The 144,179-nt window shown below is 48.8% G+C and overlaps 1 protein-coding gene and 1 long non-coding RNA gene across 2 annotated transcripts; both read left to right on the forward strand.

The window, feature by feature from the left end:
- Positions 1-24,667: 24,667 nt before the first annotated feature.
- LOC140720046 (uncharacterized) lies at positions 24,668-70,006 on the forward strand. The gene is made up of 9 exons (XM_073034945.1): positions 24,668-24,768; positions 27,567-27,684; positions 44,297-44,394; positions 45,522-45,590; positions 48,712-48,831; positions 58,851-58,970; positions 66,177-66,293; positions 67,612-67,803; positions 69,738-70,006. Exons 5-9 carry the CDS (start codon positions 48,810-48,812, stop codon positions 70,004-70,006), a joined length of 720 nt encoding a protein of 239 aa, XP_072891046.1. The 5' UTR covers positions 24,668-24,768; positions 27,567-27,684; positions 44,297-44,394; positions 45,522-45,590; positions 48,712-48,809.
- Positions 70,007-70,599: 593 nt separating this feature from the next.
- LOC140720070 (uncharacterized) lies at positions 70,600-75,243 on the forward strand. Its single transcript, XR_012097090.1, has 3 exons — positions 70,600-70,738; positions 74,378-74,442; positions 75,022-75,243. It is a non-coding gene; the product is annotated as an uncharacterized lncRNA (long non-coding RNA).
- The last annotated feature ends 68,936 nt before the right edge of the window (positions 75,244-144,179 follow it).

The raw sequence follows: 144,179 nt of genomic DNA on the forward strand, positions 1-144,179 counted from the left end.
TGAGCTTCCAGTAGCAGTTTTAGAGGCATGTTTGGTGTTGTCATTTAAAGCAAAATCGGATAGGTAGATGGACAGGAAAGGAATGGAGGGTTATGGGCTGACTGCGGGTCGGTGGGATTAGGTGAGAGTCAGCGTTCCGCAGGAACTAGAATGGCCGAGTTATACACTTGTAATATGGTTATATGGTTATGTGGCTATTCTGCAAGTCTGGGGGAAATAACTGTACACGTCGACCGCTCGTGGTTTTATACGTCTCTGTAAGGTCACCACTATGCTCCAAGAATTATAGTCCCAACTTGGCCGACCTCTCTCCTTAGATCAGTCCCCCGAGTCCGGCATCATCCTCGTTCTCCTCCTGCTCTCTCATCCACCTTTACATTACCTACCCCACACTCTCTGACCCACTCCTACCCCATTCTCCTCCTTTGCTCGCGTCCGGTTTCTCCCCCAGCACTCTCCTACAAACTCCTACAAATCTATGGCCTTCTTTCTCCACATCTGTTCCACTCTTCTCCGTCCGCCCACACTCCCCCACTCCCACCCCACTCTCTCCTCTCCCTATTTCTCTCCCACCCTTTCACTCGCCCCCCTTTCTCCTTCGTTCTGTCTAAAACAGCCTCCGCGTTTCCTCAACTCTCTCCCTCGTCACCATCGACTCTCACTTCAATCCTCTACCCCCTGGTTCCCGATACCCCGGATCTCAGGAACGTCTGTGATCATTCACCCTACCTGCGCCCCTCGTGGTTTTATACAACTCTGTAAGGTCGCCCCTGCGCTCCAAGGAATAAAGTCTCTAATTGCCCGATCTTTCTCCATGCCTCACTCCCCCGAGTCCAACATCCTCGTAAACCTTCCAGCACGGTGGCCTTTCCTATATCAGGTCGATCGACACTGAACAAGAGCGGCGTCACTGTACATCTGCAACGTGACCTCCCGACTCCTGTACCATCATCTTCCAGAGCAGTGTACCATCTGAGACCTTGTTAAATTGTAGGTAGATTACATCTACTCCCCGTGCCTGATCTGTCCTTCCCGAGCAAATTAGCACGATACCTCTCCCTGGGTCTCAGGCCATCCGTATCTCTCTACCTCGTCCAACTTCCACCCTCCCTCTCTCACCGCTCCTTTCTTTCTTCGTCCCTCCCTTCCTCTCTTCCATCTTCCAGAGTGATCTACCATCTGGGATCTTGTGACAACATTTGTCAGTATACATGTTACCAACCAAACAGGCCAAACAGTTCCTCAGCAATCAAATCGATCAGTCTAATCTCCCCTGGCCCCACCCCCTTATACAGTGGAGACCAACAATAGCTCATCAGACCCTATCAATCACGTCTGGTACACTGCCCAAATCAGCCGCTCTGTTGTCTTACTCCAAAGATGGAAATCTTACATGTCTACATCCATGGACACTGTCTACATTTCCTGCTGTCTCCGTGAAGCAACCAGCATAACCAGAGAACCCCACCCAACCCAGCCCGACTCACTCCCATCGGGGAGAAAGTTACGAAAGCACGTCCCACCGGTCTCAAGGACGGCTTCTGCCCCGTTTTTATCGGATTATCGAACGGCCCCCTAGGACAGTGTGGTGGGAGCATCACTCTGTGTCTGACCCCAGGAGTTTGTGATGGAACCATGCGGAGGGGGATTCACTGTGTGTCTGACCCTCAATCTTCTGTGTCCAGCTGAACCTGATGTGCTGTATGCGGAAGTTAATCTCAAGACCCTCTCGCAACCCGAGTCCGGACAGATCGAGGTCAGTTTCATCTTTGTTAATTTGTCCCTGTTTAGGTGACGTGTCCAATCCTGTCGAGAGATCTCAGGGCAAACGTCCAGTTGACCCTAAAGATTCCCTGTTTGAGAAAAACACGGAGGGAACGCGTGAGAGATGAAAAGGTGGGGGTGGGGTGGATTCTCTGTTTGACGATCGGTGCGGAATGTTGCGCCCTGCTGAAGGGCGGATTAGAGGTAGCGCCGTGGGATGGAGTGTGGAGGGAGTGCTGTGGGAAGATGGCATGGTATGCAGAGGAAGGCGCAACGAGGAGCAAGCGATGTGGGGAATGGGTGGTGGAGATCAGTTAGATTCGTGTTGTTGTAGTGAGGAAGCAGGACTGTGGGTGAGACGCAGAGAAGGAGTGCCGTATTAAACCTTAACCCCTCTCCCTTTTCTAACACCACTCTTTCCCCTCCTATCACACCGTCTCCTCTCTCCCTCCATCCCCTGTCCCTCCCTCACACTATTTCCCCTACTGTCTCCAACTGTCCCATACACTTCGTCCTCTCTCATTGCCCCACTCCCTCCGGTCTCTCTTCTATCACAGTCACCGTCTCTACCAATCTCGATCTCCCTCTCTATCGCTCTCTCTCTGCTCACTCTTATATCCCCGTCAACCCCGCCTGCTCTTCCATCTCTCTCTCTGTCTCGGTTTGCCGCTCATCTCCCCTCCACTCATTGTCTTTCTCTCCATCCATCTCTCCCGCTCCCCGACGCTCTCCCCGCTTGTTCTTTCCCCTCTCCTTCTCTCCCCGTTCTTTCTCTCGCATTTTCCTCTCCAATGCCCACATCGCGCTTTCCCCTCTCTGTCCATCGTTTTCTCCTTCTCTCTGTCTCCACGTCTCTGTCCTCTCTCTCTCCCCGCTCTCCCTCACACTCTCTCTCGCTACCTCATACCCTCTCTCCCTTCTCTCTGTCTTCACCTCTCTGTACCCTCTCTCTCCCCGACTCGCTCCCCCATTCCCTACCGCTCTCACTTTCTTCCTAACCGCCCTGTCTCTCTCTCTTCCTCCCAGACGGTCTGAACTCCACCTACTCTGAGCTGAACTTTCGGAAAAAGAAACCCCGCATCGATGAGGACGAAGATCCTCCAATTTCCTCGGGACCCAGCGGGCTGTCAACCACAGCACTAACAGGTCAGAGTTCACAGTGATGACGTCATTTTGGAGTGGTCAGTCTCATTCTCCCAAGTGCTTGTACTCCATCTGCTTGGACCACATTCTCTGACAGCTCGTTCCATAGACTGACAACACTCTGGGTAATGAAAGGATGTCACACGGGCCACAATTAAATCCCATTCCTCCTTCAACTTAGACTTGTGCGCTCTGGTCCTCGATTCTCCAAGTCTGAGGAAAATAACTGTACGCACTCACCACTCGTGGTTTCATACACCTTTGTATGGTTACCCCAAAACTCCAAGAATTAAAGTCCCAACCTGACCGACCTCTATCCATAAATTTCTCCCTCCAATCCGGCAACATTCTCGTTCTCGTCATTCTCTCTGCTCTACTCTCACTCCCCATCTTCCCACCCTACGCACCCCTCTCTCTCTGCCCCTCTTCTACCCCAGTCGCCTCCACTACTCGGTTCTCGATTCTCCCCAACTAATCTACTACAAACGTTTCCCCATCTATTCCCGTTTCTCCCCATATCCCACTCTTCCCTCCGCCCCATTCTCCATCCTTCTCCCCACCCCTATGCTCTCACTCTCACTTCCTATTTACCCCTCTCGTCCCTGTCTACCTCCTTCTTGTCTAACACCACTCCCTCACATAGCTCTCTCCTTCCACGCCATCGACTCTCACCTCAATCCTCTGCCCTCTGGTTCCTCATACCCCGGACCTGAGGAACGTCTGTGCTTGTTCACCCTGCCTGTGCACCTCGAGGTTTTATACAACTCTGTAAGGTCACCCCTGCGATACAAGGAATAAAATCCCGACCTGCCTGACCTCTCTCCATGCCTCACTCCCCCGAGTCCAACATACTCATAAATATTCCTGCATCGTGGCCTTTCCTATAAAAGTCGAGCAACACTGAACAAGAGCGGCGTCACTGTACGTCTGTAACGTGACCTCCCGACTCCCGTACTATCATCTTCCTGAGCAGTGTACCATCTGAGACCTTGTTAAAGTCTAGGTAGATTACATCTACTCCCCGTACCGGATCTGTCCTTCCGATCATATTAACCTGACAACACTGTCTGGTCTCAGGCCATCCAGTATCTCTCTCGTTCCTCCATCTTCCACCTTCAGAATCTCCCCCCTCCCTCCCTCTCTCACCGCTCCTTTCTTTCTTCGTTCCTCCCTTCCTTTCTTCCATTTCTCAGAGTGCTCTACCATTTGGGACCTTGTAACAATAATTGTTAAAGTCAGTGTGCATTTTATGAATTAATCAGGACAAACAGGTCCTCTGCAATCAAATCGGTCAGTCTAATCTCCCCTGGCACCACCCCCTTATACAGAGCAGTCCAACAATAGCTCATTGAAGTCCCTATCCTTCACGTCTACTGCACGGCCCTGATCAGCCGTTCTGCTGTCTTACTCCAAAGATGGAAATCTGACCTGTTCTCTCCGTGCACACTGTCTACATGTCCTACTGTCTCCGTGAAGCAGCCAATATAACCACAGACCCCGACCCAACCCAGCCGCACTCCCTCCCATCGGGAGGAAGTTACGAAAGCACGTCACACCAGGATTATTCCCCGTTTCCCCAATCAAGGACGGATTATTCCCCGTTTCTATCCGATTATAGAACGGCCACCTAGGACGATCAGACGGATTCCTGACCTCACGATTTACCTCTTCCTGGCCTCTTGTACCTTATCGTCTGCCGGCACTGCTCTCGCTCTGTATACTGTGACTCTTTATTCTGCAGGACCTCCCCTGTTTGTGATGTATATAGAAACACTAAAACATAGAAAACATACAGGACATTACAGGCTCTTCGGCCAAAAAGTTGAAACGAACACGTCCCTCCCTTCGACCTACCAAGGCTTTACCCAGAACCCTCTATTTTTCTAAGCTCGATGTAGCCATGCATGAGTTCAATGAAAGTCCCTATCGGTTTCGCCTCCACCACCGCTTCCTGCAGCCTCACCACTCTCTGAGTAAAAAAAAGGACACCTCTCAGTACCTACTTCCAAGCACCTTAAAAGCATATCCTTTTCTGCGAGCGATTTCAGTCCTGGGAAGAATCCTCTGACTAATCACCCGATCCATGCCTCTCCTCATCTTGTACACCTCTATCAGGTCACCTCTCTTCCTCCGTTGCTCCAAGGAGAAAAGGCTGATTTCACTCAACCTATTCTCATAAGGCATGCTCTCAAATCCAGTAAACATTCTTGTCAATCTCCTCTACACCCTTTCTATGGATTCTACGACTTTCCTATAGTGAGGCGACCAGAACTGAGCACAGTACTCCAAGTAGGGTCTGACGAGGGTCCTATAGAGCTGCAACATTACCTCTCGGCTCCTAAATTCCATTCCACGATTGACGAAGGCCTAAACACCGTACGTCTTCTTAAACACAGAGTCAAACTTCGCAGCTGCTTTGTGCTAGGAACCAAGATCCCTCTGATCCTCAACACTGCCAAGAGACTTACCATCAATACTATAATCTGCCATCGTGTTTGACCTACCAAAATGAACCACTTTACACTTATCTATGTTGAACTCCATATGCCATTTCTTAGCCCGGTTTTGCATCCTATCAATGTCCCGTTGTAACTTCTGACAGCCCTCCACCTATCCACAACACCTCCACACATTGTGTCATCAGCAAACTTACGAACCCATCCCTCCACACCTTCATCTAGTTCATTTATAAAAGTCATGAAGAATAAGGGTCCCAGAACAGATCCCTGAGGCACTCCACTGGTGACTGATTTCCATGCAGAATATGACACGTCTACAAACAGTCCAAACAGGCAAGCCAGTTGTGAATCCACAGCCATATCCCCTTGATTCCATTCCTCCTTACTTTCTCAGTAAGCCTTGCATGGGGTACCTTATAAAATGCTTTGCTGAAATCCATATAAACTACATCAACTGCTCTTCCTTATCAATGTGTTAGGTCACATCCCCACACAAATGCGATCAGTCTCGGACGGCACGATCTGCCCTTTACAAAGCCATGGTGACAACTGATTCACATATTAGAACTCTCCAAATGTTCATAAATCCTGCCTCTCAGGATCTTCTCCATCAACTTACCAACAGCTGAGGTAATACTCAATGGTCTATAATTTCCTGGGATATCTCTTCTAACTTTCTGGAATAAAGGAACAACATCCGCAACCTTCCAATCCTCCGGACCCTCCCACGTCTCCATTGATGATGCAGAGATCATCGCCAGAGCCTCAGCCATCTCTCCCCTCGCCTCCGACAGGAGCCTGGGGTATATTTCGTTCGGTACCGGCGACTTATCCAATTTGATGCTTTCCCAAAGCTCCATTACATCCTCTTTCTTAACATCTACATGCTCAGGCCTTGCAGTCTGCTGCAAGTCATCACTAAAATCCGTAAGATACTGAAGTAAAGTATTCATTAAGTAGCTCCTATGCTCTTATTAAATATTTATTGTGATCTTATGGTCGTATGGTATCTCCGCAGCTGCACAAGAACAGGAGTCGAAAATGAAGATCGGAAATAGACCGTACCGTCTGATCTGCTTACTCTGCCTAGTTACAGCCGCGCTCATCGTGACAATGGCCGGTCTGTCGATTCATGGTGAGTGGAACGGTCTCCGGATGGAGACAGACCTTAAATAAATAGAGTGGAATATAATGAGATTGCAAAACGCAACAGTGAAACCAAAACCCCCCTTACCGTAACACCGATGGAAGAAGGCAGCATACATGAGGTTTAGGAAGCAAGGATCAGATCGGTCTATTGAGGAACATAGGGTAGCAAGGAAATAAGTGAAGAAGGGAAAGTGTACAGAAAGAAGGGAGAAAGAGAAGGCCTTGGCGAGAAAGGTAAAGGAAATCCCCAAGGCATTCTTCAATTATGTGAAGAACAAAGGGATGACAGGAGTGAAGGCAGGAGCGGTTTGAGATAAAGGTCGGAAGATGTGCCTGGAGACTGTGGAAGTGAGCGAGGTCCTCATTGAATACTTCTCTTCGGTATTCACCAATGAGAGGGAACTTGATGACGGTGAGAACAATATGAGGGAGTTTGATGTACAGGAACATGTTGATCTTAGTGGAGAGGAGCTGTTGTAGTTGATAAAATATATTCGGACGGATAAGTCCCCGGGGCCTGACGGAATATTCCCCAGACTGCTTTGCGAGGGGAGAGAAGATATTGCTGAGCCTCTGGCAAGTGTCGCTATGTTCTCGTTGTCCACGGGAATGGCACGGGAGGATTGAAGGGAGGCGAATATTGTCCTCTTCTTCAAATAATTTCGTAGGCATTGCCCGAGTGATTGAAGACCAGTGGGCATTACATCTGTGGTGGGGAAGCTGTTGGAAAAGATTCTTACAGATAGAATCTATGGGCACTTCGAGAATCATGATCTGAACAGGGACAGTCAGCATGTCTTTGTGAAGGGCCGATCGTGTCTAACAAGCCTGACAGAATTATTTGGGGAGGTGGACCAGGCATATAGATGAGGATAGTGCAGTGGATGTGATATACATGGAATTTAGTAAGGCATTTGACAAGCTTCCACGAGGCTGAGCTTATTTAGAAAGTCAGAAGGCATGGGATCCAGGGACGCTTGACCAGGTCGATTCAGAATTGGCTTGCCTGGAGAAAGCAGAGTGTCGTGGTGGAGGGAGTACATTCGGATTGGAGGTCCGTGACTAGTGGGGTTCAACAAGGATCGGTTCTGGTACCTCTGCTTTTCGTGATTTTATTAACGACATGGATGTAGGGGTAGAAGGGTGGGTTGGCAAGTTTGGAGACGACACAGTGGTTGGTGGTGTTGTGGATAGTGTTAAGGATTGTCGAAGATTGCGGAGAAACATTGATAGGATGCAGAAGTGGGCTGAGAAGTAACAGATGGAGTTCAATCCCGAGAAGTGTGAGGTGGTACACTTTGGAAGGACAAACTCCAAGGCAGAGTACAGTCTAAATGGCAGGATACTTAGTAGTGTGTTGGAGCAGAGAGAACAGGGGTTACGTGTCCACAGATCCCTGAAAGTTGCCTCACAGGTAGATAGGGTAGTTAAGAACGCTTCATATGTCAAGGGGTAGAGTTTAAGATTCACGAGGTAATGATGCAGCTCTATAAATCTCTGGTTACGCCACACTTGGAGTACTGGTGTCCAGTTCTGATCTCCTCGCTGTAGGGAGGATGTGGAAGGATCGGGAAGGGTACAGACGAGATTTACCAGGATGCTGCCTGGTTTAGAGAGTATGCATTATGATCAAAGATTAAGGGAGCTAGGGCTTCGCCCACTGGAGAGAAGGAGGATGAGAGGAGACATCATAGAGGTATACAACATATTAAGAGGAATAGACAGAGTAGACAGCCAGCGCTTCTTCCCCAGGGGACCACTGCTCAGTACAAGAGGACATGGCTTTAAGGTAAGGGGAGGGAAGTTCATGGGGGATATTAGAGGAAGGTTTTTTACTCAGGGAATGGTTGGTGCGTGGAATGCACTGCCTGAGTCAGTGGTGGACGCAGACACACCAGTGATATTTAAGAGCCTACTAGACAGAGATATGGAGGAGTTTCAGATGGGGGTTATGTGGGAGGCAGCGTTTAAGATCCGAAGGGCCTGAACTGTGCTGTACTGTTCTATGTTCTGTGTTCTATAACACGGACGCACCCCAAACCGTAATAAAACACGGCCTTTCCCGTAACACAATCAGGACTCATGCTGACACCGACACAACATTCACCATAACATCAACAATGCTGTTACCGTAGCTCGGTCACAACCTTCAACGAGACTCAGATACACTCCTAACCGCGACGCTGACACGACCATCGCTGTCACACACGTGGCTGTCACACTGACGGTAAAGTACCCCTCAGTGTAATATCGACATGGCCCTGACCGTGTCACTGATAAACTCCTCAAGGGACACCGACACACACCTCACAGTGACACCGACACGCTCTTCACCGTGACACTGAGGTACCGTACACCGTGAAACCTTCACGCTCCTCAGCGTGATCCGCTCTGCACCGCATCGTGCCAAAGACTCACACGCGACTGTAATACCCCTTACCAAGGCAGTATCACTCGTCAACATAACACCGATGCACCGCTCGCTGAGGCAATTATCCTCACCTCACCCTGACAGAGGCAAACCCCTTAACAGATACCGACAGCTTAATTCACAATGACGCAATGACATCGACATAGAACTCTCCGTTGCACCGACACACACCTCAGCGTGTCACTCTCACACACACCGTGGCCATGACATGTCTCTCACCGTGACACTGACATACCCTTCACTTTGCAACCAGCTCACCCCACACCATGACACCGTGACACGTCATTGTCACCTCCCGCCGGGGCACGGAAACTCCTATCACAGTGACACCGGCACGTTCCTCACAGCAACTCGGACATGCCCCGCACGATACTGACGCAGACCCCCATGGTAACAACAAAACCTTCAACGGGACGTTGATATACCCCCTAGCGTGATATAGACACGCCCCTCAAGGTGGCGCCGACGCCTCTCACTGTTACACCAGCACATCCTTCACTGTGACACCCTTCACCGTGACACTGACACAACAATCTCTGTGACCCGTTCGGTAGCGTGACGCTGACTCATGTGTCACTGTAAACGCTAAACATCCTTCACCATCTCTCTCAGTGTCACAGATTCGTCAGTCTAAGATCACCTCCGATCGAAACTACCATGAGTTAAACTCAAACCTTCAATCCAAGCTTTCTGCGCTCAACTCTAATCTGTCCGTTCTCCGTCATCAGTTCACTGAGATGGAAGCGAAGTACAGATCTGTTCACGAAACCAAGGCTCAAATCTGTGAATTGTTGACCAGCAGAAGAGGTGAGGCATCATCCCCCTCTTTCACCCGCTCCTCATCACAGGGCAGGCATGGAGAGAGGAAGCGTCACTCTGTGATTGACATCCGGAGTATGTGATGAGATGGTGTGTAGGGTAATTCACTCTGTGTTTGACCCGGTGAGTGTGTGATGGGGCTGCGTGGATCATGTTTCACGCTATCACTGAATCCAGGAGAGTGTGATGGGGCGTTGTGGAGTTGGATTCACTCTGGGTCTGACCACGGGATTGTGAGACGTAACATAACAGCTTCGCTCTGTATCTGACTCGGGGATTCTTTTGTCGATCGGTATGACTCCACCTACACTCTGTGTCTGATTGTCTGATGGGAAATGCCCAGAGAGATTCAACCCATGTCTGAACTCTGAAGTGTGTTATGGGACCGTGCACAGAGAGTTTCACTGTTTGTGACGTTACGGTACAGAGAGGGCTTCACTCCGTGTCTGACTCCGGGAGTGAGTGTTGGGACGGCGCAGAGGGATGTTCCCTCTGTGTCTGACCCCAGGAGTGTGTGATGGGACTGTGTGGAGGGAGATTCACTCTGTGTCTGACACCGGGAGTATGTGATGGGACGATGTGGAGGGAGATTCACTCTGTGTCTGACCCCAGGAGTGTGTGATGGGACGGTGTGGAGGGAGATTTACTCTGTGTCTGACCCCGGGAGTGTGTGATGGGACGGTGTGGAGGGAGATACACTCTGTGTCTGACCCCGGGAGTGTGTGATGGGATCGTAGGGAGAGAGAGCGTCTGTGTCTGACTCAAAGAGTTTGTGATGGGACAGCGCAGAGGAATCTTCATTCTATGTAACACCGGATTCTGTGATTGGATGTTGTGGAGGGAGTGTGACCCCGTGAGTGAACTTCACTTTGTGTGTGAACACAGGGTGGTGTTGTGAGACGGTACAGAGAGAGGTTCATTCTGCGGCACGCTAGAGAGTGCGATGGGACGAAAGGAGGGGGACTCGTGTTAGACTCGGAAGTGTGTGATGAGACCGTGTGGAGACAGCTTCCCTCTGTGTCTGACACTCTGCTCTGTGATGTGTTTGGAATCTGTAGAGAGAGAATCACTCTCCCTCTGACATATGCCGTCTGTGCTGAGGCAGTTTATTTCCGCCGAGTCTTACCGCTGAAGTGTGTGATGTGGCCATGGAAAGAAAAATTCACATTGTATCTGACGAAGGCTGTGTGTGAGGGATCTAAATTTTGTCGGCTGACCCAGGGAGTGTGTGAGGGGCAGTGTGGAGGGAGCTTCACTCTGTGTCTGACCCCGGGAGTGTGTGAGGGGCAGTGTGGAGGGAGCTTCATACCGTGTCTGAGCCCAGGAGTGAGTGATGTGACGGTGTGGAGGGAGCTTCACTCTGTGTCTGACCCCGGGAGTGTGTGATGAGACGGTGTGGAGGGAGCTTCACTCTGTGTCTGACCAAGGCTGCGTGATAGGGATCTAAATTTTGTCGGCTGACCCAGGGAGTGTGCGAGGGGCAGTGTGTAGGGAGCTTCACTCTGTGCCTGACCTCAGGTGTGCGTGATGGGACCGCATGGAAGGAAATTTACTCTGTGTGTCAGCCGGGTGTGTCACCGTTCCTTGTTCCTGATTTTCAGAGCAAACGTTTTCCGAGGACTGGGTTTCAAATAAAGATCGGTGTTATTACGCATCCAAGTTTGAAACTTCTTTCCGCAAAGCGATTCAAGAATGTTCAAACCGTGATTCAAGGCTGCTGGAAATCAATTCAAGGGATGAAGAGGTATGTGTCACAGAGCGAGAAGGTCCCACAGTAACACAGGAATCACCACACACCAGCGGGGTCAGACACAGAATGAATCTCCCTCCGCACCGTCCCATCACACTCTCCCGGGGTCAGACACAGAGTGAATCTCCCTCCACACCGTCCCAACACACACTCCCGGGGTCAGACACAGAGAGAATCTCCCTCCACACCGTCCCATCACACACTCCCGGAATCAAACACATAAGGAATACCCACCATACACTGCGAGCCCACACTCACGGGGTCAGACACAGAGCGAATCTCCCTCCACACCGTCCCATCACACATTCCCGGGGTCAGACACAGAGTGAACCAACCATCACAGATTCCTGTTGTAATCAACAGAGAGAAGCTACGTAGATAATGTTCAATTCTTGGCATTAATGAAATAAATTTATTTCCCCAGAGTTTTGTATCTAACCTATGCATACTGGATTGGAAAATGCGAAGTCGGGTGAGATTTGGACTGATCTCTGGGGTGGGGGATGGGTTTGTTTACTTAATGAAGTGGTTTTGTGGGAACAGGGAGGCGCTTTGGGATTTGTTTGTAGACTGACGTAGGTATAGGGTTGTGTGATTCACTGGGATATGATGGTACAATGGGAGCATTTTGGGACCGACACGTGTCTGTCGGGGAAGGACAGGGCAGTAGGAATATTTCGGAAACTGGCAGGTGCAGCGGCGAAAGATCAGTACACAGGAATTATTCTGGTACTGACGCATGTCGCTGAAGAGGGCGCGGTGCATGGGGTTATTTTGGAGATATTCGCCGGGCTGTGAGGAGAGGGAGCAACACTCGGATTAGTTTAGTGAGTGTCTTAGATATGAGGGGCCGGAGAAGGAAAACTGGATTAGTTTGGAGACTGATACAGGGCGGTGGCACACAGTGGGTTAAAGGGATTAGTTTGTGAATTGACGCAAGGATGTGGGAGAGAGGGTGCCAGTGGAATAAGTCTGGAGGCGGACCAGAGGCTATGGGGAGAGCGCGGTGTAGTGGGTTATGTTCGGAGACTGACAGGAAGCTCTGGGTAGAGGAAGGGGCAACGGGATTAACCTGGGTCCGGCACAGAGCTGAGGGAAGAGTGTGGAACATTGGGATTCATTTCGTGACAGACATTGGTCTGTGGTGAGACGGTGCGACAGTGGGGCTTGTTCGGGGACTGAGACAGATCAGAGTGGAGCGGGTGGGCCTGTTCGATTCGTATGGGGACTGACAGTGGACTGTGGTGAGGAAGAAGTTCGGTGGGATTAGATTGGGGGACACAGGGCTGTGGGGAGACATTGGGACTGGGTTTTTGTCTGGGTACTGACACGGGGCTGTGGGGAGAGACTGGTTGAGTGAGATGAGTTTGGGGACTGACAGGCTGTTAGGAGAGAGCTATTTCATGGGATTAGCTTGTGGACGGTCTCGGCTCGGGTTCTCTGCTGGAGCTGTTTTGTCTCTGTTGAAATTGTTTAACCCTCTTGGATAGGAATGTGAGCTTGGCCCTCCTGTACAATGAGTCCCCGGGGCCGTCCGTCTGCATATACTGCGAGTCGTACGTAAGAGGTAGCCCTTGTGATCGTGATCGGCGTTTCATCTGCGAGAAATCGGCACCCTTGTTCCCGGATGTTCCTGAAGAGATCCAGGGTCTCTGCCAACAGCCAGTGGAGTCGACATGAATCAAGTGACTACACCCATTTTCTCCTCCTTCTCTCTCACTCCTAAACCCTTTCAAATTCCCTCCCACCTTCTCTGCCCCTCCCTCCTACTTCATCTGCTCCTCTTGTCGCCATCATATTCTCCCCACCAGACATCGACAAACCCCTCGTACCGTCTATCCCCTTCTTTCTCGCCATTCACCCGGTTCCGCACTTCCCCGCTCCATCTACCTTTCTCTCTACCCCGCACCTCTCTTTATTTCCAGGAACTTTCTCCGCCCGCACTTTCTCTGCTCCTTCTGCCCACCTCTTACACTTCTCTCCACTTCTCTCCCCCAGGCACTCTCTCTCTCCCCTCTCCATTCTCTCTAAACCCTCCGTCTCCCTGATCTCTCTCTCTCTTTCTGCTTTCCACACACTCTCGCCTCAATCCGGTGCCGTCTGGTTCTCGATAACCCAACCCTGGGTGAAAATCTGTCCGCATCCCCTCTGTCTGTGCCCCACTCGGGTTTATGGTATTCTGTAAGGTTATAACTACGCTCCAGGGAATAAAGTCCCAACCTTCCCTCCAACCATAGCTCAGTCCTCCGAGTTTCGACAATATTTCCCGTAGAACTCCCTGTACAATATATCCAGTTCACTGACATTTTTCCTAAATCAGGGCGGTCTCACCGACGTCTTGTCCCACGGCAACGTGACCTCCCGACTCCTGTACTCGGTGTGACTGGTGAAGACCAGCGGGCCACGTGTCCAGTCCACCCCATCGGATGTTTTCCACCGGAATCGCTATTTCAATTATTATCTGAAGCTTATAACCCCTGGAATTTGTTCTTTTGAAGCATTAGTACGGAGCAAAGATGCACAATTAATGCAAGTTGCAAATATTAATAAACACCCGAGTTCTTGCTGCTCCGTTGAAAGATGTGATGGTGCAGGGGAAGAAGCTGTTCCTGAATCGCTGTGTGTGGATGTTCTGTCTCCCGGAGCTGTCAAATACTCCTCCAATAATACCACGTCGAATCCCGTTATCATTCCCGTGAACCCTCTCCAACGTCTCACATCCCCTGTGAGATAAGCGATCGAGACCTGCTCACAAAACTCCAAATGTGACCTCACCAGTGACGTATTGAGTCTGAGAATGACGTCCTTGCTTTTACGTCGTCCCAGTCCTCTCGAAATGAATGCTGTCATCGCATTTGCCTTCATCACCACCGGCTCAAGCTGCAGGTTAAACTTCTGGGAAAGCTGCACGAAGTCTCCCAAATCCCTCTGCACCGCAGATTGTTTTTAACCCTTACACACTGTGCCGGTCATGTTTGACCCGTTCTGACATTTGACAACAGTAAAAACGCCCTGAAGGTTTATACTTTTGTACAGGTGCTACAAATGTTTGTACACTGAGGCTGCTCCGGGTCGAATTTGACCCTAATCTATTGAAATTGATTTTGAATCTCTGAAAAATTAGTTAAATATTCATCACTCATTTATTAACGTTAGATATGCTATTTATACATACTAAACAGATCTGCTGTTCAAACTTTTGTCTCGACACTTGTTATGAGGGGATTCGTGGGCCGGCTCAAAATTGACCCAGACCATTCTGTGAAGGTATAGAATATGAACAGGTTGCTTGGGTTAAAAAAAAGATCCCTCCCTTCAGAAAACATTCTACGATTGTATGTTGTTTTTTTTTTAAATTGCATGACCATACGATTCCCGGCACTCTATTCTATTGCCGCGTCCATTTTCATTCTCCTATCCTATTCTGTCTGAGCGTTTCTGCAGCCCCTCCCCCCTCCTCAGCACAACCTGTCGCTCGGTAACGTTGCTACAGACTGTGGTTTCCGGATGAGGGAGTCTATCATCCAGTTGCAGAGGGACGGACCCCAGCCCGGGATTTGGAGTCGGTGATTAAAACTGGGAGCACGTGCGTGCTGAATAATCCACATCCTGTCACACGCACTCACAGTATCCGGGACAGACTTCCTGGCGACTGGGGTGACGGAGCGCTGGGGCTTGCCGAGAGGGGAGAGTGGAGGACGGAGGAGGTTGGGCACTTATTTGGGGTTGGGTAGTGTGTGATGCGATTGTGCGGGTTTTGGGCAAGGTAGATGCAGTTAAACTAAATTTCTGAAATGTGAATGTGTGAAGGGATGGGGAACAGGGAATTCACTCTGTGTCTGTACCAGAAAGAATGTGATGGGACAGTGTCGAGGGAGCATCACGTGTTTGATGCCGGGGATCTGCTCTGGGGCGGCGTGGAGGGAGCTGCACTCTATGTCTCCTCCGGAAAGTGTGTGACGGGACGGTGTGGAGGAATCTTCACACTGTGTCTGATCCGGGGAGTGTGTTTTAGCACGGCGTGGAGGGAGACGCACTCTGTGTCTGACCCCGGCAGTGTGTGATGGGAGAGTGTGGTGGGAGATTCACTCTCTCTCTGATTCCGGAAATGCGTTATGTCTGCCATGGGACAGTGTGGAGGGAGCCTATCTCTGTGTCTGACCAAAGGAGAGTGAGCTGGGGCGGTGTGGAGTGAACCTCACTCTGTGTCTGACGCCGGGAGTGTGTGATGGGACGGTGGGGAGGGAGCTTCATTCAATGCTGACACCGAAAGTGCGTTATACGACTGTGAGTGGGAGCTTCACTCCTTTTCCGAAACGTTGGGACAGCGTGGAGGGAGCTTCAATCTTTTTCGGACTCCGAACTTGTGTGATGTAATGTTGGTGAGGGAGCTTCACTCAGTGTCTGACTCCGGGAGTCTGTGAATGGACGGCATGGAGTGTGACTCGCTCAGCGTCTGACTGACGGTATCAGAGACTCATATATATTTTCCCCATGGGACAGCCTCCAAACAGAGTTCGGAACTGGGAAATGTGTGCATTATAAACCAGTGCCTCGCGTTTGTTTGAACAACAACCAATCCGCAAGGTGGGTTCATCAGCAAGAGAAAATAAAGATAGAAACATAGGAACATAGAAAACCTACAGCACAATGGAGGCCCTTCGGCCTACAATGTTGTTCCGAACTCGTCCCTACCTTACAAAAAACTACTAGGCTTACCTATAGCCCTCTATTTTTCTAAGCTCTATGTACCTATCCAAAAGTCTCTTAAAAGCCCCTATCGTATCCGCCTCCACCACCGTTGCTGGCAGCCCATTCCGCGTGCTCACCACTCTCTGAGTAAAAAACTTATCCCTGACATTTCCTCTGTAACTACTCCTCAGCACTTTAAACCTGTGTCCTCTAGTGGCAACCATTTCAGCCCCGGGAAAAAGCCTCTGACTATCCACAAGATCAATGCCTCTTATCATCTTGTCGTTATACGATGACTCTCTGTCAGGTCATATTGGGAGGAAAATAGACGGAATGTTCAGTTCGCAGGAAACTGGGTGACATCCCGGAGATTCAAAGGGGTTAATCATCCAGGCCCAGTACAGCGACCCCCTGTGGCCAGGCGGCTCAATAACAGGTACACCAGTTTGTATGCCTCTGGTCGGGAGAGACAGGTTAAAATGGCCAAATGGAGATATATCTCACAGGTCAGGACGACACATGAACATCCATGAATACAGCCAAAGGAGACAGCGTTACCCCAGAAACAAGGTGCAAAACACATTGTCAGCATTCAAACAGGGCAGAAGGCACAAAAAATATGTATAAAATAGAAAAAACTACCAACGCAGTTGGAGGCATTGTGTCAACTGAATACCACTGATATCTGCAGTCGACCACAACAGAGCCTGTCTTCTGCCGAGCGAACACTGGGGGGCAGCACAGACTCCTGCCTGGAGGCCACGCCACACCGCCCTACCGTGCGCAACTCCTTCACTTCCTCTGCCAGCGAGCAACTCTCTCAGTTTACACAACAACTTGAGTTGAAATAATATCCCACCGGGATTTCCTGGCATAAAGGAGGGCATAAAACTAGAGTTACAGGGCGGTGAAAACCGTAATGCCATCACAGATAGAAGAGAAGTTGTTGAGACAGATGTAGTTAAGACCTCAGACAAAGTCAGTAAGAAGAAAGTTGAGCCAGCTGGGACCCATGTTCTGAGCTGTGTACGTTTCAATGCAGGAAGTATTATACGAAAGGCAGGTCAGCTCAGGGTCGGGGCCAACGTCTGGAAGTATGAGATTGTAGCCAGTAGTGAGACTTGGTTGCAGGAGAGACAGGACTTTTAGCTTAATGTTCCGGTTTTCGGCTGTTTTAGTCGCGCTAATGAGCAAATAAATCAATGGTGAGGGGCGGCTTTACAGTCAGGGAAAATGTCACGGCGGTGCTCAGCCAGGACAGACTGGGGAACTCGTCAAAGAGGGTTTTTGGGAGGAACTGAGGAATAAGAAAGGTATGAACTTGATCATGGGGCCATATTATCAATCACGTAATAGTCCCGGGGATTCAGAGGAACAAATCTGTAAAGAAACATTAGGTTGTGATATTCGGTGATTTTCCTTCTCGGTATTGACTGTGAGTCCCATACTGTGGAAGGACCAGTGGGATGGATTGTCAAATAGTTCCCTAATCAGTAGGTAAAAATTCCCAACGGGAGGGTGCGATAGAATGGGAGGAGTCAGGGGACAGAAGTGTGTGCAGGCTACCACATTATCATCTATTGATGATAATGCCATTAGATACAAGGTAATTATGGAAAAGGATATTTTTGACCGGGTTTAGTTTCTAAATTGAATGAAGGCCGTATTTATTGGGGTCCAGAATTATCTGGCAAGTGTGGACTCGGCCAGGTTGTTTTCTGGCAAATATGTGCCTGCTAAGTTGGAGCTGTTTAACCTCAGTGTTGAAGGGAAGGGCCCGTAGTTTAATAATGGGAGGTGTTGAAGGAGAGAGGGACTTTAATGTAGAGGATTGGGGTTCACACATTATGATTGGGGAAGAGAGCCGGGAAACACAGGGGCGGAACAGATAGGAGTTGGGACTGGGTTTGACATGTCGGAGCTCCCTGATTAATTTCTAACGTTCCGATAAAGGAAATGTGTGGGGGTCTTTGGAGAGGATCAAGAAGGGATTCATCAGGATGCTGCCCGGAATGCAGAGCACTATCTGTGGGCAGTAGCCGGAATTTTTGGTTTCTTTTGTCTGTAGCGGCGAAGGCTGAGGGGACAACTGGTAGATGATTATATCGCGACAAGCGACACAGATGGAACAGACAGCGGGTGTTTTTACCCCAGGATGAAGATGTCTCATACCACAGAGCATGCATTAAGGTGAGAGGGGTAAGTTCAAAGGAGATGAGGTTGGCAAGTTTTTTTATTCACACAGAGACTGGTGGGTGATTGTACTGTGCTACCAGGGACGGTGGGGAGGGCAGATCGAGGGAGACATTTCACTGGCTCTACAGGAGGGGCAAGAAGTGTTTTGAACTCATGGGATGGGAAATTCAGGGGGCAGGGTAGATGAAGGAATATGACGCTGCATTGAGAAACTTAGGGAACGACGTCTCGACATAGGCAGTGAACGAGCCACACAACCCTCACTGCTACACAGACACCCCCCTCACCGTGACACCGACACAGCCCTCACTACTACACAGACACCCCCGTCATCGTGACACCGACACAGCCCTCACAACTACACAGACACCCCCCTCACCGTGACACCGACACAGCCCTCACTACTACACAGACACCCCCGTCATCGTGACACCGACACAGCCCTCACAACTACACAGACACCCCCCTCACCGTGACACCGACACAGCCCTCACTACTACACAGACACCCCCGTCATCGTGACACCGACACAGCCCTCACAACTACACAGACACCCCCCTCACCGTGACACCGACACAGCCCTCACTACTACACAGACACCCCCCTCACCGTGACACCGACACAGCCCTCACTACTACACAGACACCCCCGTCATCGTGACACCGACACAGCCCTCACAACTACACAGACACCCCCCTCACCGTGACACGGACACAGCTCTCACTACTACACAGACACACCCCTCACCGTGACACCGACACAGCCCTCACCACTACACAGACACTCCCCTCACCGTGACACCGACACAGCCCTCACTACTACACAGACACAACCCGCAGCGTGACACCGGCACAGCTCACAACGGGAGATGACCACGCCACTCATCGTGACACCGACACACCGACACGCCTTGCAGCATAACACGAACCCACCGCCCAACGATACCGACACACTGTCACGACCTTCACCACAGCAGGGACACAATCTCCCCGCATGCAAAATCCCCTCCCTCTCCAAGACTCCTCTCCATCTCCGTCTACACTCATTCTCCTGCACTGCTCCCTGTCTCCGTCACACACTCCTTCCTTTACACCACTCCCGTCCCCGTCACCGTCCCTCCCTTACAAGCTGACCCGTCTTCGTGACACACTCCCTCTCTGTACACATCACCGACTCCGTTATCTCCTGTCGGCCCACCGCAACAACCCGTCCCGGTGCCCCGCAGTGAGTTTAGTCTGGAGACTGACACGGGCCGTGGAGAGAGTGGAGTAGTGGGAATATTTCTAGAAAACTGTCTGGGTTGCCTACTGGATCTATTTTGCTTCTGTTGAGATTGTCTAACTCTTTTTGATAGGAAAGTGGCCTCTCATGTCGTGTACAAGATGAACGCTGGCAAGTTCTAATGCACCGGATGCAAATCGTCCAGGAAGAGTACCTCTTGCAATCGTGATAAACACCGTTTCATCTGCGAGACGGCCGCATCTTTGTACGCGAATAGTCCTGAAGAGATCCAGGATCTCTGTCAACAGCCAGTGGGGGCGAGTTGAATCAACTGATAATTCCTCTTTCACCCCGGTCTCTCACTCCCCCATCTTATCTGCCCTTTGCCTCTCCTTCCCTTCCCTCCACCTCTATCGCACCTGTTCTCCCAATCGCGCCCTCTATTTCCCCGCCCCTCTAACGTCCCTCTCCCATCTTATCTAACCCATCTCTCTCTTCCTCCTCTATCTTCCCCACTCTCATCTGAATCCTGTGCCCTCTGATTCTCGATTCCCCGAGCATAGGGAGAAAAGACTAGGCGTATTTACCCTCTCCCCCTTCATTCCAAAGAATAAAGTCCTGACCTACCCCACCTCTCTCCATAACTCAGTCCCTCGAGTCCTGGCAACATCCTCGTAAATATCCACCTGCACTCTTGCCAGCTCAATGGCATCTTCGCTGCAGCAGAGCACGCAGAACCGAACACCCTACTCCAATGCGGGTTCACGGGCGTCTTGTACAACTGCAACGTCAGCTCCGGGCGCCTGTACTCAGTGTCCTGACTGATGAAGGCCAGCGTTATTATTTGTGACTTAAACCACCTGCGATTTGTTCATTTCAGCATCAGTCCGGCGCAGAAATGTAAAATTAATGTAAATTACAAAAAGATTATAAATACCACAAAATGCCGAAGGTGTACTCCTGAAATGGTGGAGGGGAAGAGTGGGAGCGGTGGTGTCCGTGACGGAGTTGTCTGAGTCTGCTTCCCTCTGCAGTCTCTGGCCACCCTGGGCGTTGCCGACTCCACACTAGGCGGTGATGCGATTGGACAGAGCGCCCTCCAGCGGACATCCGTAGACATTTGCTCGTGTTCAACGAGACACCAAATCGTCACAAACTCCTGACGTCACAATACCTTCTGTAGCCAGGGAGTTATGGATGGTGTCAACCCAAGTGCAGAGTAAGGTCTGGAATTGAATCAGACTCAGACTCAAAATAAACAAGACGGCAGTAACTACATCCAAAGTGACAATCACAACCCACAGTGCTAGAAATGGATCTCCTACGGTTGAGCACTGAGTGCTCAGCACAATCCATTTAATTACAGACATTCCAGGAAGGAATGTGTCAGGCAGAAATTGTCAGTCCGAGTCTTAAAGTGAAAGTGACAGCGTAGCAAACTCCAAATGAGGCCACATCAATTCCTTAAAATTAAATCCTTGCCTGGGAAATTTTATTTGCCTTCCTCACCACCGAGTCCTTGAACAATCCAGCCTGTTGGTAACAAAGGTTTTCAGTGCCCTACTAGAAACACATTCGGAACCCGATACCTGGCGAGATTTCACCCACCTGAAGGATGATTCTTACATCATCCGTCGAGACAGAGGTCATGGAAGTGAAGGGGGTGAGCAGAGCCGAACAATATGCCCCTCTCCAATGTCCTGTTAAACTGCAACGTGACTTCCCAACTCGTGTACTTACTCACCTGCACCCCTGCAAGTCTCCGTCATGTATTCCCTCCCTTAGACACAAACTGTTTTACGTCAGCCCATCCCTCCACTAAAATCCGCTCCCTCTCCGTGATTCCCTCCCACTTCTACACCACTACCCGGTCTAGTCAATCTATCCCTTCACTTCACCCTTGGTCGGCTGCATGACCCCCTCGCTCTTCTACACACCGCCAGTCTCTGTCACCACCAGCAGTCACTGTGCACTTCCCTGTCTCCATCAGCCCTTCCTCCCCTACAACACCCTTCGTTGTCATTTTCGTCAATCCTCCTTCGTCGCCGAACAACCTCGTCACCGTCAGACACGACAGCCCTACACCATACACCTCCTTTCAGTCACCAGCTTCCTCTTCTACACAACGCGTCTACATCACCGCTCCGTCCCCTACACCCCTCGTCGTTTACGTTATCTCCTCCTTTCACAACTCCTGATTCCGTCTCCCTGACCCGCTCCATTCCCTACAGCCATCCATGGTTCCATCAACACTCTCCCTCCTGTATATCCCTCCCTCTTTGTTCATATTGAATTCTGGGGAGGAAGGGGGAGAGGTGACGCCTGGTGTAACAACACCTCGCCCCACTCCACCGGATATCGATTACTCTGTTCTGAGCTTTCACTATACTGTGTGGACAGGCCGGTCGTGTGGGTCGACACCATTTCCTTCCATTGACTGACATCAATTGACGGCGATCGGTGGAAATCGGTGGAAATCGATGTGGAATTCAAGGACGGAGAACCGTGCGCCCCAACTTGCACAATAAACTTTCACTGAAATTTGCCCTTTTTCTCTTTGTTTCCAATTATGAAGCACATCTCTTTAATCGCATTTGGTGTACCGTCTGCTCTTTCGTGATTCTGAGTTGTACAAGGGGAAAACGTCAGGCAGTATCCACTCAAACAAGACTTCATCGTTCTGGCGTGGGGTGGGAGGGTGCGGTGACTGTCTTCCTCTAGTCTAATGTAGCCGGCCGAACCTGGGGTTTACACATGCACCCCCACTGAATCCTACAATTGGCCAGAACAGATTTTGTTTTCTGCTGAGCGAACACTAGGGGGCACCACACACTCCTGCCTGGAGACTGGGCCACACCGCCCTCACGATGCTCAGCTCTTTCATTTCCTCTCCCATCAGCAACTCTCAGTTTACACCTGAATTTGAGGGGAACTTGTATCCCAGCGGGAAGTTTTGCCATCAGAAAGGGGGAGTGGTGGGGTTTAAACGAGAGTTGCATGGGGATGAAGACCAGAACGCCTGAACAGATAGTGGAGTGGTTGTTGGAACAGATGTTGTTCCGACCTCAGATAATGTTGAGTAGCAGAATGTTGAGTCTGCTGGGACTCATGTCTGAGTAGCGTCCGTTTCAATGCAGGAAGTATTGTACAGAAGTTTGACCAGCTCAGGCCAGGGGCCAACGCCTGGAAGCATGATATTTCAGCCAGGCGTGAGTGTTGGTTGCAGGATGGGCAGGACCGTTCGCTCAGTATTCCCGGGTATCGGCTGTTTTAGTCAGACTAATGCGGGAATAATTGAAGATCGACGGACAGCTTTACTGGACATGGAAACTATCACGGCGATGCTGAGTCAGGTGAGACTGGAGAACTGGTCCAGGTGAGGCTTCACGGGTGGATCTGAGGAATGAGGTAAGAACTCGCTCATTAGACACATTATCGACCACCTAACAGTCCTGGGGATTCAGAGGAACAAATCTGTAGAGAGATCGCAGACTGTTATGAGAAACATAAGGTTGTGATCATGGGTGATGTTAACGTTCCTGGTATTGACTGTGAGTCCCATGCAGTGAAAGAACAGTGGGGTAGTTTGTCAAATATCTTAAAGAAAGTTTATTTTATCAGTACCTATAAAGTTCTAAGGAGAGAGTGCAATACATGATCTCCTCCTACGGAATGGACAAGGCAGGGGACAAAAGCTTGAAACGGGCAACAATTTTCACCGAGTGATGATAATGCCATTAGATACAAGGTGTTTATGGAAAAGGATAGGTCTGACCTCCGTTTTAGATTCTAAATTGGATAAAGGCCAACTTTATTGGAGTCGGGAATGATCTGGCAAGTGCGGATTCGAACGGGTTGTTTTCCGGCAAAGTTCTACTTGGCAAGTTGGAGCCCAAGCGTTGTTTATCCTCAGTGTAGAAGGGAAGGGACCGAACCGTGAATAGTGGGAAGAACTGAAGGAGAGCGCGATTTCAGTGAACAGGATCAGGGTGCCGAGGAACCGACGGACAAAGTAGATAGGGATTGGGTCTGTATATGATGTTTCCGAGTTCACTCATTCATTTCGGGTCGCCCCGTTACAGGATGAGTGTGAGGATCTTTGGAGAGGATAAAGAGGAGGGTTCACTGGGACGATGACAGGAATAGAGAGCAAAATGTAAAAGCAGATGTCAGAAATTTTCGTTTTTTTTCTCTGGAGCGGGGGAGTCTGAGTGTACACCTGACAGCTGTTTACGTCATTACGTGAGACACAGACTGACCAGACAGCGGGTATTTTTACCCTCAGGGTGGGAATGTCTCATACCGGAGGGCCAGCTTTAGGGTGAGAGGGTGTAAGTTGAAGGGAGATGTGTTTGGTACGTTTCTGTTGACAAAGGGTTTGGTGAGTGATTGTAACGTGCTGCCAGCGCTGGTGGTGGAGGGAGATTCACAAAGGCGTTTAAGGCTGTTTAACAGGCTCGTTGGTGTGCAGGGAATGGGGGGAGACTGACATGGTGTCTGCAGAAGAGATTTGGTGTATTTGGTATATCACAAAATTTTGGGCCGAAGGGTCTGTTCCGCTCTGTTACTGATGTTCTCTGCTCTGTAGAAAATCGCAGAGTGCTGTTTAAACTCATCGGGTGGGAAGAGATCAAAGGATCTGGGGAATCTCCGTCAAACAGTCCCTCTCCTACACCACACCCGTCTCCGTCACCCCCCCCTCCCTTGCAAGCTCCCCCGTCACCGTGAACCGCTCCCTCACTTCGCCGTGTCCCTCATCCTCTACCTTCCCTGTGGCTCACCCACTCTCCGTGACACGCTCTATCCTCTAAAACCCTCACAATCACCGTCGCCCCCCTCCCGTCTCTGTGCTCACAGACAACTGTGGTGACTATGAGTGAGAGAGGACGTCTGGTGCTGCACCTCCCCCCATCCACCGGATATCTGCCACCAGTTTCTGAGCCTCTCCACAGCTCTACATGCACAGACCGGTCACGTGGTCCCACCATCAGTGGCTGCAGCCCCACCACCCTTTCACTGGCCTCCTCTCTCCTCCCCTTCCTTCCTCTTCTGGCAGCACGCCATCCGGTCACACAGACACACACACCATCTCCGAGAGACACACACAGCTCGAGTCTGCTGGAACGCCGAAGTGCTCGGTATTGGTGAGTGGGGAGACCGGGGGAGAGAAGGAGCTGCACACATTTTCAGACTATTGTACACTGCGCTGCAATGGTGCGGGGGGTTGTTCACATGTCTGACACCAGCAGTGTGATGGGTCGGTGTAGGGTGAGCTACTGTCTGTATCTGATCCCGGGACTGTGTGATGGGAAGGTGCGGAAGGGGTTTTTGTCTGTGTCTGAACCCGGGGGTGCATAATGGGAGCTGTGTGGAGGGAGGTTCACTCTGTGTCTGACCCCGGTAGTGTGGAATGGATCGTTACGGAGGGAGCTTTACTCCGTGTATGTTTCTAGGAGTGTGCGATGGGATTGTATGGAGGGATTCTCGCTCTGCCTCTGACTCCTAGTAATGGGTCGGAGATCGGCGTTTAAGTTGACTCTAATCAGAGATAGGGAGCAAGAAAATGGTAGCTCACACGTTCTGCTCTAACGGCTGCAACCTGAACACCCTTTCTGTGGCCCCACTCTCCGCCCCTTCCTTCCTCTTTTCTCAGCACACCATTTATTCTCTTTGATTCTTAAGAGGCTGAGTGAGCAGCATAAATGTACAAATAAAATCGGTATGTATGTGAAGGTGGTTTTGCAAAATGGGGTCAGGGATTTAGCTATTAAATTAAAGGACAGGACCACTACCCGTCCCAGTTGTGCCCAGACAGAGGAAGACCAGACAGTTTAGCACGTAGCTCAAGTGCTGGTGTCGATGGGAGGGCTCCACAAAATTGGAATCACTGTATTGTTTTCAAGGAAGGTGGGACGTGTACAGAAGAGATGGAAGACGGTTTACACATAAACTGGAGTGCAGCTGATATCCTAGAGGTCAGGTTTGTCAGTACTGTGTATGAGAGTTTTTGGGAGAGTTGTTGAACTCGATTTGCAGTGGGTTGGGATTCAGAGTTCGAGAGCAGATGGCGGAGTCGATATGGAGACAGATGTGGTTGAGACCTCAGAAAAAGTCAGGAATCAAGAGGTTGTGCATCAAGCGACTGGTGCTCTGAGCTCCGTATATTTCAATGCAGTAAGATTTAAAGACTGGCAGGGGAGCTCAGGGCAGGAATCAACACAGTGAATTCTGATATTGTAGCCGTTATTCAGAATTGGGTGTAGGAGGAGCAAGCCGGACAACACGATATTTCGGGGTTCAATATTTTTAGACGTGAGAAAGCGGAAGAATTAAAGGAGGAGGGGTGACATTACAGGGCTGAGAAAATGTCACCGCAGAGCGCAGTCAGAACAGACAAGAGAATTCGTCGTGAGGCTTTATGGGTGGAAACACAGAAAACATACAGCACAACACAGGCCCTTACGTCTACAAAGTTGTTGCGAGCATGCCCCTGCCTTACAAATTGCTAGGTTTACCCATAGCCCTCTATTTTTTCTAAGCTCCGTGTACCTATCAAAACGTCAATAGACAATTGACAATAGGTGCAGGAGTAGGCCATTTGGCCCTTCGAGACAGCACGGCCATTCAAATGATCATGGCTGATCATCCACAATCAGTACCCCGTTCCTGCCTTCTCCTCAAATCCCTTGACTCCGCTATATTTAAGAGTTCTATCTAAATAATCTTGAAAGGATCCTGAGAATTGGCCGCCACTGCCTTCTGAGGCAGAGAATTCCATAGATTCACAACTCTCTGGATGAAAAAAGTTTTTGCTCAACTCTGTTCTAAATAACTACCCCTTATTCTTAAACTGTGGCCTCTGGTTCTGGACTCCCCGAACATCGGGAATATTTTTCCTGCCTCTAGCCTGTCTAGATCCCTTAACAATCTTATATGTTTCGATCAGTTCCCCTCTCATCCTTCTATATTTCAGTCTATACAAGCCTAGTCACTCCAATCTGTCAACATATGACAGTCCCGCCATTCTGGGAAATAACCTCGTGAACCTACGCTGCACTCCCTCAATAGCAAGAATGTCTTTCCTCAAATTTGGAGATCAAAACTGCACACAATACTCCAGGTGTGGTCTCACCAGGGCCCTGTACAACCGCAGAAGGACCGTTTTCCTCTCATAGTCAACTCCGCTTGTGTTGAAGGCCAACATGCAATTAGTTTTCTTCACTGCCTGCTGTACCTGCATGCTTACTTTCGATGACTGATTAACAAGGACACACAGATCTCGTTGTACTTCCCCTTTTCCTAACTTGACACCATTCAGATAGTAATCTGCCATCCTGTTCTTGTCACCAAAGTGGATAACCTCACATTTATCCACATTAAACTGCATTTGCCATGCATCTGCCATGAATCTGTCCACTTACTCTGTCTGTCCAAGTAACCCTGCATTTTCCTGACACCCTCCTTATTTTCCACACTCTACCCCAGCTTTGTCTCATCTGCAAATTTGCTAATGTTCCTTTTAATCCCTTCATCTAAATCATTAATGTATATTGTAAATAGCTGCGGTCCCAGCACCGAGCCTTGCGGTACCCCACTCGTCACTGCGTGCCATTCTGAAAATGACCCATTAATGCCTACTCTTTGTTTCCTGTCAGCGAACCAATTTTCTATACATGTGAGTACCCTACCCTCCATACCGTGTGCTTTAATTTTGCCTACTAATATCCTGTGTGGGACCTTATCAAAGGCTTTCTGAAAGTCTCTTAAACGGAACCTCTTCAAACTTATCTGAGTTGAACTGCATCTGCCACTTCTCAGCCCGGTTTTGCATTCTATCATTGTTCCGCTGTAACCTCTGACAGCCCTCCACACTATCTACAACACCTCCAACCTTTGGGTCATCAGCAAACTTACTAACCCAGCCCTCCACTTCCTCACACAGGTCATTTATAAAAGTCAAGCACAGTCAGGGTCGGAGAACAGATTCCTGAGGCACACCACTGGTGAACGAAATCCACGCAGATTATGACCCGTCTACAACTACTCTTTGCCTTCTGTGGGTAAGCTAGTTCTGGATACACAAAGTATTGTCCCCTTTGAACCCATGCCTCCTTACTTTTTCAATAAGCCTCGCATGGGGAACCTTATCAAATGCCTTGCTGAAATCCATGTACATAACATCTACTGTTCTTCATTCATCAACGGAAATGAAGAAATGAGGACAAGAAATTAATGGCCACATTTTAGAACAGCCAACGATCCGCTGGATTAGGAGGAACAAATCTGTAGAGAGATAGACAATAGACAATAGACAATAGACAATAGGTGCAGAACTAGACCATTCGGCCCTTCGAGCCTGCAACGCCATTTTGAGATCATGGCTGATCAATTCCTTATCAATACCCGGTTCCTGCCTTGTACCCATATCCCTTGATTCCCCTATCCATAGGATACCTATCCAGCTCCTTCTTGAAAGCATTCAGAGAATTGGCCTCCACTACCTTCCGAGGCAGTGCATTCCAGACCCCCACAACTCTCTGGGAGAAGATGCTTTTCCTTAACTCTGTCCTAAATGACCTACCCCTTATTCTCAAACCATGCCCTCTGGTACTGGACTCTCCCAGCATCTGGAACATATTTCCTGCCTCTATCTTGTCCAATCCCTTAATAATCGTATTTGATTCAATCGGATCCCGTCTCAATCTCCTTAATTCTAGCGTGTACAAGCCCAGTCTCTCTACCCTCTCTGCGTAAGACAGTCCAGACATCCCAGGCATTAACCTCGTGAATCTACGCTGCACTCCCTCTACAGCCAGGATGTCCTTCCTTAACCCTGGAGACCAAAAACTGTACACAATACTCCAGGTGTGGTCTCACCAGGGCTCTGTACAAATGCAAGAGGATTTCCTTGCTCTTGTACACCATTCCCTTTGTAATAAAGCCCAACATTCCATTAGCCTTCTTCTTTGGCTGCTGCACATGCTCATTCACCTTCAGTGACTGATGAACAAGGACTCCGAGATCTCTTTGTATTACTTCCTTACCCAACTCTATACCGTTCAGCTAATAATCTGCCTTCCTGTTCTTACTCCCAAAGTGGATAACCTCACACTTATTCACATTAAACGCCATCGGCCAAGTATCTGACCACTCACCCAGCCTATCCAGGTCACCCTGAATTCTCCGTACATCTTAGACAGTTGCAGGAAATATAAGATTGTGATAGCAGATCATTTCAGCTTTCCACCTATTGACTGAGTCGCACTCTGCAAAAGGACCAGTGCGATAGAGTTTGTCGAAAATGTTCAGTTCAGGTAAGATTCCTTAATCAGTACGAAGACGAGAGAGAGAGAGAAGAGAGAGAGAAAGAGAGACAGTGAGAGAGAGAGAGAGAGAGAGAGAGAGAGAGAGAGAGAGAGCAATACTTGATCTGCTACTGCGGCATGAGATAAGACGGGTATCAGAGTTTTCTTCAGGGGCATACTTTGTATCTAGTGATCAGGAAGTCATTAGCTTCAAGTAAATGTCGGAAACGATAGGACGTTCCTCAGGTTTAGATTCTAAATTGGAGCAAGGCCAAGTTTGTCTTGGATGAGAAAGGATCTGCAATGTGTGGATGTGGACAAGATGTTTGCTGGCAAAGGTGCTCTTGGTAACTTGGAACTTAAGCGCTTTTTAATTTGTTGCAGCAGGGAACGACCTGGATTGTGAACATTGGGAAGTGTTGAAAGAGAGAGGGATTTTGGTGTACAAGGCTGGGGAATACATAATGTTAATAGAGGGACCCCTCCCGTCACCTTCACTTTTCCCTCTCTTACAAACCTCCACGTCTCCGTACCGAATTCCTTCCCCCATACACTTAGTCGGATGCAGCACCCTGCCCTGCCCTACACCCTAAATCTATTTCCGTCTTCCCATACCTCCCCTACTCCCCTCTGTATATCTGTACCTCACTCCGCTACACCACCCCCCTTCTCTGTGATCAGAGGGATGTGTGAGGAGGAAGGTGAATGTTAATGCCTGTTGTCACATCTCCCCCTTTCCACAGGATATTGACCTCTCGGTTCGGAATCTTTCGACAGCTCTGCGTGGACAACACTCACTCTAGTGTCCACTATATCCACCAGCAATATATTCCATTTCAGCTTCTACCCCCACACCCCCCCCCCCTTACACACATACACAACCACACATTTCGGATGCAGTTTTGTGAGAGAGAGAGAGAGAGAGAGAGAGAGGGAGAGAGAGAGAGAGAGAGAGAGAGAGAGAGAGAGAGAGAGAGAGAGAGAGAGAGAGAGAGGAGAGAGAGAGAAGAGAGGAGAGAGAGAGAGAGAGAGAGAGAGAGAGTGTGGTGTGTGTGTGTGGTGGTAGTTGCTGACAGCAGTTTGGTGGCTCTGTTTAACGTTCTGTGGCTCAGAAGGGAATGTGAGGGAGAGCAGAGGCGAGCTGTCCTGACAGGGGATTCGTTAATATGGGTAACAAACGGAGACTCTGTGGAAAGAACGAGAGTCCTGGATGGTATTTTGCTCGGACCCATGTTCTGAGTTGCGCAGTTTTCATAGAAACATAGAAAAACCTACAGCACTATACAGGCTCTTCGGCCCACAGAGTTGTGCCGAACATGTCCCTCTTTTAGAGATTACTTGGCTTACCTATAGCCCTTCACTAAGCTCCATGTACGTATCTAAAAGCTTCTAAAATACCCTATCTTATCCGCCTCCACCACCGTTGCCGGCAGCCATTTCCACGCACTATCCACTCTCTGAGTAAGAAAAAAAACATACCCCTGACATCTCATCTCTACCAACTCTCCAGCTCTTTAAACCCGTGTTGGTTTTCCTGGGGGAGAAAAAGCCTATGACTAACCGCACGATTAATGCCTCTTATCATCGTTTCCACCTCTGTTAGGTCACCTCTCATCCTCCGTCGCTCAAGTTCACTCAACCAATATCATAAGGCATGCTCTCGAATCGAGGAAACATCATTGTAAATATTCGCTGCACACTTTCTATGGCTTCCACATCCTTCCCGTAGGCGACCAGAATTGGGCACAGTACTCCAAGTGGGGTCTGGTCAGGAGCATATATAGCTGCAACATTACCTCTCAGCTCTAATTTGAAATCCAGGATTGATGAAGGCCAATACCCCGTACGCCTTCATAACCACAGAGTCAACCTGCGCAGCTGCTTTGATCTTCCTCTGGACTCCGACCCAAAGATCTCTCCGATCCTCCACAGGGCCAAGATTCTTACCATTATTACTATATCCTGCCATATTATTGACCGATCAAACTGATCCACTTCACAGGTATCTGGTTTGAACTCCATCTGCTACGTCTCCGGCCAGTTTTGCATCCAATCAATGTCCTGCTGTAAACGCTAACTGCACTCTACATTTCTCCACAACACTTCCAACCTTTGTGTCATCATCAAACTTACTAACCCATCCATCCACTTCCTCATCCGGGTCATTTATAAAAATAACGAGCAGTAAGGGTCCGAGAACAGACCGCTGAGGCACCCCACTGGTCACCGACCTCCTTGCAGAATATGACCCGTCCACACCCACTATCTGCCTTCTGTGGCCAAGCCAGTTCTGGATTCACAAGGGAATGTTCCCTTGAATCCCATTCCTCTTTACATCCTCAATAAGCCATGCATGTACTTTATCAAATGCCTTGCCGAAATCCATATACTCCACATCTACTGCACTTCCTCCATCAACGTGTTTAGCCGCATCCTCAAAAAATTCAGTCAGGCTCGTACGGCTCAAGCTGCCCTTGACAAAGCCAATCTGACTGTTCCTACTCATATCATACCTCTCAAACTGTTCAGAAATCTTGCCTCTCAGGATCTTCTCCATCGACCTACCCACAAGAGAGGTAAGACTGACTGGATTATAATTTCTCGGTCAATCTCTACTACCTTTCTTGAATAAAGGAATAACATCAGCAGCCCTCTAATCCGCCGGAACCTCTCTTAATATTTACATGCTGAAAGTTTTCAGTCTGCTGCAAGTTATCAGGACTATCACCAAGAACCTTTTCCGTAGTAAATACTGAAGCAAAGTATTCATTAAATACCTTTGCTATTTCATCCGGTTCCATACACACTTTCCTACTGTCACACTTGTTGGGTCCAATTCGTTCACGTCTTGTCCTCTTGCTTTACACATATTTCTAGAATGTCTTGGGTTTTTCTGAATCCTGCCCGCCAAGGCCTTCACATGGCCCCTTCTCGCTCTCCTAATTTCACTGGTTAGCTCCTTCCCGTTAGCCTGCTAGTCTTCCAGAACGCTAACATTATCTAACTCTCTGAACCTTTCATAATCTTTTCTTTTCTTCTTCACAGAGATTGGTCACTCTCCGATCACTTCCGATCGAGACTAGCAGACTCTTTGAGAACAATATCAGGAGATGAACGGGAACCGGTGCCAATATCGACTAAACGTCAATGAGTTGCATTCGAACGTTGAATCCAGGGCAACCATGACTTCCCTTCTGGAACTCCACCAGACCACCAGAATGCTTACACACTCAAGAAGAACCTCTCTATCCCTGAAAGCAAATTCTTCTGGCAACTGAGGTAAAATCCTCCATCACCCGCTCCTAATGTTGACAGAGAGAGAGAGAGAGAGAGAGAGAGAGAGAGAGAGAGAGAGAGAGAGAGAGAGAGAGAGAGAGAGAGAGAGAGAGAGAGAGAGAGAGAGAGAGAGAGAGAGAGAGAGAGAGAGAGAGAGAGAGGAGAGGAGAGAGAGAGAGAGAGAGAAATAACCTTAACAATAACAATAACCGGTGACTGACCCCGGGAGTGTATGTATGATGGGTCGGTGTGGAGAGAGATTCACTCTGTGTCTGACCCCGGGAGTGTGTGATAGGACAGTGAGGAGGGAGATTCACTCTGTGTCGTACTCCAGCATTGTGTGATGGAATGGTGTGGAGGGAGTTTAGCACTGTATCTGACCCCGGTAGTGTTACTTTCTACCATCCAGGGGTTATTGTTCTCTCTCTCGCTCTCTGTCTGTTTTTCTTTTGCCGTACCCCCCCCCCCCGACACTCTCTGTCTACCCCGAACTCTCTGTGTCTCTCGCACTCTCTCCATCTCTTCCTTTCTACGCGGACTCTCTTCTCTTTTGCTCTACCACCTCTATTCCACACACTCTCTCCACTCCCTCTCACATCCTGTACGTTCCCTACGCCCATCTTCGGCTCCAAGATACACTCCATCAGCTAAACGTTTCACATTTACGTCCTAAACGTTCCACATCTTCCTCGGGACGGTGTGGAGGGAGCTCCATTCTCTGTCTGACTCCGGGAGTGTGTGATGGGACGGGGTGGAGTTAGCTACACTCTGTGTCCTACCCCGCCATTGTCTGATGGGAAGGTGTGGAGGGAGATTCCCTCTGTGTCTGACCCTGGGAGTGTGTGATGGGGCGGTGTACAGGGAGTTCCTTCCTCCCTCTCTGTGTCACAGGTAATTGTGGGGAGTATGAGGGTGAGATTACGTCTAGTATTACACCTCGTCCTTTCCACTGGATATCTATCAACAGGATCAGCGCCCCTCCACATGCACAGTCCGGCCATGTGGTTCCACACCACTTGCTTCAGTATCTGCAATCTTAACACCCGTTACATGACTTTTTCTCTCCCGCCCCCCCACTTTCTTCTCGCAACATAGCATCCGGTCACACACACACACACACACACACACACACACACACACACACACACACACACACACACACACACACACACACACACACACACACACACACACAATCTCTTAGAGCCATACTCAAATCGAGAATTGTGAGTGGGGAGAACGGAGGAGGAGAGAGTTGCGCAGTGTTTCTGACTCCATTACAGCGATGGTGCGCGAGCTACTTTACATGGTTGACCCCGTGACTGCGTTGGGATAATACTTAGGACGCTTCGATTGTTTTCTGAGCCTGGAGCTGTGTGGTGGGATGGATTTGAGGAAGCTTCACTCATTGGTTGATACCGGGATTGTGTGATGGGACGATGTGGAGGGAGCTGCCATCTGCATCGGAACCTGAGATTCTGTGATGGGAAGGTGTGGTGGGAGAATTACTCTGTGTCTAACCCTGTGAATGTCTGATGACTCGGAGTGTGTTATAAGACTGTGTGGAGGGAGTTTCACACTGTGTCTCACTCCAGGAGTGTGTAATGGGACGGTGTGGAGATTCACTCTGTGTTCGACCCCGGGAGTGTGTGATGGGACTGTGTGGAGGGAGATTCACTCTGTGTCTGACCCCAGCCGTGTTTGTTCTGATGATCCGGGGGTTCTCTCTCTCTCTCTCTCTCTCTCTCCTCTCTCTCTCTCTCTCTCTCTCTCTCTCTCTCTCTCTCTCTCTCTCTCTCTCTCTCTCTCTCTCTCTCTCTCTCTCTCTCGCTCTCGCTCTATGGCCCCCCACACACTCTCCCGACTACCTCCAACTCTCAATGTCTCACTCCCTTTCTACGCAGTCTTTCTTCTGTTTTACTCTGTTCCCACTATTTCTCACACTCTCTCTTCCCTCACATCCTGTACTTTCCCTACACCCATCAATGGTTATCTGACCCTGGAAGTGTGTGGTGGGAAGGTTTGGAGGAAGCTTCACTCTTTGGCTGACAAAGGGATTGTGTGATAGGACTGTGTGGAGGGAAATTCACTCCGTGTCTGACACCGGGAATGAGTGATGGGACAGTGTGAAGGGAGACTCACTCTGTGTCTGTCCCCGGGAGAGTGCGATGGGACGGTGTGGAGGGAGATTCACTCTGTGTCTGACCTCGGGAGTGTGTGATGGGACGGTGCGGAGGGAGATTCACTCTGGGTCTAACCCCGGGTGAGTGTGATGGGACGGTGTGGAGGGAAATTCACTCTGTGTCTGACCCCGGGATTGTGCGATGGGACGGTGTGGAGGGAGATTCACTCTGTGTCTGACCCCGGGAGTGTGTGATGGGACGGAGTGGAGGGGTTTCACTCTGTGTCGGACTCCGGCGTTGTGTGATGGAATGTTGTGGAAGGAGGTTCAATCTGTGTCTGACCCCGGGAGTGTGTGATGGGACAGAGTGGAGGGGTTTCACTCTGTGTCGTACTCCGGAATTGTGTGAAGGAATGTTGTGGAGGGAGGTTCAATCTGTGTCTGACCACGGGAGTGTGTGACGGGACGGTGAGGAGGGAGATTCACTCTGTGTCTGACCCCGGGAGTGTGTGATCCGACGGTGTGGAGGGAGATTCAGTCTGTGCCCGACCCGGGATTGTGTTTTAGGACGGCGTGGAGGGAAATTCACTCTGTGTCTGACCCCTGCACTGTGTGATGGGTCAGTGTGGAGGGCGTTTCACACCGTGTCTGACCCTGGACGTTTTTGTTCAGACTATCCAGGGGTTATTGTTCTGTCTGTCTCTCTCTCTCGTTGACTCCTCGCCCAAACACATACACTCTGTCTACCACAACACTCTGTTTCTCTCGCACCCTTTCCCTCTCTCTCTTTCTACGCGAACACTCCACTCTTTTGCGCTTCCGCCTCTATTTCACACACTCTCTCTACCCCTTCGCACATACTGTACGTTCCCTGCGCCCATATCTTTCTGCGAGATGCACTCCATCTGCTAAACGTTCAGCATTTACGTCGCCCCCCGCACCCTCCTTCCTCCTTCTCTGTGTCACAGGCAATTGTGGAAAGTTTCAGTGCGTGATAACGTCTGGTATTACACCCCGCCCCTTCCGCTGGATATCTATTCCCCGGATCTGAGCCTCTGCACAGCTCTTTATGCACAGGCCGGTCGTGTGGTTCCACACCACTTGCTTCAGTATCTGCAATCTTAACACCCTTTCTCTCGCCTCCTCTCTCCTCCCTTTCCTTGCTCTTCTCGCACACAGCATCCGGTCACACAGACACAGGACCATCTCTGAGAGGCACATTCACTTCGAGACTACGGAAACACACAAGGCTGAGTATGGTGAGTGGGGAGAACGGAGCGGGGAGAGGGTTACGCAGCGTTTCTGACTCCAGTAGAGTGTGCTGCGATGGTGCGCGAGCTTCGTTACATCAGTGACCCCGTGAGGGCGTTGGGATAATATTTAATGAGCTTCGCTGGTTATCTGACTCTGGAACTGTGTGGTGGGGACGGTTTGGAGAAAGCTTCACTCTTTGGCTGACACGAGGATTGTGTGACGGGACGGGCTGGAGGGTGAATCGCAGTGTGCCGGACCCTGGGAGTGAGTAATGGGACAGTGTAGAGGGAGCTTCTACCTGTCTCTGACAACGGGACTGTGTGATGGGACGGTGGCGAGGGAGCTTCGCTCTGTGTCTGATCCTTGGAGTGTGTGATAAGGCTGTGTGGGGGGAGCATCGCTCTGTGTCTGAGCCCAGGAGTGTGTTATGGAGCGATTGGAGGGAGCTGCCATCAGCTTCGGACCCTGAGAGCGTGTGATGGCACGGTGTGGAGGGAGATTCAATCTGTGTCTGACCGCGGGAGTCTGTGATGGGACGGGTGTGCAGGGAGATTCACTCTGTGTCTGACCCCGGGAGTGTGAGATGGGACAGTGTGGAGGGAGATTCACTCTGTGTCTGACACCGGGAGTGTGAGATGGGACAGTGTGGAGGGAGATTCAGTCTGTGCCCGACCCGGGATTGTGTGTTGGGACGGCGTGGAGGGAAATTCACTCTGTGTCTGACCCCTGCATTGTGTGATGGGACAGTATGGAGGGCGTTTCACACCGTGTCTGACCCGGGTCGTGTTTATTCAGACTCTCAGGGGTTATTGTTCTGTCTGTCTCTCTCTCGTTGACTCCTCGCCCATACACATGCACTCTGTCTACCCCAACTCTCTGTTTCTCTCGCACCCTTCCCCTCTCTCTCATTCTACGCGAACACCCCATTCTTTTGCGCTTCCGCCTCTATTTCACACACTCTCTCTACCCCTTCGCACAAACTGTACGTTCCCTGCGCCATATCCTTCTGCGAGATGCACTCCATCTGCTGAACGTTCCACATTTACGTCGCCCCCCCGCACCCTCCTTCCTCCTTCTCTGTGTCACAGGCAATTGTGGAAAGTTTCAGTGAGTGATAACCTCTAGTATCACACCTCGCCCCTTCCGCTGGATATCTATCACCAGGATCTGAGCCTCTGCACAGCTCTGTATGCACAGGCCTGTCGTGTGGTTCCACACCACTTGCTTCAGTCTCTAATTCTTAACACCCTTTCTCTGGCCTCTTCTCTCCTCCCCTTCCTCGCTCTTCTCGCACACAGCATCCGGTCACACACACACAGACCATCTCTGAGAGGCACATTCACTTCGAGAATACGGAAACACAGCAAGGCTGGGTATTGGTGAGTGGGGGAACGGAGGGGGTAGAGGGTTGCGCAGTGTTTCTGACTCCAGTAGAGTGTGCTGCGATGGTGCGCGAGCTACTTTACATGTCTGACCCCGTGAGTGCGATGGGATAATATTTAATGAGCTTCGCTGGTTATCTGACTATGTAACTGTGTGATGGGACGGTTTGGAGAAAGCTTCACTCTTTGGCTGACACGAGGATTGTGTGACAGGATGGTCTGGAGGGAGAATCACTGTGTGCCGGACCCTGGGAGTGTGTAATGGGACAGTGTGGAGGGTGCTTCAGTCTAACTCCGGAAGTGTGGGATGGGAGGAAGTGGAGGGTGATTAACTCTGCGTCTGACCCCGGAAGTGTGTAATGGGACGGTGAGGAGGGAGATTGACTCTGTGTCTGACACCAGGAGTGTGTGATGGGACGGTCTAGAGGGAGATTTACTTCGTCTCTGACCCTGAGAGTGTGTGATGGGACGGTGGAGGGAGTTTCACACTGTTTCTGACACGCATCGTGCTTATTTGGACGATCCAGGGGTTACTGTTCTGTCTCTGTCTTTCTTTCTCGCTCACTCTACGCCCACACTCACTCTCTGTCTACCCTTAACTCACTATGTCTCTCGCTCACTCTCACACTCTCCCTCTCTCCCTTTCTACGCAGACTTTCTTCGCTGTTTCTCTGCTGCCTCTATTTCACACACTCTCTCTAACCCCTCTCACCTACCCTAAGTTTCCTCCCCTCCCCCTCTCCCTCTCCGTGATAGACTCCATCCGCTAAGCGCATCCCATCAACGTCGGCCCTCCTGCTCCCTATGAGGGAGAGATGACGTCCAGCATTACTCCTCGCTCGTTTCCACTGGATATCTATCACCATGATCTGAGTCTGTTCAAAACTCTGTATGCACAGTCCGGTCGTGTGGGTCCGCACAACTTGCATCAGTATCTGCAATCCTAACGCTATTTCTCTCGCCTCTACACTCCTCCCCTTCCTCGCTCTTCCCGCAGCACACCATCCGGTCACACACGCACACAGGACATCTCTGAAAGGCACATTCACTTCGAGACTTACAAACAAGCTGGATGAAGTCAGCAGGTCAAGCATCATCCGTTGAAACGAGTAGTCAACGTTTCGGGCCGAGACACTTCGTCACTCGCAAATATACAATCCCAAGTATCCTGCCATTTAATTTGTACTCTGCCTTGGAGTTTGGCCTTACAAAGTGTACCACCGCACACTTCTCCGGGTTGAACTCCATCTGCCACTTCTCAGCCCACTTCTGCATCCTATCAATGTCTCCCTGCAATCTTCGACAATCCTCTACACAATCTACAACATCACCAACCTTTGTGTCGTCTGCAAACTTGCCAACCCACCCATCTACCCCCACATCTGGGGACGTTCATGAAAATAACAAAAGGCAGATGTCACAGAACTGGTACTTGAGAGACATCACTAGTCACAATCCTCCAATCTGAATGCAATCCCTCCACCACGAGCCTCTGCTTTCTGCAGGCAAGCCAATTCTGAATCCACCTGGTCTCACTTCCCTGGATCCCATTCCTTCTGAATTTTGAATATGCCTACCGTGCGGAACCTTGTCAAATACCTTACTAAATTCATGTAGGTCACATCCGCTGAACTACCCTCATCTATATGCCTGTTCACTTCCTCAAAAAACAACTCTATCACGCTTGCTGACTGTTCCTGATCAGAACATGATTCTCTAAATGCCCACAGATTTTATCTCTAAGAATCTTTTCCAACAGCTTTTCCACCACAGACATAAGGCTCACTGGTCTATAATTACCTGGACTATCCTTACTAGCTTTCTTGAACAAAGGGACAACATTCGTCTCCCTCCAATTCTCCGGTTGCATTCCCGTGGACAACGAGGGCATAAAGATCCTAGCCAGAGGGTCAGAAATCTCCTTCCTCGCCTCGTGGAGCAGCCTGGGGAATATTCCATCAGGCCCCGGGGACTTAGCAGTTCTAAAGTATTTTGACAATTCCAACACATCTTCTCCCTTAATATAAACAGGCTCCAGAACATCAAACACACTCATATTGTCCTCACCGTCATCAAGTCCACTCTCTTTGGTGAATACCGTAGAGAAGTATTAATTAAGTAGCTCGCTCACTTCCACAGCCTCCAGACACATTATCCCACGTTTATCTCTAATCGGCCCTACTTTAACTCCTGTCATCCTTTTGTTCTTCACATCATTGAAGAATGCCTTGGGATTTTCTTTACCCTCCTCGCCAAGGCCTTCTCATTCCTCCTTCTTTCTCTCCTCAACCCCTTCTAAGCTTCTTTCTTGCTACCCTATATTCCTCAATGGACACATCTGATCCTGGCTTCATAAACCTCACGTATGCTGTCTTCTTCCATACGATAAGATGCTCCACCTCACTTGTCACCCATGGTTACTTCACCCGATGATTCTTTATCTTCCTCACCGGGAGAAATTTAACCCTAACTTCCCGCAAGAGATCGCTAAACATCGACCACATGCCCATAGTACATTTCTCTGTAAAAAAAAATCATCCCCAATTCACACCCGCAATTTCTAGCCTTTTAGCTTCATGATTTGCCCTTCCCCAATTAAAATTGTTCCTGTCCTCTCTGATTCTATGCTTTTCCATAATAATGTTAAAGGCCACGAGCGGTGGTCACTGTCCCCCAGACGCTCACCCACTGAGAGATCTGTGCCCTGACCCGGTTCGTTACCGAATACTAGATCTAGTATGGCATCCCCCAGTCGGCCTGCCAACATACTGTGACAGGAATCCGACCTGGACACACTTAACAACTCTGCCCGTCTAAACCATTGGAACGAATCAGGTGCCAATTTAAAGTTGGGAAGTCAAAGTCACCCATGATAACAACCGACACAAAATGCTGGTGGAACACAGCAGGCCAGGCAGCATCTATAAGGAGAAGCACTATTGACATTTCGGGCCGAGACCCTTCGTCAGGACTAAATGAAAGGAAAGATACTAAAAGTAGTGGGAGGAAGGGGAAATGCGAAAATGATAGACTGTAATAGCGGGTCTGGGTCAAAATATATCACCTCACACCTCTCATGGCTGAACTCCAACTGCCACTTCTCAGCCCACTTCTGCATCCTATCAATATCTCTCCGCAATCTTCGTCAATCCTCTACACTATCCACAACATCACCAACCTTTGTGTTGTCAGAAGACTTGCCAACCCACCCTTCTTCCCCCACATCCAGGCCGTTAATAAAAATCACTAGTAATAGAGGTCCCAGAACCGAACGTTGTGGGACACCACCGGTCACAACCAACTAATCCGAATGTACTCCCGCCACCACACCCTCTGCTCCATACATGTCCTTCCAATTCTAATTTCAACTGACCCAACTTCCCCGGTCCAATGCCATCTGACTTTCTGAATACGCCTACCGTGTGGAACGTTGTCAAATGCCTCACTAAAACCCAAGTGGTTCACATCCACGGCACTGCCCTCATCTCTATGCCTGGTCATCTCCTCAAATAATTCTGTCAGGCTTGCTTGACAGGATCTGCCCCTCACAAAGCCATGCTGACTGTTCGTGGTCAGACCATGATTCTCTAAATGCCCATAGATCCAATCTCTAGGAATCTTTTCCAACAGCTTTCCCACCACAGATTTGATGTTCACTGGTTTATAAATAGCCGTACTATCCCTACTAACTTTTTTGAACCAGTGGACAGCATTCAACTCCTTCCCATCCTCCGGTACCATTCCGATGGACAGCGGGGACTTAATGATCCTACCAGAGGATCAGCAATCTCTTTCCTCGCCTCGTGGTGCAACAGGAATATTCCGTCAGGCTCTGGGGACCTATCGGTCCTAATGCATTTTAACAACTCCAACACCTCCTCACCGTTGTTATCAACATGATCCAGAACATCAACCTCACTGATATTGTCCTTACCGCCATCAAGTGCACGCTCATTGTTGAATACCGAAGAACAGTATTAATTGACGACCTTGCTCACTTCCACAGCGTCCAGGTACACCTTCCCTCCTTTATCTCTAATCGGTCCTACGTTCATTCCTGCCATCCTTTTGTTCTTCACATAATTGAAGAATGCCTTGAGGTTTTTCTTTGCCCTACTCGCCAAGACCTTCTCTTGCCCCCCTTCTTGCTCTCCTCAGCCCCTTCTTAAGCTCCTTTCTTGCTACCCTATATTCCTCAATAGACCCATCTGTTCCGTGATTCCTAAACATCAGGTATGCTGCTTTCTTCCACCTGACAAAATTTTCGAACTCAATATTCAACAATTGTTCCTTCACCCTACCATTCTTTATCTTCCTCAACATGACAAATGTATCCCTAACTTCCTGCAAGAGATCAGTTAACATCCACCACATGTGCATAGTACATTCCCTGCAAAACATCATCCCAATTCACACCCGCAAGATCTAGCCTCATAGCCTTTTAATTCGCCCTTCCCCAGTTTAAAATGTTCCTGTCCTCTCTGATTCTATCCTTTTCCATGATCATGCTAAATGCCAAGGAGCAGTCGTCACTGTCCCCCTGATGCTCACCCTCTGAGTGATCTATGACCTGACCCGATTCGTTACCTATTTCTAGATCTGGTACGGCATTCCCCTCTAGTCGGCCTGTCAACATATTGTGACAGGAATCCGTCCTGGACATACGTAACAAACACTGGCCCGTCTTATCCATTGGATCTAATCATGTACCAATCAATATTAGGGAAGTTAAGTCACCCATGATAAAAACCTGTTATTTTTACACCTTTCAAAAATCTGCATTCCAGTCTATTCTACAGTATCTCTACTGCTACCAGGATGCCTATATAATACTCCCAATAGAGTAACTGCTCCCTTCCTGTTCCTGACTTCCACACATACTGACTCAAAAGAGGATCCTGCGACATTATCCACCCTTTCTGTAGTTGTAATAGTATCCCTGACCAGTAATGCTACCCCTCATCCCCTTGCTCCTCTATCTGTTTAAAGCACTGAAATTCAGAAATATAGAGGATCTATTCCTACCCTGCAGCTAGCCAAGTCTCTGTCATGGCCTCTACATCATAATTCCATGTATGTATCCAAGCTCTCAGTTCATCACCTTTGTTCCTAAAGCTTCTTGCATTGAAGTACAAGCACTTTAGTCCTTCTACCTTACTCCTTTTACACACCATTTATTCTTCTACTCTTTCCTCAAATACTTTCGATATGTTAGATCTGGCTTTACTCCATGCACTTCTTCCACTTTTCTATCGCTCCGGGTCCCTTTCTCCTTGCAATTTAGTTTAAACCCTCCCGGACCATGCCAACAAATCCTACCAGCAAGGATATTGCTCCCCCTCGTGTTCACGTGCAACCCATCCAAACTGTACATGTCCCACCTTCACCAGAAGAGATACCAAGGAACCGAAAATCTAAAACCCTGCCCCTTGCACCAACTCCACAGCTACGCATTCAACTGCCATCTCCTCCAATGTTTACCATCACTACCATGTAGCACTGGCCACAATCCTGAGAAAGCCATCCTTGATTTCAGCCTTCTGCCTAGTTCCCGAAACTCACACTTCAGCACCTCATCCCTCTTTTTGCCTGTGTCGTTGGTACCAACATGTATCACGACTTCTGGTTGCTTTCCCTCTCGTACCAGGATGTCATGCACCCGGTTAGAGACATCCCAGGCCATGGCACCCGGGAGGCAACCAAACATGCGGATGTCCTTCTCACGTCCACAAAACCTCCTGTCTGCTCCCCTGTCGATAGAATCCCCAATGAGGACAGCTCTCCTCTTCTCCGTCCACCGTTCTGCACCACAGAGTCAGACTCAGTGCTGGAGGCCCTGCCACCGTGTCTCACCCCTAGTCGGTCGTCCCCACAAACAGTATCCATGCGGTATATATATATATATATATATATATATATTTCTCACGGGAATGGCTACAAGGGTGCTCTGCACTGTCTGTCTAGTCAGCGTCGCTTTCTCCCCCTGACTGTTAAGCAACGAACTGCTTGAGCTTCCCCTCTATTTATTTATTTAGAACCATAGAATATTACAGCACAGTAACAGGTCTTTTGGCCCTTCTTGGCTGTGCCATACCATTTATCTGCTAGTCCCACTGACCTGCACCTGGATCATATCCCTCCATACCCCTCTCATCCATGTACCTGTCCAACATTTTCTTAAAAGTTCAAAGTGAGCCCGCGTTTACCACTTCACCTGGCTGCTCATCTCCATAGTCCCACCACTCTCAGCTTGAAGAACACCCCCCTAATGTTCCCTTTAAACTTTCCCCCTTAACCCTTAACATATGTCCTCTTTTCTCTTTCTCTCCCAGTCTCAGTGGAAAAACCCTGCTGGCATTCACTCTATCTATCCTCATTATAATATTATATAACACTATCAAATCTCCCCGAATTCTTCTACGCTCCAGGGAATAAAGTCCTAACCTATGCAACCTCTGTCTGTAACTCAGTTTCTCAAGTGCCGGCAACGTCCTTGTAAACCTTCTCTGCACTCTTTCAACCTTATTAACATCCTTCCTGTAATTCGGTGAGCAAAACTGCACACAATACTCCAAATTCGGCCTCACCAAAGCCTTATACAACCTCATCATAACATTCCGACGTTTATACTCAATACTTTGATTTCCAAAAGGCCAATATACCAAAAGCTCTCTTTACTACCCGATCTACCTGTGACGTCACTTTTAGGGAATTTTGTATCTGTATTCCCAGATCCCTCTGTTCTACTGCACTCCTCAGTGCCCTACCATATACCTTGTATCTTCTACCTTGGTTTATCCTTCCAAATCACAATACCTCAAACTTGTCTGCGTTAAACTCCATCTGTCATTTTTCAGCCCAATTTCCCAGCTGGTCCAAATCCCTCTGAAAGCTTTGAAAACCTACCTCACTGTCCATTACACCTCCAATCTTTGCATCATCAGCAAATTTGCTGATCCAGTTTACCTCATTATCATCCAGATCATTGATATAGGCGACCAATAACAATGGAACCAGCACTGATCCCTATAGCACACCACTAGTCATAGGCCTCCACTCAGAGTAGTAATCATCCACTACCACTTTCTTTCTTCTCCGGTTGAGCCAATGTCTAATCCAAACAACTGAATCTTTTTAACTAACCTCCCATGCGGGACCTTGTCAAAGGCTTTACTGAGTCCATTCTCTCTGAATCCCTCTCCGCGGCACCTCACCTCTCCCTCCCTGCTCTCGGTTCCTCTCTTTATCAGCTGCTCAGCTCATGTTTGTTGTTGTCTGTCTGACTCACTTGTCAAAACAAGCTTCCTCTGACAATGGTTGCTTCTCCTTCCAGAGCTCAGAGACGCAGAGAATCCGCGACAGGATGGACGACCGCGAGACCTACATGAATAAGAAACCCACAAAAACTGGCTCACAGGGCTCCTTCCCGAGGTGAGTGGGGCAGAAAGACGGAGGGAGGGAGTTTCAATATGAGTCTGCCTCCCAGAGCGTGTGGATGGACAGTGTGGATGGAAACACCTCTGCGTTTGACCCCGGGGGTCTGCGATGGCACAGTGGGAGGGAGCATCACTCTGTACCTGAGCCCAGGACTGTGAGCCGCTGCAGCGGGAGATTCACTCTGTGTCTGACCTCGGAGTGTGTGATGGAACAGTCTGGTGCTCCCCCGGTGTGCGCGCTGGGTTGATGATGAGGAAGCCTCAGCCAATTTGAACCTGAGTGTTCTGCTCCCAGCTGAACCTGATGTATCGTACGTGGAGCTTAAATTCAAGACCCTCTCTGTGCCCCAGTTCCGTAGAGATGGAGCTCAGTTTCATCTTTGTTGCCTTGACTGTGTTCATGTAATGTGTCCATTCCTGTCGAGAAACCTCAGGGCAAACTTACGGCTGACGCTAACGATTCGCTGTTTGAGAATATTTCGGAGGGAACTCGCAGGAGTGATGACTTGGAGGGAGCAATGTGAGAGGGTGAGAGGGTGTCTGCTCTCTCACTATCTCCAACATCTCTCTACTCCTTCTACCCCATTATCTCTTCCGTCTCTCATTGCTCACTTTTCTGAATCCTCACCCCTCTGTCACCCGCCCCCCGGTCTCTCACTCTCGCTCTCCCCTTCTGCACTCTTTCCCTCACCCTCTCATTCCGTTAGTGTCTTCCACCCTCCCTCCCTCATTTTTCCTCCCTTCACTTTCTACTCACTAGCCCCTCTATCTTGCCTCTCAATCCATTCTCCCCGCTGACTACCTCACTCCCTTCTTTATCCTTCTTTACTCCCACTTCATCGCCTCGCTCTCCTCATCTCTCCTTTTTCTCGGTTCTCCATTCTCTTGCATTTTCCACCCCATCGACCCTCTTCGATCATCCCTCTCTCAACTACACAATTTCATACTCTCTGTCATTGAACTCCCTGTCTCGCTTCCCTCTCTTGCCTCTCTCCCTGCATCCCTCTCGTATTCCGCCAACCCTCTCTCCACCCTCTCTGTACTCTCTTCCTTCCCCTCTGCACCTCACTGTCCCAGATTCTCTACCGCGCTCTCTCATCCTTGTCTATCTCTCTGTCGCAGACCATCTGACCTCCACCTACACCGAGCTGAACATTCGGAAAGTCGAACGCCTCACCAATACACAAACAGGTCAGTGATGCAACAACGACGTCATTCCAGACGGCTCACATGTCATACTCCCAAAGGCCCTATTGTGTGAGGCATTCTTCTCCACCAGTTCCCAGGCAGCTCGATCCACAGACTGACCACCATCTGGGTAACAAACGGTTGTCAATCGGCTCACCAGTTGAATCTTTTTCCCCTCACTCCCTATACCTGTGCGCTCTGGTCCTCGATTGTCCAAGTCCAGGGGAAATAATTGCGCCCATTCACTCTGTCTGTGCTCCTCGTGGCTTTATATACCCCTGAAAGGTCATCCCTGCGCTACAAGGAATGAAGTCCCATTCAACTCATCCTCTTTCCCTAACTCAGACCCTGAATTCCCGGCAACGACGTCGAAAATCTCCCCGTGCACTCATTTCCAGTTCGATGGCTTCCTTTCTGGAACATGAAAGAGTGTCAGGGAAGTGATGTCTGCAGTGAAAATTAGGAATGAGAAGGTGTTCAGGAAAATCTGGAAGGTCTGAGGTGGAGAAATCTCTATACCAGATGGAATGCATCCTCGGGTTCTGAACTGAAGTAGCTGGACAGATTACAGAGGCATTGACAATGATCTTTCAAAATTCGATACATGCTGGCATTGTACCGAATGACTGGAAAAGTTAATCCGCTATTTAGCGACGGTGTACGCTGCAGAAAAGGAAACCATAGACCTGTTAGCCTGACAGCAGAGGTTGGAAAGTTGCTGGAATCCATTGCTATAGATGATATCACGGTATACCTGGCGGCCAATGATAAGATGGAGTTGACGTGGATAGGCTTTTTATTGAGAGTAGGGCAGATTCAAACAAGAGGACATGATTTGAGAGCTTAGGGACAAAAGATTAGGGGTAACAGGTGGGGGAACCTATTTACTCAGAGAGTTGTAGCTGTGTGGATCCAGCTTCCAGTAGACGTCGTAGAGGCAGTTACGATATTGTCATTAAAAATGGATAGGTATATGGACAGGACAGGAATGGAGGATTATGGGCTGAGTGCAAGTCGGTGGGAAGAGGTGAGAGTAAGCGTTCGGCACGGACTAGAAGGGCCGAGATGGCCTGTTTCTGTGCTGAAATTGTTATATGTTTATAAGGCTATAGGTAAAAGCCAGCATGGTTTCCTGAAAGGAAAATCCTGCCTGAATATCCTACTGCAATTTTTTGAAGAAACTACAAGGAGGGTAGTCCAAGGAAGTGCAGTAGACATGGTGAACTTGGATTGTCAGAAGGCCTTTGGCAAAGTGCCGCTCATGAGGCTACTTAGGAAGAAATGAACCCATAAACGTATTGGGTACATACCAGCAAGTGTGGGAGCATTGACTGATCGGCAGGAAAGACAGACTGGGAATAAAGGGATCCGAGTCTGTCTGGCTGCAGCTTACAGTGGAGTTCCACAGGGTTCGGTGCTGGAATCAATGCATTTTGCGATGAATGTCAATGATTTCCCGATGACACAACTATGGGTGGGGTAGCGAGTAGTGTTGAGGAAACAGAGAGCCTGCAGAAAGACTTAAATCGTATAAGGGAATGGACAACGAAGTGGCAGATGAAAAAACAATGTTGGAAAGTGTACGATCATGCATTTTGGTGGAAGAAGTAAACGGGCAGTCTATTATTTAGAAGGGGAGGGAGTTCAGAATACAGATATGCAAAGACATCTGGGAGTCTTTGTGGATATCCTAAAGCATAACCTCCAGTTTGAATCGATGGAGAAGAAGGCGAATGCAATGTTGGCATTCATTTGTAGCGGTGTAGAATATAAGATCAGAGATGTGATGCTGAGGCGCTATAAGGCACACGTGAGATTACACTTGGAGTATTGTGTGCAGTTTTGGGCTCTTTATTTTAGAAAACGTGTACTAGAATTGAATGTGGTTCAGAGAAGATTCACGAGAATGATTCCACGAATTAAAAGTTACCGTACGCTAAACGTCTGGCAACTCTTGGGCTGTACTCCCTGGAGTTCAGGAGAATGCGGGGGCGATTTCATAGAAACTTTCCGAATTTTAAAAGGCCTGAACAGATGAGATATGACAACATTATTTCCCATGTTAGGGGAGTCTGGAACAAGAGGGCACGAGTCAGGATTGAAGGACGTTATTTTAGAACTGAGATGCAGAGAAATTACTTCAGTCAGAGGGTGAAGAATCTGCCGTATTTGTTGCCAAAAAACGGCTGCGGAGGCCAAGTCACTGGGTGCATCTAAGACAGAGATAGAGAGGTTCTAGTTTAGCCAAGATATCAAAGGTTATGGGGAGAAGGAAGGGGAGTGGTGATTGCTAGAGAATTGGATCAGCCCATGATTGAATGGCGGAGAATATTCGATGGACGAAATGGCCTCCTTCTGCTCCTATGTCTTATGGTCTTATGAATTTAGCAGCCATTTTCATTCAGGTCAATCATTCACATCACACACACACACACAAAAAATTAAACACGAATACCTGAGAGTCGTCTTTGTAAAAATATATTGAGATTTGTTTAACTCGGGACTCTGGTACTGAAAACCACTAGTTTACCTACCGCTCTTCCTCTTACAAGAAGCCAAGGAAGAAAGGAACACAGTAGAACGCGAAAATCCCCACAACATGTAAATCCCCACAAGCCCGACATATTTCCAATGTGTCAAAAAAAGATCAGAGGTTGCAAACAATGATACAACTACGACTAAAATAATAAAACCGTATCCCTCTCTCTCTCACCAATTGTCTCTCGCTCCTTCTGTCCCTCTCTGTCCCTCTGCCACATTTTTTTTACCCTCACTCTCCCCCTCTCTCTCTCTCTGACACTTTCGATAACGCTCGCACACTTCTCATTGCCACTTCACTCATAACCTCGCTCTCTCTTCTCCATTCCCACTGCCTGTCGAATTTCTGTCTTCGTTCTGCCTCCCCATTCTCTCCCATTTTCCCGTCCGGCGGCTTCATCTCTCACCTTATTTCCGCTCTCCCTCCATCACTCTCGCTGCTGCTCTGTCTCCACGTCTTTCTCCAGTCACTTCCTCATTTCCCTCATATTTTCTCCCAGTCTCTCACTCCGCCCCACCCCATTCTCTACCTGTCCCTTGCCCTTCTGTTTCTCACTCTCTCACATTCTCTTCCATTCTCTTCCAGATGGTCTGGACCCCACCTACTCTCTGCTGAACTTTCGCCAAAATGAACTTCCCATCGCTAAGGATGAAGATCCTCCTATTGCGTCGAGACCAGGTGAAATGCCAGTGACTGCTCAGGCAGGTCAGAGTTCACATTGATGACGCCATTCTGAAGGGGTCACGTGCTATACGCACAACTGTACAAGTACTAATAGATCTGCATCGACCATTTCTCTGGCAGTTCCTTCCACAGACGGAGCACCGTCTGATTAAAGAAATGTCACTCTGGTCCGCAGTTAAATTATTTCTGCGATCACCTCAGAACAGTGCGCTCTGACCCTCGAATCTGCATGTCCATAGAAAATGACTCTGCGCATTCACCTTGTCTTGCCCCACGTGGTTTTATAAACCTCTGTCAGTCAGCCATGAACTCCAAGGTATAAAATCCTAACCTGCCTGACCTATCTCCATAGCTCAGTCCCTCGAGTCTCGGCAGTATCCCCGTAAAGCTCCCTCTCCAATCGTTGCTGCTTAGTGCCATTTCTCCTGGAGCAGGTGGACAGAGACTGAACACTATACTCCAAGATCGGCCTACCCTACGTCCTGTATAACTGCAAAGTGACCTGTCGACTCCTGTACTCAGTGCCTTCTTTGACGAAGATGCAATCTTTACTGCCCTATCTATCCTTGACCCAAATTTCTGGGAACCGTTTTCCCGTAGCCCTGAGTCCGTCTATTCTATAACACTCCCCAGGGTTCCTCCTCTTCACTGTGAATGTCCCACCCTGGCTTGCCTTCCTCAAATACTGCAGCTTGCACTTACCCGAAATAAATTGTATTTGCTGCTGCTCGGCCCAGTTTCCCAGCGAATCGAGATCCCACTGTAAGAGATAACCGTCTTCACTGTTTATCACGTCATCTGCCAGCTTACCAAGCGCGTCTTGTGTAATCTGTTACAAATGGTCGATATAGTTTGCAAAGATCCCGGGTTCCACTAGCGACCTTCTGGTAAACACGGCTAATGAGCGGCCTCCAGTCTGAGAAACGAACGTCAACCCTCAAACTTTGCTACGACCGCCTAGCCAATAGTATGTCCAGTCATCCACCCTTCATTGCTTCATTGCTTCTCCGACTCTCCGGATGTACCTCTCTTCCATCTTCCAGTGCGATATACAATCCGGGAACTTGTTAGTCAGTGTATATTATCTCTGCCAATGCGCACGTCAGTCAGTCAAATTTCGCTGTGCCCCCCACCATTCTACAGAGTAACCCACTAATTGGAAACGTTAAATGCCTTATTGATTTCCCTGTTCATCGTGTAATTCCCTGTTCATATGAACCGCCCTGGTTCCTCACTCACAATATAGAAACATTACTCTACTACCATGAAGTGACCGGTATCCCTGGATGTAACCGGCACCTCTCCTCTCTGTAATGTATGTAAATATTCCGGATGACCCGGATGGCAATTTAAATGAGTGGTTTGGTACTTATAACACGTTTGACTTCGTCATTAGGGGATTCAAAGGTCAGTGCGTTATGTTGCAGTTTTACCAAAATTTCTGCTTCGGCTGCATCCGCCGTATTGTATACAGTTCTGGTCACCACATCATTGGGAGGATTAGAAGGCCTTGGTCATCCTCCTAAGATGTTGAACGGGAGACACGACAGAGATTTCTAAGATCACAAGAGGCATAGACTGAGTAGACAGTTCCTTTCACCAACGTTGAAATGTCTAATATCAGAAGGTATGCATTGTGGACAACATTGTAGGCCAGTTTCTGTACTCCGCTGGTTGGTCTCTGTTCTATATCTGACAGTAATAAAACAATTCGCTAACTCTATGAGACAGGACATTAAACACACAAAGCCTAGTTGAATATCCAGATTTCCATCCAAATCTTTGCCACAAAGAGCAGAATTAGAAGGACGGATCTGTGCACTACACCGGGAGTCACGGACTTCCAAACAGCGTCCGCCGCTCTCTGAGGTCTGTTCACAGCCAAGTCAGAGCCCAAATTCCCAGTTCATTATGAATCCCAGTCACGCAATCTTGTGAATGAATTTTCCATGAAAGGGACGTTGTTAAATGCCCGTCTAAAATCCATAAGACCATAAGACAAAAGATCAGAAGTCGGCCATTCGGCCCTTCGAGTCTGCTCTGCCATTTCATCAAGAGCTGATCCAATCTCCCCTTTAGTCCCACTTCCCCCGTCTTCTCACCATAACCATTGATGCCCTGACTACTCAGATAACTATCAATTTCTGCCTTAAATACACCCAATGACTTGGCCTCCACTGCCGCCCGTGGCAACAAATTCCATAGATTCACCACTCTCTGGCTAATTTTATTTTTTTTCGCATCTCTGTTCTGAAGTGGCGCCCTGCAATCTTCAAGTCATGCCCTCTCGTCCTAGACTCCCCCACCATGGGGAACAACTTTGTCACATCCACTCTGTCCATGCCTTTTAACATTCGAAATGTTTCTATGAGGTCCCCAAACATTCTTCTAAATTCCAAGGAGCACAGTCCAAGAGCAGTCAGATGTTTCTCATATGTTAACGCCCGCATTCCCGGAATCATTCCAGTGAATCTTCTCTGAACCTTCTCCTATGTCAGCACATCCTTTCTTAAATAAGGAGCCCAAAACTGCACGCAGTACTTCAAGTGGGGTCTTACTGGTGTCTTATAGAGCCACAGCATCACATCCCTGCTCCTGTACTCTATTCCTCTCGAAATAAATGCCAACATTGCATTCGTTTTCTTCACCACCGACTCCACCTGGAGGTTAATCTGGAGTTTAGGGGTATCCTGCACGAGCGCTCCCAAGTCCCGTTGCATCTCAGTACTTTGAATTCACTCCCCATTGAAATAATAGCCTACCCGTTTATTTGTTTCTACTAAAGTGCATGCCCGTACAATTTCCGACTTTGTAATTCATTTGTCACTTCTTTGTTTCTTGCCCCAATCTATCCAAGTCTCTCTGCAGATTCTCTGTTTCCTCAGCACTACCGGCCGCTCCACCTATCTTTGTATCGTCAGCAAACTTAGCCACAAAGCCATCTATTCCATAATCCAAATCGTTGATACACAACGTAAAATGAAGCGGCCCCAATACGGACCCCTGTGGAGCACCACTGTTAACAGGCAGCCAACCAGAATGGGATCCCTTTATTCCCACTCTCTGTTTCCTGCCAATCAACCAACGCGCTATCCTCGTATGTAACTTCCCAGAATTCCATGAGCTCTTGTTCAGCAGCCTCATGTTCTGCCAAGTGTTTAACAATCCATTGACCTCAGTGTTCAACCGTGATCCGTTTCTACGTCGATAGGGAAGGGTCCTGCCGTTAGTTATGTCCCGTCTCACGGCATTTTAACATTCCTGAGATCAGAACCTCGCTCTTACCCGGAGTAAACTCTGTGAGCCATTTTCGCACCCATCTGCAGCTGATCCACATCCCACTGAATCCATCAGCGTTGTTCCACACTTTCCACAACACCAACAATCTGTGTGTTGGTTGCGATTTGAACGACCATCCATCTTCATTTCCGTCGAGGTCGGCCATACACATCACAAGCACCCGAAAGCCAAATGTAAACCAAAATCAACCTTGTGACAAATATTTAAAAATATATATTCTCTCTCGCTGCCTCTGTCCCGCTGTTGCCATCTTCCACTTTTTCCTCCCCTCACTCTACCCTCTCTCCCAGTTGTGCTTGTCACTCCCCATCCACTCATACCCTCGCTCCCATTATCGCTCCGCCACACTCTCTCCAATTCTCCCCTTGTTCTGTTTCCCCATTCTACTCCATCTTCCCGCCCATCGCACAACTCTCTCACCCTCCTCCACACCATCTACCCACTCGCTCCTATTTGAAATCCCCGTCTTTCCCCGTCACTTCCGCCTCTCCGTTACCTACTCTCCCTACCGCTCAGCCCTCTTCCTCCGTGTCTACTCCCTCTCTGCCCCACTTCCTCTTTCCCTCTCTTCTCCGCCTCTCTGTCCGCACTCCCACGATTCTCTACCGTCTCTCCGCCTGCTATTTCTCTCTCTCCCCCCTCTCCCCTCTCTCTCTCTCTCTCCTCTCTCTCTCTCTCTCTCTCTCTCTCTCTCTCTCTCTCTCTCTCTCTCTCTCTCTCTCTCTCTCTCTCTCTCTCTCTCTCTCTCTCTCTCTCTCTCTCTCTCTCTCTCTCTCTCACCCCCCCCCTCCCAGATGGTTTAACACCTACCTATTCCGCCCTGAACCTTGGGAAAGTCTAAATTCTCTGCAATCCTATAATAGCCCCTGGACCCGCCAAACTATCAGTGACTGCACCAGCAGGTCAGAGGACAATATGAAGAGGTCACGTGCTTTACGTTCAAGTTCTAACGCATCTGTATCGGCCACTTGCTCTGGCAGCTCGTTCCATAGATGGACCACCATCTCAATAAAAGAGAAAGGTTTCACCCGTGTTCCCAGTAACACCACCTTCGACATTCACCTGATTCCTGCGGGCTCTGGTTCTCGATTCTCTAAACCAAGAGAAAAACGACTCTGCGCATTCACCTTGCATGTGCCCCATGTGCTTTTATACAACTCTGTAAGGTCACCTGTGTGTTCCAAGATGTAAAGTCCCAAACTGTCTAACTTATCTCCACAATTCAGTTACTCCAGTTTCTGCAAAGTCCTGGTAAGTATCCTCCGTACTGTCTCCAGCTCAGTGGCATCTTATCTAGAGGCCGACGACGGAAACGAGACACTTTACTCCAAGTGTAGCTTCACTGACGTCTTGTACAATTATAACGTAACCTCCCTACTTCTGTACTCATTACTCTGACTGATGAAGGGCGACGTGACAGACGCCTTCTTCATCGCCCTGTCGACCTGTGACCACATTTTCAGGGAACCGTGTCCCTGTACCCCTGGGTCCCTCTGTTCCACAACACTCCTCAGAGTCCCTGTCTACCAGTGACTCCACTTTCAGGGAACCGTGTCCCTGTACCCCTGGGTCCCACTGTTCTACAACACTTCCCAGGTTCCCTATCTACCTGTGACTGCACTTTCAGGGAACCGTGTCCCTGTACCCCTGGATCCCACTGTTCTACAACACTCCCCAGAGTCTCTGTCTACCAGTGACTCCACTTTGAGGGAACCGTGTCCCTGTACCCCTGGGTCCCTCTGTTCCACAACACTTCCCAGAGTCCCTGTCTACCTGTGACTGCACTTTCAGGGAACCGTGTCCCTGTACCCCTGGGTCACTCTGTTCTACAACACTCCCCAGGGTCCCTGTCTACCAGTGACTGCTCTTTCAGGGAACCGTGTCCCTGTACCCCTGAGTCCCTCTGTTCTACAACATTGTCCACGACCCCAGACCACCTGTGACTCCCATTCCACTTGTTGCCCTGGGTCCCTTCGTTCTATAACATATCCCATGTTTCCTCCTGTTGAGCGTGTAAGTACTACCCTATTGTTTGTCCTCTTGAAATACGATAGCTCAAATGAAGCTGCATGTGCTCCTGTTCAGCCGACATCCCCGGCGAATCGAGATCCCTCTGTGAGAGATAACTGTCTTCACTGTTTAAAACGCCATCGACGTTAATGTCGTCTGTAAGCTCACCTACCGTGTATTGTATAATCTGCTATAAATGGTCGATTTAGTTGACAAAGATCACTGGTCCCACCACCGACACCCTATGAATCCGAACATATCAGTCAGTCAATTTCCGCTGGGTCCCACACCATTACACAGAGTAGTCTACCAAGTGAAAAAAAAAAATCAAAATGGTTCATTGTCTTCCCTGTTCACCAGGTCTGCTATCCTGTTCTCATGAAACGTCCTGGTTCCACAATAAAAATATAAACACTGCTCCGCCCATGACCGCAAGAAACTGCAGAGCGTTGTGGAAAGAGCTGAGACCAGCTCCGAAACCAGCCTTCCCTCCATGAACTTTTTCTGCACACACTGCTGCTCCGATAAAGCACCCAGCGTTATCAAAGGTCCCCGGGCATTCTGTCTTCAGCACCCTCCCATCGGAGGGAAAATGCGGAAGCATGTATCAGGAGGCTCAAGGACAGTTTCTACACTACAGTAATCAGACTATTGAACTGACCCCTAATACGATAAGATGTACCCTTGACCTCAAATCTTCCTCTTCGTGGCTCTTGAAACTTATAGTCTGCCTGCACTGCAATTTCTCTGTAATTTTGATACTTTATTCTGCATTCTGTGATTGAGTAACCTTGTTCTACTCCAATGAAGTGACCTGTATCTATGGATGTGGGTGGGATCTCTCCTGTCTGTGATGTATATCAACGATCTGGCTGAGAATGTAGACGTGTGGTTTGGTATGTTTGCAGATGATACATTGATTGGTGTTGTGTTCGTTTAGAGGACCTGCAAAGAATTCTGTAGGACATGGATCAGTTTCTGATATGGGATGGAGGAATGGCAGGTAGTGTTTAGCCCGGACAAACGTAAAATGTTGCACCTTGGCAGGTCAGATGTTCAGAGACAGCGCACTATTAAAGCCAAAATCCTAAAGAGTGCTGCTCAGCAGAGCGATCTGCAGTCCGATGCCATAGTTCATGGCCATGCTTTCTGACAGGACAGTGAAGATGTCTTATATCATGATTGACATTATTAGTTGGGGCACAGCGTTAAAAGGTTCTGCTGTTATAATGCAACTTTATAAAACATTCTAGTTGTGCTGAATCAGGCGTATTGAATCTCATTTCCAAATGTGAAATGTCTAACACCAGAGGGAATGCATCCTGGACAGCATTGCCGGCCGAAGGGCTCGTTCCTGTGCTGTACTGGCCTGTCTGCGATGCAGGATGTTCGCAACACGGAAAGCCTTGTTAAATGTCCAGGTTCTCAAGTCTTGGCCGCAGAGGTCCCAGTGCGGATCCGCGGGTAAAAACACCAGTCACGGACGTGTGCCCTCTGTGTTTTGTGGACAAGCCAGTACGGAAACTAAATTCCCAATTCACTGTGAATCCCAGTCATCAAAATCTTGTGAATGGATCTCCCATGAGAGAGACTTTGTCAAAGGCCCGTCCTCTATCTACTCTCACCTGTCTTTTACTCTTTATGTACTTGAAAAAATATTTTAGCGTTCTCTTTGATATTATTTGCTGATTCATGTATCGTTCAATACAATACATGCACTACCCGTGCCTGATCTGTCATCCCCGGTCAAATCAGCCCGACAATGAACCTCCGATCTCACACCATCTAGAATCTCCTTGTCTCTTCTATCTTCCACCGTCCCTATCTTCCCTTCTCCCTTCCTCTGTCACTGCTCCGTTCCTTCTCCGTCTCTCCCTACCTCCCTGCCCTCCATCTTCCTGAGCAATCTACCAACTGGGACCTCGTGTTTGGACTTGTTAAATTCAGCGTACATTATGCCTACAAATCCGCACAAACCAGTCAGTCAAATCTCTCTGGGTCCCACACCAATCTACAGAGTAGCCAACAAAGTGGAAACATTAAACGCCTTATTGAGTTCCCCACACATCACGTCTACCACCCTGCTCTCATGAACCGTCCGGGTTCCTGAATCCTAATATTGAAATTGCTCCACCCCTGAGCGCAAGAGACTGCAGAACACTGTGGACACAGCTGAGCACATCTCGGAAACCAGCCTCCCCTCCAGGAACTCTGCCTATACTTCCTGCCGTCATCATGATCAAAGAACCAACCATCACCACCCTGGACATTCTGTCTTCTACACCCACCCAAGATACGAAAGCATGTCTCACTAGAGCATAGAATATAGACATCTACAGCACATTACAGTCCCTTCAGCCCACAATATTGTGCCGAACATGTAATCTATTCTAGAATCTGACTGGAATTTCCATCGCGCATAGCCCTCTATTTTTCTAAGCTCCAAGTATCTATTTAACAAAACTCTGAAATTACCCTATTGTTCCCAATTCCACCACCGGTCGAGAGGTTGCGGAGGCATTAGCAATGATGTTTTAAGAACTGATAGATTCTGGCATTGTACCGGATGACTTTAAATTGCACATGATAATCCGCTATTTAGGAAGGGTGTACGCAGCAGAAAGGAAACTACAGACCAGTTAGCCTGACAGCAGAGGTTAGGAAGTTGTTGGAATCCATTGTTATAGATGATATCACCGAATATCTGGAATCAAATGATAAGATAGGTCAAAGCCAGCATGGTTTCCTGAAAGGAAAATCCTGCCTGAATATCCTACTGCAATGTTTTGAGGGAACTACAAGCAGGGTCAAAGGAAATGCAGTAGACATGGTGAACTTGGATTGTCAGAAGGCCTTTCGCAAGGTCCCGCACATGAGGTTGCTTAGGAAGATAAGAGACCATAAAAGTATAGTGGGGAGATACTAGCGTGTGTGGAGCATTGACTGATCGGCAGAAAAGAGAGACTGGGAGTAAAGGGATCCTATTCTGTCTGGCTACCGGTTACCAGTGGAGTTCCACAGGGTTTGGTGCTGGAATCGCTGCTTTTTGCGATGTATGCCAATGATACCCGGCGACACACATGTAGGTGGAGTAGCGAGTACTGTTGAGAAAGCAGAGATCCTGTAGACAGGCTTAGATAGTTTAAGGGAATGGGAAACTAAGTGGAAAATGAAATACAGTGTTGGAAATTGCATGGTCATGCAGTTTGGCGGAAGAAATAAACGGGCAGACTATGATTTAGATGGGAAGAGTTCAAAATGAAGAGATACAAATGGACTTCGGAGTCTTTGTGCAGGACCCTAAAGTTTAACCTCCAGGTTGAGGCATGGTGAAGAAGGCGAGTGCAATGTTGGCATTCATTTCTAGAGGTATAGAATATAAGAGCGGTGATGTGATGTTGAGGCTCTATAAGGCTCTCATGAGACTACACTTGGAGTATTGTGTGCAGTTTTGGGATCCTTATTTCAGTAAACGGATACTGACATTGGAGAGGGTTCAGAGAAGATTCACAAGAATGATTCCAGGAATGAAAGGGATACCGTATGAGGAACGTCCGGCAACTCTTGGTCAGTATTCCCTGGAATTCAGGAGAATGAGGGAGAATCTCATGGAAAAGGTCCGAATGATAAAAGGCCTGAACGGATTACATATGGCAAAGTTATTTCCCATGGTAGGGGAGTCTAGGGCAAGAGACGACGAGTCAGGATTGAAGGACGGACTTCTAGAACTGAGATGCAGGGGAATTAATTCAGTCAGAGGGTGGAAAATATCTGTGGTATTCGTTGCCACCAACGGCTACGGAGGCAAAATCCTAAGGCAGAGACAGAGAGGTTCCCCTGTCAAAGGGTACGGGAGAAGGAAGGGCTGTGGGGAAGCCTGGAAGAATTGGTTCAGCCCATGACTGCATGGCGGAGCAGACTCGTTGGGACACATGACCTACTTCTGCTCCTATATCCTATGGTCCTATGGTCTTATGATTTCCCCAGCCACCCATCTCCATTTTCAGTCATCCACATCACAAACAACCTAACACCCGCTTGTATATGTAAATGATAATCAACCTTGCGGTTTATCTTTTTAAAAATATATTGATATTTGTTTAACATGGACTCTGGCACTGTAAACCACTACTTTACCTACCACTCTTCCTCTTGCAATCAGCCAGGAAAGAAAGGAACAGAGCGTGAAAATCCCCACAACATGTTAACCCCCACAAGACCGTCATATTTCCAGTGTGTGAAAAAAGAACAGAGGTTGCCAACCATGATACAACTACGATTAAAATAATAAAAACTTAACCCTCACTTTATCCGCTCTATCTCACCAAATTAATCTCTCTGCTTCTGTCCCTCTCGCACCCTCTGCCACTTTTTTCTCCCCTCACTCTACCCCTCTCTCCCTGACTTTCCATAACGTTCTCACACTTATCACTCTCACTTCACTTATAACCTCTCTCCCTCCGCTCCATCCCCACTGCCTGTTGAATTTCTCCCTTCTTTCTGTCCCCCCATTCTCTCCCATTTTCCCGCCCATAGACTTCATCTCTCACCCTATTTCCGCTCTTCATCCATCTCTCTATCTGCTGCTCATTCTCCACGTCTTTCTCTATTCACTTCCTCATCTCCCTCATATTATCTTCTTGTCTCTCAATCCACACCTTCCCTACCCCCCAATCCCCTTGTCCTTCTATTTGTCTCTCTCTCTCACAGTCTCTTCCATTCTCTCCCAGATGGTCTGGACCACACCTATTCTCTGCTGAACCTTCGCCACAATGGACTTCTCGTCGCTAAGGATGAAGATCCTCCTATTGCCTCGGGACCAGGAGAAATGCCAGTGACTGCGCAGGCAGGTCAGTGTTCATATTGATGACGCCATTCTGAGGGGGTCTCGTGATATCCGTACAAGTGTACGGGTGACAATGCATCTGCATCGACCATTTCCTCTGCCAGTTTGTTCCATAGACGGAGCACCGTCTGCTTAAAAAAAATGTCAGTCTGGTCCGCAGTTAAATCTCTTTCTGCTATCACTTCAGAGTTGTGCACACTGATCCTCGATTCTCCAAGTCTATAGAAAATAACTGCTCATTCACCTTGTCTTGTCCCACGTGGTTTTATAAATCCCTGTCAGTCACCCATGAACAAGTTATAAAATCCTAACCTGGCTGAATTATCTCCATAACTCAGTCCCTCGAGTCTCGGCAGTGTTCCGGTAAAGCTCGCTCTGCAATCTTTGCTGCTCAGTGGCATTTCACTTGGAGGAGGTGGACAGAGAGTGAACACTTTACTGCAAGGTCGGCATACCCTACGTCGTGGACAACTGCAAAAGGACCTCTCGACTCCTGTACTGACAGCCTTGACTGATGAAGATGCAATCTTAACCGCCATATAGAACCATAAAACCATAGAACATTACAGCACAGAAACAGGCCATTTGGCCTATCATGGCTGTGCCGAACCATTTTTCTGCCTAGTCCCACTGACCTGCACCTGGGCCGCATCCGTCCACACCCCTCTCATTCATATACCTGTGTAAGCTTTTCTTAAATGTCAAAAGTGTGTCCGCATTCTCTAAATCATCTGGCAGCTCATTCCACACTCCCACTACTGAAGAACCCTACACTAATGTAGGCTACGGTCAATTATGGAAAACCCTGAACATCCTCTACATAGCACCATCCAGAGACAGAGAAGCAGTTTCAGCGACAGGTTACTATCGATGCAATGCTCCTCAGACAGGATGAAGAGATCATTACTCCCCAATGCCATTAGGCTTTACAATTCTACCGCCAGGACTTAAGAACTTTTTAAAAGCTATTATTAATGCTTTTTGAGATGGTGATTTAGATGCATATCATATTTTTTACTGAGTTAAGTATTGTATGTAATTAGTTTTGCTACAACAAGTGTATGGGACATTGGAAAAAAGTTGGAATTTCCCCATGGGGATGAATAAATTATCTATCTATCTATCTATCATTAAACTTTTCCCCCTTCTCCCTTAACCCATGACCTCTGCTTTTTTTTTTCCTCCCCTGACCTCAGTGGAACAAACCTGCTTACCTTCACTCTATCTATACCCATCATAATTTTATACAGCTGCATAATTTTATACACGTCTATCAAACCACCCGTCGTTCTCCGTCGCTCCAGGGAATAAAGTCCTGACTTATTCAATCTTTCTCTGTAACTCAGTTTCTCAAGTCCCTGCAACATCCTTGTAAACCTTCTCTGCACTCCTTCAACCTTATAAATATCCTCCCTGTAATTAGGTGACCAAAACTGCACACAATACTCCAAATTCGGTCTCACCAATGTCTTATACAAGCTCACCATTACATTCCAACTCTTATACTCAATACTTTGATTTATAAAGGCCAATGTACCAAAAGCTCTTTTTACAACCCTATCTACATGTGACGCTACTTTTAGGGAATTTTGTATCTGTATTCCCAGATCCCTCTGTTCTAATGCACTCCTCAGTGTCCTGCTATTTACCTTTTATGTTCTACCTTGGTTTGACCTTCCGAACTGCAATACCTCACACATTAATCTCCATCTGCCATTTTTCTACCCATTCCTCCAACTGGTCCAAATCCCTCTGCATGCTTTTAAAACCTTGTCACTGTCCACTACACCTCCAATCTTTGTATCATCAGCAAATTTGCGGATCCAATTTGCCACATTATCTTCCAGATCATTGATTTAGATGATAAATGACAATGGACCCAGCACTGATCCCTGTGACACACCACTAGTCACAGGCCTCCACTCAGCGTAGCTATCCTCCACTACCACTCTCTAGCTTCTTCCATTCAGCCAATGTCTAATCCAATTTACTACCTCTCCATTTATACCTAGCGACTGAATCTTCCTATTTAACCTCCCATGCGGGACCTTATCAAAGGCCTTACAACATCCAGTGTCTTCCCTTCATCCACTTTCCTGGTAGCTTCCTTGAAAAACTCTAACAGATTGGTTAGATATGAACTACCATGCACAAAGCAATGCTGACTGATTCTAATAAGTCCCTGTCTATCCAAATACTTGTAGATCCTATCTCTTTGTATTCCTTTCAATAATTTACCTACTACCGATGTGAAACTTACCGGCCTATAATTTCCCGGTTTACTTTTTGAGCCTTTTTTAAACAACGGAACTACATGAGCTATCCTCCAATCCTCCGGCACCTGACCCGTGGATATCGACATTTTAAATATTTCTGCCAGGGCCACTGCAATTTCAACACTAGTCTCATTCAGGCTCCAGGAGAATACCTGTCAGGTCATGGGGATTTATCTACTCTGATTTTCCTCAAGTCAGCAGCACCTCCTCCTCTTTAATCGGTGTAAGTTCCATGACCTCCCTACATGTTTGCCTTGTTTCCATGGCTCCATTCCAGTTTCCATAGTAAATACATTCGCCAAAAACATTTAATATCTCTCCCATTTGTTTTGGTTCCATACATAGCCGACCACTCTGATCTTCAAGAGGACAAATTTTATCCCTTACTATGCTTTTGCTCAACTTACCTGTAGAAGCTCTTCGGATTATCCTTCACCCTGACTGCCAAAGCAACCTCATGTCTTCTTTTAGCCCTCCTGATTTATTACTTAAATGTTTCTTACACTTTTTATACTCCTCAAGCATCGTATTTCGTCCTTGTTGTCTATACATGTTATATATCTCTTTCTTCTTCTTTAAATTGCATGTGCTCCTGTTCAGCCGACTTCCCCAGCGAATCGAGATCCCACTGTAAGAGATAATTGTCTTCACTATTTAAAACGCCATCAACGTTAAAGTCATCTGCAAGCTCACCTACCGTGTATTGTATACTCTGCTATAAATGGTCGATATAGATGACAAAGTTCACTGGTCCCACCACCGACCGCCCGCGAGGAACGCTAGTGACGGGCTTCCAGTCTGAGAAATTAACTGCAACCGTAAACCTTCTCTCCTATCGCCGAGCTAAATGTATACCGGATCAGCCATCCCTCCCTGCATCTCACACTATCTCCCAGAGCGATATACTATCTGGGTTCTTGTTAAATTCTATGTACACCTCCTCAATTAAATCAGTCAGAGAGATCTCCTTGGGTTCCAAACCATCTTCACACCAGTCTCCCATCTGAGCCCTTGTTAATAGCTTTGTTCAAGCCTCTGTATGGTACATCTACTGCCAGTTCCTGGTCTGTCCTCCACAGTCAAATCCGCCCAAAAGGTCCTCCTGGGTGTCACGCCACCTGTCATCTCCTTCCCTCTTCTCTGGTTTATTTTCCCTATCTTTCCCTCTGCCGTCCAATCTCACTGCTCAATTCCTACTTCGTCTCTCTCTACATTCCTGTCTCCTATCTTCCATAGTGATCTGCCATCTGGATCCTGATACGGGACTTGTCAAGCATCCATTATGCCTATCAATCCGGACATATCAGTCAATCAAATTCCCCTTGGTCCCACACCATCACACAGAGTAGTCTACCAAGTTAAGTGAAAAATTTAAATGTTTTATTTTCTTCCCTGCTCACCATGTCTACAACCCTGTTCTCATGAAACGTCCTGGTTCCTCACTAAGAATATAAACACTGCTCCGCTCATGATCGCTGGAAACAGCAGGGCGTTGTGGAAAGAGCTGAGCCCAGCTCCGAAACCAGCCTCCCCTCCATGAACTCTTTCTACCCATACTGCTGCTCCGACAAAGCACCCAGCATCATTAAGGGTCACCGGACATTCTGTCTTCTGCACCCTCCCATCGGTGGGAAAATGCGAAAGCATGTATCAGGAGCCTCAAGGACAGCTTCTACACTACAGTAATCAGACTATTGAACGGACCCCAAACACGATAAGATGTACTCTTGACCTCAAATCCTTCTTTTCGTGGCTTTTGAACCTTATAGTCTGCCTAAACTACAATTTCTCTGTAATTTTGATACTTTAGTCTGCATTTTGTGATTGAATAACCTTGTTCTACTCCAATGAAGTGATCTGCATCTAAGTGATAGGATCTCTCCTATCATTAATGTCTATCTGAATTACTTCTAATTATCTGGATAGGCAGGGTCTGATAACCAACAGTCAGCATGGATTTGTGCGTGGAAGTTCATGTTTGACAAATCTTATTTAATTTTTTGAAGAGGGTACAAGGAAAGTTGACAATGGAGAAGCAGTGGATGTTATCTATATGTTGTCTATATGGTAGGTAATTGACAAGGTTCCACACGAAAAGTTAGTTAGGAAGGTTCAATCGTTAGGTATTAATTTTGAAGCAGTAAAATGCATTCAAAAGTGCCTGGATGGGAGATGCCAGAGAGTAGTGGTGGATAACTGTTTGTCAGGTTGGAGGCCGGTGACTAGTGGTGTGCCTCAGGGATCAGTACTGGGTCCAATGTTGTTTGTCCTATACATTAATGATCTGGATGATGGGGTCGTAAATTAGAATAGTAAGTATGTAAACGATACTAAGATAGGTGGCGTTGTGGATAATGAAGTAGGTTTTCAAAGCTTGTAGAGAGATTTGGGTCAGTTAGAAATGTTGGCTGAAAGATAGAAGATGGAGTTTAATACTGATAGGATTGAGGTACTACATTTTGCTAGGAATAATCAAAATAGGACATACACCGTAAATGGTAGGACATTGAGGAATGCAGTAGAACAGAGTGATCTAGTAATAATGGTGCACAGTTCCCTGGTAGTGGAATCTCATGTGGATAGGGTGGTGAAGAAAGTTTTTGGTATGCTGGCCTTTATAAATCAGATCATTGAATCAGATATAGGAGTGGTATGTAATGTTAAAATTGTACAAGGCATTGGTGAAGGCAAAATATGGCGAATTGTGTACAGTTCTGGTCACCGAACTATAGGAAAGATGTCAACAAAATAAAGGGAGTATAGGGGACATTTACGAGAATGTTACTTGGGTTTCAGCACCTAACACAAATAAAGTTTGAACAAGTTAGGCCTTTATTCTTTGGAGCGTAGAAGCTTGAGGGGGGACTTGATAGAGGTATTTAAAATTATGAGGGGGATAGATCTAGTTGACGTGGATAGGTTTTTTTTTCATTGACAGCAGGGGAGAATCAAACAAGAGGACATGCGTTGAGAGTTAAGGAGCAAAAGTTTAGAGGGTACATTTTTACACAGAGATTGGTAGCTGTGTGGAACGAGTTTCCAGTGGAAGTGGTGGAAGCAGGCTCGATATCGCCATTTAAAGTAAAGTGGATAGGTATATGGACAGGAAAGGAATGGAAGGTTATGGGCTGAGTGTGGGTCGGTGGGTCTAGGTGAGAGTAAGCGTTCTGCACTGACTAGAAGGGCCGAGATGGCCTGTTACAGTGCTGAGATTGTTATATGGTTATATATATGAACGATCTGGATGAGAATGTAGGTGGGTGGTTTGGTATGTTTGTAGATGATAGGTTGATGGGTGTTGTGGATCGCTTAGAGGACCTGCATTCAATTCCGTAGGGCATGGATCAGTTTCTGATATGTGATGGAGGACTGGCAGATGCTGTTTAACCCGGAGAAACGTAAAATGTTGCACCTTGGTATTCGAAATGCTCAGAGATAGCACAAGATCAGAAGAGTTACAGAGGCTATCATTCACAAATGTGAAATATCTAACACCAGAGGGAATGCATCGTGGACAGCATTGCCGGCCGAAAGGCCTGTTCCTGTGCTGTACTGGCTGGTCTACGATGCAGGATGTTCGAAACACACAAAGCCGTGTTAAATGCCCCGCTTCGCATAAGTCTTGGCCACAGACATTAGAGGTCCCGTGGGTAACACCACCAGTCACGGACGTCCGCCGGCCTCTGGGTTCTGTGGACAAGCCAGTACGGAAACTTAATTCCCAATTCACTGAGAATCCCAGTCATCACAATCTTGTGAATGGATCTCCCATGAGAGAGACTTTGTCAAAGGCCCGTCTGCAGTTAACTCTTTATCTCTCCATTGAACCGCGTGATCAACCCGAGATCCCTTTCTCTATCGACAGTTAAGGGTTCTGTCGTTAACTGTCTCCTCTCCTTTCACATTTAACGCCCCAAAGGAAAATACCTCACACTAACCTGAGCTAAACTCTGTTTGCCATTTTCCACCCAGATCTACAACTGACCCATACCCCACTGAATCTATTGGCGATCTTACGCACTGTCCACAACATCTCCAATCTTTGTGTCGTCTGAGATTTTACAGCCTCCCATCTCTATTTTCATCCAGGACAGTCATACCCATCACAAACACCGGGTGGTCCGGTTGTATATGTATACCATTTCCCACCATCTTTTATCAATTTTTCCTCAAAATTTATTTTGTTTTTTTTTATTATAGAGAAACAGTTCAGAATCGGCTCTTCCGGCCATTCAGGCCGCGATGCCAACAATACTCTGAATTATTCCTTTTTAATGACAGTTAAATTTTCAATAAACTATTAACCGAAAAACCGATATGTCTTTGTACTATGGGAGGAACCCAGATCACCCGGAGGAAATCCACTGGCTCATGGGGAGTATTGGAAACTCCTTGCAAGCAGCGGCGGGAACTGAACCCGGGTCGCTGGTACTGTAAAGCGCTGCGCTAACCATCACGTGTCCGTGCTGCCCTTCTCCTTGTCAGCAGCCACAAAACGTAGAAACACAATGGAGTCCACGAAAATCCCCACAACATGTTCACCCCCACAAGACCGTCATTTATCTCATTCGTGAAAAATGAACAAAGCGGGCAAACAATGATACAGATAGGAAAAATGATAAACCCGTGACACTCTCTCTTTCCACTCTTACGCACCCCTCTCTCTCGCTCCATTGTCTATTCTCCCATCTCTCACACTTTTTTTCTCTCGTCATTTCCCCTCTCTTCCCAACTTTTTCTCTGTCTCTCTCACACATCCCACTCCCCATTCACATCGAACATCGCTTCCTCTTCTCACGCGGACATTTCCTAGGTCCTTTCCCTTCTAGTTTTCTCTCCCCCATTGTCTCACATTTTCCCGCCCATCGCTCCCCTCACAGCATACCCTTTCCTCCTTTCCTCTCCTTCTGTTTATCTGAATGGTCTCTCCACAGGTCCGCATAAACAGGAGCCGAACGAGAACATCGGAAATAGACCGGACCGTAAGATCTGCTTACTCTGCCTAGTGACGTCCGTCCTCTTCCTGGCAGTGGTCGGGCTGTCGATCCATGGTGAGTAGAACGAACTCCGGTTGGAGTCAGACCGTAAACTAACCGAGTGGAATGAAACATGACCGTAAAACTCTGAATCCAGACAGCCAATTCCCCGTGCATCCCATGTATTCCCATATTCTGGATAAGGTTCCCCTGAGGGCTCAGTCAAACACCCACAGTTCCAACTTAATCAATCAGATTCAGGATACGTGACTAAGTTTCTGGAATCAGAGAGACGCTGTCAGTCCGGGGAAGTCAAGGAATTTGGACTCTCAGCGATGAGGCTCAATGTAACTGGGATTGAGAGAGGGAGGGGTGATCGTGGTGGAAGGAGAGACCGCGGCTGGTGGGTGGAAGGGAGTCCCAGTGGGGGACACGGCTGAATTCACCCACACACTGAAAGTGAACATGGGAAATATATCGAACCGTAGGATCTGCCAACTCTGCCTAGTTCCTTCCGCCATTATCGTGATTGCTGACGGGCCCTCGACCCAAGTTGAGCCGAACGGTCTCCAGATGTAAATAAATTGTGATTGTAAAGCACCACAGTGACACCGACACCCCTTGACAATGACACTAAGACACCACTCACTGTGACACCGACACGCTCCTCAACCTGACACGTTCAGCTCCGCACCGTGACAAAGACTCACACGTCACTGTAACACCCCTTACCGAGACAGTTTCGCCCCTCAACTTAACACAGATGCATCGCTCACTGATGCAATTACCCAGACCTCACCCTGACACAAGCAAACCCCTGACCGTAATAGGGGATCCGAAATTCACAGCGAAACCTCCGTGACATTGACGCGCACCTCAGCGTGATACTGTCACACCAGTCGTAGCCATAACATGCCTTTCACTGTGAAACAGACACACCTCTCCCTGTGAGACCAGCTCACCCCACACCATGACACAGATTCTCTACCCACCGTGACACCACCACGCCCCTCACTCTGATTTTTCCCTCTCCGTGACGTCAAGAAACCCTTCATTATGACTCGGCTCAACCCTCGACAGTGCACCTAAACACCTACCACAGTGACACCGACATTTTCCACAGAGCTACTCGGAAATGCCCCGCACGATACTGACGCAGAATCCCACTGTAAAATCAACAAAATCTTCACCGGGACTTTGATATACCCCTCAGCGTGACACAGACACGCCCCTCAATATGGTGCCTACTCCTCTCACTGTGCCACCAGCACATCCTTCACTGTGACACCCTTCACCGTGACACTGACACAACACTCTCTGTGACCCGTTCGGTAGCGTGACGCTGACTCACGTGTCACTGTAAACGCTAAACATCATTCACCATCTCTCTCAGTATCACAGATTCGTCAGTCTCAGATCACCCGGAGAACCTGTCTCAAGAATCTCTCTGCGCTCAACTCTAATCTTTCCGATCTTAAACGAATGCACAGCGATCTCCGTCACCAGTTCACTGAGATGGAAACGAAGTACAGATCTGTCAACGAAACCAAGGCTCAAATCTGTGAATTCCTGACCAGCAGAAGAGGTGAGGCATCATCCCCCTCTTTCACCCGCTCCTCATCACAGGACAGGCATGGAGAGAGGAAGCGTCACTCTGTGCTTGACATCGGGAGTGTGTGAAGAGAAGGTATGGAGAGTGATTCCCTCTGTGTTTGAGCTGGTCAGTTTGTGACGCGTCTCCCTGGAAGAAGTTGTATTCTGTCACTGAACTCAGGAGAGTGTGGTGGGATGTTGTGGAGGTGGATTCACTCTGGGTCTGACTTCGGGATTGTGGGACGTAGCATTAAAATTTCCTTCTATGTCTGACTCCGGGAATGTCGGATGGGACGGTATGGATCCAGCTTCACTCTGTGCATGACCGAGAGATTGTATGTTGGGACAGTGCCCAGAGCGAATCACCTCATGTCTGACCTCTGAAGTGTGTTATAGCACCGTGGAGAGAGAGCTGCACTCTGAATCCGGGAGTGTGTGACGGGACGGTGCAGCGGGGACTTCGCTTTGTGTCTGAATACGGGAGTGAGTTATGGGATGTTGCAGAAGGAGCTTCACTCAGTGTCTGATCCCGGGAGTTTGTGATGAGACGGTGTGGAAGGAGTTTGTATAAAAAAAATGGCGTAAAGGAAGAAAGCAGAGGGTAGTTGTGGAAGGAAAGTATTCTGCCTGGAGGTCGGTGACTAGTGGAGTGCCGCAGGGATCTGTCCTGGGACCCCTGCTGTTTGTGATTTTTATAAATGACCTGGATGTGGAGGTGGAAAGATGGGTGAGTAAGTTTGTGGATGACACGAAGATTGGAGGAGCTGAAGATGGAGCTGTATGTTGTCGAAGGTTACAAGAGGATATAGACAGGCTGCAGAGTTGGGCATAAAAATGGCAGATGCAGTTCAATCCGAACAAGTGTGAGCTGATGTATTTTGGAAGGACAAACCAGAAGACTGAGTACAGGATTAATGGTCAGTTACATAAGAGTGTGGATGAACAAAGTTGACCTTGGGGTTCAAATCCATACATCCCTCAATGTCCCTGCGCAGGTTGATAGGGTAATTAAGAAGGCCTATGGCATGCCAGGCGTCATTAACAGAGATATTCAGTTCAAGAGTAAAGAGTTCATGTTACAGCTCTGCAAATCTCCGGTGAGACCGCGCTTAGAGTATTGTGTTCAATTCTGGTCACCTCCTCATAGGAAGGATGTGGAAGCTATGGACAGGGTGCAGAGGAGATTTAGCAGGATGTTGCCTGATTGGTGAACAAGTCATATGAAGCAAGGTTAGCAGAGCTGGGACTTTTCTCTTTGGAGAGTCGAAGAATGAGAGGGGACTTGATAGAGGTCCACGAGATTATAAGAGGCATAATTAGGGTGGTTAATCAGTACCTGTTTCTCAGGGCACCAATAGAAAAAAACACCAGAGGGCATAGGTACAAAATTTAGGGAGGGAAGTTTAGGGGAGACATCAGGGGTAAGATTTTTTACACAGAGGGTTGTGATTGCCTGCAATGATTGCCAGGGATGGTGGTGGAAGCTAAAACATTAGGGGTATTTAAGAGCCTCTTGGACAGGCACATGGATGAAAGAAAAATGGAGGGTTTTGGGGTAGTGTTGGTTTAGTGCATTTTTTAACTATTATATGGGTCAGCACAACATGGAGGGCTAAGGGACTGTACTGTGCTGTAGTATTCTATGGTTTTATGGTTCTATGGAGTAACAGCGAGAAACTGACCGCGGAGGGGTGTGACTGGACGGCGTTCAGGAAATTTCACTACACGTCTGAACGCTGGAATGTGTGATGAGGCCATGGTGAAAGAGATTCACTCTGTGTCTGATCCAGGCAGTGCGTGACGAGACATTGTAGAGGGAGAAAACTATATGTCTCTCTCCGGGAGTGTGTGATCGGACGGTGTGCAGGGACCTTAAAGCTGTGTCTCACCCCGTGTGTGCTTGATGGGACTCTGTGTTCGACCCAGTTGCGTGTGATGAGAAGCTACTGCAGGACGTGGAGAGGGCGAGTGCCTTTGACGGGGGGTGGGGAACGTTATGTGTTTGTCTGACACCGGTAACGGTGACGCGTTCCTGGATGGTGTTCCGCTCTGCGTCAGATATCTCTGTGATAGGACTGTGGAGGGAACTTCTCTCGTTTATTGACCCCTGTGATGTCACCGGTAGACATCATGCTATGGTTGACCACGGGAGTGTGCGGCGGGATGAAGCAGAGAGTGTTTCATTTCCTATCTGACCACGGGAGGTTGTATTGGGTTGGTGTGGAGGGAGGTCTACTTTGTGTTTGTCCGCAGTACCGTGTGATGGGAGAGTGCGTAGGGAGCTTCACTCTATGTTTGACCAAGGGAGTGTGTGATAGTGTGTATTAGGGTTAGGGTCATGAGTGATGGGACAATGCGGAAGGAGCATCACTCTTTGTCTGACACCGGGACAGCATGATGTGACCGTGAGACAAGAGCTTCATTCTTCGCCTGTCTCCGAGAGTGTGTGACGGGACATGGTGTACGGAACACAGATTTGTGTCTGACCCGTCAGGAAGTGTGTGATTGAATGGCCTGCAGGGACTTTCACTCCATAACTCATGGGACGGTGCCGAGTTAGTTTTATTGCATGTCTGATCTTGGGAGTGTGTGATGGGACTGTGTGGCGGGAGATTCACTTAATGCCTGACCGGAGGAGTGCGTGATGGGCCGGTATGAAAGCAGCGACACCTGCTGTCTGAATCCGGGATGGGAGATGTGGAGGGAGGTTGAATTTTACTGATCCCATTCGGTGCAATGGGAGTTATGGAGGGAGATTCACTGTTTTTTATTGCTGATTTGCAGAGCAAACGTGTCCTCAGAACTGGATCGGAAACGTAAATCGGTGTTATTTCATATCCTCCTTGGAGAAACCTTATGATGGAGCAAGGGAACATTGTTCAAACTTTGATGCAAGGCTCCTCGAAATAAATTCAAACCAGGAAGAGGTATGTGATTCTCGGAGTCTAATATAGACTGAATCTAGATTGAATCATTCCACACCGTCCCATCACACACTCCCGGAGTCAGACACAGAGTGAATCTCCCTCCACACGCTCCGATCACACACTCCCAGTATCAGACACAGAGTGAATCTCCCTCCGCACCGTCCCATCACACACCCCCGGGGTCAGACACAGAGTGAATCTCCCTCCGCACCGTCCCATCACACACTCCCGGGGTCAGACACAGAGTAAATCTCCCCCCACGCCGTCCCATCACACACTCCCGGGGTCAGACACAGTGTGAATCTCCCTCCACACCGTCCCATCACACACTCCCGGGGTCAGACACAGAGTGAATCTCCCTCCACACCGTCCCATCACACACCCCCGGGGTCAGACACAGAGTGAATCTCCCTCCGCACCGTCCCATCACACACTCCCGGGGTCAGACACAGAGTGAATCTCCCTCCACACCGTCCCATCACACACTCCCGGGATCAGACACAGAGTGAATCTCCCTCCGCAGCGTCCCATCACACACTCCCGGGGTCAGACACAGAGTGAATCTCCCTCCGCACCGTCCCATCACACACTCCCGGGGTCAGACACAGAGTGAATCTCCCTCCACACCGTCCCATCACACACACCCGGAGTCAGACACAGAGTGAATCTCCCTCCACACCGTCCCATCACACACACCCGGAGTCAGACACAGAGTGAATCTCCCTCCACACCGTCCCATCACACACACCCGGAGTCAGACACAGAGTGAATCTCCCTCCACACCGTCCCATCACACACTCCCGGGGTCAGACAAAGAGTGAATCTCCCTCCACACTGTCCCATCACACACACCCGGAGTCAGACACAGAGTGAATCTCCCTCCACACCGTCCCATCACACACACCCGGAGTCAGACACAGAGTGAATCTCCCTCCACACCGTCCCATCACACACACCCGGAGTCAGACACAGAGTGAATCTCCCTCCACACCGTCCCATCACACACACCCGGAGTCAGACACAGAGTGAATCTCCCTCCACACCGTCCCATCACACACACCCGGAGTCAGACACAGAGTGAATCTCCCTCCGCACCGTCCCATCACACACTCCCGGGGTCAGACACAGAGTGAATCTCCCTCCACACCGTCCCATCACACACTCCCGGGGTCAGACACAGAGTGAATCTCCCTCCACACCGTCCCATCACACACACCCGGAGTCAGACACAGAGTGAATCTCCCTCCACACCGTTCCATCACACACTCCCGGGGTCAGACACAGAGTGAATCTCCCTCCACACCGTCCCATCACACACTCCCGGGGTCAGACACAGAGTGAATCTCCCTCCACACCGTCCCATCACACACACCCGGAGTCAGACACAGAGTGAATCTCCCTCCACACCGTCCCATCACACACACCCGGAGTCAGACACAGAGTGAATCTCCCTCCACACCGTCCCATCACACACACCCGGAGTCAGACACAGAGTGAATCTCCCTCCACACCGTCCCATCACACACACCCGGAGTCAGACACAGAGTGAATCTCCCTCCACACCGTCCCATCACACACACCCGGAGACAGACACAGAGTGAATCTCCCTCCACACCGTCCCATCACACACACCCGGAGTCAGAGACAGAGTTAATCTCCCTCCACACCGTCCCATCACACACACCCGGAGTCAGACACAGAGTGAATCTCCCTCCACACCGTCCCATCACACACACCCGGAGTCAGACACAGAGTGAATCTCCCTCCACACCGTCCCATCACACACACCCGGAGTCAGACACAGAGTGAATCTCCCTCCACACCGTCCCATCACACACACCCGGAGTCAGACACAGAGTGAATCTCCCTCCACACCGTCCCATCACACACACCCGGAGTCAGACACAGAGTGAATCTCCCTCCGCACCGTCCCATCACACACTCCCGGGGTCAGACACAGAGTGAATCTCCCTCCACACCGTCCCATCACACACACCCGGAGTCAGACACAGAGTGAATCTCCCTCCACACCGTCCCATCACACACTCCCGGGGTCAGACACAGAGTGAATCTCCCTCCACACCGTCCCATCACACACACCCGGAGTCAGACACAGAGTGAATCTCCCTCCACACCGTCCCATCACACACACCCGGAGTCAGACACAGAGTGAATCTCCCTCCGCACCGTCCCATCACACACTCCCGGGGTCAGACACAGAGTGAATCTCCCTCCACACCGTCCCATCAGACACTCCCGGGTCAGTCACAGAGTGAAACTACCACTGGAAGCAGAATTAGATTCAGGTTTATTATTTTCATTTGACGTGAAATTTGTTACCGTAGCAGCAGCAGTTCAATGCAATACATAATCTAGCAGAGAGAGAAAAATATAATAAATAAAATAAAACATAATGAAAATAAACAAGTAAATCAAACGCGTACATTGAATAGACTAAATTAAACGTAAATAAAAACAGAAATGGTCTAGATTATGAGAAGTGAGGAAGTGTCCATAGCTCTAACCCATTCAGGAATAGGATAGCAGAGGAGAAGAAGCTGTTCCTGAATCACTGAGTGTGTGCCTTCAGGCTTCTGTATCTCCTACCTGATGGTTACAGAGAGAAACGGGCATGCCCTGGGTGCTGCAGGTCTTTAATAATGGACGCTGCCTTTCTGAGTCTCCGCCTCCTGAAGATGTCCTTTGTACTTTGTAGGCAAGCGCCCAAAGATGGAACTGACTAGATTTACAACTTTTCGCAGCTTCTTTCGGTTCTGTGCAGTAGCCCTTCCACACCAGACAGTGATGCAGCCTGTCAGAATGCTCTCCACGCTGCAACTGTAGAAGTTTTTTTTTAGTGTGACCGAATGTAGTCCCTCCACGCCGTCCCGTCACACACTCCCGGGGACAGGAAGAGAGTGACACTCCATCTACACCGTCCGATCACACATTCCTGGCAGCAGGCACTGCGTGGATCCACCTCTGTACCATTTCTTCTCATTTTCCCGTGGTCAGGTATGGAGGGAGGCTAAATGGAACGCTGACATTGGACCAGCATGCGTTTGTCTGAGGCGCGATTGTGGGGGCGGGGGGGTCGATACTGCCTCCGGCCCGGTCAAACTGAATAATCTCCATTGTGTGGGTGTGGCCCGGTTACAAATCAATCCCAAGAAATAACCAGCAGAACGATTAAACAATTAAACGATTGGGCTTTATGATTCCTCATTTGTCTTTGGGTTAGTACAGAAAACAAAGAAAAAAAGGGCCCATTTTAACGAAACAGTCTAATGCGCTCCTTGGAGCTCACTGTTTTCCCGTCCGTCCGTTCTCTATCGATTTCCCCCGGGCGTGGTCGACTCCCGACCCCATTCCATGTCCGCTCAGGCCTGCAGTCTACGATTACCCCGTTCTGGAAACATCTCTCTCCATCTTCCGCCGAACAAAAACCCGCGAATCCCTCGCTCTCGGGCTCACAGGAAAGAAAATCCCTCCCATCATTGGACGCCATAAATTCCGAAAGCCCCATTATCTCTCGTCATAACACAAACACACTGCTGCTACAGAGAACCCATTACATTAGCAGTGAAACATTTCCCAGGGCTTTGCATGCACATTAATCGAAGGGATTTACTTTCACAGAATTTTATTTCCATCTCTATCGGCTACGGACCCGGAATTTACTGGATTGGGAAATGCGGAGAAGGGTGAGGTTTGGACGGTTGCAGGTCGGTGGTTTGGGATTGACACGAGGCCGTGGGGAGAGAGCCGGGAGTGGGATTATTTTTCAGACTTACAGATTTACGCTGTGAGTCAGTTTGGAGACTGACACGAGGCCGTGGGGAGAGTGTGGGTCAATGGCATAAGATCGGAGACTGACGCAAGGCAGTGGGGAGAGAGTGGGTCATTGGGATTAGTTTGAGTATTGACACAGATTTGTGGGGAGACAGTGGGTCATTGGGATTAGTTTGGAGACTGACACGGGGCTGTCAGGAGAGTGGAAAAGTGGGATTAGTTTGTTGCCAGATGTCGGGTTGTCGAGAGAGGGAGGGGGAATGGGATTAATTTGGGAACTGACTCGAGATTGTGGGGGAGATCAGTGTACTGGGACTCGTACGGCCAAGAAACCGGAGCTGTGGGGAAAGCGCGGTATCGTGGGATTAGTGCAGAGTCTGACAAGGGGCAGTGGGGAGAGCGCAGATTAGTGGGATTAGTTTGCCGACGGTCTCCGGTTATCTGCTGGAGCTGTTTTGTCTCTGTTGAAATTGTCTGACCCTCTTTGATAGGAATGTGGCCTCTGATCTTCTTTACAAGATGTTCTATGAACCATCCACCTGCAGTAAGTGTGACTCGTCCCGTGACAACTTCCATTGCAAAAGGAAATACAGATTCATCTGTGAGAAGTCGGCACATTTATACCCGGATATTCCTGAAGAGATCCGAGGTCTCTGTCAACAGCCTCTCGGGCCGACTTCAATCATGTGACTACACCCCGCTACTCCTCATTCAATCTCCCCCACTGTCACTCTGCCATCCTTTCATTCCTACCCACCCTGTCTTGCCCTCATTCCTACTCCAGTCTCCTCCTCTACTCGCATCCCCATTCTTCTCACTACTCTCCCTACCCTTCGAGAGTACTCTTCTCCCCTACCGCCTCCGCTCTACCCCGCTCCCCCATTTATTCTCCCTTTCTACTCCTCGTCTCGCTCTGCTATTCTTCTCACCAACTTATTCCGTTTCTCCACCCTCCTCTCCCTGTCAGATCCCATTATCTGACCCTCCTCTCTCCGTTCTCTCCACACACTCTCAACTCAATTCTGTGCACTCTAAATTCCCCAACCCAGGGGGAAAAGACTGTGCACATTCACCCTATCTGCGCCTCTCCTGGCTTCATACCCACGCTCCAAGGAACACAGACCCATCCTTCTTGCCGGCTCTCCATAATCCGGACACTCGACACCCAGCAACATCCGCGTAAATCTCCGTCAGCGCTCTTTTCAGCTCAGTGGCAACTTTCCTACAGGAGGGCGACGAAAACCGAACACCGCCCTCCAAGTGCGACCTCACCGGCGCCTTGAACAATTACAACGTGCCCTTAGCACGCTGCAAAGATGTACATTTAACGTAAATTGGAAAACAAAAATAAATACTGTAAAAAAGGTGAATACCGAGGGACTGTTCAAGTGTTCAGCAGGCTTTCGCAATCCGATGGCGGAGGGGAAGCAATTATATTGTTGAGTTTACAGGCGCCTGTACCCCCTCCCCGATGGTACCGATGGGAGCAGGGCATTTCCCGGCGGGAGCGGGACCTCGCTGATGGATGTGGTCTTCTCGACGCATTCCTTCTTGAACATGTCCTCGATGGAGGGGAGGTTTTTGCCCGTGAAGGGGTTGGCTGAGCCTAGAACCCTCTGCAGCCTCTGGCGACCCTCTGCGTTGCAGCCTCCACACCAGGCGGCGATGCGACAAGTCAGAACGCTCTCCACAGTACATCCGGAAATATTCGCGAGTCCTCAGTGACAGACCACATCCCCTCCAACCCCTAACCTTGCAATCCCCTCTGTACCGAGAGAGATATGGATGGTGGAGAAGGCAAGGGCCGAGTAGAGTCTAGAATACACTCCGGCTCAGACTCGAAATAAACAAGACCACAGTGATGAAATCCAAAGATAAAGTCACAAACAGCAGTACAGGAAATGGATCCCGTACGGTTGAGCACTGAGTGCTCGGCGCGAGGCCTTCACCGACAGACATTCCATGAAGGATCATTGGCAGTCTGAGTCTTAAAGGGAAAGTGAAAGCGAACTACTCTCCGAGGAATGGGAGTGCTGAAACCTGGATGCCTGAGGCTGTTCTGTCAGGAACATGACTCGTTCTTCGTGTCACATGAATGTGTTGTGCCCAGTGTAGACCCTCTGAGATGCTGATAGCCAGTATCCCAGGAACTTCAAATACCATCATATGACAGAGTGGTAGGAGTAAGCCATTTGCTCCATCGGGTCGGCCCACCATTTGATCATGGCTGATCCACCCTCATTCCCAATATCCAGCTTTCGCTCTGTTCTCTTCATCCTCTGTCTGGTCAGGAATCTAACACTCTCTGTCCAGTAGCTTCTCGTCCACGGCCGCGTGTAACAACGAATTCCATATCTTCATCGGTCTCTGGCAAAATTAATTCCTCCCAATCTCTGTTGTGAATTGACATCCCTCTATCCTGTGGCCGTCAAAGGTATGTTTGGAGAAAAATAGGTGCACGATTTCATGAAAAGAACACCTCTCCAACTGTTAAGGACGGGGGTGGATCGATCGTGCTTTGGGCTTGTTTTGCAGCCAATGGCAACGGGGAAACTTTCACAGGTAGACGGAAGAACGCATTCAATTATTTACCAGCGAATTCTGGAAGCAACCATCACACCACCTGTAAACATGCTGAAGATGAAAAGAGGACGGTTTTTACAACAGGATAATCACACCAAACACATCCTAAACTCAAAATCCACAACGAACTATTTCAAGAGGCGTAAGCTGAATGTTTTGCCATGGCCCTCACTGTCCCCCGACCTAAACATTATCGAAAATCTGTGGATAAATCTCAAAAGAGCAGTTCATGCAAGACGGGCAAAGAATCTCGCCGAACTAGAAGCCCTTTGCACGGAAGAATGTGTGAAAAATACCCCAAACAAGAATTGAAAGACTCTCAGCTGACTACAGAAAGCGTTTAAAAGATGTGGCACTTGCCAAAGTGCGTGTTACTAAGTACTGACCATGCAGGGTGCCCAAACTTTTGATTCGGGCCCTTTTCCTTTTTTGTTATTTTGAAACTGTAAAAGATGGAAATTAAAAAAAAAAGGTACTCTTGCTTAAAATATTAAAGAAATGCGTCATCTTTAACAGTATGCCTTTTGGAATTCAGGTCCTCGTTTACTCGCTTAGCTATTCACAGTATCAAAACTTTTGACCGGGGTGCCCAAACCTTTCCATGTCACTGTCAGGGCAAAATGTTGGTAGGTTTGTTTTCAGTTTATTTATCGTTTCCTTCTTTATAATTGCACAGTTAGAACAGTAGGTATGCCTGGCAGGATAGTTGAATGCTCCTCTTGCAGGATCTGGGTCGGCAGGGAGACCTCCAGTGTCTCTGACAACCTCGCCTCTGACAATTGCATCCGGATGCAGATTCCAACGCTCTGATTTATGGAGTTGGAACTGCTACTGGATGAACTCAGGGTCATTCGGGAAGTTGGGGGGATGGTCGGGAGACAAATTGGGAAGAGGTTAGACCCCCTATGCAGTTCACAGGAAACTGGGTGACAGTCAGGAGGTTGAAAGGGGTTCACCAGCTAGACCCACTATAGAGTATCCCTGTGTCCAACTGGCTTAATAACAGGTTTCCCACTTTCTATACGTCTGGGTGGGGGAGATGCGTGGAAATGACCGAGAAGAGGACAGTCTCACAGTTCCGGTCTCTGGCACCGAGTTTGTCCCTGTGGTTAAGAAGGGAAGGCGAGATGAAACAAGCTGTGGTTATCGGCGATTCCTAGTTTGGGGAAATTAACCGTGGTTTTCTGTGCAGGACAGAGATTCCTGCAGGGTATTTTGCCTCCCGCGTGCCAGGGTCGCGACCTCGCCGATCCGGTCCTCAGCAATGTCAAGTGGGAGGGTGAGCGGGCAAAGTTCTGCACGGGCTGGTGTCGCCAGAAATAGGAGGGTAATAAAGATCAACACGTGGCTAAGGTGTTGGGGTGGGAATGAGGGCTTCAGATAGTTGGATCACTGGGGCTTCTAAAGAAGGTGAGAACTATGCATAAGAGAGCATTCCAATCCAATCCGAGTTTAATTGCCATTCAACCATACATCAGTAAAAATGCATCAGGAAAAATAGAAAGCACACGGTGAATATCAGTATTTATAAGATCACACAATTTAGACTGTATATACATTCACATGTATGCAAATACATTTATGCAAATCTGAAGTTGACCATAACAGAGCTTGTCTTCTGCAGAGCGAACACTGGGGGGCAGTACAGACTGCTGCCTGGAGGCCGCAATACACCGCTCCGCGTTGCGCCGCTCCTTCATTTTCTCCGCCAGCGGGCGACTCTCTCAGTTTACACCTGAACCGAAGTAGAACTAGTATCCCAGCGTGAGTTTCGCCATTAGAAAGGGGGAGTGATGGGGTTTAAACTTCAGTCGGGTTCTGAAAAAAGATTCTGATAACAGATAGTGAAGTTGTGAAAGATGTTGTTCAGACCTCAGATAAAGTCAGGAAGGGAAAGGTTGAGCCTGCTGGGAGTCATGTTCTGAGATGCGTCCATTTCCATGCAGGAAGTATTGTACGAAAGGAAGATGAGCTCAGGGCAGCGCCCAACGCCTGGAAGCATGATATTATAGCAATTAGTGAGAGTTGGTTGCAGGAACGGCAGGACCGTTAGTTCAACATTCCCGGTATCTGCTGTTTTAGTCGTACTAGTGTGGGGATAATTCAAGGGCTCCGGTTATATTGAACTGGTCGTTGAATATATGACGGCAATGGTCAGTTAGGACAGAAAGGAGAACTCGTCCACGTGAGGACTTAAGGGTGGATCTGAGGAATAAAAAGGAATAAACTCGTTCATGGGGCAACAGTCCTGGGAGTTTAGAGGAACAACATGTAAGAGGTCGCAGACTGTTGCAAGAAGCATATCGCTGTGATCTGGAGTGATTTTAGCAGGTATTGACTGTGAGTCCCATACTGTGAAGGGACCAGTGGGACAGTTTGTCAAGCGTTTGGAAGAAAGTTGCCCGAATCAGTACGTATAAAGTCCCATCGAGGGAGTGCAATACTTGATCTCCTACTGCGGAATGGGGCAAGGCAAGAGACAGAAGTTTGTGTAGGGGACCACTTTGCATCTAGTGATGGTGATGCAATTAGGTGAAAGGTCATTATGGAAAAGGATAAGTGTGACGTTGAGTTTAGATTCCGAATTTGAGGAAGACCAACTTTATTGGGGTCAGGAGTGATCTGCCAAATGTGGATCCGGGCAGGCTGTTTTCTGCTGTTCATCGCAAGTTGGAGCGGAAGCGCTGTTCAGCCTCAGTGTAGAGTGGAAAGGACCAGACCGTGAATAGATGGAGGCGTTGAAGGAGAGAGCGACTTCAGTGAACAAGATTGGGGTGCCGAGAAACTGACCAACAAAGTAGATGGGAGTTGGGACTGGGCTTGACGTTTCCGAGTTCCCTAATTCATTTCTGGTCGCCCCGTTACAGGAAGAGTGTGTGTGTCTTTGGAAAGGATACAGAAGGGATTCACTAGGATGCTGCCACGAATCGATAGCACAATCTGTAAGCATAGATCAGAATTTTTTTGCTTCTTTGCTCTGGAGCGGCGAAGGCTGAGGGGCGTCAGAACAGAATGAGGAATGAGCAATGCATGACCATGCTCATGGGGCTACATTACAGGCCAGCCAACAGTCCACTCGGATAGAGTTTGATGATGTGATTGTGAAGGGAAGAACCGAAGCTAATGTCGGAACCGGGAGTGTGTGATTTGAAGGGGAAGATGGAGCTTCACTCTGAGTCTGTACAAGGGAACTTATACAGATTAAAGAGGAACAGGTGCTTTCTGTCTTGAGGCAAATCAGAGCAGATAAATTCCCGGAACCTGACAGGGTTTTCCCTCGGACCTTGAGGGAGACTAGTGTTGAAATTGCAGGGACCCTGGCAGAAATATTTGAAATGCCAATATCCACGGGTCAGGTGCCGGAGGATTGGAGGGTAGCTCATGTAGTTCCATTGTTTAAAAAAGGCTCAAAAAGTAAACCAGGAAATTATAGGCCGGTAAGTTTGACATCGGTAGTAGGTAAATTATTGGAAGGAATACTAAGAGATAGGATCTACAAGTATTTGAATAGACAGGTGCATATTAGAAACAGTCAGCATGGCTTTGTGCGTGGTAGGTCATGCTTAACCAATCTATTAGAGTTTTTCGAGGAATTTACCGGGAAAGTGGATGAAGGGAAGGCAGTGGATGTTGTATACATGGACTTCAGTAAGGCCGTTGACAAATCCCGCATGAGAGGTTAGTTAGGAAGATTCAATCGCTAGGTATACATGGAGAGGTAGTAAATTAGATTAGACATTGGCTCAATGGAAGAAGCCAGAGAGTGGTAGTGGAGGATTGCGACTCTGAGTGGAGGCCTGTGACTAGTGGTGTGCCACAGGGATAAGTGCTTGTTTCATTGTTATTTGTCATTTATATCAATGATCTGGATGATAATGTGGCAAATTGGATCAGCACATTTGCTTATGATACAAAGATTGGAGGTATAGTGGACAGTGAAGAAGGTTTTCAAAGCTTGCAGAGGGATTGAAGCCAGTTAGACGAGAGGGCTGAAAGATGGCAGATGGAGTTTAATGCTGATAAGTGTGGGGTGCTACATTTTGGTGGGACTACTCAAAATAGTACATACATGGTAAATTGGAGTGCATTGAGGAATGCGGTTGAACAGAGTGATCTAAGAATAATGGTGCATAGTTCCCTGAAGGTGGAATCTCATGTGGATAGGGTGGTGAAGAAAGCTTTTGCTACGCTGGCCTTTATAAATCAGAGCACTGAGTATCGGAGTTGGAATGTAATGTTAAAATTTTACAAGGCAATGGTGAGGTTAAATTTGGAGTATTGTGCACAGTTCTGTTCACCGAATTATAGGAAAGATGTCAAGAAAATAGAGAGAGTACACAGGAGATTTACTAGAATGTTTCCTGAGTTTCACCACCTAAGTCACAGAGAAAGGTTGAACAAGTTAGGTCTTTATACTTTGAAGCGTATAATGTTGAGGGGGGACTTGATAAAGGCATTTAAAATTATGAGGGGGATAGATAGAGTTGATGCGGATAGGCTTTTTCCATTGAGAGTAGGGGAGATTCAAACAAGGGGACATGAGTTGAAAGTTAGGGGGCAAAAGTGTAGGGGCAACAAGAGCGGACATTTCTATACTTAGAGAGTAGTAGCTGTGTGGAACGAGCTTCCAGTAGAAATGGTATAGGCATTTAAAGAAATGACAATATGGACAGGAAAGAAATGGAGGGTTATGGACTGAGTGCAGGTCGGTGGGACTAGGTGAGAGTAAGCGTTAGGCACGGGCTAGAAGGGCCGAGATGGCCTGTTTCCCTGCTGTAATTGTTATATAGTTTTATGGTTATATCTTTCGTTACAAAACGTATTAAAGTGTTAGGAGCTTGAGGGAGTGTGGTCTGTCATTGAAGACTCGCGAATTTCTCCGGATGTACTGTGGAGAGCGTTCTGACTTGTCGCATCGCCGCCTGGTGTGGAGGCTGCAACGCAGAGGGTCACCAGAGGCTGCCGAGGGTTCTAGGCACAGCCAACCCCTTCACGGGCACAAACCACCCCTCCATCGAGGACATGTTCAAGAAGGAATGGCTCAGGAAGACCACATCCATCAGCGAGGACCACCCCCCGCCGGGAAATACCCTGTGCTCATCGGCACCATCGGGGTGGGGGTACAAGAGCCTGAAAACTCAACAATTTACAAACAGTTGCTTCCCCTCCGCCATCAGATTGAGAACTTTCCCTGAACACTTAAACACTCCCTCCGTATTCACCTTTTTGCAGTATTTATTAACTTCCCCGATTTACGTTAATTTTACATCTTTGCACCGCACTGAAGTCACGTTGTAGTTGCAGGAAAGGTCGGTGAGGCCCCGCTTAGAGTACGGTGTTCATTTCTGGTCGCCCTCCTGTAGGAAAGACGCCACTGAGATGGAAGGAGTGCGGGGGAAGATTTACGAGGATGTTGCCGGGGCTCGAGGGTCAGAGTTATGGAGAAGAGACAAGAAGGATGGGACTTTGTTCCTTGGAGCGTGGGTATGAAGCCAGGGGAGGCACAGATAGGGTGAATACACAGCCTTTTTCCCCCATGGCTGGGGCATCGAGAGCTAGTATGCACAGCATTGAGGTGAGAGTGGGTGGAGAGAACCGAGAGAGGAGTGGCAGGGACTGGGGTAAGAGACAGAGATACATGGGGAGAAGCGGAATGAGTTGGTGAGAAGAAGGGCAGAGTGAATAGAGGAGTGAGTAGAAAGGAGGAGTAAATGGGGAGAGCGGGCGAGTTTGGGGCAGGGAGGGGAGAAGAGTGGTCTAGGTGGGGAGAGGGAGAGTAGGGGGTGAATGGAGATGCGAGTAGAGGAGTAGACTGGGGTAGAAAGGAGGGGAAGATAGGGTGGGAGGGGATGAAAGGATGGGGGAGTGAGGGTGTAGATTGAATGGGGAGAAGTGGGGTGAAGTCACTTGATTGAAGTCGGCCGGAAAGGCAGTTGACAGAGACCTCGGACCTCTTCAGGAATATCCTGGTACAAATACGCCGTCTTCTCGCAGATGAATCTGAAATTACCTTTGCAACTGTAACGGTAACTCGATCCGCACTGACTGCAGGTGGGCGTTTCATAGTTTAACTCGTACAGAAGATCAGAGGCCACATTCCTGTTACAAAGGGTTAGACAATTTCAACAGAGACAAAACAGATCAAGCAGGCAACCGGAGACCGTCGCCAAACTCATCCCACTAAACTGCGCCTCTCTCCACAGCCCGTTGTCAGACTCTAAACTTATCCTATGATACTGCGCTCTCCCCTCAGCCCCGGGTCCATCGCCGTCCGAATCCCATTACACCGCTCTCCCCTACAATCCCGAATCATCTCCCAAATTAATCCCGCTGCCTCACTCTCTCCCGCCAACCCTGAGTCAGTGAATAAACTAATCCCACTGTCCCACTCTCCCCACAATCCTGAGTCTTTCTCCAAACTGATCTCACTGACTCGCTCTCTCCCCACAGATCTGTGTCAGAGCTCAGACTAATCCCACTGCCCGATTTTCTCCCCACGACATTGTTTCAGTCTTCAAACTAATCCCACTGCCCGATTTTCTCCCCACGACCCCGTTTCAGTCTTCAGACTAATCCCACTGACCCACTTCCACACCACAGAGCTGCAACAGTGCAAACCTCACCTGTCTGCGCATTTTCCAATCCAGTATGTTACGTATCGTTGGACAGCGTTGGAAACAAACTTCTGTGAAATTAAATCCCTTCAGTTAATGTTTAGAACCAGACTCTAACAATGCATATCCATGTGAAGGAACGGTACAGAGAGGGAATCACACAGCGTCTGAGCTCCGAACTGAGGTCTGAGTTTAACTCTGTGTCTGACCCCGGGAGTGTGTGATGGGACGGTGTGGAGGGAGATTCACTCTGTGTCTGACCCCGGGAGTGGGCGATGAGACGGTGTGGAGGGATCTTGATTCTCTGTCTGACCCCGTGATTGTGTGATGGGACGGTGTGGAAGGAGCTTCATTCTGTGTCTCACACCTGGAGTGTGTGATGGGACGGTGTGGAGGGAGATTCACTCTGTGTCTGACTCAACGAGTGTGTGGTGGAACGGTGTGGAAGGAGCTTTACTCTGTGTCTGACTCAACGAGTGTGTGGTGGGACGGTGTGGAAGGAGCTTCATTCTGTGTCTCACACCTGAAGTGTGTGGTGGTATTGTGTGAAGGGAGATTCAGTGTCTGTCTCACCCCGCGGCCTCTAGATTATTGATATCTCTTCTCGCGGTAAGACATACCTTTTCCTCGCTTGAATTTATTTCGAGGAGCCTTGAATCAAGTTCTGAACAATTTTGCCTCGCTCCATCATAAGATGCTCCAAACGTCGATATGAAATAACAACTGACTTCATTTTTGATCCATTCCTGGGGACATGTTGTCTCTGCAACTCAGGAACAATAAACCGTGAATCTCCCTCCATAAATCCCAATGCATCAACTGGGATCAGAAAAAGTTAAAATCCCTCCACACCGTCCCATCACACACTCTTGGAGTCAGACACAGAATAAATCTCCCTCCACACCGTCCCATCACACACTCCCGGGGTCAGACACAGAGTGAATCTCCCTCCACACTGACCCATCACACACTCCCGGGGTCAGACACAGAGTGAATCTCCCTCCACACTGTCCCATCACACACTCCCGGGGTCGATGTGAAACTCCATCCGCACCGTCCTATCACACTCTTCTGGGATAGAACGCAGACCGAAACTCACTCCACACAGTCACGTCACTCATTCTAGTCGTCCGTCTACATCATCTCTTTACACAGTCAGAGTCAAACGCAAATTGAAATAATTCAGTATCCGACCTGCCGCATCACGGACTCCCGAGATCAGACAGTAGGGGACGCTGTTTCCACATTGTCCATTCACACTTTCCAGGGTCAGACACAGGATGAAGCTACCTTGAATTGTCTAACTTCCGGTAATTACCTCCCCCTCCCTTCCCTTATCCCATGTTCACTATGCCTCCTCCTCCAGTTACCTATCAGCTCACTCCTGCCTCCGCCTGGCGGTGGGAGATCGGTCTGTTTCTGCCCCGGGAGTGTGTGATGGGACGGTGTGGAGGGAAATTCACTGTTGTCTGAGCCCAGGAGGGTGTGATGGGACGGTGCGGAAGGGTCTTCACTCTGTATTTTACCCCAGAAGTGTGTGGTGGGACGGCGTGGAGGGAATTTCACTCTGTGTCTGACACTGGAAAAGTGTGATGGGACGGTGTGGAAGGAGATTCACACTGTGTCTTACCCCGGGTGTGTGTGGGATGGTGCAGAAGGGGTTTTACTCTGTGCCTGACCCAGGGAGTGTGTTTTGGGACGGTGCGGAGGGAGCTTCACACTTCTCTGAGCCCAGTACTGGGTGATGGGACGGTGTGGAAGGAGCTTAACTGTGTATCGAACCGCAGGAGTGTGTGATGGGACGGTGTGGAGGGATATTCACTCTGTGTCTGACCCCGGGAATGTGTGATGGGACGGTGTGGAGGGAGATTCACTCTGTGTCTGACCCCGGGATGGGAAGAAGATTCGTAGCGTGACGTAGCGCGCTAAAGTTTTAAATGAAAGACCGCCATATACAGCGGCAATACTCGGAGTGGACTGAGGCCGATTGGGTCGGCTTTGGCTCAATAAGGCTTCGGCAAGAACAGGCAGAGGCGAGGTTTGAACGGGACATAACTGCGCAAGCGCGTGAAAGTCGTCCTGTGAGGCAGCGGGAGAATTTAAATAGCGAGCAGAGGCTGACTCAGGGCGAGCACTGTTGTCCCTGCTGATTACACATGCAAAAGGTGCATGGAGTTGCAGCTCCTGACAAACCGTGTTAGGGAACTGGAGCCGGATGAACTTCTGATCATTCGGGAAGCAGAAGCAGAAATAGACAGGAGTTTCAAGGAGATAGTCACCCCTAGGAATCAGGAGACAGGCAGTTGGGTGAGTGTCAGGAGAGGGAAGGGGAATAGACAGGAAGAGCAGTGCATCCCTTTCGCCGTTCCCATCAACAATAAGTATACATTTTGGATACTGTTGGTGGGACGACCTACCGGGAACTAGTTGCAGTGGTTGCGATTCTGGCACCGAGACTGGACTCTCAGCTCAGAAGGGAAGGAGGGAAAAGAGGAGAGCAGTAGTGATAGGGGATTCGATAGTTAGTGGGACAGATAGGAGATTCTGTAAAAGAGATCGAGAATCCCGGATGGCCTGTTGCCTCCGTGCTGCCAGGGTCCGCGGTATCTCGGATGGAGTTCTCAGTATTCTCAAGAGGGAGGGTGAGCAGCCAGATGTCGTGGTCCATGTAGGGACCAATGACGTGTGTAGGAAGAGTGAGGAGATCCTGAAAGGTGAGTTTAGGGAGCTAGGTGCCAAGTTAAAGGACAGGATCTCCAGGATAGCAATCTCAGGATTGCTACCAGTGCCATGTGCAGATGGGTTTAGAAATAGTAAGATAGTGCAGATCAACACTTGGTTGAAGACATGGTGGAGGAGGGAGGGCTTCAAATTTATAGGTAAATGGGCAGTTTTCCAGGGAAGGTGGGACCTGTTCCGGCGGGACGGTTTACATCTTGCGGGTAGGTTTGCTAGAGAGGATCCAGCGGATTTATACTAATACAATCGGAGAGGGGGAACCACAGTGTAGGAACAGATGTATGGGAGAAGGAAGAAAAAGAAGACAATAAAGCTCTTTGTACTGTCAGAGATAAACAGAACGGAAGAGGTGTAGAATTTCTTAAATACATTTATTTTAATGCTAGGAGCATTGTAAGAAAATTGGATGAGCTTAGAGCATGTATTGTTACCTGGAAATATGATGTTGTAGCTATTAGTGAAACATGGTTGCAGGAGATATGTGATTGGCAACTGAATATTCCTGGATTTCTTTGCTTCAGGTGTGATAGAATCGGAGGGACAAGAGTGTTGCGTTGTTTGTCAGGGAAAATATTACAGCGGTGCGCTGGCAGTATATATGCGAGGGATCGTCTAGGGAGACTATTTGTGTGGAATTGAGGAATGTGAAAGGGATTAGTAACACTTACAGGGGTGTATTAGTGACCACCTAATGGGGAGCTGGAAATGGAGGAGAACATTCGCAGATATTTGTAGTAAGCTCAAAGTTGTGATAGTGGGTGATTTTAATTTTCCACACCTAAACTGGAAAGCCCATTCTGTAAATGGCTGGATGGGGTTGTAGTTTGTAAAATGTGTGCAGGATAGTTTTTTACAGCAATACATAGAGGTACCGAAGAGAGAAGGGGTAGTGTTGGATCTTCTGTTAGTGAATGGAATAGGTCAGGTGAGGGGGTATGTGTTGGGGAGCACTTCAGTTGCAGTGATCACAATGACATTAGTTTCAATATCATTATGGAGAAGGATAGGACTGGACCCAGGGTCGAGATTTCTGATTGCAGAAAGACCATCTTTGAGGAGATGAGAAAGGATTAAAACGAGAGAGTGGGACAATTTGTTTTATCGGAAGGATGTAGTAGAGAAATGGCGGTCATTTAACGGTGAAATTTTGAGGGTAAAGAATTTTTATGTTTCTGTTAGATTGAAAGGAAAGGTTAAAATTTTGAGAGAGGCATGGTTTTCTTGGGATATTGGAAACTTGGTTAAGAAAAAGAGAGATATCTACAATAAATATAGGCAGCATGGCATAAATGAGGTTCTCTGGGAATATAAAGAATATAAGAAGAATCTTAAGAATGAAATTAGAAAAGCTGAAAGAAAATACGAGGTTACTTTGGCAAATAAGATGAAAATAAATCCAAAGGGTTTCTACAGTTACAGTAATAGCAAAAGGATAGTGAGGAATAAAATTGGTCCTTTAGAGAATTAGAGTGGACAGCTATGTGTGGAGCCTAAAGAGATTTGGGAGATTTTGAACAATTTATTTTCTTCGGTATTCACTAAGGAGAAGGATATTGAATTGTGTAAGGTAAGGGAAACAAATAGGGAAGTTATGGAAACTATGACGATTAAAGAGGAGGAAGTACTGGCGCTTTTAAGGAATGTAAAAGTGGATAAATCTCCTGATCCTGATAGGATTTTCCTTGGATCTTGAGGGAAGTTAGTGTGGAAATAGCTGGTGCTCTGACTGAAATATTTCAAATGTCATTAGAAACGGGAATGGTGCCGGAGGGATTGGCGTATTGCCTATGCGGTTCTTTTGTTTTAAAAGGGTTCTAAGAGAAAATCTTGCAAATATAGGTCTGACTGTTTGACGTCAGTGGTGGGTAAATTAATGGAAAGTATTCTTAGAGATGGTATATATAATAATCTGGATAGAGAGTGTCTGATTAGGAACAGTCAGCATGGATTTGTGCTGTTTGACAAATCTTACTGATTTTTTGAAGAGGTTACGAGGAAAGTTGACAGGGGTAGAGCAGTGGATGTTGTCTATACGGATTTCAGTAAGGCCTTTGACAAGGTTCCGCACGGATGTTTAGTTAGGAAGGATCAATCGTTTGGTCTGAATATTGAAGCAGTAAAATTGATTCAACAGTAGCTGGATGGGAGATGCCAGAGATTAGTGGTGGATAACTGTTTGTCAGCTTGGAGGCCGGTGACTAGTGGTGTGCCTCAGGGATCAGTACTGGGTCCAATGTTGCTTGTCATATACTTTAATGATCTGGATAAGGGGGTGATAATTTGGATTGGTAAATATGCAGATGATACTAAGGTAGGTGGCGTTGTGGATAATGAAGTAGGTTTTCAAACGTTGCAGAGAGATTTAGGCCATTTAGAAGAGTGGGCTGAACAATGGCAGATGGAATTTAATGCTGATAACTGCGAGGTGCTAAATTTTGGCAGGAATAATCCAAGTAGGACATACATGGTAAATTGTAGGGCATTGAATAATGCAGTAGAACAGAGTGATCTAGGAATAATGGAGCATGGTTCCCTGAAAGAGGAATCTCATGTAGATAGGGTGGTGAAGAAAGCGTTTGGTATTCTGGCCTTTATAAATCAGAGCACTGAGTTTAGGAGTTGGGATGTAATGCTAAAATTGTACAAGGCATTGGTAAGGGCGAATTTGGAGAATTGTGTACAGTTCTGGTCACCAAATTATAAGAAAGATGTCAACAAAATAGACAGAGTACAGGGGAGATTTACTAGAATGTTACGTGGGATTCCGCACCTAAGTTGCAGGGGAAGGTTGAACAAGTTATGTCTTTATAATTTGGAGCGTAGAAGGTTGAGGAGGAACTTGATAGAGGTATTTAAAATTATGAGGGTGAGAGATTGTGTTGATGTGGATCGGCTTTTTTCTATTGAGAGTAGTGGAGATTCAAACAAGAGGACATGTGTTGAGAGCTCAGGGGCAAAAGTTTAGGGGTAACACGAGGGGGAATTACTTTACTCAGAGATTGGTAGTTGTGTGGAACGAGCTTCCAGTCGAAGTGGTAGAGATAGGTTCAGTAGTGTAATTTAAAGTAACATTGGATACGCATATGGACAGGAAAGGGATGGAGGGTTATGGGTTGAGGGCAGGTCGGTGGGACAAGGTGAGAGTAAGCGTGCGGCACGGATTAGAAGGCCCTAGATGGCCTGTTTCCGTGGTGTAATTGTTATATGGTTATATGATCAGACGCAGACAGAGTCTCTCTCTCCACGGACCCATCACACACCCCAGGTTCAGACGTGGAGTGAAGCTCCCTGCGCACTCCCGGGATCAGACACTGAGAGAAGTTCCAGTCCACAACCTTCTGTCACATACTCTCGGAGTCAAACACAGAGATTAGCTCCCTGTTCAAAGCCTCGACTCACACTGCCTGGGTGAGACAAGAATGAATCTCTCTCTCCCTAGCCTCATCACACATTTCATCCTTCAGATGTGTGATGAAGCTTGCAGCACACCGTCGCGTCACTCTGATCCCGGGTCAGACGCTCAGTATTACTCTTTCCACACCGTCTCATCACACACTCCTGCGGTCAGACAACAGATTTTAGATCCTTCCACAAAGTCCAATAACACAGCCTTGGTCAGGCTTAGTGTGAATCGCACTCTCCACGGCCGCATCACACACTCCAGCGGTCAGTCACAGAAAGGAACTCCCTCGGCACACTCGACAAATGTCAGAGGGAGAATGATTCTCCCTCCACAGCTTCTCAACACAACACAGAGCAAAGTGTCAGACACAGAGGGAAGTTGCCTGCACACGGTCCCATCACACACTTCCGAGTTTAATACAATGTGAATCTCCCTCCTTACGTCCCATTACACACTTCCTGGCGAGCCACAGAGTGAGGCTATCTCTGTACCGACTCATCGCGCTACCCTGTGTTCTCACAGAAAGCAAGGTTTCTCCCACAAGGTCCCATGGCACAGCCACGGGGTCAGACTCCATCCACAACATCCGATCACACAATCGGGTGACAAATAGAATGACCATCCCGTCACACAGTTCCGGATTCTCATTGAAACTCTCCGTCCACGGTGTCATAAAACACTTCAAGGGTCAGAGATGGGGTGAATCTCTCTGGGCACGGTCCCATCACACAATCCCGTTGTCAGACACAGAGTGAAGGTGGATCCAGATTGTCCCATCAGACATTCCCGGAGTGAGACATCGAGTGAAGCTGTAATGTTACGTCTCACAACCCCGTGGTCAGACCCAGAGTGAATCCACCTCCTCAACGTCCCATCACAATTTCATGGATACATTGATGGAGTGAAACTTCCGCCACGCATTCCAATCACACACTCACCGGGTCAAACACAGAGAGAATCACCCTCCGTACCATCTCTTCACACACTCCCGATGTCAAGCACAGAATGACGCATCCTCTCTCCATTCCTGCCCTGTTATGAGGAGCAGGTGAAAGAGGGGGATGATGCCTCACCTCTTCTGCTGGTCACAAATTTACAGAACCGGTGACGGAGATCGCTGTGTATTTGTTTAAAATCGGATAGATTAGACTTGAGCGCAGAAAGCCTGGATTGAAGGGTTGAGTTTAACTCATGGTAGTTTCGGTGGCAGGTTTCCTTAGAGTGACGAATCTGTGATACTGAGAGAGATGGTGAAGGATGTTTAGCGTTTACAGTGACACGTGAGTCAGCGCCACGCTACCGAACGGGTCACAGAGAGTGTTGTGTCAGTGTCACGGTGAAGGGTGTCACAGTGAAGGATAATCTGGCGGCACAGTAAGAGGCGTCGGCGCCACCGTGAGCGGCGTGTATGTGTCACGCTGCAGGGTATATCAATGCCCTGATGACGATTTTCTTGAATTTGCAAAGGGGGTCTGCGTCAGTATCGTGCGGGCCATGTCAAAGTTGTTGTGAGGGACGTGTCGGTGTCACTGTGATAGGTGTTTCTGTGCCCCGGCGAAAGGCGTGCCAAATCACAATGAAGTGTATCTCGACGTCAAGGCGAGGGAAATGTCAGGGTGAGGGGTTGGTGGGATCACGGTGGGTGGAGCATCTCTGTTATGGTGTGCTGTTCTCACGTATGTTTGAGTTTCACGTTGAGAGACATGTCATGGCCGCGGTGTGTGTGAGAGTGTAACGCTGAGCTGTGTGATAGTGTCACGGAGAGTACTATGTCGGTGTCATTGTGAATTTAGGGGTCTGTATCACGTTCAGGGGTTTTCCTGTGTCCGTGTGAGGTGCTGGTAATTTCCTCAGTGAGCGGTGCATCGGCGTAATGTTGAGGGGCGATACCGTCCCGGTAAGGGGTGTTACTGTGAGCTGTGCATCTTTGTCACGATGCCGTGCGGAACGGATCACGTTGAGGAGCGTGAAGGTGTCGCGGTGAACGGTACCTCTGTTTCACGGTGAAGAGCGTGTCGGTGTCACTGTGAGGCGTGTTTCGGTTTTGCTTTGAGGAGTTTATCAGTGAGACAGTCAGGGGCATGTCGATGTTACCACGAGGGGTGTGTTGCAGTCAGTGTAACTGCCATGTCTGATTCACGGCGATGGTCGTGTCAGTGTTGTGGTTAACAGTGTATCTATGTCTCATAGAAAATAGAACATAGAACATAAAATAGTACAGCACATTACAGGCCCTTCTGCCCACAATGTTGAGCCGACCCTCAAACCCTGCCTCCCATATAATCCCCCACCTCGTTGAAGGCCGTGACCGTGCTGCGGTGAAAGGATTATTGATGTTCTGGTGAATAGCGTGTCGGTGTCAGGACGAGTGTTGATTGTGTTACGGTAAAGGCCGTGTTTCAATCACGGTAAGGGATGTGTCGGTGTCACTGTGGTGCTTTACAATAACAATTCATTTCACTCTCTTTATTTGTGGTCTGACTCCACCCGGCACCAGTTCCACTCACCATAGATCGAGAGACCGGCCACAATCACGATGAGGGCGGACGTAACTAGGCAGAGAATGCAGACCTGACGGTACGGTCTATTTCCAATCTTCACTTTCGATTCCCGGTCATGCGCAGCTGTGGGGAGACCACAAGACCATGAGATCATAAGATATAGTAGCAGAAGGAGGCCATTCGGGCAATCGCGTCTACCCCGCCATCCAATCATGGGCCTATCCAATTCTTCCAGTCACCCCCACTCCACTGTCTTCTCCCCATAACCTTTGCTGCCCGGGCAAATCAAGAGCTGATCTCTCTCTGCGTTAAATGCTCCCAATGACTTGGCTTTCACAGCCGCTCCTGGCAACAAATTCCACAGATTTAACAGCCTCTGATGGAAGTAATTTCTCCGCAGCTCAGTTCTAAAAGGACGTCCTTCAGTCCGGAAATCGGGCCCTCTTGTCCTAGAATCGCTTACCATGGGAAGTAACATTTCCATATCTAATCCCTTCAGGCCTTTCAACATTCGGAATATTTCTATAACGATTTCCCTCTCATTCTCCTGATCTCCAGGGAATACAGCCCCGGAGCTGTCAGATGTTCCTCCTGCAGCTACCCTCTCATTCCTGGAATCATTCTTGTGAATCTTCCCTGAACCCTCTCCAATGGCAGTATATCCTGTCCAAAATAAGGAGCCGGAAACTGCACAGAATACTCTCAGTGTGGTCTCACGAGTGTCTTTTGGTGCCTCAACATCACATCCCTGCTCTTATATTCTATACGTCTAAAAATGAATGTCAACATTTCATTCGCTTTCTTCACCACCAACTGAAGATGGAGGTTAAGCTTTAGGCTGTCTTGGACAAGCACTCCCAAGTCCGTTTGCAGCTCTGCATTTTAATTCTCTCACCATCTAAGTAATAGTCTGTACAAACAAGCTGGATGGACTCAGCAGATCGGGCAGCATCCATTGGAACGAGAGGTGAACGTTTCGGGCCGAGACCCATCGTCAGGACTGAAGAAGGAGGGGGCAGGGGAGCTACAAGAAGGTGGGGGGAGGGTGGAAGGTGAAAAACCAATCAGAGTAAAGATCAAGGGGTGCGGGAGGGGATAGGCAGGAGAAATGAAGAGGAAAGCACTATGGGTAGCAAAGTCAGAATCATGAGAGAGGCAGCTGGAAGAGGAGGCCGCGTGAAAGTGGGATGGGAAAGGGAGAGGGAGGGAATTACCGGAAGTTGGAGAATTCGATGTTCATACCAAGGGGCTGGAGACTACCCAGACGGTAATTGAGGTGTTGCTCCTCCAACCTGAGTTTGGCCTCATCATGGCAGTAGAGGAGGCCATGTATGGACATATCCGAATGGGAGTGTGAAGCAGGGGATGTGAGCGTGCATCCCATCAGGTCCATGAGATTTAATCCCGTCGTCCAAATCACTGACATCATTCAGCGTCTCCCCAATTTGGAGTCCCTTTCACCCACCAACCCCGGCTTCTCCTTCCACCACGATCACCCCTCCCTCTCGCAGTCTCAGTTACTTTCAGCCGTAATCGCTGAGAGTCCAAATTCCCTGACTCGGAAAAGGCTGAGAAGTGTCTGACTAATTCCACAGGTGTTTTCCTCTCTCGTACGCGATTGTCTAAATTGGATTCGTGGGTGTTGTCGCCGTCAACTTCATTTGGACGTTTGACCGGGTCCCTCAGGGGAGACTGATCCAGAGGATTATGATACAGGGGATCCACGGGGAAGTGACCGTCTGGATTCAGAGTTTATTGTTTTTCACAGTTGTATTACTGTTTTCTAGCTTTGTTCTTTTTCCACACATCGGATAGTTGACGGGCTGAACTCTGCCGTTTCTCCAACCAGATCTGTGACTCATCTCTCTCGCATTGAATTTTGTTTTGCCAGTTTTCAACATGATCCACAAGAGCACCTATCTTCGCATCACAAGCAATTCACCAAAGCACAAATCTACAATTACAGCCAGATCATTTCTATACATCACAGGCAGGAGGTGGAGGGAGATCCCAGAGAAGTGGCCGAGGCAGACATTAACATTTGAAACATTCGAGCGAATGACACCTGACGCTTCCAGAAAGGCGTCACTGCTGTGAACTCTGACCTGTTTGTGCAGTAGTTGGCACTATTCTGGGTCCCGAGGCAATGGGAGGATCCTCGTCCTCATCGGTGAGTGGATCGTCTCTCCAAAAGTTCAGCTCTGAGTAGGTGGAGGTCAGACCATCTGGGAGAGAGAGTCGGACAGGCTGATTAGGGACAGAATGAGATAAGGGTGGAGAACGGGAGATAGATTCGCGTAGAGAGTGAAGAGACAGCAGAAGAGAGAGATGGGGTAAGCGAGGGGGAGAGAGGGGTTGAGAGACAGCGAGACAAATGGAGTGGTGGAGAGAGAGAGGAGGAGAGACTGTGAAAGGGATGGAGAGGGATGCGGAGAGAGGGATGGGATAATGGACGGGAAATACGAGAGCAATGGGGAAAGACAACGAGGTGAGAAAGGGGTAAAGAGTGAGAAACAGAGGGGGAGGGGGTACTGTGCCAGGAGAGAGTGCAGTAGGACGGGAACGGTGAGAAGGGAGATGAGGCCTGATTTGCTGAGCTGTGTCCACGACTCTTTACCGTTTTCTTCGGTCACGGACTGAGTAGTTCCCGTCAAAGCCGAACTGCATCGTGATTGGATGCTTTCGGTGGTGCGTCGGCAAAGATGGGCGGGGTTCCACAGGAACATGCTAAGCTGACGGAGGAGCCAAGAAGGTTTGACGGGGACAGAGCAGTGGGCACTGGAACACTAGAACACTACAGCACAGTACAGGCCCTTCAGTCCTCGATATTGTGCCGACCCATTTATTCCTTAAAACGAGTACTGAACCCACACCACCCCGTAACCCTTTATTTTTCTTTCATCCACGTGCCTGTCCAAGAGGCTCTTAAATACCCCTAATGTTTTAGTTTCCACCACCATCCCTGGCAAGTCATTCCAGGCATCCACAACCCTCTATTTAAAAAAAAATAACTTACCACTGATGTCTCCCCTAAACTTCACTCCCTTAACTTTTTATATATGCCCTGTGGTGTTTGCTATTGGTACCCTGGGAAACAGGTACTGGCTATCCACCCTATCTATGTCTGTCATAATCTTGTCAATATCTATCATCCTGCCTATATCCTCTTGTAACCTTCAACAACCTAGAGCTCCATCCACAACTCCTCCAATCTGCGTGCCATCCGCAAACTTACTCACCCATCCTTCTGTCTCTTCATCCAGGTCATTTATAAAAATCACAAAGAGCAGGGGCCCCAGGACAGATCCTTCCGGCACTCCACTAGTCACCGACCTGCAAGCAGAACACTTCCCTTCCACTACCACCCTCTGCTTTCTTCCTGTAAGCCAACTTTTTATCCAAGCAACCAAGATTCTACTGATCCCATGCGTCATGACTTTCTGGATGAGTCTCTCGTGGGGACCTTGTCAAATTCCTTACTAAATACATGAACCATATCTACAGCCCTACGAGCATCAATTTATTTCCTTACCTCTTCAAAAAAGCTCAATTAGGCTCGTGAGACAGGACCAGCCCTTCACAAGGAAACACGTGACCAGCAGCAGAAGCTCCCTTACACGTGGTGACATATTTTCTGTTCTCTGACCGTGCATGGAAGGTCAGGGTGAGTTAGTCGGTGTGGACACAAGGTACATAGTGTATGAATTCACGTGCTTGATAAATTAGACAATCAAGGTGCTCGTCTGTAGAGAGCGTTAGAGAGGAGGAGTGTGAAAGAGAGACGGCAGAGAGTGTGGGAAAGGGGAGAGTGGAGAAAGAGAAGTAGTTAGAGGGGAAATGGCAACAGAGAGATCTGGAGCCGTAGAAGGGGAGAGTTGTGGAAAAGAAAGAGAATGGTTGGGGAAGGGGAGAGAGCGTGAGATTGAGGGTGAAAGAAAGGAAAAAGTGGACGAAAAAGGAAGAAAAGCGGATGAGAGATTAGCATGTGAGACATGGCGGAGAAAAGGGAGGCAGTGGAGAGAAAGCAGAGAGAGTGATGAGAGTGGGGATAGAACGGGGAGAGTGTTGTGCACATTTTACAAAGTTGTTCCTCACTGAAATTGCCTCTGTCCTTCCTTGCACAGCTCTCCTTCCTCAGCGCCCCTAGTTTAACCGCCTCTCACGGTACTCCCACCACACAAAAAATCTCATGGCGTTCTCTGCAGCGACCACACCCAGAGAAATTCCTCATCCCGTTCCACAGGCCTCCCTCTATACCGCCCCGTCTGTTTCTCTGCCTCCACTGCGACCCTTCCCAGAGTGCTCCCTCCTCACAGACCCTCCCATTAAGCTCGTAGCTCATCGAGTCTCGCACACTTTACCTTTGACTTATTGTCTCACAGGGAATCATTAGGGTTAACAGTGCGCTTGCGATGAGATTTCTCAACAGGAAAGACACATCAGTGAGCAGAGTCAAACCAACAAAGTTAAACTTGCCTCTATTCGTCCGGACCCGGGGAACAGAGAGGGTCTTGAAATGAAGTTTCACATACCATACATCATGTTCATCTGGGGGCAGAACAGTGAGAGACAGAAACAGGGTGAGGCTCCCGCCACACCGACCCATCACATAGTACCGGGGTCAGACACAGAGAGAATCTCCCTTCGCACCGTCCCATCACACACTCCCGGTGTCAGAAACTGGGTGAGGCTCCCTCCACACCGTCCCATCACACACTCCCGGTGTTAGACACAGAGTGAATCTACCTCCACACCGTGCAATCAAGCAATCCCGGGGTCTGAGACAGAGTGAAGTTCCCTCCACGCGTTCTCATCCCACACTCCCGGGATCAGAGACAGAGTGAAGCTCCCTCCACAAACCCCCATCACACAGTCCCTGAGTTAGAAAGAGATTGAATCTCCCTCACTCCTTCTCTGCCCCACTCACCTCCCGATGGAGACGGTGAGTCCTTTTCGGTGAACTTCACATTCATGAAAGCCCCTCTGTCGTTCATCCTGTCGAGGATCCTCTGCGTCTCTGAGCTCAGCGAGGGGAAGGAACCGTTGTCAGAGGAAGCCCGTGTTGACAAGCGGATCAGACCGACACAAACAATCTCCAGTTGAGCAGCTGATAAAAAGAGGAGCCGAGAGCAGGGGGAGGAATTGCTGTGGGTAAAGGACATTCAGGGTGTGAAAGGAGGTGGTCTGGACCGAAGAGAGAGACGGGGGGAAGAGTAGTGACAGTGGGGAGAAACAGAGGGAGGAGGGAGTGAGGGGAAGTTTAGGGTATGGCGGAAAGAGAGTCGTGATTTACAGGGGTCAGAAAGGGGTATCACTGAATGAAGGGGAGGGCAAGGACTGGGAGAGAATGGGGAGACGGGGTAGAGAGGGAGGATTGTTGTAGAGATTCAATTTCGCCCATCTCTCCAGCTCTCTCCTTTTTAATCCGCTCCCACTCGCTCCACTGCCCTCCTCACCAAACTTCCCTTTTTGTCCTCCCACCCTCTCTACTCCATCTCTCCCGCTCACAGTGAACGTTTACCGGACTGAAATGTGCCCGGGACGTGTTTGGGTTCCCTGGAAAGTCGAGGTCCACTGGACCGTGGGGATTAGTTACATCCTCCACAGAAAGCAAAGGGGGGAAGTGAAAGGAAATGAGGTTTTTGAAATGGTGTTGAGGGAAGTGGAGAAGTGAGTGGTGGTGTGGGAGGCGATGTGACGGAGCGGTGTGTGTGTGTGTGGTGTGTGTGTGTGTGTGTGTGTGTGTGTGTGTGTGTGTGTGTGTGTGTGTGTGTGTGTGTGTGTGTGTGTGTGTGTGTGTGTTTGTGTGTGTGTGTGTGTGTGTGTGTGTTTGTGTGTGTGTGTGTGTGTGTGTGTGTGTGTGAGAGAGAGAGAGAGAGAGAGAGAGAGAGGGGGGGGGAGAGAGAGAGAGGAGAGAGGGAGAGAGAGAGGGAGAGAGAGAGAGAGGAGAGAGAGGAGAGAGAGAGAGAGAGAGAGAGAGAGAGGGAGAGAGAGAGAGAGAGAGGGAGAGAGAGAGGAGAGAGAGGGAGAGAGAGGAGGGAGAGAGAGAGAGAGGGAGAGAGAGAGGAGAGAGAGAGAGAGAGAGAGAGAGAGAGAGAGAGAGAGAGAGAGAGAGAGAGAGAGAGAGAGGAGAGAGAGAGAGAGAGAGAGTGAGAGAGAGAGAGAGGTAGCGCCCTCGGCACAAACACTCCCGGTGTCAGACATTAGTGCAGACTCCTCCACCACGGCCCCATCACACATCCCCGGGGACAGACACAGAGTGTATCAGCCGCCGCACTGTCCGGTTGCACAGTAACGGATTCAGAAAGAGAGTGATTCTCCCTCTCTCACTCCCTCTATCCCTCTCATCAATCACCAGCACTTCACCGTTCCTGTAGTCTCCACCAGTGTATCTGTCTCAGAGATAATAAGTGTGTGTGAGACCAGAGGTAGAACTGAGGAGGGAAGGAGAGGGGAGTGAAGGCTGTGGAGGGCTGGTGAGTTGGCAGTCACTGGGTGAAAGTCGTGTGAAACCACACGACCTGCCTGTACTCGCAGAGACGGAGAGAAGCTGAGGACCGAGAGATCGATATCCGGTGGAAATGAGCAGAAATAACACCAATGGTCTGCAAGGAGCTTGACCATGTGTCTGACCCAAGGAGTGTGTGATGGGACTGTGCAGAGGGAGATTCTCTCTCTGTCTGAACCCGGGTGTGTGTGGTGGGCGGTGCAGAGGGAGATTCACTCTGTGTCTGACCCCCGGGAGTGGGTGATGTGACGGTGCGGAGGGAGATTCACTTTGTGTCTGACCCCGGGAGTGTGTGATGGGACGGTGTGGATGGAGAGTCACTCTGTGCCTCACACCGGGATTGTGTGATGGAACGGTGTTGAAGGAGATTCACTCTGTGTCTGACCCCGGGAGTGTGTGATGGGACGGTGTGTAGGGAGATTCACTCTGTGTCTGACCCCCGGAGTGTGTGATGGGACGGTGCGGAGGGAGATTCACTCTGTGTCTGAACCTTGGAATGTGTGATGGGACGGTGTGGAAGCAACTTTACTCTGTTTAGCGCAGTTAGTATCAACTGGGACTGAGTTTTGGAAGCTTGACGCTGTGTCTGATCACAATAATGTGTTTTAGCAGAGTGTTTTGGGAACTTCACTCTATGTCTGCCAACAGGACTATTTGATGGGACATTGCAGAAGGAGCTTCTCTCTGACTCTAAACCGCCGAGTCTGTGTGATCAGACGGTTCGGACGGAACTTCACTTTACAACTGACGCCTGAAATGTCCTGAATGGCCTGTGTGAAAGTGTCCCAGTTTTTGTGTCTGTCTACCGGCGTATGTAATGGACCGTGTGGAGAGAGATTCACTGTTCATTGGCCCTATTTTTCAGAGCAGACGATGGGGCGAAGCAACATTGTTCTAACTCTGTTTCAAAGCATCTTGAAATACATTCAAAAGGCAAAGAGAGATGTTTAGTATATCCACACGAGAGTGAAGCTCCCTCCATTCCATCCGATTTTATACTTCGGGGTCAGACACACAGAGAAACTCCTCCACTCCCTCTCACCACACACACATACCCGGGGTCAGTCATAGACTGAATCTCCGTCCACACCGCCCCATCTAAAAATACCGGGATCAGATACAGAGTGAAGCTCCCTGCATACCGTTTCACCACCCACTCCCGATGTCAGACACAGAGTGAATCTCCTCCACACGGTCACAACACACACTCCCCGGGGTCAGACACAGAGTGAATCTCCCTCCGCACCGTCCCATCACACACTCCCGGGGTTAGAAACAGAGTGAATCTCCCTCCGCAACGTCCCATCACACTCTCCCGGGGTCAGATACAGCGTGGATTTCCCTCCACACCGTCCCATCACACACTCCCGGGGTTAGAAACAGAGTGAATCTCCCCTCCGCACCGTCCCATCACACTCTCCCGGGGTCAGATACAGCGTGGATTTCCCTCCACACCGTCCCATCACACTCTCCCGGGGTCAGACCACAGAGTGAAGCTCCCTCCACACCGTCCCATCACACACTCCCCGGGTCAGACACAGAGTGAATCTCCCTCCACACCGTCCCATCACACACTCCCGGGGTCAGACACAGAGTGAATCTCCCTCCACACCGTCCCATCACACACTCCTGGGGTCAGACACAGAGTGAATCTCCCTCCGCACCGTCCCATCACACACTCCCGGGGTTAGAAACAGAGTGAATCTCCCTCCGCACCGTCCCATCACACTCTTCCGGGGTCAGATACAGCGTGGATTTCCCTCCACACCGTCCCATCACACTCTCCCGGGGTCAGACACAGAGTGAAGCTCCCTCCACAACACCGTCCCATCACACACTCCCGGGGTCAGACACAGAGTGAATCTCCCTCCACACCGTCCCCATCACACACTCCCGGGGTCAGACACAGAGTGAATCTCCCTCCACACCGTCCCATCACACACCTCCCGGGGTCAGACACAGAGTGAATTTCCCTCCACACCGTTCCATCACACGCTTGCGGGGTCAGACACAGAGTGAATCTCCCTCCACACCGTCCCATCACACACTCCCGGGGTCAGACACAGAGTGAATCTCCCTCCACACCGTTCCATCACACACTCCCGGGGTCAGATACCGAGTGAATTTCCCTCCACACCGTTCCATCACACGCTTGCGGGGTTAGACCCTGAATGAACCTCCACTGCGCATTGTCCCAACACCATCTCCCGGGGTCAGGATCAGATTGAATGTCCCTCAACTCCGCCCCAGCGCACAGCCCCTCGGTCAGACAAAGATTGAACTCTCGTCCATACCGGCTTATCTCACACTCACGGGATCAGACACAGAGTGAATCTGCCGCCTTACCGTCCGATCACACAGTAATTGATTCAGAAAGAAAGCGAATTCCCCCCCCACCCCCCCCCCCCCCGCTCAGTCCCTAGCTCCCCTCTCACCAATCATCTGCACTTCAGCGTCCCTGCAGTCTCGAACAGTGTGTCTGTCTCAGAGTTAATAGGTATTAGTGAGGCCAGAAGTAGAGCTGAAGAGGAAGGGGGAGGGGAGTGAGGGCTGTGGAGGGGTGGTGAGTTTGCAGTCACTGGGAGAACGGCGTGTGAAACCACACGGCCGGCCTGTACTCGCAGAGACGTAGAGCTGCTGAGAACCGAGCGATCGATATCCGGTGGAAATAACACAAACGGTGAGCTCGGAGCTTGGCCCTGTGTCTGACCCCGGAGGTGTGTAATGGAACGGTGTGGAGGGAGACGCAGTCTGTGTCTTAGACCGGGAGAGCGTGATGGGACGGTGTGGAGGGAGATTCACTCTGTGTCTGACCCCGGGAGTGTGTGATGGGACGGTGTGGAGGGAGATTCACTCTGTGTCTGACCCCGGAGGTGTGTAATGGAACGGTGTGGAGGGAGATTCACTCTGTGTCTTAGACCGGGAGAGTGTGATGGGACGATGTGGAGGGAGCTTCACTCTGTGTCTGACCCCAGAATTATGAAATTCGATGAAGTGGAGGGAGCTTCAGTCTGCTGTGTATGTATCTTCTGTGTGGCTCACACATACCTTTTCCTCTTTTGGATTTATTTCAAGACGCTTTGAGACAGAGATAAAACAAAGGTGCTTCGCCCCATCGTCCGTTCTGGAAAATGGGACCAATGCACAGTGAATCTCTCTCCAGACAGACCATTACATACGCCGGTAGACAGACACAGAAACAGGGATCCTTTCACACAGGCCCATCACACATTGCAGTCGTCAGTTGTAATGTGAAGATCCGTCCGATCTGAAACTCCATACACACCGTCCCGTCACACACACACGGGATCAGACACAGAGTGAAGCTCCCCCTACACCGTCCCATCACTCAATCCCGTGGTCAGATGCAGGGTGAAACTCCCTCCACCCCATCCCATTACAGTCCCGAGGTCAGACACAGAGTGAAACTCCCTCCACACCGTTAGATCGTACATTTGAGGGATTAGGCACTGAATGAATCTCCCCTGCGCACGGTCCCACCACAAACGCCCGGGGTCAGGATCAGATTGAAGGTCGTCCACTCCGCCCCAGCACACAGTCCCTCGGTCAGACAAAGAGTGAACTCTCGTCCACACCGCGCTGTTACACACTCACGGGGTCAGACACAGAGTGAATCTGACGCCTCACAGTCCGATAACACTGTAACGGATTCAGAAAAAGCGCGAATTTCCCTCTTCACTCTCTCTCTCCCCTCTCATCACTCACCAGCAATTCAGCGTTTCTGTAATCTCAAACTGTGTGTCTCTGTGTGTGAGACCAGTGGTGGAACAGAGGGGGGGGGGGGAGCGGGGAGTGAGGGCTGTGGAGGGGTGGTGAGTTTGCAGTAACTGGGAGAAAGAGGTGTGAAACCACTCGACCGGTCTGTACACAAAGAGACGTAGAGAAGCTGAGAACCGAGAGATCAATATCCGGTGGAAATGAGCAGAAATAACACTAACGGTGGGCCAGGAGCTTGACACTGTGTCTGACCCCAGAGGTGTGTGATTTGACGGCATGGAGGGAGTTAAACTCTGTATCTGACCCCGGGATTGTGCGATGGGACGGTGTGGAAGGAGATTCACTGTCTATCTGACTCCGTGAATATGTAATGGGACAGTGTGGGGGGGACATTCACTCAGTGTCTGATCCCCGGTGTGTATGATGAAACGGTGTGGAAGGAGATTCACTCTGTGTCCGACCCCGGGTTTGAAATCGCATTTGAGTGGAAGTTAGTGGGATTATATTTTGAATCTTTAAGGAGGAGATTCTCAGGTGAGAGAGGCGCAGAACTGTTGTTGATTTGTTTTCCGTTTATTTATTGAAGTACATTGTCCAGTTCTGGTTGCTTCACTATAGGAAGGATGTGGAAGCACTGGAAAGGGTACGAAGTAGATTTACCTTGATACTGCCTTGTTTAGAGTGTATTCATTATGATCAGAGATTAAGGGAGCTGGGTCTTTATTCTTTGGAAGGAAGGAAGATGTCATGTTCCGGTCCGTAAATTCCGTGTTCCAGTTCACGGTCCGCTCCGTGGAATCCGGACTCCAAGTCTTATGGCTGTCCGTTGCTTCAGTTGGGCGTAATCACAGGTACTTGATCCTCATGTTGGGGCTGCAGTGAAAGTGGCCCTCGGTTCGAATGTGGTTGCTGGTTCGTCTCGTCGGTATGGTGTCCTCGTCTTCTGTGGGGTATGTCAGGCCGTTCTTGCCTTTACCCTACGGTGGGATCTGTCCCTCCCTGTCCTTCCAGTTACCCTACGGTGGGATCAGTCCCTTCCAGTCCTTGTTTCCGTGGGGTAAGTCAGGCCGTCCTTGCCGTTACCCTGCGGTGGGATCTGTCCCTTCCTGTCCTTGCCGTTACCCTACAGTGGGATCTGTCCCTCCCTGTCCTTGCCGTTACCCTACAGTGGGATCTGTCCCTCCCTGTCCTTGCCGTTACCCTACGGTGGGATCAGTCCCTCCCTGTCCTTGCCGTTACCCTACAGTGGAATCTGTCCCTCCCTGTCCTTTCCGTTACCCTGCGGTGGGATCAGTCCAATCCTGTCCTTGCCGTTACCCTACGGTGGGATCTGTCCCTTCCTGTCCTTGCCGTTACCCTACGGTGGGATCAGTCCCTTCCTGTCCTTGCCGTTACCCTACGGTGGGATCTGTCCCTTCCTCTCCTTTCCGTTACCCTACGGTGGGATCAGTCCCTTCCTGTCCTTTCCGTTACCCTACGGTGGGATCAGTCCCTTCCTGTCCTTGCCGTTACCCTACGGTGGGATCTGTCCCTTCCTCTCCTTTCCGTTACCCTACGGTGGGATCAGTCCCTTCCTGTCCTTTCCGTTACCCTACGGTGGGATCAGTCCCTTCCTGTCCTTTCCGTTACCCTACGGTGGGATCAGTCCCTCCCTGTCCTTGCCGTTACCCTACAGTGGAATCTGTCCCTCCCTGTCCTTTCCGTTACCCTGCGGTGGGATCAGTCCAATCCTGTCCTTGCCGTTACCCTACGGTGGGATCTGTCCCTTCCTGTCCTTGCCGTTACCCTACGGTGGGATCAGTCCCTTCCTGTCCTTGCCGTTACCCTACGGTGGGATCTGTCCCTTCCTCTCCTTTCCGTTACCCTACGGTGGGATCAGTCCCTTCCTGTCCTTTCCGTTACCCTACGGTGGGATCAGTCCCTTCCTGTCCTTGCCGTTACCCTACGGTGGGATCTGTCCCTCCCTGTCCTTGCCTCCGTTGGGTAAACCAGGCCGTCTTTGCTATTACACTGAGGCTGGACTGTTCCCTTCCTTCCCTCTGAAGCCTAGCCTGTAGCCCTGCCTGCAACCCACGCCTGAAGCCTTGCCGGCTACCCACGCCTGAACCTTTGCCGGCTACCCACGCCTGAAGCCCTGCCGGCTCCCCACGCCTGAATCTTTGCCGGCAACCCACGCCTGAAGCCCTGCCTGCGACCCAAGCCTGAACCTTTTCCGGCTGCCCACGCCTGAACCTTTGCCGGCTACCCACGCCTGTACCTTTGCCGGCTACCCACGCCTGTACCTTTGCCGGTTACCCACGCCTGCATCTTCGCCTGAATCGCCGGTGCGGAGAGAGAATCACTCTGTGTCTGACTACGGAAGCGTGTGACGGGACGGTGTGGAGGACGATTCACTCTATGACTGACACAAGGGGATCTGGAGGGGGCTTTACTCTGGGTCTGACCCGGAAAGGTGTGTTTGGACATTGTGTCGGGAGTTACACTCTGTATCTGAAACGTGATTGTGTGATTGTGCGTGTGTGAAGTTTGACGGAGATTCACTTGTGTCTGAACCCGGAGCTGTGTGATGAGACGATGTAGAGAGAGAGTTCGCCCATTGTGTGTGACGGGACTTTGTGGAGGAGCTTCAGTCTCTGTCGGACCACGCAGGTGTGTGTGATGGGACGATGTGGAGGGAGATTCACTCTGTGTCTGAACCCGGGAGTGTGTGATGGGACGGTGTGGAGGGAGATTCACTCTGTGTCTGACCCCGGGAGTGTGTGATGGGACGGTGCGGAGGGAGATTCATTCTCTGTCTGACCCCGGGAGTGTGTGACGGGACTTTGTGGAGGGAGATTCACTCGGTGTCTGACCCCGGGAGTGTGTGATGGGACGGTGTGGAGGGAGATTCACTCTGTGTCTGACCCCGGGAGTGTCTGATGGGACGGTGTGGAGGGAGTTTCACTTTGTGTCTGACCCTGGGAGTGTGTGATGGGACGGTGTGGAGGGGGATTCACTCTGTGTCTGACCCCGGGAGTGTGTGATGGGACGGTGTGGAGGGAGATTCACTCTGTGTCTGACCCCGGGAGTGTGTGATGGGACGGTGCGGAGGGAGATTCATTCACTGTCTGACCCCGGGAGTGCGTGACGGGACTTTGTGGAGGGAGATTCACTCGGTGTCTGACCCCGGGAGTGTGTGATGGGACGGTGTGGAGGGAGATTCACTCTGTGTCTGACCCCGGGAGTGGGTGATGGGACGGTGTGGAAGCAGCTTTACTCTGTGCCTAACGCTGTTTGTATGTTCTGGGATTGTGTTTTGGGATCTTGAATTTGTGTCTGATCCCAGGAATGTGTTTGGGAAACTGTGTTGGAGTCTTCTCTATGTGTCTGACAACAGGACTATTTGCTGGTACAGTGCAGAGAGAGCTTCACTCTGTCTCTATCCCGGACAGGTCTATGTGATCGGACATTTCGGAGGGATCTTCACCTTACAACTGACACCGGCAGTCTGTGATGGGAGGGTGTGAAAGGTCCCCTTCAGTTTCTGACGACCTGCGGATGGAATTAACGGTGTGCAGACAGATTTACTGCTCATTGGTCCTATTTTCCAGAACAGACGATGGAGCGAAGCAGCATTCATCTAATTGTGTTTCATAGCGTCTGGAAATACATTCACAAAACAGACGAGGTATGTGTGAGCCACACAAAAGATACATACACACCAGACAGAAACTCCCTCCAGTCCATACCATTCCCTAATTCCGCGGTCAGACGCACAGAGGAGGTCCCTCCACACCGTCCCATCAGACACTCCCGTGGTCAGACATAGAGTGAAACTTCCTCCACACCGTCCGCCACACACTCCCGGGGCCAGACACAGAGTGAATCTCCCTCCACACCGTCCCATCACACACTGCCGTGGTCAACACAGATTGGATCTTCCTCCACACCGTCCCATTACACACTCCCGGGGTCAGAGACAGAGTGAATCCCCCTCCACACCGTCCCATTACACACACCCGGGGTCAGACGCAGAGTGAATCCCCCTCCACACCGTCCCATCACACACTCCCGTGGTCAGACATAGAGTGAAACTTCCTTCATACCGTCCCATCTCACACTCCCGTGGTCAGACATAGAGTGAATCTTCCTCCACACCGTCCCATCAAACATTCCCGGGGCCAGACACAGAGTGAATCTCCCTTCACACAGTCCCATCATACACTCCCGTGGTCACACACAGATTGATTCTTCCTCCACACCGTCCCATTACACACTCCCGGGGTCAGAGACAGAGTGAATCTCCCTCCACACCGTCCCATCACACAGTCCCGTGGTCACACACAGATTGAATTTTCCTCCACACCGTCCCATTACACACTCACGTGGTCAGACATAGAGTGAAACTTCCTCCACACTGTCCCCCATACACTCCCGGGGCCAGAAACAGAGTGAATCTCCCTCCACACCGTCCCATCACACACTCCGGTGGACAACACAGATTGGATCTTCCTCCACACCGTCCCATTACACACTCCCGGGGTCAGAGACAGAGTGAATCCCCCTTCACACCGTCCCATCACACACTCCCGTGGTCAGACATAGAGTGAAACTTCCTTCACACCGACCCATTACACACTCCCGTGGTCAGACATAGAGTTAATCTCCCTCCACACCGTCCCATCACACACTCCCGTGGTCAGACATAGAGTGAAACTTCCTTCATACCGTCCCATTACACACTCCCGGGGTCAGAGACAGAGTTAATCTCCCTCCACACCGTCCCATCACACACTCCCGTGGTCAGACATAGAGTGAAACTTCCTTCATACCGTCCCATTACACACTCCCGGGGTCAGAGACAGAGTGAATCCCCCTCCACACCGTCCCATTACACACACCCGGGGTCAGACACAGAGTGAATCCCCCTCCACACCGTCCCATCACACACTCCCGTGATCACACACAGATTGAATCTCCCTCCACACCGTCCCATCACACAATCCCGTGGTCACACACAGATTGAATTTTCCTCCACACCGTCCCATTACACACTCACGTGTTCAGACATAGAGTGAAACTTCCTCCACACTGTCCCCCATACACACCCGGGGCCAGAAACAGAGTGAATCTCCCTCCACACCGTCCCATCACACACTCCGGTGGACAACACAGATTGGATCTTCCTCCACACCGTCCCATTACACACTCCCGGGGTCAGAGACAGAGTGAATCCCCCTTCACACCGTCCCATCACACACTCCCGTGGTCAGACATAGAGTGAAACTTCCTTCATACCGTCCCATTACACACTCCCGGGGTCAGAGACAGAGTGAATCCCCCTCCACACCGTCCCATTACACACACCCGGGGTCAGACACAGAGTGAATCCCCCTCCACACCGTCCCATCACACACTCCCGTGGTCAGAAATAGAGTGAAACTTCCTTCATACCGTCCCATTACACACTCCCGGGGTCAGAGACAGAGTGAATCCCCCTCCACACCGTCCCATTACAGACACCCGGGGTCAGACACAGAGTGAATCCCCCTCCACACCGTCCCATCACACACTCCCGTGGTCAGAAATAGAGTGAAACTTCTTTAATACCGTCCCATCACACACTCCCGTGGTCAGACATAGAGTTAATCTCCCTCCACACCGTCCGATCACACACTCCCGTGATCACACACAGATTGAATCTCCCTCCACACCGTCCCATCACACAATCCCGTGGTCAGACACAGATTGGATCTTCCTCCACACCGTCCCATTACACACTCCCGGGGTCAAAGACAGAGTGAATACCCCTCCACACCGTCCCATTACACACACCCGGGGTCAGACACAGAGTGAAACCCCTCCACACCGTCCCATCGCACACTCCCGTGGTCAGATATAGAGTGAAACTTCCTCCACACCGTCCCATCACACACTCCCGTGGTCAGACATAGAGTGAAACTTCCTCCACACCGTCCCATCACACACACACGGGGCCAGACACAGAGTGAATCTCCCTCCACACCGTCCCATCACACACTCCCGTGGTCAGACATAGAGTGAAACTTCCTACATACCGTCCCATCACACACTCCCGTGGTCAGACATAGAGTGAATCTTCCTCCACACCGTCCCATCACACACTCCCGTGGTCACACACAGATTGGATCTTCCTCCACACCGTCCCATTAGACACTCCCGGGGTCAGAGACAGAGTGAATCCCCCTTCACACCGTCCCATCACACACTCCCGTGGTCAGACATATAGTGAAACTTCCTTCATACCGTCCCATCACACACTCCCGTGGTCAGACATAGAGTTAATCTCCCTCCACACCGTCTCATCACACACTCCCGTGATCACACACAGATTGAATCTCCCTCCACACCGTCCCATCACACAATCCCGTGGTCACACACAGATTGAATTTTCCTCCACACCGTCCCATTACAACTCACGTGGTCAGACATAGAGTGAAACTTCCTCCACACTGTCCCCCATACACTCCCGGGGCCAGAAACAGAGTGAATCTACCTCCACACCGTCCCATCACACACTCCGGTGGACAACACAGATTGGATCTTCCTCCACACCGTCCCATTACACACTCCCGGGGTCAGAGACAGAGTGAATCCCCCTTCACACCGTCCCATCACACACTGCCGTGGTCAGACATAGAGTGAAACTTCCTTCATACCGTCCAATTACACACTCCCGGGGTCAGAGACAGAGTGAATCCCCCTCCACACCGTCCCATTACACACACCCGGGGTCAGACACAGAGTGAATCCCCCTCCACACCGTCCCATCACACACTCCCGTGGTCAGAAATAGAGTGAAACTTCCTTCATACCGTCCCATCACACACTCCCGTGGTCAGACATAGAGTTAATCTCCCTCCACACCGTCCCATCACACACTCCCGTGGTCAGACATAGAGTGAAACTTCCTTCATACCGTCCCATTACACACTCCCAGGGTCAGAGACAGAGTGAATCCCCCTCCACACCGTCCCATTACAGACACCCGGGGTCAGACACAGAGTGAATCCCCCTCCACACCGTCCCATCACACACTCCCGTGGTCAGAAATAGAGTGAAACTTCCTTCATACCGTCCCATCACACACTCCCGTGGTCAGACATAGAGTTAATATCCCTCCACACCGTCCCATCACACACTCCCGTGATCACACACAGATTGAATCTCGCTCCACACCGTCCCATCACACAATCCCGTGGTCACACACAGATTGGATCTTCCTCCACACCGTCCCATTACACACTCCCGCGGTCAAAGACAGAGAGAATACCCCTCCACACCGTCCCATTACACACACCCGGGGTCAGACACAGAGTGAAACCCCTCCACACCGTCCCATCGCACACTCCCGTGGTCAGACATAGAGTGAAACTTCCTCCACACCGTCCCATCACACACTCCCGTGGTCAGACATAGAGTGAAAATTCCTCCACACCGTCCCATCACACACACACGGGGCCAGACACAGAGTGAATCTCCCTCCACACCGTCCCATCACACACTCCCGTGGTCAGACATAGAGTGAAACTTCCTTCATACCGTCCCATCACACACTCCCGTGGTCAGACATAGAGTGAATCTTCCTCCACACCGTCCCATCACACACTCCCGTGGTCACACACAGATTGGATCTTCCTCCACACCGTACCATTACACACTCCCGGGGTCAGAGACAGAGTGAATCTCCCTCCACACCGTCCCATTACACACACCCGGGGTCAGACACAGAGTGAAACCCCTCCACACCGTCCCATCACACACTCCCGTGGTCAGACATAGAGTGAAACTTCCTCCACACCGTCCCATCACACACACCCGGGGCCAGACACAGAGTGAATCTCCCTCCACACAGTCCCAAAACACACTCCCGTGGTCACACACAGATTGAATCATCCTCCACACCATCCCATTAAACAAAACCGGGGTCAGAGACAGAGTGAATCTCCCTCCACACCGTCCCATCACACACACACGGGGCCAGACACAGAGTGAATCTCCCTCCACACCATCCCATCACACACTCCCGTGGTCAGACATAGAGTGAAACTTCCTTCATACCGTCCCATCACACACTCCCGTGGTCAGACATAGAGTGAATCTTCCTCCACACCGTCCCATCACACACTCCCGTGGTCACACACAGATTGGATCTTCCTCCACACCGTCCCATTACACACTCCCGGGGTCAGAGACAGAGTGAATCCCCCTTCACACCGTCCCATCACACACTCCCGTGGTCAGACATATAGTGAAACTTCCTTCATACCGTCCCATCACACACTCCCGTGGTCAGACAAAGAGTTAATCTCCCTCCACACCGTCCCATCACACACTCCCGTGATCACACACAGATTGAATCTCCCTCCACACCGTCCCATCACACAATCCCGTGGTCACACACAGATTGAATTTTCCTCCACACCGTCCCATTACACACTCACGTGGTCAGACATAGAGTGAAACTTCCTCCACACTGTCCCCCATACACTCCCGGGGCCAGAAACAGAGTGAATCTCCCTCCACACCGTCCCATCACACACTCCGGTGGACAACACAGATTGGATCTTCCTCCACACCGTCCCATTACACACTCCCGGGGTCAGAGACAGAGTGAATCCCCCTTCACACCGTCCCATCACACACTCCCGTGGTCAGACATAGAGTGAAACTTCCTTCATACCGTCCAATTACACACTCCCGGGGTCAGAGACAGAGTGAATCCCCCTCCACACCGTCCCATTACACACACCCGGGGTCAGACACAGAGTGAATCCCCCTCCACACCGTCCCATCACACACTCCCGTGGTCAGAAATAGAGTGAAACTTCCTTCATACCGTCCCATCACACACTCCCGTGGTCAGACATAGAGTTAATCTCCCTCCACACCGTCCCATCACACACTCCCGTGGTCAGACATAGAGTGAAACTTCCTTCATACCGTCCCATTACACACTCCCGGGGTCAGAGACAGAGTGAATCCCCCTCCACACCATCCCATTACAGACACCCGGGGTCAGACACAGAGTGAATCCCCCTCCACACCGTCCCATCACACACTCCCGTGGTCAGAAATAGAGTGAAACTTCCTTCATACCGTCCCATCACACACTCCCGTTGTCAGACATAGAGTTAATCTCCCTCCACACCGTCCCATCACACACTCCCGTGATCACACACAGATTGAATCTCCCTCCACACCGTCCCATCACACAATCCCGTGGTCACACACAGATTGGATCTTCCTCCACACCGTCCCATTACACACTCCCGAGGTCAAAGACAGAGTGAATACCCCTCCACACCGTCCCATTACACACACCCGGGGTCAGACACAGAGTGAAACCCCTCCACACCGTCCCATCGCACACTCCCGTGGTCAGACATAGAGTGAAACTTCCTCCACACCGTCCCATCACACACTCCCGTGGTCAGACATAGAGTGAAAATTCCTCCACACCGTCCCATCACACACACACGGGGCCAGACACAGAGTGAATCTCCCTCCACACCGTCCCATCACACACTCCCGTGGTCAGACATAGAGTGAAGCTTCCTTCATACCGTCCCATCACACACTCCCGTGGTCAGACATAGAGTGAATCTTCCTCCACACCGTCCCATCACACACTCCCGTGGTCACACACAGATTGGATCTTCCTCCACACCGTACCATTACACACTCCCGGGGTCAGAGACAGAGTGAATCTCCCTCCACACCGTCCCATTACACACACCCGGGGTCAGACACAGAGTGAAACCCCTCCACACCGTCCCATCACACACTCCCGTGGTCAGACATAGAGTGAAACTTCCTCCACACCGTCCCATCACACACACCCGGGGCCAGACACAGAGTGAATCTCCCTCCACACAGTCCCAAAACACACTCCCGTGGTCACACACAGATTGAATCTTCCTCCACACCGTCCCATTAAACAATACCGGGGTCAGAGACAGAGTGAATCTCCCTCCACACCGTCCCATCACACACTCCCGTGGTCACACACAGATTGAAGCTTCCTCCACACCGTCCCATTAAACACTGCCGGGGTCAGAGACAGAGTGAATCTCCCTCCACACCGTCCCATCACACCCTCCCGTGGTCACACACAGATTGAATCTTCCTCCACACCGTCCCATTACACACTCCTGGGGTCAGAGACAGAGTGAATCCCCCTCCACACCGTCCCATTGCACACAACCGGGACAGACACAGAGTGAATCCCCCTCCACACCGTCCCATCACACTCTCCCGTGGTCAGACATAGATTGAAACTTCCTCCTCACCGTCCCATCCCACACTCCCGTGTTCAGACATAGAGTGAAACTTCCTCCACACCGTGCCATCACACACTCCAGGGGCCAGACATCGAGTGAATCTCCCTCCACACCGTCCCATCACACACTCCCGTGGTCACACACAGATTGAATCTTCCTCCACACCGTCCCATTACACACTCCCGGGGTCAGAGACAGAGAGAATCGCCCTCCACACCGTTCCATTACACACTCCCGGGGTCAGACACAGAGTGAATCCCCCTCCACACCGTCCCATCACACACTCCCGTGGTCAGACATAGAGTGAAACTTCCTCCACACCGTGCCATCACACACTCCCGGGGTCAAACACAGAGGGAATCTCCTTCCGCTCCGTCCCATCACACACATTCCCTGGTCAGACACAGATTGAAGCTCCCTGCAGATCGAACCATCACACACTCCCATGGTTAGACACATATTGAGGCTCTCTCCAAACCGTCCCATCACACTTCCCCGGGGTCAGACACGTGTTGCTGCATTCTATTCACAGTCACGTCACATACTAACGGTGTCAGATGCGAGGTTATTCTACCTCGACACCGTCCCATTACACACTCCCGGGGTCAGAGACAGAGTGAATCCCCCTCCACACCGTCCCATTACACACTCCCGGGGTCAGACACTGAGTGAATCCCCCTCCACACCGTCACATCACACACTCCCGGGGTCAGACACAGTGTGAAGCTCCCTCCACACCGTCCCATCACACACTCCCGGGGTCAGACACAGTGTTGCTGCATTCTATTCACAGTCACGTCACATACTAACGGGGTCAGATGCGGAGTTTTTCTACCTCGACACCGTCCCATTACACACTCCCGGGGTCAGAGACAGAGTGAATCCCCCTCCACACCGTCCCATTGCACACTCCCGGGGTCAGAGACAGAGAGAATCGCCCTCCTCACCGTCCCAATACAAACTCCCGGGGTCAGACACAGAGTGAAACTTCCTCCACACCGTCCCATCACACACTCCCGTGGTCAGACACAGAGTGAAGCTCCCTGCAACTCGAACCATCACACACTCCCATGGTTAGACACATATTGAGGCTCTCTCCAAACCGTCCCATCACAGTTCCCCGGGGTCAGACACGTGTTGCTGTATTCTATTCACAGTCACGTCACATACTAACGGGGTCAGATGCGGAGTTATTCTACCTCCACACCGTCCCAGCACAAACAATGTGCTTTCAGACACATGGTGAAGCTCCATCCACGAGGTCCCATCACACGCTCCCGTTGTCAGACACAGGGTGTAATTCCCCCCATACTGCCTGATCGCACACTCCTGGGGTCAAACACAGAGTGTAGCTCCCTCCACACCGTCCCATCACACACTCCCGTGGTCAGACACAGAGTTTAGCCCCTCCACACCGTCACATCATACACTGCCGGGGTCAGACACAGAGTGTATCTCCCTCCACACCGTCCCATCACACACTCCTGGGGTCAGACACATGCTCAAGCTCCTTGCAGACCGTTGGTGTTATTTCTGCTCATTTCCACCGGATATCGATCTCTCGATTCTCAGCTTCTCTACGTCTCTGTGTGTACAGGCCGGTCGTGTGGTTTCACACCCCATTCTCCCAGTGACTGAAAACTCACCACCCCTCCACAGCCCTCACTCCCCTCCCCCTCCCTCTGTTCCACCTCTGATCTCTCACAGACTTAGTATCTCTGAGACAGACACACTTTTGGAGACTAGAGGAAAGCTGAAGTGCTGGTGATTGGTGAGAGGGGTGAGAGGGAGTGAAGAGGGAGATTCGCTCTGTTACTGAATCCGTTACTGTGTTATCGGACTGTGAGGTGGCAGATTCACTCTGTGTCTGACCGCGTGAGTGTGTGATAGAGCGGTGTGGACTAGAGTTCATACTTTGTCTGACCGAGGGACTGTGCGCTGGGGTGGAGTGGACGGACATTCAATTTGATCCTGACCACGGGCGAGGGTGGTGGGACCGTGCGCAGGGGTTCATTCAGTGTCTAAACCCGCAAATGTGTGATCTAACGGTGTGGAGGGAGATTCACTCTGTCTCTTTACCGCCAAGTATCTGTGATTGGGCCGTTCGGACGGATCTTCTGTTTGCAAATGACGCCGGGAATGTGTGATGGGTCGGTGTGAAAGGATCCCCATTTGTGTCTGACACTACCAGGGGTAAGATACAGAGGGAATCTCCTTACACACTGTCCCATCACACACTCCCGGTGTCAGACACAGAGTGAATCTCCCTCCACACCATCCCATCACACTTTCCCGGTCTCAGACACAGAGTGAAGCTCCTTCCACACCATCCAATCACACACTCCCAGGATCGGAGACAGAGTGATTCTCCCTCCACACGGACCCATCACACAATCCCGGAGTCATACACAGACTCCCAAGGTTGGACACATGTTGAAGCTCTCCCCAAACGTCTCAGTACACTCTCCTGGTGTCAGACACAAGGAGAATCTCCCTCCAAACCGTCCCATCACAATGCCTCAGGGTCAGACACAGAATGCATCTCCCACCACACCATCGGATCACACACTGCCTGAGTTAGACACAGAGTTTAGCTCCCTCCACACCGTCAGATCACACACCTCCGGGGTCAGACACAGAGCTTAGCTCCCACCACACCATCGGATCACACACTGCCTCAGTTAGACACAGAGTGAAGCTCCCTCCACACCGTCAGATCACACACTCCCGCGGACAGACACAGAGTTTAGCTCCCTCCACACCGTCCCATCACACACTCCCGGGGTCAGACACAGAGTTTAGCTCCCTCCACACCGTCAGATCACACACCTCCGGGGTCAGACACAGAATGCATCTCCCACCACACCATCGGATCACACACTGCCTGAGTTAGACACAGAGTGAATCTCCCTCCACACCGTCCCATCACACCCTCCCGGGATCAGACACAGAGTGAATCTCCCTCCACACCGTCCCATCACACCCTCCCGGGATCAGACACAGAGTGAATCTCCCTCCACACCGTCCCATCACACACTCCCGGGGTCAGACACAGAGTGAATCTCCCTCCACACCGTCCCATCACACACTCCCGGGGTCAGACACAGAGTGAATCTCCCTCCACACAGACCCATCACACACTCCCGGGGTCAAACACAGAGTGAATCTCCCTCCACACCGTCCCATCACACACCTCCGGGGTCAGACACAGAGTGAATCTCCCTCCACACCGTCCCATCACACACCTCCGGGGTCAGACACATGGTCAATCTCTTTGCAGACCGTTGGTGTTATTTCTGATCACTTCCACCGGATATTGATCTCTCGGTCCTCAGCTTCTCTACGTCTCTGCGAGTACAGGCTGGTCGTGTGGTTTCATACCACTTTCACCCAGTGACTGCCAACTCACAAACACTCCACAGCTCTCACTCCACTCCCCCTCCCTCCTCAGTTCTACCTCTGGTCTCACACACACTTATTATCTCTGAGACAGACACACTGTTGGAGACTACAGGAACGCTGGAGTGCTGTTGATTGGTGAGAGGGCGAGAATAAGGAAAGAGGGAGATACGCTCTGTTTCTGAATCCGTTACTGTGTTATCGGGTTGTGAGGCGGCAGATTCACTGTGTGTCTGACAACGGGATGTGTGATGGGCCGTGGTGGAGGGAGCTGCACTAATGTCTGACACCAGGAGTGTTTGTGCCGAGGGCGCAATCACACTATCTCTCTCACTTTCTCTCTTTCTCACACACACACACACACACACACACACACACACACACACACACACACACACACACACACACACACACACACACCGCCTCCCATAGCACCACCCCCTTAACCACTTCCCTCACCCCGATTTCAAAAACCCCCCATTTCCTTTCACTTCACCCCTTTGCTCTCTGTGGAGGATGTAACTAATCCACACTGTCCAGTGGGCCTCGACTTTCCCGGGAACCCACACACGTCCCGTGCACATTTCAGTCCGGTAACGTTCCCAGTGAGCGGGAGAGATGGGAGTAGAGAGTGTGGGAAGGCAAAAAGAGAAGCTTAGTGAGGAGGGCAGGGAGAGAGAAAGGCAGAGGAGAGAGTGGGCGCGGTTTCAAAAGGACAGCTGGAGAGAGGGGCGAAATTGAATCTCTCCAACAATCCTCCCTCTCTACCCCCCTCTCCCCATTCTCTCCCAGTCCTTGCCCTCCCCTTCATTCAGTGATACCCCTTTCTGACCACTGTAAATCACGACTCTCTTTCCGCCATACCCAAACCTTCCCCTCATTCCCTCCTCACTCTGATTCACCCCACTCTCACTACTCTTCCCTCCGCCACTCTCATCGGTCCAGACCACCCCTCTCACTCTCTGAATGTCCTTTTCCCCCAGCACTTCCTCCTCCTGCTCTCGGGTCCTCGCTTTATCAGCAGCCCATCTGGTGTTTGTCTGAGTCGGTCTGATCCACTTGTCAACACGGGCTTCCTCAGACAACGGTTACTTCCCCTCGCTGAGCTCAGAGACGCAGAGGATCCTCGACAGGATGGACGACAGAGAGACCTACATGAATGTGCAGCTGGTAAAACCGGACTCACCGTCTCATCGAGAAGTGAATGGGGCAGAGACGGAGGGTGGGAGCTTCAATCTCTTTCTGACACAGGGAGTGTGTGATGGGACTGTGTGGAGGGAGCTTCACTCTGTGTCTGACCCCGGGATTGTGTGATGAGACGGTGTGGAGGAAGTTACACTCTGCGTCTGACCCCTGAAGTGTGTGATGGGTCGGTGTGGAGGGAGCTTCACTCTGTGTCTGCCCCGGGAGTGTGTGATGGGGCGGTGTGAAGCGAGGTTTACTCTGTGTCTGACCCTCACTGTTCTGTCCCCAGCTGAACCTGATGTAACGTACGGGTAAATTAATTTCAATACCGTCCCTGAACCCCAGGTCCGGACAGATCGAGGTTAGTTTCATCTTTGTCGGTTTGTCCCTGTTTAGGTGACGTGTCCAATCCTGTCGAGAGATCTCAGGGCAAACGTACAGTTGACCCTAATGATTCCCTGTTTGAGAATAACACGGAGGGAACGCGTGAGTGATGCGATGACGGGGAAATACTGTTTGATCGTCGGTGCGGAAAGTTTCATCCTGCGAGGGGCGGAATAGAGGGAGTGCCGTGCGATGGGATGGGAAAGATCGGCTAGTAGAGATGGCATGGGACGGGCCGTGTAGGGGAAGCGGCGATGTTGAGCGAGCGCCGTGGGGCGGAGATGAGTTAGCTCCGTGTAGGCGTGGTGAGGAGTGAGGACAGTGGCAGAGACAGGGAGTAGGGAGCGCGGTATAAAACCTTAACCCCTCTCGCTCTTTTCTAACCCCACTCTCTTTGCCTTCTTTCCCCATCTCTCGCCTCCCTGACATTCTCTCACCCCGTCTCCTCTCGCCGTCTCTGCACTGTCCATCCCTCACACTTTTTCTCTCTCTGTTAACTCTCATTCCAACCCGCCCACATCTCCCGTTCTTCCTACCTCTCTCTGTCCGTTTGCCGCTCATTTCCCCTCGCTCCTTCCCCTCCTTTCTATCCACCCCTCTCTCCCACTTCCCGACGCTCTCCCCCTCGCTCTTTCCCCTCTCTCTGAAATACCCTTGTTCTCTGTTCCTTGTCTCTCTCCCACTCTTCTACCCTCCCTCGCTCTCCCCTCTCATTCCCCTAACTCACTGCATTCCGCTCTCCCCTACTCACACTCCCCCCTCCCCCTCCCACTCTTCCCCCATCTTTCTCTTGCATTTTCCTGCCCAATGCCCACATCGCACTCTTCCCTTTCTGCCCATCGAATTCACCTCCTCTCTGACCTCACGTCTCTGTCCTCTCTCTCCCCTCTTCTCCCTCACAGTCTCTCACCGTCTCATCCCTTCTCTCCCTCTCACGTATCCCTCTCTCTCTTCCCTCACACCCACTCTCTTCTATCACCGACTCCCTCCCCCATTCCCTATCGCTCCCACTCGCTTCCTGATCAGCCTGTCCGACTCTCTCTCTCCCAGACGGTCTGAACTCCACCTACACAGAGCTTAACTTTCCGAAAGAGGATCCCCGCATCGATGAGGATGAGGATGCTCCCATTTCCTCGGGACCCGGCGGGTTATTGACCACTGCACAAACAGGTCAGAGGTCACAGAGATGACGTCATTCTGGAGGGGTCACGTCCCATAGTCTCAAGAGTCCGACTTTCTAATGTATCTGTCTCGACCACGTCCTCTGTCAGCTCGGTCCACAGACCGACCACTATCCGGGTAAAAAAAAAGTTGTCATTCTGCTCCATAATTAATCCCCTTTTTCCTCTCACCTTAGACTTGTTAAATTCAGTGTACATTTTTTCAACCAATCAGGATGAACAGGTCCTTTACAATCAAATCGGTCAGTCTAATCTCCCTGGGCCCCACCCCATTGTACAGAGCATCCCAACAATAGCTCATTGAAGTCCCTGTACATCACGTCTAGTACATTGCCCTCATCGTCCGTCTTGTTGCCTCACTCCAAAGATGGAAATCTGTCATGTTGCCTCCGTGGACCGTGTCCACATTTCCTGCTGCCTCAGTGCATACACCCCCGCCCAACCCGGCACCCCTCTCAGCGGGGAGAAAGATACGAAAGCACTTCCAACCAGGCTCAAGCTCGTCCTCTACACGAATGCCCCCCTAGGACGATCAGATGGACTTCTGACCCCACGATCTACCTCGTCATGGCCCCTTGCACCTTATCGTCTGCCTGCACTGCCCTCTCTCTGTAACTGTGACTCTTTACTCCGCATTCTGTGATTGTTTTACGCTGTTCTGCACCTATGAAAGTACTTCCATCTGTGGATGCAACTGGGAACTCGACTGCCTGTAATGTATATCAGTGATCTGGATTAAATCGTAGACGGGTGGTTTAGAAACTGATAAACACAGAAACGTACAGCACAACACAGGCCCTTCGGCCCAGAAAACTCTGCCGGACATTTCCCCAACTTAAGACTACCTAGGTTTGAACCCTATCCCTGTATTCTTCTAAGCTCCAAGTAGCCATCCAGAACCATAGAACCATAGAACATTACATCACAGAAACAGGCCTTTTGGCCCTTCTTGGCTGTGCCGAACCATTTTTCTGCCTAGTCCCACTGACCTGCACCTGGGCCACATCCCCCCCAAACCCTCTTATCCATATACCAGACCAAGTATTTTCTTAAATGTCAAAAGTGAGCCCGCATTCACCACTTCATCTGGTAGCTCATTCCACACTCCCACCACTCTCTGTGTGAAAAAATCCCCGTAATGTTCCCATTAAACTTTTCCCCCTTCGCACTTATCCAATGACTTCTGTTTTTTTTTTTCCCCCCCTAACCTCAGTGGAAAAAACCTGCTTGCATTCACTCTATCTATACCCATCATAATTTTATGCACCTCTATCAAATCACCCCTCATTCTCCTACGCTCCAGGGAATAAGGTCCTAACCTATTCAAACTTTCTCTGTAACTCAGTTTCTCAAGTCACGGCAACATCCTTGTAAACCTTCTCTGCACTCTTTCAACCTTATTAATATCCTTCCTGTTATTAGGTGACTAAAACTGCACACAATACTCCAAATTCGGTCTCATCAATGTCTTATGCAACCACACCATTACATTCCAACTCTTATACTCCATCTGCCCTGAAAGGCTACGGTACCAAAAGCTCTCTTTACGACCCTATCTACCTGTGACGCCACTTTTAAGGAATTATATATCTGTACTCCCAGATCCGTCTGTTCTCCTGCACTCCTCAGTGTCCTACCATTTACCTTCTATGTTCTACCTTGGTTTGACCTACCGAAGAGCAATACCTCACACTTGTCCGCAGTCTCTTAAGTCTCTTAAAATAACCTATCGTTTTTGCCTACACAACCGCCGCCGGCAACTCATTCCACGCACTCACCACTCTCTGCGTAAAAAAACTTATTCCTGAAATCTCCTCTGTAACTACTTACAAGCACCTCAAAACCGTGCCCTCTCGTGCTAGCCATTTCAGCCCTGGGAAAAAAGCCTCTGACCGTCCACACGATCAATGCCTCTCATTATCTTGTACACCTCTATCAGTTCACTTCTTATCCTTCGGCGCTCCAAGGAGAAAAGGCTGAGTTCAGACAATCTATTCTCACAAGGCACGTTCCACAATCCAGGACGCATCATTGTACATCCCTTCTGTACCCTTTCTATGGGTTCCACGTCCTTCCTATAGTGAGGCGACCAGAACTGAGCCCAACACTGCACGTGGTGTCTGACCAGAGTCCTGTACAGCTGTAACATTATCTCTCGGCTCTTAAATGTATATACATGATTTGGATGAAGTTGTAGACGGCTGGCTTAGCAGCTTTACAGATGATACGGCGAGAGGCGGTGCTGCGGAGAGCGGAGACGACTGGCCAAGAATTCAGTGGGATGTGGATCAGTTACAGATATGGTTTGGAGACCGGGCAGATGCAGTTTAACCCGGACAAACCTAAAATGTGGCACTTTGGTAGGTCAAATGAAAGAAATGACACACTATCAAAGCCAAGACCCGAAACAGTGTTGAAACATAGAAACAACGAAAACCTACAGCACAATACAGGCCCTTCGGTTGGTAACGATGTGCCGAACATGTCCTTCCTTTAGATGGGCACAGGATCGTGGGCTCCATGTTCATAGCTCCCTGAACGTGGCTGCACAGTTTGATGGGATGGTTGAGAAGTCAGATGGCATTCTTGCCTTTATTAGTCGGGACATTGAGTACGAATGTCAGGGAGTTAGTTTGCAATTTTACAAAAAGGCAGAGTCAGGCGTATTGTATACAGTTCTGGTCTGCCCATTATCGGAAAGATGTCAGGGCGTTGGGGAGCCTCCGGAGAGTTTTAACAGGACTCTGCCGTGATTCTATGACATGTGTTACAACGAGAGGTCGGACACCTGGGTTGCTTCCTCTGGAGCGAAGGAGGCTCAGGGGAGATCTGATTGATCTCTGGAATCCGTCAGACAACTGTCCGTCTTTGCCAAGTCAAGGAATTTGGACTCTCGGCGATGACGGCTGAAATTAGATGAGATTGAGAGAGGGAGCTGGTAATCGTGGTGGAAGGAGAGAGCGCGGATGGTGGGTGGGAGGAAGAGCCAGTGGCAGTCACGGCTGATTTCACGCACATGCTGAATGGTCTCTCTAAAGGTCTACAGAAGCAGAGGCCGATGGAGAACAATGGAAATGGATCGTACCGCAAGATCTGCCTACTCTGCTAGTTTCCGCCCATCATCATTGCGATCGTGGCCGAGCTCTCAATCCATAGTCAGTGAAACGGGCTCAGGGTCCAGCCAGACGGTAATTAAACAGAAATGGAATGAAGTATTATTATAAAACCTCACAGTGATGCCGACACGTAAGGGGCCTTGTCAGGGAACGGCTGCTGCTTCTCGATGACCTTCGTCTGGTCAGCGTGAGTGATGAGTTGATAGAGCGGAGTTACAGGCAGGTATTCACACCGGGGCCAGGGAAGGCAGACAAGTGGGTCACAGTTAGGAAAGGGAAGAGGAAGAGTCATGCACTAGAAAGTACCCCAGTGGTTGTACCCCTTGACAGTAAGTACTCCTGTTTGAGAACTGTTGGGGGGAGGACAGCCGACCGGGGGGGAAGGAACAGTGGCCGTGCCTCCGGTACAGATTCCGGCCCTGTAGCTCAGAAGGGTAGGGAAAGGAAGAGGAAGGCAGTAGTTATAGGGGACTCGATAGTTAGGGGGTCAGATAGTCGAATTTGTGGACGGGGTCAGGAGATCCGGATGTTAGTTTGCCTCCCTGGTGCCAGGGTCCGGGATGTTTCTGATCGCTTCCAAGATATTCTGAAGTGGGAGGGTGAGGATCCAGAGGTTGCGGTACATATAGTTATCAGTGACATTGGTAGGAAAAAGAAAGAGGTCCTGAAAGGAGAATATAGGAAGTTAGGAAGAGCATTGAGAAGAAGGACAGCAAAGGTAGTAATCTCGGGTTACTGCCTGTGCCGCGCGACAGTGAGGGTAGGAATGGAATGAGGTGGAGGATCAATGCGTGGCTGAGGGATTGGAGCAGGGGGCAGGGACTCAGATTTCTGGATCATTGGGACCTCTTTTGGGGCAGGTGTGACCTGTACAAAAAAGGACGGGTTACACTTGACTCCTAAGGGGACAAATATCCTAACGGGGAGAACTGCTACGGCTAGAGTGGTTGGAGGTGGGAATTAAACAGAAGTGACCAGGAGAGAGGAGGTTAGGTAAGAAATAGAGGAAGTTAGTAGACTGCCTGTGAGGGACGATTGGCAGGTGATAGAGAAGGAGAATGCTCAGACCGGGGATGTAGGGGAGAAGGAAGAAAAATATAATAAAGTTGTTTGCACTGATAGGGATAAACAGAGAGTAAGAGGTTCCGACTTTCTTAAATGTATCTATTTTAATGCTAGGAACATTGTAAGATAGGGGGATAAGCTCAGAGTATGGAATGATACCTGGAAATATGACGTTGTAGCTGTTAGCGAAACGTGGTTGCAGGAGGTGTGTCATTGGCAACTAAATATTCCTGGATTTCGTTGCTCAGGTGTGATGGAATCGGAAGGGCAAGAGGGGGAGATGTTGCATTTCTTGTCAGAGAAAATATTACAGTGATTCTTTGGCAGGATAGATTAGAGAGCTCGTCTAGGGAGTCTATTTGGGTAGAATTGAGTAACGGGAAAGGTATAGTAACACTTGTAGGGGTGTATTATAGACAACCTAATGGGGAGTGGGAATTGGAGGAACAAATTTGTAAGGAAATATCAGGTATTTATAGTGAGTATAAGGTTGTGATTGAGCAAGATTTTAGTTTTCCACACATAGGCTGGGAAGCCAATTCTGTAAAAGGGATGCACGGTTGGCAGTTTGCGAAATGTGTGCAGGATAGCTTTTTGCAGCAAAACAAAGAGGTACCAACCAGAGCCGGGACAGTGTTGGATCACCAGTTAGGGAATGAGGTAGGTCAGGTGACGGAGGCATGTGTTGGGGAGCACTTTGTGACCAGTGATCACAATGCCTTTAGTTTCAATATCATTATGGAGAAAGATCGGACTGGACCCAAGGTTGAGATTTTTGATTGGAGAAAGGCTAACTTTGAGGAGATGCGAAATGATTTGGAAGGAGTCGATTGGGACAATTTGTTTTATGGGGAAGATGCAATAGAGAAATGTAGGTTACTTAAAGGTGAAATTTTGAGCGTACAGAATCTTTGTGTTTCAGTCAGTTTCAAAGTAAAGGTTAAAGTTTTAAAGAACATTGGTTCTCAAGGGAATTTGGAAACTTGGTTCGGAAAAAGAGAGAGATCTACAACAAATATAGGCATGATGGAATAGACGAGCTGCTAGAGGAATATAAACCATATAAAAAGAATCCTTAGAAAGAAATTAGAGAAGCTAAAAGAAGATATGAGTTTGCTTTGACAAGTAAGGTGACAATAAATCCAAAGGGTTTCTACAGTTATATAAATGGCAAAAAGATATGAAGGGATCACATTGGTCCCTTAGAGAGCCAGAGTGCACAGTTATGTGTGGAGCCAAAAGACATGGGGGAGATTTTGAATAATTTATTTTCTAAGGTATTCACTAAGGAGAAGGATATTGAATTGTGTAAGGTGAGGGAAGAAAATAGGGCAGTTATGGAATCTATGGTGATTAAAGAAGAGGAAGTACTGGCGCATTTATAGAATATAAAGATGGATAAGTCTCCGGGACCTAAATGGATATTCCATCGGATCTTGAGGGAAGTCAGTGTAGAAATAGCAGGGACTCTGACAGAAATATATCAAATATCATTAGAAACGGGGATGGTGCCGAAGGATTGGCGTATTGCTCATGTTGTTCCATTGTTTAAAAAAGTTTCAAAGAGTACATCTATCAATTATCGTCCTGTAAGTTTTACGTTAGTGGTGGGTAAATTAACGGAAAATTTTGTTAGAGATGGCATCTCTGATTATCTGGATAGACAGTGTCTGAATAGAAACACTCAGCATGGATTTGTACGTGGAAGGTCATGGCTAAACGCTCCAGCACAAGACTAAATAATAAAAAGGCTTAATGGTCATCCCTGTCCAGTACCACGAGAAAGTTTAAAGAAAAGACTAACAAATATTAGTAATGACCGTGACAATAGGGTTATTTGAATAGTTTGAATCCATTTGTTGTTACCAAAACTATTTACTTCTAACACTTTAAACAAATATGGCCACTCGACTCTGTAAAATGTCTTTTCTACATACAGATAGATAACACATTGAGGTTGCTTAATAGTTCATTTAATAGTGAAATAGATCTATATGATGAGCATTCAACAGGATCATAATCTTTTTTAAGAATTAAGGAAATACGTGCTTCATAAAAAGAAAGTAAATTATCCTTCTCAAAAGATTCATGGAATATTAATTCATGGAGATAGTAATCTTGCATTTTTTTTTTTTGAAAAATCCCACCGAATAACCGTCATGTCCAGGAGCTTTACCTGATTGCACTGATAAAACAGCTTTCTGAATTAACTGCTCGGTAATTGGAGCATCAAGCATCTGTTGATAATGATCAGAAATCTGTGGAAATTTAATCTTATGTAAAATAAAAAGCCTCCATTTTGGAGGAACCTGCAACAAATTGATATCTATAAAGATCAGAATAAAACTCTTGAAAAGTATTATTAATATCCTCATAGTTATTTACTATATCTCCATTATTTTTAAGAATCGTTAAAAGATTTCTTTTAGCTCTAGCTGCTCTTAATGGGGAACCTAAGACATTATTATTTTTATCCACAAAAAATTAAAATTTACCTTTCAGGTTAACCATATATACTTCAATAGGATATGTTAGTAATAAGTTATACTGTGATTGTAATTCTATTCTTTTAAACGAAGCAAGATTTGGAGAGGTTTCATTAATGTTATCTAATTCTTTAATTCGCTTAGAAATTTTATCTAATTCCATTCTTGTTCGTTTCTTAAATTTGGCTGTATACGATATAATTTGGCCACGTCAATAAGCTTTTAAAGTATCCCAAATTACTAACATTGAGACTTTTCCTATATTGTTAAAGAGAAAATAAAAACTCTTTTATCTGAGTTTCAATAAACTGGACACATTCTGAACTTTGTAATAAATGTTATGCGAAGCGCCAAAATGGTCTTTCAATTCAAATGTTAAGATTAAAGGGGCATGATCAGAGATAGCAATCGCATCATACTCACGTTTCTGAACATTATATAACAGTCGAGGGTCGACTGTTAAATAGTCGATTCAAGACTACTTATTATGAACATGTGAGAAAAAAGAATATTCTCTATCACTAGGATGTATGTGCCTCCAGATTTCAATTAAAATATAATCGTTTAAAAAGGAATTAGTAAGTGATGCAGAACGATTAGGGACTCAATGTTTGGATGATATTATCTATTAAAGGATTTAAAAAATCACCACCCATTAATAACATATATTCATTTAAATCAGGCAACATAGCAAAAAGGCTTTAAAAAATGACGGATCGTCAACGTTTGATCCATAAATTTGAACCAAAACCATTTTCCTATTACAAACTATTCCTTTAATAATTAAAAATCTACCATTAATATCAGCTATAATATCTTCCTGATTAAAAGGAATATTGGAATCATTGAAAATTGAGACTCCTCTAGTTTTAATGTAGTGGTTTGCATGAAACTGACGATCCCTCGAAAATTCAAAAAAACATTTTTTATCACATAACCTGACATGCGTCTCTGTCAGGCTGGAATCGATTTATAACATTAAATGTTTTCTTACGCATCATAAATCGCGAAAATTCCGAGTTAAAACATTTAGCTGTTTAGATATCATCATGAAACTTTGTATCGAAAAAGAGTTTCTCGACGCACGTCAGGATAAGGTGATCGAAAATGGCGGAGATGAACAACAATAAAAATAATTAGCGTATGCTCCGGGATTCCATAACGGGGGTGAAAAAAGAAAAAAAAAACTCACCCAGACGACAAAGCCCGGAAAATGTCGATGTCTATCAACGCAAGCCCCAAGAAAAGCATAGATACTGATATAGCTCCGCCTTCTTGAAAAATAGAAAAGTAATCTCTGTCTCCCTCTGCCGAACTTAAATCTCATTACAGTCGTCATATTAGATAAGTGAAGAAAAACAAATCAAAACGATTCTTGAAGTATTTGCACAAAAGAAAAACAATCGCCAACTTTAAATTATCCAATCTGTTTTTAAAACAGAAAAAAACAAGTAATTAAGTAAACGATCTTCAATACAGGATATTAGAAAAACAATTAATTCATTTAAATGCTGCAGAAAGATAAAAAGTTCCAGAAAGTTCAAACTTAACTACAGCCTATCAAGAGTTTTCCCACTATATTTTCAGGTTAAAAACGTCCAAACCAGTCTTTTTCAAAAATGAAAATGAATTTTAAGGGAAATACTTTCTGTGACCACCAGATCTTCCAGTCTTATCAGTCTTTACACCATGAGGCACTCAAGCCATTATAAGTCATTCAAACTTCAAACTTCAGACTCGTGGACAGTGAAATATTGGCACAAACGGAAAAACAATCACCATCTTTAAATTGTCCAGTCTTTCTTTCAAAGGTAAATAAATCCAAGCAACAAAAAAACTTTAAAAAACATATACAACAACAAAAAAAACTGTTGGTTCAATTAAATGCTGCAGAAATAAGCCTAAAATGTTCAGAATTATCTACAGTCTTTCAACAGTTCTCCCGCTATATCTTCGAAGGTTAAAACCATCCAAAACTAGTCTTTTTCGAAGCTAAGAATACATTTTTAGTTATAAACTTTCTATCACCATCAAATCTTCCAATTTCATCACTTTACAGCACGTAACAGTCAAATTATTATAAATCATTCAAACTTCAGACTTCAGATTCGCCGTCGGACTCGTCAGACAAAGAGTTAATAAAACGCAATGCTTCGGCTGGATCATCGAAAATACGAGCTCCAGAATTTTTAACAAGAAGCCTTAATTTGGCTGGGTATTGTAATATTGGGAAGGGCTTTTTTTGAAAAGCTAATTTCAGAGAAGAAGCAAATGCTGCACGTTTCTGAACAATTTCACATGGAAATTCATGAACAAAAAAACAAATTTCTGCACCTTGATATTGAAATAATCTTTGTTTTCATTCAAGCTAAACATTGTGGTCCTTGTCTCTAAGACGGGGAAAACGCAGAACAATATGCCTGTTTTTACCTTCATTCAAGGATTTGAAAGCACCGGTTCTGTGAGCTGATTCAAGCTCCGCGGGTTGCGAACAAACCTCCGGAATCAAAGACTGGAATATTTTAGCAAAATAATCCCGTGTGTCAGCAGATGTTGACTTCTCTTTTAATCCAACGGTTCGAATATTATTCCGCCGCGATCCAGCTTCCAAATCCACGATTCGTTGTTGAGCCGTTTCCAAACGAGAAGAATGGTCAGCCGCATTTCGACTAACTTCTTTAAGATCGAGGCTCAAAGAGTTATTTATTTCTTCAAATGTCTCTTCTAGTTGAGTTATTTCAGTCCATATACAAGTTATTCGAGATTCCAATCTCCTGATCCAAAGGGGTTCTTCCGAAAACTCGTCAGCTTTATTCAGATTTTCGGTTGGATGGGTCGGGATTTCGTCTGGTGCTCTTCGAAGTAGCCATAATTATAACTATTGTTACACAAATTCGACTGAGTAAAGTTAAAATTTCAAAGTTTAAATCGGAAAAGGGAGAGATTAAAGTCTCACATGTGCGTCAGCGGGAGGCGGATTCACATTGCAGTTGTATCAGACATCGGTGAGCCCCCGCTTGGAGTACTGTGTTCGGTTCAGATCGCCCTGGCTGTGGGAAAGATGAGCTGGAAAGAGTGCAGAGGGAGATTTACGAGGATGTTGCCGGGATTCGAGTTGCCGAGTTGTGGAGACCGGGCTGGCGTGAGGAGTTTATTCTTTGGAGATCACTGGTGAAATTATAGAGTTGTATAAAACCCCGAGGGGTATAGGTAGAGTGAATGCGCACAGTCTTTTACCGGAGGGTGGGTAATCTGTGAACCAGAGTGCACAGGAGTGAGGTGAGAGTGGGTGGAGAGGAAACAGAGATAAAAGAGAAAGAGGGGTGGGGAACGGTGCGGGGTGGGAGAGAAGTGTGGGACAGATGGCGAGAAAGAAGTAGACTGGTGGGGAAAGAGAAATGTAGGAGAGTGTTGGGGGAATGGGATGCGAGTTGTGGAGGAGAATTGTTAGGGGAGAGACAGAGTTGCTGAAGCGGGAATGTGAGGATGAGGTGGATAAGAGTGGGGAGGAGAGAGACGGGGGAGGAAAACGGATTGTAATGTCATTCAAGTTTGCCCTACGGACTGTTGACAGAGATCCTGGATCTCATCAGGAATATCCGTGCCCCAATGTGCAGACTTCTCGCAGATGAAAGGGTGTTGACGTTTGCAGTGGTCCCTCCAGCCGGACGAGTCGCAGTTAACGCAGACGGACGTTGCACTGAAGTACTTGATAATAACACTAGACGCCTCTTCCCTATCAAAGATAGTTAAACAAAGTCAACAGGGTCAAATCAGCTCCAAGCGGACACCCCAGACAGTCACCAATCTAATTCCACTGCATCGCACTAACCACACAGCCCCGTGTCGGTCTCCAAACTAATCCCCCGACCCACTTTATCCCACAGTCTGTATCACTCACCAAACTAACGCTCCAGCCCCAAATCCCTCTGTCAGAAACTAATCAGCGATCGTGACCCCTCACTTCCCACAGCCCAGGTGTGTCTCCAAACAATTCCCCCTGACCCACGCTCTGCCCACAGACCCGTACAGTTCTCCAAAGTAACGCCATTACCCGAAAAACTCACCAATAACCCTTTCTCAGAATCTAATCAACGATCGTGACCTCTCACTTCCCACAGCCCCGGTGTGTCTCCAAACTAATTATTCTGTCCCAGTCACAATCCAGTAAAAAACCGAATCTCACCTATCTGCGCATTTTCCAATCCGGTATGTTCTGTCTTGATGGACGAGAACGTTGGAAATAAAACTCTGCGAAATTTAACTTGTTTAATTAACGTTAAGAAGGTGACTCTCTCAAAGCCTGAACCCGGGAGTGTGTGATGGGACGGTGTGGAGGCAGTTTCACTCTGTGTCTGACCCCGGGAGTGGGTGATGGGGAGGTGAGGAGGGAGATTCACTCTGTGTCTGACCCCGGGAGTGTGTGATAGGACGGAGTGGAGGGAGATTCACTCTGTGTCTGACCCCGGGAGTGTGTGATAGGACGGAGTGGAGGGAGATTCACTCTGTGTCTGACCCCGGGAGTGTGTGATAGGACGGAGTGGAGGGAGATTCACTCTGTGTCTGACCCCGGGGGTGTGTGATGGGACGGTGCGGAGGCAGATTCACCTTCTGTCTGACCCTGGGTGTGTGTGTGATGGGACGGTGCGGAGGGAGATACACTTTCTGTCTGACCCCGGGAGTGTGTGATTGTTGTCGATATTTCCTCTCTCCGTGTGACACATACCTGCTCTTTTTTTGAATTTATTTCCAGCAACCTTGCGTCAATGTTTGAACAATATCTTTTCGCTCCATCGTAAAATGTTTCCAACGTGGATATGAAATAACAGCTGTCTTCATTTCTGATCCAATCCTGGAAACATGCTTGCTCTGGAAATCAGGAACAAGGAAAGTGAATCTCCAGCACATCGTCCCATCACACACTCCCGCGATGAGACACAGAGTGGAAAGTACTTCCCACGATTTCGTCACAAGCTCCGGTGGATTGTGAGAAATTCACTTTATACTCTCAGGTTACTCATACTGGGAGGCAATCAGAGTACGAAGCTCTCTTCTTCGGGCAAACACAACCACCCGATATCAAATTCAGAGTGAAGCTCCCGATGTGCCATCTAATCGTTCAAACAGACTCAGACTGTTACCTGAACCGCGTAGCATCACACACATTCGAGTTGAAACACTAGTATACTAGGAGAGGAGATATCCCTCCGCACCGTCCCATCACAAACTCTCGGAGTCAGACACAGAGTGAATCTCCCTCCACACCGTCCCAGCACACACTCTCGGAGTCAGACACAGAGTGAATTACCCTCCACACCGTCGCATCACACACTCCCGGAGTCAGACACAGAGTGAATCTCCCTCCACACCGACCCATCACACACTCCCGGAGTCAGACACGGTGTGAATCTCCCTCCACATCGTCCCATCATACACTCCCGTGGTCAGACACAGAGTGAATCTCTCTCCACACCATCCCATCACACAGTTCCGGAGTCAGACTCAGTGTGAATATCCCTCCACAACGTCCCATCACACACTTCCGGAGTCAGACACAGTGTGAATCTCCTTCCACACCGTCCCATCACGCACTTCCGGAGTCAGACACAGATTGAATCTGCCTCCCCACTGTCCTATCACAGACACCCTCGATCAGACACAGATTATAGCTTCTTATCTGTCTGCAATATGATGAGTAGCAGGAGATGGTGGGTTTGAGGATGATGTGTTAACTCACCTTTTCTGCTGGTCAGTAGTTGACAGATTTGAGCCTTCTTTTCGGTCAGGGTCCTGTACTTAATTTCGAGGTCAGTTATATTTTGACGGAGTTCGGTTTTTGTTTGCTTCAGATCGGTGAGATGGGTGTTCAGGACGGAGTTTTCATTTTCGAGGCCGAATAATTTGCTTTCCAGGTTTGAGAGGGTCTTGTTGAGGGCGGAGATATTCTTGAGACAGGTGCTCCGGGATACAGCCGGGCTGGAATTCTCGGTTATGCAGGATTCAGGGGTTGAGTTTAACTCATTTTCCTGAAGTCGACATTGCCGCTGGGTCCTGTTCATCTCCTGATATTGTCCCCAAAGTTCCTGGTGGTCTCGGTTGCAGGTGATCAGAGAGTTACGAATCTGTGATACTGAGAATGATAGTAAGTCGTCTGTCGGTGTTACAGTGAGTGGCGTGTGGGCGTCACGGTTCATGGTGTGTCGGTGTCACAGTAAGTGGCGTGTAGTTGTCAAGGTGAGTGGCGTGTAGGTGTCAAGGTGAGTGGCGTGTAGGTGTCAAGGTTAATGGTGAGTCGGTGTCACAGTAAGTGGCGTGTAGGTGTCAAGGTGAGTGGCGTGTCAGTGTTAGGTTGAGTAGTGTGTTGGTGTCACACTGAGGCGCTGTCGACTTCACCGTGATCGACTAGACCGTGTCACGATGATTGTCCTGTCGTCACTGATTGTCCTCGCCCTTAACTAGAATATACTTTTGTTGAGCACTGTGAAAAATCTCTTTGAAAGTCTACCCCTGTTTCTCAACAGTCCCACTATATTGTCTGGGTTCCCAGTCTACACTTCCCAAATCCACCTTCATTCCATTGTGGTGTCACAGTGACGGGGCTTCAGGTGTCACGATTTGGGACTAGTCGTTTCACCATGTTGGGCACGTTGTTATCACAGTGATGGAATCACGGCGTCACGGTGATGTGAAATTCAGCGTCACTGTCAGGTGCGAGTCGGCATCACGGTGTGGGCATAATGGAGTCATGGTGGGAGTTGTGTCCCTGTCAATGTGAGGATAGTGTCAGTTTCACCACGAGGGCGTGTCGGTGTCACGGCGAGGTGCGTTTTGGTGTCACGGTGCATAGTGTGTCAGTGCCTCGCTGAGCGGCGAGTGCGTGTCATTGTGGTGTTTAAGCTCACGTTTCATTGCACTCTGTTGGTTTACAGTCTAACTGCACTCGGAGCCCGATCACTCACCATAGATCGAGAGCCCGGCCGCGATCGCGATGAGGACGAACGTAACTAGGCAGAGTATGCAGATCTTCCGGTACGGTTTATTTCTGATTTTATCTTTCGGCTGCTCTGTCTGCGGACCTGTGGAAAGACCATTCAGCGTGTGCGTGAATTCAGCTGTGACCCTCACTGAGACTCCCTCCCACCCAACATCCCTGCTCTCTCCCTCCACCACGATCACCCCCTCCCTATCTCAATCTCATCTACTTTCAGCCGTCATCGCCGAGAGACCAAATTCCTTGACTTGGCAAAGGCTTACAGTGTCTGACGGATTCCAGAGATCAGTCAGATCTCCCCTGAGCCTCCTGCGCTCCAGAGGAAGCAACCGAGGTGTCCGACCTCTCGTTGTAAGAAATGCCAGCGAATCCCGGCAGAGTCCTGTTAAACCTCTCCGGAGGCTACCCAACGCCCTGAGATCCTTCCGATAATGGGGTGACCAGAACTGTATTCAATGCGCCTGATTCAGCCGAACTAGTAATTTTTATAAAGTTGCAACATAATCCCTGATGTTTGTACTCAATGCCCAAAATAATAAAGGCACTAATGACATAACCATCCCATCAAACTGTGCAACCACGTTCAGCGAGCTGTGAACATGGACTCCAAGATCCTCTGACCATTCAGAGTAAAGACATGTTCGGCAGAGCATTGTGCTTCGAAGGGCCTGTTTTGTGCTGGAGGATTTCCAAGTGTCTATGTTTCAACACCGTTCAGGGTCTTGGCTTTGCTAATGTGTCATTTTTTTCATTTGACCTATGAAGATGCCTATCACGGTGCAACATTTTATGGTTGTCCGGGTTAAACTCCAGCTGCCCGATCTCCAAACCATATCTGTTACTGATCTACATCCCACTGAATTCTTCCAGAACATCCAGATCATTTATAAACAATTAAGAGCCGAGAGGTAATGTTGCAACTATATAGGACGCTGGTCAGATCCCACTTGGAGTACTGTGCTCAATTCTGGTCGCCTCACTACAGGAAAGACGTGGAAACCACAGAAAGGGTGCAGAGGAGATTTACAAGGCTGTTGCCTGGATTTTTGGTTTCAATATAATTATGCAGAAGGACAGGTCTGAACCCAGGATAGGGATTTTTGATTGGAGAAAGTCTAACTTTGAGGAGATGCGAAAGGATTTAGAAGGAGTGGATTGGAACAATTTACTTTCTGGAAAGGATGCAAAAGAGAAATGGAGGTCATTTAAAGGTGTCATTTTAGGTGAAGAAACTTTATGTTCCTGTTAGGTTGAAAGGAAAGGATAAAAGTTTGAGAGAGTCATGGTTTCAAGAAATTAGAAAAGCTAAAAGAAGAAACGAGGTTTCTTTGGCAAGTAAGTTCAAAATAAATCCAAAGGGTGTCTAGAATTATATTAATAGCAAAAGGATAGTGAGGGATAAAATTGGTCCCTTAGAGAATTCTAGTGGGCAGATATGTGTGGAGCCAAAAGACATTGGGGATATTTTGAACAATTTATTTTCTTTGGTATTCACTAAGGAGAAGGATATTTAATTACATAAGGTAAGAGAAACGGGTAGGGTAGTAATGGAAACTAAAATGATTAATGATGAGGAAGTACTGACGGTTTTAAGGAATATCAATTTGGATACGTCTCCGGATCCTGACAGGATATTCCCTAGGTCCTTGAGTGCAGTTAGTGTAGAAATAGCATGGGCTCAGACACAGGAACAGTCAACAGGGATTTCTGCGTGGAAGGTCATATTTGACAATCTTTATTGAGTTTTTTGAAGATGTTACTAGGAAAGTTGACGAGGGTAAAGCAGTGGATATTGTGTATATGGACTTCAGTAAGGCTTTTGACAAGGTTCCACATGGAAGATTAGTTAGGAAGGTTCAATCGTTAAGTTTTAATATTGAAGTTGTAAAATGGATTCAACAGTGGCTGGATGGGAGATGCCAGAGAGTAGTGGTGTTTGAGTGGTTCAGAGAGTGGTCCAACTGTTTGTCAGGTTGGAGGCCGATGAATAGTGGTGTGCCTCAGGGATCTGTACTGGGTCCAATGTTGTTTGTTATATGCTTTAGTGATCTGGATAATGGTGTGGAAAATTGGATTTGTAACAATCCAGATTAGACTAAGATAGGTGGCGTTGTGGATAAGTAAGTAGGTTTTCAAAGCTTGCAGAGAGATTTAGGCCAGTTAGAAGAGTGGGCTGAACGATGGCAGAAGGAATTCAATGCTGATAAGTGTGAGGTGCTACATTTTGGTAGGACTAATCAAAATAGGATATTCATGGTAAATGGTTGAGCATTGAGGAATGCAGTAGAAAAGAGTAATCTAGGAATAATGGTGCATAGTTCCCTGAAGGTGGAATCTCATGTGGATAAACATAGAACATAGAACATAGAATACTACATCACTTTACAGGCACATCGGCCCACAATGTTGTGCCGACCACCTTAAATTCCTCCATATACCTGTCTGGTACTCTCTTAAATTTCACTAGTGTATCTGCCTCTACCACTGATTTAGACAGTGCATTCCATGCACCAAACACTCTGAGTGAAAAACCTTCCTCTAATTTCCCCCTTGAACTTCCCTCCACTTAACTTAAAACCATGTCCTCTTGTACTGAGCAGTGGTGCCCTGGAGAAGAGGCCCTGGCTGTCCACTCTGTGTATTCCTCTTAATATCTTGTACACCTCTATCATGTCTCCTCTCATCCTCCTTCTCTACAAAGACTAAAGCCCTAGCTCCCTTAACCTCTGATCATAAACTCTATCCGTCGACTTATGAAAGCTAACACCCCATAAGCTTTTTTAACTACTTTCACATGGTGGATTGGATAGTGGACTACTTGACAGATAGACCTCAGTATGTGCGGTTGGGAGACTGTAGGTCTGACACGGTGGTCAGCAGCACAGGAGCGCCGCAGGGAACCGTACTCTCTCCGGTCCTGTTCACCCTGTACACATCAGACTTCCAATATAACTCGGAGTCCGCCACGTGCAGAAGTTCGCTGATGACACGGCCATAGTGGGGTGTGTCAGGAATGGACAGGAGGAGGAGTATAGGAAACTGATACAGGACTTTGTGACATGGTGCAACTCAAACTACCTGCGTCTCAATATCACCAAGACCAAGGAGATGGTGGTGGACTTTAGGAGATCTAGGCCTCATATGGAGCCAGTGATCATTAATGGAGAATGTGTGGAGCAGGTTAAGACCTACAAGTATCTGGGAGTACAGTTAGATGAGAAGCTAGACTGGACTGCCAACACAGATGCCTTGTGCAGGAAGGCACAGAGTCGACTGTACTTCCTAAGAAGGTTGGCGTCATTTAATGTCTGTAGTGAGATGCTGAAGATGTTCTATAGGTCAGTTGTGGAGAGCGCCCTCTGCTTTGTGGTGGCGTGTTGGGGAGGAAGCATTAAGAAGAGGGACGCCTCACGTCTTAATAAGCTGGTAAGGAAGGCGGGCTCTGTCGTGGGCAAAGTACTGGAGAGTTTAAAATCGGTAGCTGAGCGAAGGGCGCTGAGTAGGCTACGGTCAATTATGGAAAACTCTGAACATCCTCTACATAGCACCATCAAGAGACAGAGAAGCAGTTTCAGCGACAGGTTACTATCGATGCAATGCTCCTCAGACAGGATGAAGAGGTCAATACTCCCCAATGCCATTAGGCTTTACAATTCAACCACCAGGACTTAAGAACTTTTTAAAAGCTATTATTAATGCTTTTTGAGATAGTGATTTAGATGCATATCATATATTTTTTTTTAACTGAGTTAAGTATTGTATGTAATTAGTTTTGCTACAACAAGTGTATGGAACATTGGAAAAAAAGTTGAATTTCCCCATGGGGATGAATAAAGTATCTATCTATCTATCTATCTATCTATCTATCTATCTATCTATCTATCTATCTATCTATATCTATCTATCTATCTATCTATCTATCTATCTATCTATCTATCTATCTACCTGAGAGACAACTTTCAGGGATCTCTGGAGATGTACCCCCAGATCCCACTGCTCCTCAACACTACCGATAATCTTGCCATTTACTTTATACACTGCCTTGGAGTTTGTCCTTCAAAATTGTGCCACCTCACACTTCTCCGGGTTGAACTCCATCTGAAACTTCTCAATGCACTTCAGCATCCTATCAATGTCTCTCTGCAGTCTTCGACAATCCTCTACACTATCTACAACACCACCAACATTTGTGTCGTCTGCAAGCTTGTTAATCCACCCTTCTACTCCCTCATCCAGGTCGTTAATAAAAATCACAAAAAGTAGACGTCCCAGAACAGATCTTTGTGGGACACCACTAGTCACAACCCTCCAATCTGAAAGTACTCCCTCCACGACGACCCTCCGCTTTTTGCAGGCAAGCCAATTCTGAATACACCTGGATAAACCTCCCTGGATCTCATGCCTTCTGACTTTCTGAATAAGCCTACCTTGTGGAACCTTGTCAAATGCCTTTCTAAAGTCCATGAAGATCACATCCACTGCACTACCCTCATCTATATGCCTGGTCACCTCCTCAAAGAACTCAATCAGGCATTAGGCACGATCTGCCCTTTACAAAGCCATGCTGACTTCCCCTGATCAGAGCATGAATCTCTAAATGCCCGTAGATCCAATCTCTAAGAATCTTTTCCAACGGCTTTCCCACCACAGACGTATGGCTCACTGGTCTATAATTACCTACTACCTTTTTTGAACAAGTGGAAAAAATTCGCCTCCCTCCAATCCTCTGGTACCATTCCCGTGGACAACGAGGACATGCAGATCCAAGGCATAGGCTCAGCAATTTCTTACCTTGATCGTGGAGCAGCCTGTGGAATATTCCATCAGGCCCCGGGGATTTAACCATCCTAATGTATTTTAACAACTCCAACACCTCTTCCCCCTTAACATCAACATGCTCCAGAACATCAACCTCACTCATATTGTCCTCAACGTCATCAAGTTCTCTCTCAGTGATGAATACCGAAGAGAAGTATTCATTGAGGACCTTGCTCACTTCCACAGCCTCGAGGCACATCTTCCCACTTCTATCTCTAATCGGTCCTACCTTCACTCCGGCCATCCTTTTGTTCTTCACATAATTGAAGAACGTCTTGTGGTTTTCCTTTACCCTACTCGCCAAGGCCTTCTCATGCCCCCTTCTTGCTCTTCTCAGCCCCTTCATAAGGTGGTGAAGAATGCTTTTGGTATGCTGGCCTGTATAAATCACAGCACTGAGTTTCGGAGTTGGGATGTAATGTTAAAATTGTACAAGGCATTGGTGAGCCCAAATTTGGAGAATTGTGTACAGTTCTGGTCACGAAATATAAGAAAGATGTCCACAAAATAGAGAGAGTACTGGGCATATTTTCTAGAATGTTACCTGTGTTTCAGCACGTAAGTTACTGAGAAACGTTGAACAAGTTAGGTCTTTATTGTTTGGAGCGTAGAAGGTTGAGGGGGTACTTTCTAGATGTATTTAAAAATATGAGTGGGATATATAGAGTTGACGTGGGTAGACCTTTTTTACCATTGAGAGTAGGTGAGATTCAAACAAAAGGACATGAGTTGAGAGTTAGGGGGCAAAAGCTTAAGAGTAACACGAGGGGGAATTTCTTTAATCAGAGAGTGGTAGCTGTGCGGAACGAGCTTCCAGTGGAAGTGGTAGAGGCAGGTTCGGTATTGTCATTTAAAGTAAAATTGTATAGGTACTTGGACAGGAATGGAATGGAGGGTATGGGCTGAGTGCGGGTCGGTAGGACTACGTGCGAATAAGCATTCGGACGAATGTACATACCCCATTTGCAGAAAAATTGGGGTATTTTCCAAAATGCAATGTAAACAAAAATCGGTGATATGTTAATTCACGTGAACCCTTATCTAACTGACAAAAATATAAAGAAAATGTTTTTAATAGTTTTACTGACCAACTTAATTGTATTTTGTAAGTATACGCAAATTTAGAATTTGATGGCTGCAACACACTCAACAAAAGTTGGGTCAGAGTTAAAATAAGATTGAAAAGTGCACAGAATATTCAAGTAACACCGGTTTGCAAGACTCCACATTAAGCAGGCTAATTGGTAGCAGGTGAGGTATCGTGACTGGGTATAAAAGTAGCATCCATCAAAGGCTCAGTCTTTGCAAGCAAGGATGGGTCGTGGCTCACCCATTTCTGCCAAAATTCGTGAGAGAACTGTTAGTCAGTTCAAATGGAACATTTTCCAGCTCAGAATTGCAGAGGATTTAGGTCTTTCAACATCTCCAGTACATAATATTGTGAAAAGGTTCAGAAAATTCAGAGACATCTCAGTGCGTAAAGGGCAAGGTCAGAAACCACTGTTGAATGCGCGTGATCTTAGAATCCTCAGGCTGCACTGCCTAAGAAACCGTCATGCTACTGTGACAATTATAGCCACCTGGGCTCGGGAGTACTTCGGAAAACCATTGCCACTTAACGCAGTCCGTCGCTGCATCCAGAAATGCAACTTGAGACTGTATTACGCAAGGAGGAAGCCATACATCAACTCTATGCAGAAACGACGGCGAGTCAGCATGGAATTACGAAGGGGAAACAATGCTTAACTAATCTTCTGGATTTTTTTGAGGATGTAACCATGAACATGGACAAGGGAGAGGCAGTGGATGTAGTGCACCTGGACTTTTAGAAAACCTTTGATACGGTCCCACATAGGAGATTAGTGACTCAAATTGATGCACGTGGTATTGGGGATAGGGTACTCACATGGGTAGAACATTGGTTGGCAGACAGGAAACAAAGAGTAGATATTAAGGGTTCCTTTTCAGAATGGCAGGCAGTGACAAGTGGGGTACCACAAGTCTCTGTGCTGGGACCGCAGCAATTTACAATATACATTAATGATTTTGATGAAGAGATTAAAAGTAAAATTATCACATTTGCAGATGACGCAAAGCTGGGTAGTAGTGTGAAATATGAGGAGGATATTAGGAAAATGCAGGGTGACTTGGACAGGTTGGGTGAGTGGGCAGATGCATGGCAGATGTAGTTTAATGTGGATAAATGTGAGGTTATCCACTTTGGTGGCAAGAACATGAAGGCAGATTACTATCTGAATGAGCCCACGTTTGGAAAAGGGGAAGTACAACGAGATCTAGGTGCCCTAGTTCATCAATCACTGAAAGTAAGCATGCAGGTACAGCAGGCAGTGAAGAGAAGCATGTTGGCCTCCATAAAAAGGGGAGTTGAGAACAGGAGCAAAGGGGGTCCTTCTGCAGTTGGACAGGGCCCTGGTGAGACCACACCTGGAGTATTGTGTTCAGTTCTGGTCTCCAAATTTGAGAAAGGACATTCTTGCTATTGAGGGACTGCGGCGTAGGTACACGGGGTTAATTCCGGGATGGCGGGGTTGTCATATGTTGAAATATTGGAGCGACTGGGCTTGTATGCACTGGAATTTAGAAGGATGAGAGGGGGTCTAATTGAAACATATAAGATTATTAAGGGATTGGACATGCTAGAGGCAGCAAAATGTTCCCGACGTTGGGAGAGTCCAAAACCAGAGGCCACCGTTTAAGAATAAGGGTTAGGCCTTTCAGAACAGATTTGAGGAAAAACTTTTTCACCCAGAGAGTTCCCGATCTATGGAATGCTCTGCCTCAGAAGGCAGCACAGGCCAATTCTCTGGATGCTTTCAAGAGAGAGTTAGATAGAGATCTTAAAGATAGCGGAGTCAAGGGATATGGGGAGAAGGCAGAAACGGGGTACTGATTGTGGATGATCAGCCATGATCACATTGATTGGCGGTGCTGGCTCGAAGGATAGAATGGCCTACCCTGCAACTATTGTCTATTGTCTATAGCTATACCATTGCCGTGAGATCTCGCGACACTAAAAAAGGATAAACCAAGAAAATGAAACCTCGATCTGTCCGGACCCGGGGCGCCCGGAGGGTCTTGAAATTAATTTCCACGTACGATACATCAGGATCAGCTGAAGACAGAAAATTGAGGGTCAGTCACAGAGTGAAGGTCGCTCCACACTGACACATCACACACTGCCGCGGTCAGATACAGAGTGAATCTCCCTCCACACCGTCCCATCACATATTCCCGGGGTCAGATACAGAGTGAATCTCCCTCCCCACCGTCCCATCACACACTCCAGGGGTCAGACACAGAGTGAATCTCGCTCCACCCCGTCCCATCACACACTCCCGGGGTCAGACACAGAGTGAATCTCACTCCACACCGTCCCATCACACACTCCGGGGTTAGATACAGAGTGAATCTCCCTCCACGCCCGTCCCATCACATATTCCCGGGTCAGACACAGAGTGAATCTCGCTCCACCCCGTCCCATCACACACTCCCGGGGTCAGACACAGACTGAATCTCACTCCACACCGTCCGTCACACATTCCCGGGGTCAGACCTCAGAGTGAATCTCTCTCCCCACGTATTTCTGCCCCCTTACTTCGGAACGGAGAGCGTGAGTCAATTTAGTTAACTTCACATTCATGTAGGTCCCGCTGTCGTCCGTGCTGTCGAGTATCCTCTACGTCTCTGATCTCAGAAAGGGGAAGTAACCGTTGTCAAAGGAGGCCCGTAATGATAGGGGAGTTAGAACGACACAAAGAAGCACCATAGAAAGGGAAGATAGGGAGAAATGAGTGGTAGAATGTTATTAGAGTAGGTTGCAATGAGTGAAGAAGGAGTGAAAGACGGAGGGAATGTGTCACTCATGCAGACCCTCTATTGTTCAAGAGAATTCCTCCACACCCCCCCCCCCCCCACCCGCGTTTGGTTCCTGGTCTGATCGTCTGACTCTCCCACTGCTCTGCTCATCACCGGGGATTCAGACCCTCTATGTGCGAGAAACCACGGCCGCAGGGTCAATCACCCAACACACCCACCGAAGCAAGCGAGCCCCCTTCCTCCGAGTGAAATGAACAACTCCTCACAGTCTCTCCCTCAGTCTCTCAAATCTACACGAGATTCACTGCGGATATATCGCTAACAACAGATTGTCCTTTTTGGACAATGTAGTGCTTATCAAAGAACAAAGAACATAACCAACGCACGCTGATCGGTTTCACTGTCATCTCCAATTAGAACTTAAATTGGGGGTTATCAGTTTTTCAGAGAAGTCTTGAAAGCGTACGGGTACACTGACTGGGGCCTTCATCAAACCACTGTCTCTCTATTAATCTCCCATGAATGTATCCGAGCCGGTTCAATTTCGCACCTCACTCCCGCTCCGTCCCTCTGTCTCCCCCCTCTATCCGTGTGCTTTCCTATCTCACTTCTCCCCCATTAAGAATTTTCTTACAGTCTGCCCACATTCTCTACCCATTCTTCCCAATACCCTCCCGCTCAGACTGAAATTTTACCTTCAGGAAATGTGACCGGGATGTCTTCAGGAAAGGCGCCGCCCGCCGCTGGACACCGGGATTGGTTACATTCTCTCCGGAAAATAAGGGCGGATACAAGACGAGAAGGCGGCTTTGGAAATGAGGAGGGGAGGGGGAGAAGAGAATTGTGTTGTGGGTGGCGATGTGCAGGAGCGGCTGTGTGAACAAGAGAGAAAGGGAAAGAGAAAGAAAAAGGGAGAGAGAATGGGGGGAGAGTGAGACTTCGGTACAGGACAAGGGAACCCCAGCACAGGATGAGTGAATCCCGGCACCGGGCTGGGCAAGGTAATCCTGGGCTGGGAGAGTAATGGCTACAGGACGGTGAACTTGGACGTAAGTAAGACTGGACGAGACCCGAGGCCTAGACTTGGTCGAGGAAGAGACAAGAACGTAGAGCCCTGGTCGAGGGAGAGGAGTAACGCAGAACAAAGAGCCTGGGTCGAAGGAGAGACAGAACATGGAACACCTAGCGGGAACCCCTCCTTGGGTACAGGACGTAGGGCCGGGACTCATAACACAGAACGCTGAACACGACGAGACGTTTCCAACGCTAGGTAGCGGCAAAACAGCCGGCCCTACCTAGCGAAGGCGTGGATACAGACAGACAGTTCCAAACAGGGCGAGGCTCCAGACACAGACAAGGCTATGCAAGGCAGGCTCCTGGCAGAGGCAAGGCGAGGCAAGGCAAGGCTCCAGACAGAGGCAACGCGAGGCGAGGTAAGGCTCCAGGCAGGAAGGTGAAGGTGAAGGGAAGGGATGCAGACAGGCGGGTTTGGACAGGAACAATCCAACATCCCGAGGCTGAACCCTGAAGCTATTTATGAAGCCAGCCCAAACAAGAAGCACCTGCCTCAACAGAAACTGAGGAAACCCAGAAATCCTGGAATGAGGAGCACACAGGACCATGAACAAGAATGTGGATTTCACGACCGGACCATGATATCCATGGGTAAGTCACAGAGTGACGCTTCATCCGCACTGTCCCATCACACACTCTCCCGGGGTTAGTAAAACAGTGAGGCACCCTCTGCATCCCCCAATCAAATACTTCCGGGGTCAGACACAAAGTGAGACTCCGTGCACAGTCTCTCTTCACAGACTCCCGAGATCACACACAGTGAAGTTCCCTGCACACTATTGCATTAAGGATGTCTGATGTCACAGACAGAGTGAATCTCCAACTAGAATGTCCAATCATACGCATTCCCGTGTGAGACACAGAGTGAAGCTCTCACCACACCGATCCATCACACATTTCCGGGGTCAGGCACGGACCGACAGACAGACAGACAGACCGAACTACTTTATTGATCCCAAAGGACATTGGGTTTCGTTATAGCGGCACCAACCAAGAATAGTGAAGAAATATAGCAATATAAAACCATAAATAATTAAATAATAATAAATTAATCATGTCAAGTGGAAATAAGTCCAGGACCAGCCTATTGGCTCGGGGTGTCTGACACTCCGAGGGAGTAGTTATAAAGTTTGATGGCCACAGGCAGGAATGACTTCCTATGACGCTCAGTGTTACTTCTTGGTGGAATGAGTCTCTGGCTGAATGTACTCCTGTGCCTAACCAGTATATTATTGAGTGATGGGAGTCATTGTCCAAAGTGGCTTGCAACTTGGACAACAGCCTCTTTTCAGACACCACCGTCACCACAGTCCAGTTTTCCCCACAACATCACTGACCTTACGAATGAGTTTGTTGATTCTGTTGGTGTCTAGGACCCTCAGCCTGCTGCCTTAGCACACAACAGCAAACATGATAGCACTGGCCACCACAGAATGGTAGAACATCCTCAGCATCGTCCGGCAGATGTTAAAGGGCCTCAGTCTCCTCAGGAAGTAGAGACGGCTCTGACCCTTCTTGTAGACAGCCTCAGTGTTCTTTGACCAGTCGAGTTTATTGTCCATTCCTATCCCAAGGTATTTGTAATCCTCCACCATGTCCACACTGACCCTTTGGATGGAACAGGGGTCACCGGCGCCTTAGCCCTCCTCAGGTGCACTAGCAGCACCTTAGCCCTTTTCACATTAAGCTGCAGATGATTCTGCTCACACCCATGTGACAAAGTCTC

This window comes from Hemitrygon akajei, unplaced genomic scaffold, assembly GCF_048418815.1.
Source record: "Hemitrygon akajei unplaced genomic scaffold, sHemAka1.3 Scf000035, whole genome shotgun sequence".
Taxonomy (NCBI): Eukaryota; Metazoa; Chordata; class Chondrichthyes; order Myliobatiformes; family Dasyatidae; genus Hemitrygon; species Hemitrygon akajei.

Coding starts and splice junctions, on each gene's coding strand:
- LOC140720046 (XM_073034945.1), top strand. CDS start 48,810: ATGCCAGTGACTGCTCAGGCAG. Junction 48,832..58,850: donor GCCAGTGACTGCTCAGGCAG/GTCAGAGTTCAC, acceptor ATTCTCTCCCAG/ATGGTCTGGACCACACCTAT. Junction 58,971..66,176: donor GCCAGTGACTGCGCAGGCAG/GTCAGTGTTCAT, acceptor GTCTCTCCACAG/GTCCGCATAAACAGGAGCCG.